A 134,984-nucleotide genomic window follows, 5' to 3' on the forward strand; every position below is an offset into this window, starting at 1 on the left:
TTATATGAGCGATCATCCAATTAATGATTACATATGGTGGAAGGAGGCAATTAAAAAGTCAATCCACTCACCTTCGAGAGGAAATCGCTGAAAAGTAACTAGATTACCCTCGTTGTTCTCCTTCTGAGGACCCCCACTCTTCTATCGGATTGCACTCGTAGGTACCACAATCAAACCAACCGCTTCTATTTGTCTCAGGTAGTTTCTTATAAGTACCCTTAGCCCAGACCAACCCCTAAAGCTCTGGATGTCCCAAAAATGCCAATAAAGAATTAGTTTTTTTTCACATTGATGGTTTTAGGGATGGCGAATGAATCAGCCTTTTTGATAAGAGGTTGTGAAATCACAGATAGCCTCCTGTAGAAAGAGACGTTGGTCCAGGTTTTTTTTTTTTAAATACACTACCTTCTGAAGATGTAGATATCTAAAAATTTAGTTTTAGGGTTGACACCGGACAGAGATTACCAAAACTAAGGTGTAAAGGGGAGATATGAAGAGGATCCGGCCTCTGGGGGGACTTTTAATTTTTGCCTAAAAATAAAATGCCTCACGTTCACAAACTTTTGTTGAAATGCTGCAAGTTCACACACTCTTGTTCCCTAGGCTAAGACTACTATAAATAGTCTTCTGAATAGAGATGTGCCGATAGTATCGGTAGTATTAGCCTAATTTGTGAGCATCGGTATCGGCCACTGTCATGACACCAGTATTGGTATTGGCCTCCACCATGAATATCTGGTATTGATATCAGCCAATCAGAAAATGAGCTTAAATTCCCGATACTCTGATATTGGTACTTTGAGGTACTTGAACATCAAAGGTTTCTTTGTGTTCAGAATTAATGTGTTTCCAACAATTATGACATTGCACGGCTTAACAACAAGGTTGAAGGAGACGAAGCATAGGGGTGTTGAAAAGTCTTGCAATGTTTTTTTTTTTTTTATAGAATAATTCTGTATTATCTTATTCCTCTAGTATATACTGTATACAGAATTACCATTTCAAAAACTGAAATATGGACTTTTCTAAATAAAAAAGTTTAATATTACCGGTGATTCCTTGTACAACCCTTATATGAATTTCAGTGTACATTCTAAGTTTCTACTTCTCTCCTACCTTGGTGTGTACTAGAATTCATGCAGACAATTGTACCTAAACATTAACTAAAAGACAAAGGGAGATGTGAAGAATATAACACTTAGGGAGAAACTCACCAAGATTGAGCATTTGAAATGGAAAACTATTATATTTTATTTTCAGTCAAAGTTACCATTTTAGCTCCTCACACTAAGACTAAATTCAGAAATGCAAATAATTCCTTACTTTACTCTTATTTATGAACAGCTTTTTTTTTCCTAGTTCAGAGATCTGGCTGAACTAATGTTATGATATTCAGTAATAAAAAAAATCATATAGGGGAAGGCATTAGATTTATGATCAGGCTGTCATTGCCATGAACATAGCCATATTTTAACATGTTTCTGAAAAAAAAAAAAAATTAAAACGCTGTTTTATGTCAAGTAGATACCACAAAGTGCTTGGCCTGTACTGTGTACTGAATAGGCCTAATGATTCCTCACACTGCATTGCACACACTGAAGAGGTTGAGAAGTCAGTCATCAAATCAATATTATACTGTTATTGTAATCATTAGAAAGAATTTCTAAAGTATTGTAGTGTCGGTCTTGGTATCAGCCTCCAAAGTGGTGTTGACACATCTCTACTTCTGAAGCACATCTTTTAAAGAAATATGGAGTTTAAGTGATTTTCCTAGAAAATCAAGTAGTATTGAGTGACTAATTCTCTGAAGGAGTTGGTCATGATGGACCTTGGAAAACAAAGAATTCTTGGGTCTGTCAAGGCAGATTTATATAAAAAAAAATATTGATGGGCTAATCTTCCTATCTTTAAAGAGGTGGACCAGAAAGAAAGGAAAGTCTGGGCTATCAGACAAGGAGTCCTTTCCCTAAGGAATCCCATCCATGTCGTCTACAATGACTGGTATTGTTTGATGGAAGAAGACCTCTTACAGCTCATTAGATATGTGATGCTGTTAAACAAAAAGTCTCCTCCATATACAGAAAGTCCTCGGGTTACGATCAAGAACTGTTCTTATGTGTCGGTACTCGATTTTTGTCAGAAGTCAAATTTTTATACATAACATACAGTACTGTATGTGCATATATACTAATATGTGTGATATTCTTTAGAAAATAGAGAAAACAATCAATTACCATTCATAAATTACTGTACTCTATATAAAGAAATACTGTTCTTATACCACATACTGTAGTGTACTTACACTTATACAGAACTACGATAGTAGACAATGAGTATTACATATAACAATTCCTTGCCTTTATTCCTGAGGTTGGCCTGCTCACTGCCATTAGAAGTCTCCCTTAAACTTTCTAGGCATAATTCATAGCAAAAATTCAAAAAGGCACAAAAATATCAAAAATAAAAAAAAATAAAAAAGCAGCTCTGAAATCCCGAATGTGTATCATAAACGAAGAGGGCAAACTAATGCTGACTTTGACACATAGTGCACTACTCTGCATTGGCAAGTACTGTAGTTCATCTTTTCAGCGAACGAAACCTCACAACCCGAAATTGAGTTACAAGGATTTTTTCAAGCACCTCTCGGGAGCCCATTCATATCAGCGAATCACCGTAACTGAATACCATTGTAACCTGGGGACTTTCTCTTTATACAGGAGAGAAAATCCTTTCATGAACCTTCTGGATCAGAAAGGAGGAAGCCAAGATATTCCAACTCCCTACTCTTTGATATAACTGTACTGACTGAAGAGGCTGTGACTTCAATTTCAAGTGTTGAAGAAATGAAAAACATGGCCTGTTCAGCCACAGTGGAGTCACAAGCTCAACTTTCCTGTGAAGTCATATAGGTCTTCAAAATCAAACTTGGAGGAGGAAACTTGTAGACCATCTGTTTCATTTTGGAATCAAGGCATTTCTTGCAAATGCTTGAGAACCCATATTTGAAGTAACAGTAATTGCAGAGCATGCATTAGCACTTATCACTTAGAGCTAAAATTTAAGTAAATAGTTCATTCAATTCTAATTAAATGTACTTAACTGAGAAGTTGAGGTAGAATTCTAGAAATATTGACAATTTTTTCAAGTGTTTAACAATGTCTTTTGCACCAACAATGTTTGAAAACATGGTTGCCAGGGGAAAAAGCATTAGCAATGGCTGTCAGTGGGTGACATGCCATCAGTTAGGAGATGAATTCAGAATTGGAGGTTCTGTGATGGGCTCAATAGATCCTGAACCCATGGGTCTCCCTTATACATAGTAAGTCTGAGTCATGTACGTTGGATACACTGGCAGGGAAGTCAATGTTTCTTTGGACTATCATATGGCATTTAATTTCTTGTTTTAGCATTTACAGGAATGTTCTTTGGGGACCACCTACTGGCTAGTCCCAAAGACCATAAAGTTTCTTTAGTTTGTCATAGAGAATGTTGACTCAAAATAAATTACAGTAAAGCCATAATTTTTTTCAATGAGAAAAAATATAATAGATTGCCTTTCAAAATATATTTTTTAACCATTTATGAGTGTTATCGTGCTAATACTGTATTGAAATAGACCAAACGTTTTGTGCTGTGGAAATTTATGAAGTATTTACTTTTCAGAAACTGTACACAGCCACAGCAAAAGGATTTCAAACACGAAATCACTTTATAATACATATGGGAAAATATCAAAGTATACAAGATTTTCCTCCTCTCACGTTTTACTCAATATTTTAACATTTCTCTTTCATCTTTAAGTACTTCCTTTATTATTTTTAAACAATTCTCTTAATTTTGTAAAATGAAAAACCTACAACAAAGGGACCTAAACTTTAAAAGTATAAGGTTTGCAAATTTTACAGACAACATTAATTGAAAACCAAGAGTCATTGTTGTATAAAAACCATTGATAGGATTTATAACAAAGTGTGAAATATAGTACAATATTCTATACACTTTCCTTGGTTATTTGTAGATATGAAGCATTTAAAAATATTTAATGGTTTGTAACTTGATCTCAGTGAATTTCGACATGAACATTTCACCTGGCTATGGAAAAATTTACATTTTGATTTATGGAATACTCAAAACTTCTGTATAGTAACAATGTTATTCAAAATTTTATATTAAATTGTAAACCATTTAGAGGTATTTCATAGATCACAAAGTTATTTTTCCTTCTTTTTTTCAGTTTATTGAGGATCCTGCCCACTGTATTGCTGATGTTCACATACTACTTGCCAAGCTAGTATTAGATGTATTACCTGATCCAATCTTGCGCCATCTTACAATTGAAGCAAATTTGAGTCCTTCTGCACCACCACCACCTCCTGTTTAACATTCTCATAACTTTCAGCTGTGCCTTTAACCCATTTGTATTATCATGCAGTATTTCACATGGTAAGGGTGTTCAGGAGGTAAGCTTTTTTGGTTAGTAGATATAAATTATTGGTATCCTGAACTGTGCACTTGTTGCTACCTTAGAGATATTGGCAGCATCATAGATCTACTTTTAATTATTCTTGGAATATTTAAAGAAAATATATTCCAGCTAGTCGAGATGGTTTTAGTTTTATAATTTTAGGGGGTATTTTAAATTTTTCTTCCTTGAAATGCAAATACTTTCTGAGAATATAGTACATTTAACTGCACAAGGATGGTAGGTCCCTCATTTTGTAGGCATAATGGCATCTGAAGAATGAATGTGATTGGAGTTTCAATATCTTGAAAATGTTTATACACCATAGCCTTAAAAGAAGTTGGAGGGGTATCTGTTGACAACCTTTAGTTACAGGATACCCTGTGACTATACATGTTAAACAATAAAGAATATCAAGTTTCTGATAGAGGCTTCCCTTCTCATACTGATTGATTAAAATGTTTTGCTTGAGTGATTGTTGAAATTATGGACAAATGCATTATTATTTATCCCTTTTCTTACTGCTTAGAGAATGTTTATGGGTTGAGATACAAAATAGTTGGTAAATTAATTATGTGGATTGATGTGTTCCTGTCATACAAATTTGATATAAACATCAAGTTTTTCACTTAAAGATACTAAATAGGTATGGGATAACTAAGCCGTTTGTTATGAAAGGAGACTCCCCTTTCTTACATACATCTTAAAATAGTTAAAAAGATGACAATATATTGCTGTGAAGTGATATATTTAGCAAAGTACTTAGGTGCATCTGCTTTAGTTATTTTTGAGGTTAGACTGCTTTGTGGTCCCCTAGGACTTTTCTGTTAAAGTTAGGGTAGGGAATTCGATGTGACATCATACTCTATACCAAAGAAATATTGTCTTCCCGGTCTTAGGACCAGCGTATCAACATGCTAAGCACAGACTTAGTGTGCATAAGGGAGAGCGACAGGTTTAGGGTCTATCGAACCTGTCATAGCACCTACTATGCTAAATTTGTCTGCTAACAGGCAACATGTCGCCCATGAGAACCAGTGCTAACACTGGAGGAAATGCTTACCCAGCTGTGTTTTTCTCACCTGGCAGCTATTGTTCCTCCTATTGAGACAATTTGCATGTGTTATTGTATTTGCCTAATCTGAGGGATTCTACATAATCCTGTAAGTTAAGTAAAAAGGTTTTGAATTTATTGTTACCTAATTCTTTCAGTTAGATGTTAGTTTTAATGCATAATGTGTTATTCGGTTTTTTTTTATACTAAATTGTAAACATGATCACGTTTGATGCCATTAGAATTCCAGCTTTCAGACATTATTGTAATTAATTATAGAATATTTTCTATCACATATAATATGAGTTTTAACTAGGTTTAATATGAATGTTAGTCTAGCCAAACCATGAGGTTTTCGACGATATTTTGGTTTTAGTGTAGCCTATAATTGCTTATGATCATTATCAGGTGTAAATCTACAAAAGAATTAATTTTATTAGTTAGTTAAATAGTGTTTGTATATGTGCTACATGTATATTATAGATTTATATACATAGGTGTGTTGGAACTGATGGAAGTATTCTTGACACTGAAAAACACAGCTTAAGAAGGAACTCTCACTTATAGATTTTCTTTGACGACCACGGAACAGTGTTTTCTCAGAAGAGGAGTATCTTTTTCAAGAACTCTGATTACATTGATTCTTCCAGTTATGAAGTTCCTTTGGGAAAGGGTTGTTCCTCACCACAGTCCACCTATCAGGCTCTTTCAGTGTGTTAGCTGATGCCTTTTTATAACAGACACCCCTGGATCTTAGATCAGAGCTATTTAAAAGAGATCCATGAGTTTACCCCTGGTCTCCAAGTGCACCTGTTTGAGATGAGAGAGAACCACAAAAATCTGCTTTGTGTAGCTTTGAGTGCAGATTCTCAAGAAATTGCAAGTTATGTCTTGAACATGAACTAGAACATCTGACCCTCAATCTATCAGTTTCCTCTGAAATTGATTGAAGGTTTTGAAGATCCTGTTGGCCTTCTCAAGAAGAGCTGTGATGGTGGTACCCCTATCTAAGGCCAAATTGATAGCCTCTTCTGTCAGCACAGCTATATGAGAGAGTAGGGAGTTGGAATATCTTAGCTGGATTTATATATATATATATATATATATATATATATATATATATATATATATATATATATATATATATATATATATATATATATATATATATATATATATATTATATGTATATAGATATATATATATGTATATATATATATATATATATGATATATATATATATATATATATATATATATATATATATATATATATATATATATATATATATATATATATAGATATATATATATATATATATATATATATATATATATATATATATATATATATATATATATATATCTCCTCCGCCAAATATTAAGTCATTGTGTGAGGGATGGATGGCTTTCCTTAGGAATTGGACACCAGATAAGCTCAGACTTTTTAGCTTCCTATCTGGTCCACTCTTTGGAAGAAAGAACAGTTGAGCCTTCAGCCTTTTTTTTTCATATGAAAGTCTGCATTTACTAAACCTCTCAATTGGATTTTTACCATGGATTTCTATTCAGCAATGTTCCACAAGAAACCTCATTTAGCCAACGAATTGAGCATTGAAGGTGCTGTGACATATTCAATCGACCTAGAACACGTAGGCCTCCCTTATGCGCACTGAGTCCATGCCTTGCACATTGATACACTGGCCTTAGGGCCAGAAAAAAAAAACAATATATCCTTGATTTATAGTATTATATCTTATTTGATTCCCATTTTTAGCCTTGCCAGGAAAGTATTTTGGGACCATATAGCACCTCCCAAAAATAGGTTTTTCCTTCAAAACTCTATCTTTGGCTGTTGGAATTGTAATTTTTACACTTCATTTTCATACTACAGGTATTGTAGTTTCATTGTATAAGTTTGTGAATGGAAACTGCAAGCTAACTACTTTGTTATTTTAAAGGTTGTAGAATATAGACATGTGATAATTTGAAATTAGATGTATTGTAGACTTTCAGTACAACTTTGTACTTATAGCTGAGAAGCATTTAGCCAAAATTAATTGATATGAGATTTTACCTTTTTTTAATTTGATTATTAGTCATAAACTAAACTATGGTTTTAGTTCTGATAATACAGTATACAATTTGTGAATGTATATCAATCAGAAACAAAAGTTTTTCTTTTTTGTTATTTTATGCTCGTTATATTGTAATGGAAAGATAGAGAAGTTAGTTTTTTAATTTAAGATAAAGGCCAAATGCTGGGCTTTGCCATTCATTGAAATAATGCTAGTCATATTTATGATAAAGATTGATTCATTGCCAGGCTATTGAAGAAACTGCTGATGGGAAAATAATTTAGTGGTTGCTCTAAACAAATAATTAATATAATTATTAATAATTATAGTATCTGACATTTATTTTTGATGGCTTGAGAACTAAAGCCACTTCAGAATCATAGTGGTATCTAGTAAAATTAACAACCTTTTGATGAAAATTTATGCCTATTTGAATATTAAATCTGAGTTCACTAATGACCTTGTAATTAAGGATATTAGATTTCCTCTATATTGTTAGAGGTGTTTTATATTATAATTTATTATTCTTCCAGTGCCAAGATGATTAAGATGAGTATTTTACACTATCTGTTGTAAGCAGGGAAAAATATTAATTGTCAATCACAAGGTGAAACATTTATATTACCTAAAGCCACATGGCAATAACTGGCCAGTTACTAAACAGAAAATTCTTTTTCTTGAAAATTATCACCAAAAAAAGAGACTATAGTTTCCTGAATGAGAAGCATAATGTCCTCCTTTTCTAAAATGTTCCAACAATAAGCCGAGGTAAATGCTAATGGAGTGCAAATTGGCATGAAATAAAATAGTAACCAAATAAATCCTGGATAAGAGGCACCTGTGGATTTACATCCAGACACAAAAGGAGTTGGAAGACCAAAAGTTCCTTATGCATATTAATTAATCATCAAAGAATATGAAATCTTGCTTCTATCAAGTTTAGTGTTGATATTTCAGCAGATGCAAAAAGTATAGGTTTGTAAAGAAACAATTTTGATTTGTCCCTACCCAGAACTACTTTTCAATTTTGCACATTTCTTTGATACTTTATTACGTGATTAATTTAGTTTTCACCATGCTATGCATTTGTCTTGATTTAGTTTAGGTTCTTTTAGTGTTGACTTATTAGAAGTTTTGTTTTAGTATGGATGGTTCTCCATTTGCACTGTTAATTTGTCTCATTGCTTTACAGATACTGGATTTTATAAAGAGCAAGCACAAGATTTCTTCTAAATGGTATTTTTTGTTGGTTTGTTTAAGCATTTGATAATATCCATTAATTTGCTAGAATTATTGTGCACATTTTCAAATGGATAAATTTCCTTAGTTCTCACCCATACTGCAATTTGAAAGTACTCTAATTTTGTAGTTACAAAATCTCCCGTCACATGGAAAAAAAAAAACCCTATCTGCATGAATAGTACCACAATAAAACTCGTTAGGATGTCTACAGGTTGTCGTCAACTTACAAGTGTTCGACTTTACGAACATTTTTTTTACTGTGATGACGTCACAAATCTTGTCGGAACTAGTACACTAATAGGACAAATATTTCCTAAGAAATAATCTGTTTTCTTTTATAAAATTTAACTAACTTCTCCTGTTAAGGTAGTATTTTCTTTTATTGATAATATACAGTATCCATTTTAAATAAAACATACATTAAGAAAAGTTTTAATATCTGTCGAGTTCATATATGTCTAGTGACATAGTATTTCCCGCAGAAGGAAAGCTGGCAAATTGAGTGATTTCCTTTCAATAGGCTACCTAGTAATATTCACATGATCAAAATATCGAGTAACGATAGTGTATTTCATGGATGTTTATTAGTTATTAGTACTGTAAACTTGACTCAACAACTTGGACAGAATCTCACAATTTACGTGTTTGATTTCATTTGCTTCATCTCTGATAGTAGGAAGATGTTTTGAATAAGTTAAGAAATAACAATGAGTTAAAAAAATCCGCTTATCACGACCGAAGGTGGACAGAACCAAAAATTTGGTGATAGTCGATTGTTAAAACATTCCCGAAATGGGAAAATAGAACACAAAAATGCCTTAATAAATATCCTATTAACCAAGGAAATTAAATAATGATGTACAGTAAGAAAATATTGATAAAACATGAACGAGATGATTACAGTATCATGACACAATAATAAATCCATGTCCAGATCAAGTTACAACCCGTTTCCATGGCCCTATCTCGGTTGTAAGTCGACGACTACCTGTATATATATTTTTTCTTACAGATTTAGGGCACAATAGCAAATTTTTTTTCAAGTGGTTTAAGATAGCTGGAAACAGGAAAGGAAATTAATAAAGATTCTTGAATAGAAATGTGGTAGAGTTGCTTTGGAGTCATGTTAATGCTTCAACCAGCAGCTAATATTGAAGGAACAATGTTGTACTCTTATTATTTCTAGGGACCTCCCTGATTATCTTGATGCTTTTTTCTTTAAGCCTAATTTAGTATAAACATTTACCCTAAACCAAAAAAATTCCTATTTTCTTTTTTTCTGTAAGCTTTGTCCTCTAGTACAGTATATGGCAATAACCTTATCTGGATGTATCACAGATCCTTTGTGTTGTCAGAAGTCCTTCACGTTTGGTAATTGCCGTTTTAACCCCAGCCAGATTGTGGTGTTTATGACTAGTGCTTTTAGCAGTAATAAGGATTTTTTTCAAGATGCTATTCAATCCTGCAAGTCTTTCAGAGTTTTTGTTGGGCAATCTTGATCATAATTCTGTCTTGTGCCAGAGGAGATATTGTGATTTAGGTCAATGTTTTGAAGAATTTTATTCTCTTTCTTTTCCTCTTATGAAGAGGTATGTTCAGATAGTAGCTAACTAGTTTCAAACCTGGAAAGAAATTATCTACTTGATGGGAAAATCCGAAGTATACAGTAGTGGGGATGTTGATAGTTATTCTCTAACAAGCATTAATGAGCTTAATAAGCGAGTCTAACTTGAGCTTCCCTGTTTTGAATCCAAGTTCTACCAAGAAGTTCTTGTTCACCAATCAGTAATGGTTTTAAAAGTGTACAGTGCTTACAAAATCAGTCACTTCCACACAAGCTTTGCTCTATCAAATTACTTTAGTTCCTTCTGCAGTATGGTGAAACCCATGCATTTTCGTGATCCAGTCTGCCAGACAGAATTCTGAGCTGGTAGCTTGGATCATAGTATCCCTCTATTCGCTGAAGTAGGCGCTTATGATCAACCACTTTACATCTACAAGTATATTAGGTAGATCTTTTTAAATTTTTTACAGTGGGAGCTGACTGGCTTTATCATGTTTCGGAGGACAGTGAGCATCAGTTTACTGTAAGCTCAGCCACCAGCACGTCAAGTTCTGTTAAAATGACCACCACAGGCACAAAAGTTCTTATCAAGGAGTTTGGCTATTTTGCCTAGCGCAGGTTATTGTACAAGGTTCAAGTCGTCTAGTTTGTCTGTGTGAGGTTCCAAAAGGCAGTCTACTAGTCCAGTAATATGTATCAAAGGCAATGAAATTTTTATTTTGATTGTTGATGAAGGAGCATTTCATTGACTAGAACTAGTTTTGGTAATATTGTTAAACCTTTGCATTTATGTCTTATGAAAGGAAACGCTTCATTTCAAATATTGAAGGCTAAAGATCGCTGAATACTTTGTTGAAACAAGGGGGCTTGGATTAATCCACTTTAAGTGTTGTTGCAGATGGAGTTAGGTGTATTGACATTGAGGCACCTCCAGTTGTCAGTTTTTTATTGGAATTTAAATGTATTGTTACAACATTGAATGGTTGTAGTTTTAACCTTTGAAACAGGTTTTGTTAAAATTCTTCCAGCAAAGACTTATCCTGTTAGCTTATAGCATTAGTGAACTAATATCCTGTTAGCTTATAGCATTAGTGAACTAACTTTTTCTTAAGTTTTTGGAGAAAATAATACTATGTTTATCTCTTACCTACATTTTGACCTAAAAATGATTTCAAGATGAAGGGTTTGTCTCAATTTTTTGTTAGGTTTAAAAGTTAAAAAAGAACATTGGTGATACATCAAAAAAAGGTTTCTTTACAGTAATTTGTTTTGTGAAGTAATGATTTCAAATCTTCATTCCAATAATGCTATATCATTCTGTTGAAAGTTTTTCAAAGGGAATTGGATCTAACTGAGATGAGAAAATTGAAGGTTAGTGCAGCTACATTTCTTATTTTCAGTAGGAATCTTTCTTTGGACTGCTTAGTTGCATACCGAGTCTGGTTTTGCTAAGCATAATGTTTGAGAAACAAGTTTTCAAATAAAGATTGCTGGGTTTAGGTGTTGTAGTAGCTGGAATTGTATTTGGTAACATACACTCGAGGCTCTTATAACACTTCACTTGGTGACAATTGGTTACCATCATTTTTGGGGAACAGGTTGCTCTCGGGTATTAGATAAGTTTATTGTTTTAGGATTTTACATTTTCTATCACTTTTCTCACTCAATCACATCCATTTGTATGTGAGTCAACATTATGAGCATCAGGGGTTTCATTGAAATCAAGCCATTTTTAGTCAAATTAATTGTCTTTACTTAGCTGATTTTCATATGCATGCCCCCTCCTTTTCAGTGATTATTGTTGTTAAGCAGATGGGGATTATGTCCAATTTTGAGACTGAAAAAGACAGGATTTCTGCCATACCCAAGCTGTGGTTATTAACCACCAGGTTGTCTAGATGCAGTACTAGTGGCATAAGCCAAAAGAAAACTGGAAATTATTAATTTCACGGTACAGTATATGTTGGTATTAAAATAAGCTTTAAAAAAAAGTATTGACATCAGGCAAGAATAGAAATAATAATATTTTATTCAAATTCTGATTTTATGATCTATTGGTGGAGTACTTAAGTAAACCAAATGCAAAAGACAAGGTTGATTATATTTCTTGTAACTTTTTCAAAGTATTTTAATTATCATCTAAAAATGCATTAGTATCTGTGTGATGCTGAACACTCATATCTTGTAACTAGGAAATTTCAATAAGGCATGTTGAATCTTTTTTTTTTTTTTTTTTACCATCCATACAATGTACTGTTTTACTTTAATTATTCAAGTAAGTTTGTTAAAATTTCATTAAGACTTCAAGGATGGTACAAACTGGAAACGGTGATATTTACTGGTTTTTCATAAGACATGGAACATGAATTTGAGATGTATAATACACCCACAAAAGTTTTTTAAACCTTCTTGAGTTGTTGTGCAGTAAGAATTACATGTTCCCAAGGTACTCATTCCATGTTGTATAATCATAGTTGCAAATAGTGACATAGAATGTTTAAACAATGTTAGTTTGTTCCAACACAGAGACGTACCTCAAACTACTTTCTTAGGAGGTACCTGGAATCTCCTCTCAACCGACCAGAGTTTTGTGTAGTTTACCCTACTTCCGTTTTCTGTGAGGACTACCCCAGTCGTAAGGATACGTGCCCTGAGGCTAGTCCCGAGCCAGGTCGCGTTTTAGCTTGGGTCTCGCTCCTCAGTAAGTTCCTGGATGTTACAAAATGTCTTAAGGGTCAGTAAGGCACTCGGGGAAAGAAGGGAGGGCCATTACCCGAAAGTAGTTCTCGGTAAGTATGTTAGGAAAAATACAAATTACTTAAAATTTGTGATTTGTTCCAACACAGAGACTTACCTCGAACTACTTTCTTAGGAGACTTACACTTTAGGTGGTGGGAGTGTCTTCCTGAACTCTAGACCCAACTAAACGGCCGACCAGGAACCTAGGTGGGAAACTAGGTTCTAAGATATCCGGAAAACGAAACATAGGGAAAAACTACACAAAGAGCTCATGTTAGTGTCTAAGTACTCACCCTTTAAAAATTCAATGATGCTGAGTCCTGTGGCGAAGTTGTGAAGACATGTCTTTTGCAGGTTGTATCTGGGTCTATCTCCGAGTCGGGAAAGGGAAAAAGGGACGGGTGAAAGGGAACGAACCTGTGTCTCTTGGTCTTGTCACCCACGATTGTACCTGGGGCTTCACCGTTAAATCGCTTGGAGCGCGGAGATGACTGTCCCAATAGAGAACCCGTCTAGAGATTTCCTCGAGCAATCTTTGAGGTAATGCGTTGTGAAGGTCGACTGGTTCGACCAGGTGCCTGCTCTAAGGATCTGGGCCACTGCCATGTTCCTCTCAAAAGCCAGAGATGAACTTAGACCCCTAATGTCATGGGGCCTGGGATTACTTGTCAGGGGAAGACCCGCTTTGCTATAGGCCCTGACAATCTCCTGTCTTAGCCAATAGGAGATGGTATTCTTAGATACCTGCTTTTTCGTTGCACCCGTAGAGACAAAAAGATTTTTGATACCAGGGCGGAGATTAGCCGTCCTTTCAAGGTATTTCCTCGCGGCTCTGACGGGGCACAACTGCAAATCTTCTGGATTCCCTGTCCGAGGAATAGCTGGTATTGAAAAGCCCTCGAACTCAGGGTCCCAGACTGCTGGATTCTGTGTTTTTGCCACAAAAGAAGGGACAAACCTGAAGGAGAGTTCCCGCCACCCCTTCGAATGAGAGACTTCGTAGGACAACCCATGGATTTCTCCTACTCTCTTAGCTGAGGCCAAGTCCAACAAGAATACCGTCTTGAGAGTGAGATCCCTGTCCACTATGTCCTTCAGGGGTTCGAACGGTGGTTCACTTAACATCTTCAATACTCTTGCCACGTCCCACTGCGGTACCCTGGAGGCTTGCGGAGGGCATGCTTGTTCGAAGCTCCTGATGAGCATAGAGATGTGCCTAGAGGAGCCCAGATCAATGCCCTTCAGGAGGAAAACTTGGCCCAAGGCTGCACGGACTCCCTTGATGGCCGGTATTGACATGCCCACCCCATCTCTGAGGTGCACGAGGAAATCCGCAATATCCGGAAGCGAGGCTTTTAGAGGCTTGATGTTCTTTGAGGCACACCATTTCGTGAAAGTAGCCCATTTTGCCTGGTAGACCGCTGCTGAAGATCGCCTCGGATAACGCGACATCTTTTCAGCTGTTCCTGCCGAATATCCTTCCTTCCTCAGGAGTCGCTCGATAGTGTCCAAGCGTGAAGGCGAAGAGACCGAGGATTGTCGTGGAACCTTTGGAAGTGTGGTTGCCGCAGTAGGTCCGGTCTGTCGGGCAGAGGCCACGGGGGAAGACACGCTAGATCTCTTAGATCCGCGAACCACTCTCTCTCCGGCCACAGGGCGCTACCAAAGTCATCCTTAAGTTTTGAGCTGTCCTTACTCTGTTGAGCACTTGCCTGATCAATGCGAAGGAAGGAAAAGCGTACACGTCGAGATTGTCCCATTTGTGTTGAAAAGCGTCCTCCAATGCCGCTTTTGGATCTGGGACAGGAGAACAAAATACGGGGAGTTGTGCGTTCAGTCTGGTTGCAAAAAGATCCATCACCGGCGAACCCCATTTCTGAATGATGAGCCTGGCTACTCCTGGGAGAAGAGACCACTCGGTACCCACTACTTTGCCCATCCTGCTGAGCCCGTCGGCTAGGACATTCCTTTTGCCTGGAATGAACCTTGCTGAAATCACGATTTGTTCCGACTCGGCCCAATCCAGGATCTCCAACGCGAGATCGCACAACTCCTTCGATTTTAGACCTCCGTGCTTCTTTATGTACGCTACTACAGTGGCGTTGTCGCACATCAACGCCACTGTGTTTCCCCTTAGAAGATCTACGAACTGTAGGCACGCTTCTCAGACTGCCTTCATCTCTAGGACGTTGATGTGTTGGGCTTTCTCTTCTTCCGTCCAAGATCCTCAGGCTGACCTGTTGAGGAGTTGTGCTCCCCACCCCTCCTTGGAGGCGTCTGTGAAGAGAAGCATCTCGGGGGGCTCGGTAGCGAAGGGCATCCCCTTGAGGGTATTCGGCCGATATTGCCACCACTCCAGGGATTGTTTTGCCTCCGGAAGGACGGGAATTAACTTGTACGGCGAGTCCACTTGGCTCCAGAGCCCCTTCAGGTTCCATTGGATGCTCCTGAGCCTGAACCTCCCTTGGGGAACCAGTTTCTCTAATGACACTAGGTGACCTATCAACCTCTGCCAGTCCTTGCCTCTCCTGGGCTGTCCCGAAAGGAAAGGCTGGAGGATCTGTTCTAGGTGGTTCAACCGTTCTTCCGACGGAAAGGCTCTCACTAGGCAGGAGTCCAGCACTATCCCCAAGTAAGTCATCACGTATCCTTACGACTGGGGTAGTCCTCACAGAAAACGGAAGTAGGGTAAACTACACAAAACTCTGGTCGGTTGAAAGGAGATTCCAGGTACCTCCTAAGAAAGTAGTTCTCGGTAAATATGTTAGGAAAAATACAAATTAGTTAAAATTTGTGCTATTTCCTGCAGGCAATAGGGCTTAGCAACATAGAAAAAATGCATTACATATGCTTGTATGCCTGGCATTCAAAATTTGATCGTGTTATGATGAATATAAATTTGAAAGAAGCAAAGTCCAGCTTTGGAACAGCATTGGCCCATTAAAAACAATACCATTATAATGAACAATAGTTGTTGTTCATTCACTTTAATTACTATACATTGATACAGTAATTTTAAATTATTATTATACATTGTTATCAGCAGTATACCAATTGAATTTTATTTCCGACTGGAAAATTTAGATAATGATTTTAGGGCTTATTATTCGGAGGTTTGATGTAGAAGAGTGATTGTTACTTTAAGTGATATTTGCATATATTTTGTAAAAATGTCAAATAGTGTCAAGACTTACTTTCAAGATAGTTTTATATTTTTATTATAAATATATTGTGATATCTTTTAATAGAAGGGTAATCAAACTAAACAATATTCCTAGTTTTATTCTAGTCCAGGATTTCACTTCTTTGTTCCACACTCAAAAATAAACTATTTTAATTTAATGAATTTACTAACATCTTAAATTTCTTTCCAATTACATACCAAGGTCCAGCTGTACAATGTAACAATTTTATAAGCGTCATGAAGATATTATGAGTGGCAGTATGAGTATTATCAACCAGCAGGACAAGAACATTAATTTTTAGATATATATGTGACAAAAATTTTGTTTTTTCAACAAAAAAATATGTTGGTACATCTCTAATTCTAACATCTCATACAAAAATCAAGTGATAAATGTTTCTATTTACATATTAAAGTGTACCGGGGAACAATTACAGGATATTGTGGAGGAATGATTCATTAGCACTTTATATGCCAGTACAAAGTGATAAATGTGTCATTTTTCATTCACGTACAGAAAAGTATATTAGGACACATTTGTGGGACAATAGAGAAGTATTCACTGGCATTCTGTATGCCAGAAAATTACTCTAGGTACAGTACCTCATCCTTGCATAAATACTGCAAAAGTACATAAAATTAATGCTCACTTAAGGGATTGTAAATGCTAAAACCAATGTGTCTAAACAGATGTTTTTCAAGACATTTCAAAAATCCTTAGTTTTAATCATTTCATTACGATTGCCTTGCAAGAGAAAATTTTTTTGCTACAAATTTATAAGTATGCAAAATTGTTTTTCTGTACAAGTGGATCAAATACTTCAAATCCCCTGATACTTTCAAATATATGTATTATCACTTTGGATTATCATATGATTTATTGCCATATTTACATAGTAGCTGAAAAACTACAACTCAAAACCAGGTAAACTCTTGAACAGTCTACAGGAGGAAGCTATAACAATTAATTTTGTCACACATATTCCTTGACATAAAATGTTCCTTTTTCATATTATCATACCATTTCAAGTTGATAGAAATAAAATTCCATTTTTTGTTATGCCAATGCGTGTACTGTATATAAGGCTGTTAATTTCTTTAAATCTGTTAATTTCTCATAATTCACGTATGTTCCCAAGTGGTTTTCCTTTTTCTTCCCAAATAGCATTCACTTACCAACAATTGAGAGAACAATGAAGACATGTATAAACATATGGAGACAATGAAAACTTATTTAGAATTGCCAAGACAGTAAACTTAATGAAATTAAAACCAAATTCTTCACAAACAAAATAAATTCTGCATAAATTAAACCTACAAGTCAACAACCTGTCTAACAACTGTTATATCACCTCGACCAAAGCAACAAGATTATGAAAATGTCTTGAATGTCAAATAAAGATAAAATATAATTACAGTTTCATAGCCAATGATCAAACATTGACCTTCTGTAATGACTATAACTCTCACTAAAAGAAATGTACATAATAACCCTTCAAACTTTAAATTATAAAAGAAACTATACATGTCTATTGGAACATTATATACATGTAATATGTACAAATTCTACCGTTAGTCTCGTTAGGTTTCCAATCGGTGTGCTGAAAAACAAATAACATTACAAAGTACTTTCATTGAAAATTAAAATTTTAAAAATTTTATGCAATGTTTTAATAATTTTTCCATGATCAGGTATTTTTATGTGTGAATAGAACTGATTAAGACATGCTATAGTTCATTGGATATTGTGTACCTGTCCTATGGATAAGCAAGAGACAGTGACACATTTTCCAACCATATAAAACAATTTTAATACAACTGTATTTGAAAAGGATATCTCCAAAGTAAAAAAAAATTGTAAAATGCAATAGAAATAACATTTATGCTGAAGGTACAGTACTGTTATTTAATAGAGCTTGAAAACTATTTTATCAAACCCTCATCAATCATTTTATGCTCACATTCGTGGTCTTAATTGTTCTCAGTCACAGCTATTTGTCTTCCAGACAGAAGAATTATTGCTCATGCAACACTTGGAAATACCTAACCTTTTTGCTGTAAGTGTGTCACTGTACACAACCTTAAACTTAATCTCCTCAGGGTATTGCACAGCAGTGGTGTCAAGTCATCAACATTCATAATTTTTATTTTATTCTTTATTTTTCATTGGTTCTCTCTTTTCATACAGGCAGCCATAAGAAGTTCAAAGCCTTAGACAGTAAAGCAAGGTCAAGGATAATATTGCAGGCAATCAAGAAGGTGCAGTATGAAAATTGAGTTTATAATTATAGCCATGTTCTTGGTTTCTGCAGTAAGCCCACAACAGTCTAAAGCAGTTTTCCATGAGGGAGGACTTCCAGACATCCTTGGACCTGAATTCTGATCCACTCATCAACAAATTTCCACTCTTTTAGTTGGATAGGTAAAGAACTTTAGTTATGGGTGCCGTTCATTCTGGCTACAGATGTACAACATTATTGGTTTTAATCCCTTTAGTGTTTTGTTAACTCATATCTACAGGATAGAAATCATTTAAATAACAGATATTAACATTCTCTGAAAGTCATCTTCTGGGCTTTAGGTTCAATAGCCTATCTTGTGAGATCCTTAAATGATTAGCTAGTGATAGCAACCAATATCCGAACGAGCTCTGCAGTCAAACTTCATCTAAAGGGAAGGAGTCTGAACTGGTTCCTGTTAGGACAATGCCCTAGAGACTGACCATATATTATATGGTCAAAGACCAAGTCTCCTGTCCATTCCAGCTAGGACCAGGGAGGGCCAGGCAGTGGCTGCTGATGACTCAGCAGATAGATCTATAGGCTCCCCCAAACTCCCCAACCTTAGCTCACAAGGATGGTAAGGTTGCAGGACCTAATGGCACTAACGAGTCTGAGCGGGACTCTAATCCCAGACTGTCAAACACCAGTCAGAGACATTACCAATCAGGCCACAGCCAGAAGGTCAATTCTGGTCTTAGGGTTTGGGGTGGACGACATAGCTTGTCTAAGGCTGGAGCGTCAAGAGGTCGAGGAGAAAGATGCAAATCGCCGAGGCATGAGATATTACACATAGTTCTTAGAGTCCTTAAATAGGAGGATTCTAAGCCCCTCGATGGCAGCTCTCCCGAGGAATCCTCAGTCTGCGTTAAATCCTAGCGTGTTATTACAGGTAAAGTGGAGACACGAGTAGCAGACAAACCTTATATCTTATCTTATCGTATCTTTCTTATCGAAAGGGGAAGAACTGTTAAAGTCAGAGTGTCTAGAGGTAATGGCGAAGACCATTGACGAGAGTCAGAAGACTCTCTGTCATAAGAGTAAAACTCATGATGATGATGATGATGATCGCGCGCATAGCGCTAATTGCGTGCGTGCGTGGACACTGAGCTAATTGTTACGAGAGCCTGACAACTCAGCATAACAAACTCGAAAGTTCCAAGACGTGTGAACTCGAAAGTCCAGCGCGACAGAGGCCAAAGGACTCCTACGGTCATGAGAACCCGTAGGATCAACATGACGAGAGTTCAAAGGCTCCCAATCACGCCCGCCGAAAGGGTGACCGTCACGAGACCCTGAGCGGTCAACGTGAGGAGAACCCGTAGGTTAAAAAAGACGTCTTCTTACAGCACGAGGGGGGAAGAACGTCGGAGATGAAAATAACTCCTCCGCAGGGTAGATTTGTTCTCCCGAAGGAGAACGTCGCTTAAGACAAGGCTGTCGCTCTGTCCCTGGAGTAGAACCAAAAGCGAAGGGGAGAGGAGCGTGGATCAGCAAACTCCTATAAGTTTTCTCTCATGAATGGGAGGAAGGTTCTCCCGAAGGAGATCGCCTAAAACAAGCTTTCTCCCTGCTCTATGGGGAAAAGCGTAGGCGTAATAACCTTTCTTTCGCCAACGAGAGAGAAGTCCTCCTGAAGGAGGATATTGCCTAAGGCAAGATTTCTCCCTGCTCCATGGGAAAGTGTAGGCGTAATAATTTCTCTCTCGTGAACGAGGGAGAAGTCCTCCCGAAGGACGACATCGCCTAAGAGAAGCTTTCTCCCAGTTCTATGGGAAAAAAGCATAGGCGTAATCATCTCTCTCTCGCGAGAGAGAGAGAAGTTCTCCCGAAGGAGGACATCGCCTAAGACAAGTTTTCTCCCAGTTCAATGGGAAAAACATAAGTTTAACAATCTCCCTCTCATGAACGACAGATAAGTCCTCCCCATGGAGGAAATCGCCTAAGACAAGCTTTCTCCCAGTTATATGGGAAAAAAGCACAGGCGTAATAATCTCTCGCGAACGAGAGAGAAGTTCTCCTGAAGGTGGACATCGCCTTAGACAAGCTTTCTCCCAGTTCTATGGGAAAAAAACATTGGCGTAATAATCTCTCTCGCGAACGAGAGAGAAGTTCTCCCAAAGGAGGACATCGCCCAAAATAAGCCTTCTCCCAGTTCTATGGGAAAAAAGCATAGGCGTAATAATCTTTCTCGCGAACGAGGGAGAAGTTCCCCCCGAAGGAGGAACAAGCCTTAGACTTGTTTTTTCCCCAGCTCAAGGGGAGAAAACACAGTCTTCAGGGACGATATAGCAGAGGTAAAACTCATCGAGCTGTTCGCAACTCTTCACGAAGGAGGGAAGGTTGCTGAATGCCTGAAGTGGGGAAGCTTTCCCTCGGAAGGGGGGTAGTTCTCTCACGCAGCCCAATTCCGGGGAAGGTTATCACTCCCTTGTAAGGGGAGGTTCTCTAACCCCTGGAGGCAAACCTCCTGGCAGCAAACTATGTTAACCAACAAGTTCATCAAGTTGCAGGTTGACGAGTGCTACCTCGTAACCTGGGCAGCCGCTATCTGGGTGTTTTCTTTTAGCCTCTCTAACACGTTTCCCCTTTCCCTCCTGCTCTCAACCGAAGAGAAGAAGGGCCGAACCCCTGCATCTTCTTCCGAGGTTTCCGAGAGACTCGCAATCCTTAACTCATTAGGGAGCAAAGGAACTGGGGAGGTTGTCCTGTCTGAAACACGAGAGCGAGGGATTGACCCCGCGAGTGTATGACCGGAGATTTGCGTGAGTAGCGCTAATTGGGCACGAACACCTTGCGTGACGGGAGTCTGAAGACTCTGCCATAAGAGTAAAACTCTTGATGGTCATGGGCACAGTGTTGGTTGAGCGTACGATCATAAGAGTAAAACTCTTGGTGACTTGTTTCACGAGAACCAGAAGGTTCAGCGTGATCGTGTGTGCCCCTAGAGATTGTGTTGCGAGAACCCGAAGGGTCAGAGCAACGGGAAACAGAAGTTTCCCTTGTCACGAGACACCGAAGTGTCAGCGAGACTAAATGCACGAGAGCCCGAGGTTTCAGCAACTTGAGTTGCGAGAAAACAATGGGATAGCGCACCGGGAAACCGAAGTTTCCTTGTCACGAGACTCCATAGGGTCAGAGATTGAGAAGTCGAAGGCGAGAGTGATCTTCTCTGAAGATGAGGAGTGAAAGTGAGGAGAAGCGCTCTAACTGACTTTTCTAGAGCGAACAGAAACCCTCAAACTATTATGCAAAGAAGAGGGTTCGAAGTCAGGACGTGCTTTGCCCTTGGCCGCGCTCCTTAGATGATCCCTCGCGAGAGAAAGATGACAGCGAGGCAGAACGATGACGAGAGGGAGCGCTCTTCTTAGGTTTATGCCAAGAGCACTTATAGTCTCGAGGAGAGACAGAAGGTGAGGAAGAGCGAGAACGATGATTTCTCTTCCTATATCGCGTCTCTTCAGCAAGAACATCTAGGTAAAGGCACGCTAGCTCTCCTTTTCCTCTTTTCTCTCTTCCTCCTAACCTCCGGAGAGGGCGATGACGAGGAGGAAGCGCTCTTCTTAGGTTTGTGACGAGAGCGCTTATAGTCTTACGGCGAGAAATCTCGTAAAGAGATAGAAGGCGAGAAAGAGCGAGAACGATGATGTCTCTTCCTATGTCGCCTGTGTCTCCGGCAAGAACGTCTGGGCGAAGAGCAAGCTCTCCTTTTCCTCTTCTCTCTCTCCCTCCTAGCTTCTGAATAAGGCGAGGCGATGAAGAGGGGGAGGAGGAGGAGGTACTGCGATGTTTGCGCTCGTGACATTGTAATTTGTAGATATGCAATGGAGTGCGAAGTAGGCGCCGCATAAGCTTTAGTTACTATATCCACTAAAACTTCCGTGGGCCCCGAGTGAGTTGGTGGGAGGTAGGCGAGGTCCGGAACTCCCGGGGGTTCCAAAACAGAAGGGACCTGAGGCACTACCTTGCCCACGAGGAACTGGTTCCAAACTTCCTCCAAAGGGGAACCAGGAAGTCCAAGGGCAGGCCATACCGCTCGTACATGATCTGGAATAGAAGCGGTAACAGAGTCATTTCCGATGGCGGAAAGTATTGCCCCACTGGGGGAGGCAACGTGATCCGCCTGACCAAGAGGAATGGGGGTTAAATCACGCAAGGCTTTGATCTGGAATGGAAGCGGTAACAGAGTCATTCCCGGTGGCGGAAAGTATTGCCCCACTGGGGGAGGCAACGTGATCAGCCTGACCAAGAGGAATGGGGGTTAAATCAACGATGCTACTCTTCCTCGACTTCCCCCCGGAGGAAGGCAGGCAAGGAAGAGAGGAAGAGTCTGAAGGGGGAGATCGAGAGGCCGAAGAAGAGGTCTATGACTCCTTACCTTCGACGGAGATCCTTGAGGTAATGAGTCCTTCTATGGCTTCCTATTCTACTCTCTCGAACTTCTCCCACTGAGAAGGCGACCACTTCTACATACTTGGCAGGGGGAGCCTTCAAAACACCTATGACCTCTGTACCCAGGACATAGGGAAAGAGAATCCACCTCCAGCGGCGATATGAAGGTGCCTGGAACACTTCCTCATAATAGAGGACACCACATCTAACAAAGAACAAGAAAAAGGATTAATCAAAACACCAAAAAAGAAAGACTAGTCTGCCAGTTAAATAAAAGCAGGAGCAGCAGTGTTACCACTGCGACGGCTAGAATTCGACTGATGGTAAACAGCAGCTACCGACCGGCGGTCCACCCCACCACTAACAGGTGGGTAATTACCTGGCCGGTTGTTAACGACCTTGTTAAAGTTTTTCTGCCGTATTTTCCAGCTCCCGCTAGAATATCTCCTATAGTAAAGAATTTGGGTTTGTATCAGAGGTTTGGGTGGATGGATGGTGTGAAGAAAGCTCTGGGTGATAGGAGGATAGATGTGAGAGAGGCAAGAGAGCGTGCTAGAAATAGGAATGAATGGCGAGCGATTGTGACGCAGTTCCAGTAGGCCCTGCTGCTTCCTCCGGTGCCTTAGATGACCGCGGAGGTAGCAGCAGTAGGGGAGTCAGCATTATGAAGCTTCATCTGTGGTGGAAATGTGGGAGGTTGGGCTGTGGCACCCTAGCAGTACCAGCTGAACTCGGTTGAGTCCCTGATTAGGCTGAAGGAACATAGAGAGTAGAGGTCCCCTTTTTGTTTTGCTTCATTGTTGGTGTCGGCTACCCCCCAAAATTGGGGGAAGTGCCTTGGTATATGGATATGGATGGATCAGTGTAGGAACAAACAGAAAATTAGGACAGCCAGAACATTCGAGTGATAACTAGACGGGAGGGAGTCCAGAGCTGAAGTTTAGGGGCGCTCGTAGCTGCACTTCAATATGAGCTTTACCCGAAACCTCTCGGGTCTTGGAGTAATTTTCTTGTACTGACCTTACTGAGTGCCAAAGAAGAAGAGTAAATTGAAAATGGGCTTAGATGGCATCAAGAGGGTTGAATCAAATGAAACAATGTAGGCTAAGAAATTTATCAAGAATAAAGTGTGCTTGGATATGGAGGTCATCAGGAATCTTGAGAGACAAGAGGATCTTTGTGAAGTTTAAAGGAAACTTACATAAAAGTGTAGTTGGACCACCAATGGTTTGCCAAGACATGGACAAAAAGGCTGAAAAACATAAAATGAAAATTGTTCATCCACCTCAACTTTCTCATTTTTGCAGAGTTAAGAGATAGGACCAGTAATGTTTTTATTAAAAGAACAGTCAAAGTAGTGTCAGTATTGAAGAAGGTTCAACTGAAAGATTACAATGGTTTGGTCATATAATGCATGAAGAGGACCATATTTGTTGAAACGACATGAAACCGGAGATGGATGAATGGTAGAACGGAAACATAAGATGGAAAAATAAAAGTTATGGCATGGAGGACAAAGCACTAGGGAGCAAAATATGCAAGTAAGAAACTGGAAAGGGCTGATATGAAGCTGCAACTAAATACCATGAACCTTCCTTGAGAAAATTTCTTTCCTAGGGAAGGCTCATTTTTTTAGAGGTATTTGCAACTCATGGCTATTCCATAGCATCTATACCACGGTATTCCACTCTATGGCATGGGTTAGTGTTTTCTTGCTTGAGGGTACCATCAAGTACACTATTATATCTTTCCTTATTTCTTTCCTTATTTCTTTCCTCACTGCGCTATTTCCCCTGTTGGAGCCCCTCAGCTCATAGCACATTTTGCTTTTCAGCCTAGGGTTGCAATTTAGCTGGATATAATAAAAAGTCAGATGGTTTTTGTATTTAAATATATGATGAATATCCACGCACTTTCTCTTGGTACCTACTCTGACCCTACAACCTGGTCGTCTGGGTGTGCTTCCCACCACCTCCATCAACGTATCTGAGAACAGTTACATGACTGGAGGCAGAGAATCGAATGAGAACAAGACAGAACAGAAGACCCCTGTCAACTGACCAGGGATTCTTCAGATGCCACAGAGATTAAGACAGGTACGTTCAAGATGACTCATGAACAGGCCCTTGAAAGATACCCACTGGCAAGACAGGCATGCCCCTAATGTAAGCAGCAGGATAGGGGAAACACCAGCATCAGTGTTTCCCTCTACCTCTTCCCAGCACCACCATTCCTGAAAGGACCAGGTTGGGGTGTTCAAAAAGGCTGTGCATCCACAGGCTCTCTTTGTGAAGAGATTGCGGGTGGCGCCGATTAGGGTCTCGGAATAGGTGCTGGGACCTTCTATGATCCCAGTACCACAGGCTTGGCCACACCTGAAGGTTTGGCTGCTGCTGCCTTTGAAGGCCCAAGACCCCTGAAGAAAACAAAACACTGGATCAGGAAGTTCTGCAAAGTAGTCCACCAAGATTCCAGGGTTGGCTGCATACAACTCCTAGGAAGGAGAGACTTGGCCCCACACTGACGAGTTCCTAAGCGACAAGGCCACCTCCAGGGTAACTTGTTTTGAGAAACATGAAAGCAAAGTGTCCCATCTCTTCAGAACCCAGTTAACCCGCTTGTATGTCGACTGCTGACCGAGAAGAGTCGCATCCTTCCTGGCAGACAGCAAGAATCTCCTAAGACTTCAGGGTTGACTTCCGTGTTGTCTTTGCACAGTGCGTAACTGCTTCCGACCTCTGGTCAAGCCAGAAAACACTGGAGAAAGTCCAAGGCAGACAACTCAAGAGGCCTAGAAGGATTTGCCTTTTGCCGAGTCTCTACAACAAGAGAGCCCCCCCCCCCCCCCCCCCCCCATTACTGCACAACGAGGATTTTATTTGACCAAATGGCCTCAAGTATGTTTTCAGATTCAGAGATCTGATTATCAACATGATCAAGGCCCAAATCAACTCGTTCCGACCATTGCAACTCCAAAAAGGGTCCTGAGCACTGAGAGGCACTTAAGTGCCAATCGAAGACCGAGGTTCTTAATCAAGGAGGTGCCAAGGTTGCCTCTCCCAGGTCACCAACCAACACTTACCAACTCTCCAACTCGGGTAGTCTGCCACTGCACTCCGGTGTTTCTGGAACAGCCAGACCCTGAGTGCAGAGGGTGTTGGACGATGCACCGCAGGTTCTACACCCTGCCCATGGGTATGCCTCTTCCACCCCAAGGACAGAACCTTGTACATAATCAGTGGCTGATGAAGGCCAACAGCAATTAGAGGAGAATCCCAGCAGAGACAGACAGAGTACCAAATACTTCTCCCTATGCAGATCGAGGCGGAGGAACAGCACGGAAAAGATCCCTCCGCCACCACCTCCCAACCATGACAAGTGAGATGGAGGTCAACAAAGCTCTTCTATTAATTTGGAAATAGAAAGTGTATGGAGCTGGTTGTGCACTCCTGTTCCTGCCAGCAATCGTGATGGCCGGGGATGTGGCATAGGGTCAAAGGCCACATGGGTGCCATCCTCCCCACACTCACCCAAGAGAGAGCTGGTATCAAATGAAGCCCTTTTCATAAGATTATGATGGGCCTTCCTGGACTTCTAACATCTCTTCCTCTTAGAAGAAGAGGAAGAACAGCATGCATGTTTCTTCATCTTCCTGGCTCCAAGCTCTGCAAGGGTCGAGATCCGAGCGACAAGGAACAACAATGTTCCCCTGGGGAAGAAAACACATGGGTTGCTCCAACAGGAGCCACAAGATTTGGAAGTACTGTCACGGGAGAGGGAAGGCACGCTCATAGGGTCCAACGACACTGCAACAAACAGGGCCAGAGCAACCACCACTGGCACAGAGGGAGCAGGTAATATCAATATTGGACCTCCGAGCACAAGGGTCAAGGTGACAGACACTGAGGAAGAGGTTGGGTACACTAGGAACAGGTCATGGATTGGAATAACCCCAGGCACACAGGCAACATGCACACTGGCCCTTGAGGCCTTTTTATACTGAATCTTGGGGCCAACACCTCCGGTGCCAGCAAAGGAGTCACTTTACAGGCATTCACAGTCCTTTTGGAAGGGGGGGGGGGAACAGGAGTCCCTGATACAGTGGGCACCACTATGCCTTTCACCACTGGCATCACCAGGATCATCAGGGACACCAACTACAAGCTCTGTTAATAGTCATCGAACGGCTACCTGATAAACCTAATGAAGTCCAAATCTTTCATAGGTCAAACTCGTCGTCAACACATATGTATAGTAACAGACAAAGAGCTTCCAATTTCCAAAGGTGTTCGGCAAACACTGGGAGTACCCAAAACCTAAAAACGGCGCTGAAGCAGATCCAAGGGCTCCTTGCGCCTAACACGGGCAGCGGAAGCATTCACATCCCCTGGAAAGACTGAAGCAGAAAAAGACTTCATTGTCTTCTTGGGCATTGCCAAGACATACTGTGGTGAAGGTTTAGCTCGCATCTTCCCCTTTTGACTGTACGCCTGCCACTGCACAGGAGGTCACAACCTACACTCAGTGCATGAGGATAATTACGAACAACCATACCCGCTACAAGATGCATAGGGGGAGTGTGGATCTACAGCCAGTTTACTCATAAAGCAATTACAGTATTCAATCTTCCTCAGCAGGTGCAAACATCCTGTTTCACTTTCATTATTAGAAGTCCACATCTGAATTCACTTCCTGCTATATTAAAAGAAAATGAGAAAGTTTGGTAAGATACTGGCAGACATGCATATTAAACAGCAGCCGAATCAAAAGTGAATGTCTCGGTTGGGAAGGGGGCGAAGCTCCTTGCTCACACCCTTCACCTGCTGGGATAACCAATAGTTATCCAAGTTTAAACAAGTGTCTTATGTTGTATACAAACAAAAAAATAAAGTCTACGATTAATTTTACATTCTAAATGAACATAGCATTGAAATCAAGAATAAAAAATTATCAAAAAAATGGTAAAGTTTAGAATGAAAGCATTCCTTGTAAATCTTTACAAGACTACAGTAAAATTGCTGCCTGTATTTTTAAACTAAAAAATCAAGTTTTACATTTTAAATAAAAAGCTTAATCCTACTTGTAAATCAAAGAAGCAATTATACAGATCTCATAGCTTCTAAAATTAGGTGGAGGATTGCTAGGAGGATTGTCATTCTGGGTAGACAAAATTACATGCAATATGAAGCGTGTGGGATATGGTTAAATTCTACCCAAATTCAGAAACACAGCATGTCAAGAGGTTCAGAAATACAGAACTTTAACAAACAATATAAATCCAAACATATTTTTCTAATTACTTCTTGAATCAAAGAAACGACCCTTGCTATAGGATTTCAATAATTAATACAGTAGGTCAAGCACTCTCTCACTGCAAACAAAACTGCATACTAACACTTAGACTACAAAAGTGTTTGCTTACTTAACAGCATGAGGTATTTAGCAGCACTTGTGATTCCTGAAGGAAAAATATTTAAATACTACTGAAGACTAGTAATATTCATCAAACTATCCAAACCATGATACAAAGATAAAATCATTCTTTTCTACAAAATACAAAATTCTATACAGTACTAAAATATATTAAAGGTCTCCACATCATTACCAGAGTGTAAAACTAATATTGTTTAGTGGGAAAATTGTACATATGATGGTAATTTGGTAATTCTTCTCCACTACGTTCACTTGAAACATGAATAAACGGTACATCAACACCATATAAGTGAAGGGGGTTGAAGTTAGGCAAATCTATACTTTCACTATGGCTTATAAGGGTTAAGGTTAGGCAAATCTATACGTTCACTATGGCTTAGGAACCTTTTGCGCTAAACATTATATAATGCTGGACCTATTGCAGCATTATGCTACCCTACTCACTGTCATTCATTTCTAAAAAAAATAAATTTAATCAAATTTATTATTTCAAACCTTGCCTGGTTCACCTACCTTGCTTTCTGCATCCATCATTAAAAAATCTGAATAATTCCATTACCATCTGTGATACTCAATGGTAAATAATATCACCTTTATATACTTCATATTTGAAGTGTAAAAACTTTTTAACATCACTATCCAGTTGGGTTGGGAGGTGGCAAGGGCCACTGGTAAGTACATACAGGTCCTCAAATTACAAACGAGATCTGTTCTTACGATGCGTAGTCAGTATGATTTATAGATTACATAACATATTGTACCCTAGGCAGATACATACAGTACAAACAAATACTGCATATATATAATATACTTTTAGAAAAAAAAAATCCCTCATCATTTATACTGCATATATATAATATACTTTTAGAAAAAAAAAATCCCTCATCATTCATAAATTACTATGTCCTATATATACAAATACCTGTACCCTATAAAGTAGTATAACTACACCATACAGTACTAGCAGGCACTAAATAATACTGTACGTTATAAAAATTCCTTAACTTCATCCAGTGGTTGGTCTGCACACTGGTAGGGGTATTGCTTGTGGTTGAGTGGAAGGGGCACTGCTTGTGGTTAACCCTTTTACCCCCAAAGGACGTACTGGTACGTTTCACAAAACCCATCCCTTTACCCCCATGGACGTACCGGTACGTCCTTGCAAAAAAATGCTATAAAAAATTTTTTTTTCATTTATTTTTTATAATTTTTGAAAAAATTCAGGCATTTTCCAAGAGAATGAGACCAACCTGACCTCTCTATGACAAAAATTAAGGCTGTTAGAGCAATTTAAAATAAATATACTGCAAAATGTGCTGGGAAAAAAATAACCCCTTGGGGGTTAAGGGTTGGAAATTTCCAAAGAGCCTGGGGGTAAAAGGGTTAAGAGACAAGCTTATTGGGAGGATGAAGTGGTAGATGCTGGAGAGTCAGAATGAGATGTTGAAGAAGCTGGAGAGTTGGAATGAAATACTGGAAGAGGTGTTTGAGAAGTTGGAGGTGCTGCAGAGAGGAAAGGGTTGACGTTCAAGTGCAGGCCTCTACCTTTTTAAAGTATATCAGGTTTATTTAGCGGGATTGCTACTTCTTCTCATCCAAGATCTCCTTGTAACACCTCACAGCATCCATGAACCCCTCCCGACACCTTCATAAACCTTTCCATGCTTGGATCTTCTTCCTCAAACTTGCCATTGCTCTTTCTAGCAAAGCAAAACCTTCTCCCATGACCTTGGCTGTAGATTTCTTGGGCTCCGGGATCGAGGTGTTCCTCTTCTGCAATCATCTGGCTCTTCAGCTAAATGAGGTCCTCAGCAGACAACTTTCCATGAGATTCCAGGAGCTTGATGACATCATCATCATGCACCTCAATATCCAACTGCTTTATAGGGTCAACAACTTTCTTGGCGACAGCCTCCACTGTCTCATCAGTCGAATAAATATTTGACAAACTTTGAGGAAAGCTTCCTCCACACACCATTCATGTTGGTTGCTTCACCTCATTCCAAGATTCAGCAAAGTTCTTGAAGGCATCTCTGTTGTTTTAGGACTTTCAGAACATCTTGAGGGTCATGTATTTTTCCTTCTCTGTTGCCACGAAAAGCATGGCAATTGTCCTACGAAGGAAGTAGTCCTTAGGAAGCTATTACCCCTTTTATAGGGTGTAACAGGGAAGTAGCGTTAGGTGGCAAGTAAATCACCTTGACATTGGGATGGAAGTCAGCGAAGTTGGCAGTTACCAGAGGCATTGTCCAGCAATAATAGCACTTTAAAAGAGTTGGCCCTTCTTAGCACAATACCACTCATCCTCAGGTACAAAGTGGTTGAAAAACCAGTCCTCAAAAAACAATAGGGTAACGCATGCCCTCCTATTAGACTTCCAGATGATGAGTAGCCGACTCTTCTAAACCCACTGGGATTCTCAGCACGATACAAAAGCATAGGTTTCAGCATGCAGTCAGTCTTTCCTTGCCAACTTGTATCCTGGTGCATCTTCTTTATGATGTATGTCATGATCAGCATACGCTTCTAGAATAAGCCAGTCTCATCCACATTGAAGACATGTTGAGCACAAAACCTACCTTCCCTAATAATCTCAGCCAACACATCAGGGAATTCACTTTCTGCTTCATTAGGAGTACTAGGAATTTCACCTTGTACCATAAGGTTATGCAAATGGGCACAAGCCTTAAATCTCATAAATGAACCCCTACTGACCATAAACTCTTCACTTTCACTCCCTTTCCCCTTTTGACTTTTCAAGGCCTAAAATAAGGGTCACTGGAATACACCAATGATTCTGGTCATCCAACCAGAACACTAACACCTCTCCATCTCAATCATGTGACCACTGCACTGTTTCATAAAAATTATCAACTATAAGGGGCGGTTCCTTTCACGACTTCAAGGATACAATGTTTATCCTTGGTGATAGTTGCAAATGTAGAACAACTAACATCTAAGACCCGACATATGTTAGTAGGGATCTCGCATTTTCTTTCAGCTTATTATGCCCACTTTGAGCTCCATCGTAATGGCTTTCCTGTTCTTGGATGCACTGCCATCAGAAGTCTCCCTTATTTTTTCCAGACATGATGCAAAGTAAAAAAAAAATGCATAAAAATAACAAAATAAGAGCAATACCGAAATCCCAAATGCATATCGTAAGCTAAGACGGCGAACTGATGCTAGTTATGCGTAACACACTATTATGCTGCTAGACAACTGCATTAACTACTCTAAGCATCGGAAAGGACTCGAAACTGAATTACACTAATTTCTAAAGTATCATATGGGAGGCTGTTTGTAACAGTGAATCATCATAACTCGATGACATTGTGACCAGAGTACCTCCCATATTGAAATAAGTTTAATTACAGTATTAAAATTGTGTTTATTTCAATGAATCTTACCCATTTTATTTTTTATGAATCTTATGTATGGTTCACCTCCCAGAATCCTACCCTTATATGAAGGTGGCTAAGATAAGAAAAGAGCCTAAATAATATAAATGAAATTTAAACCCTGGACAAACTAACCTGGATGAGCTCACAAATTTGATCAATATTCCATGGATTTACAGTATAAAAAAGGGATTTTGTCGAAGGAAAAATCTATTTCTGGGCGAGGAACCTGTGTCGCCCAGTGAAATGCTCCATTACACCTAAAGCTAGAGTAACTCCCCCTTTGTGTTTTGCAAATCACGGCACAATTCCTGGAGGAAATCTAAATAAACTATTGGCATGTGGGAAAGAGAAAACAAATCTCAAGGTAGCACTGGGTTCTCAAATTGGTCGATATCGACCCCAAGGGTCAATGGAACCCTCAAAAGGGTCGATAAAAAACTATCGGGTTGGTGAATGGTCATTGCTCGAGTCACAAAACCAATAAAGCTTCAGATTTCAAATTCTTGTTAGAAATTTGCATTTATCTTAATTATACAAACCTAAGCAGAACACCACAGGATTTGCAATGCTTGCTTACCAGAATGCATGAAATATTACATAAGGTTGGGCTAAAGATACATAGAAGAAAGACAGAGATGATGAGAACGGAGTATGCAATGGAAGATGAAATATCATTGGAAGAAAGGATTAAAGTGGTGAATCATTTAAGTATTTAGGAACTATGATCTCCAATACACGGTCTTTACAATTAGAGTTTAGTGAAAGATTGAAAAAAGAAAATCAGACAATGGCTAGGTTAAGAAAAATTTGGAAATCAAATTGCCTGAATTTACTTATAAAAATCAGATTATATGACAGTTTAATGAGATTGGTGTTATTCTATGGACATGAGTCATAGTATGACAATGAAACAATCCCCAATAGATTTAGTAGATTTGAGAACAAAGTCCTCAGAAGGATATTGGGAGTTGAATGGCAGGACATAATTAGAAATGAAATTATAGGAGAGATTACTCGAGTATCATATGTTGATGAGATCATGATGAAGGGTAGATGGAGATGGTTTGGGCATGCTCTTCGCACTCCCCAAGAGAGATTAGTTCACCAAATGTTCAGCTGGGCTCCACAAGGCACTAGAAGAGATGGAAGACCCAGGCCTACATGGCTGAGGACTATGAAGCGCAAAGTAGGAGATGATGAATAGAGAATATTGAATTAAAAGCTCAAGATAGAGACGACTGGCGAAATCTAACAGAGGCGTAGGAGATGATGAAGCTTTTTAATATGGATATAGATGTTATCGCAAGCTGGGAAACAGCCATAAAACTTTTAACGAGGTGTCAACAAATATATCAGCTGTTAACGGTAGTAGCGGGGGAAGCACCCCATACAGCTCACTTATACCTTCTTCATTTTGATTGCAGATGGGACTTTCTTCAGGGTAAGTGATGGCAGGTAAAGGACAGTATGTGTAAAGAGCTTAGGTTTCTTTAGTTAACAAATTACTCCCAAATTTATCATTCGATCCTACACAAATACAAACCATTTTCTCTTTACTATGGAGACTTACCTAATAGGTGGGTGAAAGTCCCTTCAACTGGCTGAAACTTTTGTTCTGGGATTACTGCATCCGAGCATGGTACTGCGAGGGATGAGCATCCTGACACCTTGTTGACCAATGGCCTGACAATACCAGGAGGTTAACAGCCCGTGCGAAAGTGATTATGAGCGCAGGAATGTAACTGTGATGGTCTATATATAATTCACAGGTTTGTGAATCTATACAAACGGGACCAGACGTCTTAACTCCCACTCGTAAGGAGATTGTGGACGTAACAGGGAATATAAAAACATATAATCTAGCTACCAGCGATATGGGGCACGCCTAAAGTTGACTAGATCCTGCTGACAGGGTCTTCGGATGCTGTACACCATTGTCTTGCTTTCTAAACAAGTGATGCACTAATTATCTGATTTAGGCCGACATTATAGACAGGTAAACACATACTGATACAAGATAAACGTAAATATTTTGGCATATTAAAGGAAAGTAAACGTTGTATTGCATGAGACACTTGTACAACAATAAAGAAAATGGGGCAAACATATTTTAGTGTTGCTGTTCTGCTCTGTTACAATGCCCCGTGGAACATGTGCTCAGCGTTGTTGTATATGTGAGCCGGGTGTAACGAATGAATGGTCATTCTGATGGGAGCTAAGAAGTTTAAGTTTTAAGATCAGACAAGCCACACACTGCAATAGAATGTACATGTACATGAGCCATATTTTATTAATGGGTCATTTGAGAGCTAATAGACAAGTTAGAGATTTAAAATCAGACAAGCCACACAGCTCAGTAGAGTTTTTTTTATATATACTGACGACAGCCCACCAGTACTCTGTTCTCTTTATGAGTTGATACAGACACAACAACAGCTCATCAACTCTCTCGGATCTACACAGCCACACCAAAGAAATTGCCTTCAACGTAAGCCAGTATTTTCAACAGACGAGGCAAAGACAGGTAATATAAAGATTACAACCACACAAAGAGAAAGAGAAAACAATGAAAATTATTGGCAATGGCCATGCTGTAATTCAATCTCACTCACATTACGTACTTTATGACAATATGTGGTGTTCACACACACACACATTTCAAGCCTGACAATGCACATTCAAATTTGGTGACTCACTGACTAACAGTCAAGTAGCATTGGTTAAAACATGGTAACACTGCGCGAAGGGATATCCGCAGCTGGACTCCCCCAGACCCTTGGTTTCAGATTGGTAGGAATATAATAGTCCATCTAGTGAAGCTCTACTGAGAGAGTGAACAAGAGAAATTGCTAAATAGATTGGCAAAATCACCCACTGGTGGAAAATGTTTCAATGTTTGAAACATCTGCTGTGTGTAAATGTACTTGAGCTGCATGTCTCGGAGTGTCAATCCAACGTTTGCTTGCCCAAAGGAGGAGGCAAGACGTAAACGGATTGTAATCAGGGATTGTTTAAAAAAGAAAACTAAACAACATCAACTATTGTAGTTTCTTCGTCTTAAATAAAGGACTGGTTAACCCTATTTCTTCCAAGGGAGGAGAAAAGAACGGAAGACGTATTCATTGAAATTCCAACTCAACGGTCTTTAAAGACAACATACTTAAACAAAAGAAAACGGGACTGTTTTGTTTCGTTTGATCGCCATCAGCTAACAGCTACTTCCCTGAGGCAGGTAACTTTAATGTGAAAACAATAGTTCATCCAAAAGAAATCTATATGAATAAAACTTTCAAGAAAACTAAAGGCAAGTGAAGAAACAGATAAAAAAGAACACGATCAATCTCACATCATGCATAATGCTAGGCAAACGCATTACCATTGTATTAGTGCATTCTATAGTTTCTAACTTTGCGAAGGGTAGTGTCTTACACAAGCATGTATGAATTCTTGTTGCTATCTCTAAGATTGAGTCAAATGCACGATCATGATCGTGTATTCACAAAAAGAGAAGTTACAAACCTAAAGCAATTTTTATTTCTTTTATACAACTGAATTCTCATCACCAAGTCGTACAAAATATTTTTTAAACCTTAACAGTTTAACCCAGGATTTTTATTTCATTCTTTTGAGAGAGAGACCCTTAACAGTTTAACCCAGGATTTTTATTTCATTCTTGAGAGAGAGAGAGAGAGAGAGAGAGAGAGAGAGAGAGAGAGAGAGAGAGAGAGAGAGAGAGAGAGAGAGAGAGAGAGAGAGAGAGAGAGTATTATTATTATTAATATTACTTGCTAAGCTACAACCCTAGTTGGAAAAGCAGGATGCCATAAACCCAGGAGCTCCAACAGGCAAAATAGCCCAGTGAGGAAATTTAACAAGGAAAAATTAAATATTTTAAGAACAGTAACATTAAAATAAATCTTTTCTATATAAACTATAAAAATTTTAATAAAACAAGAGGAATAGAAATTAGACAGAATAGTATGCCTAAGTGTACCCTCAAGCAAGAGAACTCTAACCAAAGACAGTGGAAGACCATGGTACAGAGGCTATGGCACTACACAAGACTCGAGAGCAATGGTTTGATTTTGGAGTGTCCTCCTAGAAGAGCTGCTTACCATAGCTACTGAGTCTCTTCTACCCTTACCAAGAGGAAGTAGCCACTGAACAAATACAGTGCAGTAGTTAATCCCTTAGATTAAGAAGAATTGTTAAGTAATCTCAGTGTTTTCAAGTGAATGAGAACAGAGAAGAATTTGTAAAGAATAGGCCAGACTATTCAATGTATGTGTGGGCAAAGGGAAAGTAAACCATAACCAGAGAGACGGATCCAATGTAGTACTGTCTGGCCAGTCAAAAGACCCCCATAACTCTCTAGCGGTAGTATCTCAACATGTGGCTGGTGCCCTGGCCAACCTACTACTTTACATCAAATCATCTGAAAACTTTATTTCTTGCCTTACGACAGAGACTCAGGCTCTCAAATGAATGTTTCCATTAACTCTTCAATTGTGAACGCTGGATAGCATGCAAGCATACAAGTAGCTATTGCAGGACCTCAAGTGTCTCGTAAGAAAACAACCTTGAACTCGAAGGTTTGAGTGATGTCCATGAACAAGCTGTAAAACTATTTTTGTATTCTAGATTCCTAAATACTTCATGAACTTTAGAGGCCTAGTCAGAGTCACTGTCCTAAAGAGCAACTCTGTGATCCAAATTGCAAGCAATGAGAGTGCTTGTTACAAGCCAAACTCAATGGTGAAAGGATACCTTTCACGTTTGGCGTTGCGATCTAGGTTCCCTCCAAGTCCGGATTGCAAGGGTTGCAAGATCACTTGTGTAAAGCAACTCCCAGGTGAAAGACTAGCTTTCACCTTAAAGGTAGTAGGTTGGCCAGGGCACCAGCCACACGTTGAGATACTACCGCTAGAGAGTTATGAGGTCCTTTGACTGGCCAGACAGTATTACATTGGGTCGTTCTCTCTGGTTACGGTTCACTTTCCCTTTGCTTACACATACACCGAATAGTCTGGCCTGTTCATTACAGATTCTCCCTTGTCCTCATACACCTGTCAACACTGAAATTACCAAATAATAATTCTTCATCCAAGGGGTTACTGTACTTTAATTGTTCAGTGGCCACTTTCTTCTTGTTAAGGGTAGAAGAGACTCTTTAGCTATGGTAAGCAGCTCTTCTAGGCGAAGGATACTCCAAAATCAATCCATTCTTCTCTAGTCTTGGGTAGTGCCATAGCCTCTGTACCATGGCCTTCCACTTCCTTGGGTTAGAGTTCTCTTGCTTGAGAGTACACTCGGGCACACTATTCTGTCTTGTTTCTCTTCCTCTTGTTCTGTTCACGTTTTTATAGTTTATATAGGAGATATTTATTTTAATGTTACTCTTCTTATTAATTTTATTTTTCCTTGTTTCCTTTCCTCACTGGGCTATTTTCCCTGTTGGAGACCCTGGGCTTATAGCATACTGCTTTTCCAACTAGCGTTGTAGCTTAGCAAAGTAATAATAATAATAATAATAATAATAATTACGATTTAGGTTCACTCCGAGTCTGGATCTCAAGGTGTTGCGAGATCACTTGTGTAAAGCAACTTCCAGGTGAAAGGTTACCTTTCACCCTTGGTGCTGCAATTCAGGCTCAGTGAGACTGAATCACTTTGCGAGCAAAGCTCGCGAGGGGGGGGGGGTTGAAAACAAAACTCTGCCGTGAAAGGAAGCTTTCACCTGGGGGGACCGCGATCCAGACTCGCTAGAGCTTGAATCATGACGCTTGCTATGGGTTGAGAGATTGCAGGCATAAAGAAAAAACTTTTACTTAAGTGTTCAAAACAGAATAGGTTAGGCCAAGAACACTGCCACCTACTGAATCACAGGAACTATTCTATAAAGACTGTAAGCTTATCACTCTCATTAATCGGTCTCTTCATTCTCGATCTGAACACTTAATTTCTACATCACCACCCAAACCAACTAGTCTAGCCTGGTCTCAACCTTCGGCCCGATTTCACTATCTATTTTTCTTTCATGTTTAGAGTCCCTACATAAACCCTTTTATAAATTGATGTAACATTCTTCCTCAAGGTTATTTTGGAACTCTGCACATCATGAACTTCATAACATAATTGCTCTCGACAAGAAACTCGAGGAAATGAGGATCTTTGTCTTATCAAAGTAACCTATTCAGAGAACATTTAGCACAAAATTTACTAATTTGGAAGTAATTCATATTTTTCCAAACGATACAAACCTGCAGCTATTTATAGGGGTATTACTTTCATTGAAGCTGGAAGACAAGCCATTAGACTTTTAGCAAGGGTTAACCACCCATACTGGGAGGGGTGGGAGGTAGTGGCTACCCCTCTCACACATCTGTGACTGTAACTCACTTTGCTTGGAGGTTGGATTTCAAGGGGGACTGGGTTGGCGGCCAAATCTGTATAAATAGCTACAGGTTTGTATAGTTAGGAAAAATACAAATTACTTCCAAATTTGTCATTTGTTCCATAGCTGGAATACAAACCAACGCTATTTATAAGGGTTGATCCACCATTAGGAGGGTGGATGTCCCTGCCAATCTGGCTTTGTGGCTTTTACCCGGGGATTCCCCTTTGAGTGTGTTAGCACATAGGTGGAAACCCTGCACCTCAATAAAACCTTGCTATGCATGGTCTGCAGCCTACACAAGCTGTGCGTTTGTGATACTAACAATGTGGCTGTTAAGGTAAGAGTTCTTCCAAGTCATAGGAATCATCCGAGGTCACCAAGACATTCTCAATACCACCTCGCCAGGTTACACAAGGGAACAATGTGTTGGTTGAGGTCAGCTGTGCAGGAGACCCTGGATGCTGCTGATTTCCCCGAGAGGGGCGGATGAAGAAAAGAGAGAGCAAGTCATTCTTATTCATTCACTCAGACTAAAACTGGGTAACCAATGCCCTCAACCTCCTGCTACTTGTCCATCAAGAAGCTTGAAGTGTTAAACCAGTTATTGTGCAGCCACCATAGGACCTATAGAAAACGTATCAAATCTCTTTTGGATTACGTCTTGCAGATAGTGGGCGGTGAAGGTCGTTTGTAGAACCTGCGTTACAAAGTAGTTTCATTTGAACGCCAGGGACGTAGCAATTCTCACAATGTCGTGTGCTCTGGGTCAAAGTGTCTGAGGAGAATCTGGATTCAGTCTAAAGTCAATGACCTTGTAAATAATACGTACAGAGATGGTGTTCATGATTCTCCTCTTGACCTTCCTCGTGCTGATGAAGAGTGTTGACGCTTGGGGCGAGCTCTTGTCGTTTTCTTGAGGAAGGGCCTCCAGTTTCCCTTTGGCATAATAACCATTTATCATTGGTGATGTTACAAAGGACTCCCAGACCGAAGGGTTCGGATTCTGGAATCTGAGCTGCCAGAAACTAGGTGGAGCATTACTTGGCCCATCGTCATGAATGAGAGACGCTAAGGGTGTCCCATGGGCTTCGCCAACACAAGCCGGAGACCTGTCATCAAGGTCAGGAGACCTCTGATGCATGGAGTCCTGGAACAAGGTCTCCTTTCCGAGTAAGGGTCCGTCGGCTAGAAACTCTGTGTGAGGGGCAATGCCGACGTGGAGAAAAGTTAATTCCTTCCGGTCTGAAGGTGAGGCTCAAGGACTAGCGGTGGCCTTTCCTTGCCGAGACCAAGAAAAGCTTTCCTCCCAAAGGTAACCAAGGAACACCCCGAATGCTGTCGTAGTGATATCTAGGGCAGGATATCCCTCTTCTATGATACCAACTTACAGTCCACTTCAGCCTGAATTGGCCGAAACCAAAGATCTATCCAGGTATCCAGATACAATACTCTTTTTTGCACCTGTTGCGGGAGAGACTCCCAGAGAGGAAAAGTTAGATAGTCTCCAGGCGTGAAGTCACAGCAAAAGAACTACTTTGTGAAAGATGTTCATAAGTGGCTGTTAGAGTCGCTGAGGGATTCTTTCGGGATCTCCGTTGGGAGTTGCAAATGAGTCAACTAGGCATGAAGAGTCTGCTGAGCAAGATGAATCTTGCTAACGGGACAAGTCTGCTGGGCAAGACGAGTCTGATGGCCTGTTCCTATAGATCAAAGGCAGGAAATGGATGAATCCAATTCCCATAGGATCTTTCAGGATCTACGTCAGTAGGTGATACGAGTCTTCTAACGAGGCAAGACTGAAATGGACAAGGCCTGCTCAGATGGGCAATGGCAGAGAATGGGCGAACCCAATTCCTGGGGGAGGACTCCCTCGAAGAGGAGACCAACCAGGAAAAGGAAGATTCTCTCGCGGATGGAAAAGGTGGCCACCGTTTGCTGCTGCTGTCGGTGATCCTTCGAGCGAGCAGAAAGATTGCTGCATAGTGGCTGGTGGAGAAACTACTCCCTCGGCAGGGGAGTGGATGAATCCCTATCTTCGATGGAAGAATCCTCTGAAGGGGAGACCAAAGGGAGAGGAAGACTTTTCCGCAGAAGGGAAAGACACGATCAACATCTGCTGTCATAGTTGGTGATTCGCCCCACAACGGAAGGGAGAGTTCTAGCACCTAGAGGCGATCCCTTTGCCGTACTCTCGGTTTCCCATCCTCGAGTTCTAGCCCAAGTTGAATGTCGACATCAGGTGTTGTATGGTAAACGAGCCAGAGTTCAGAGTTCCCCTCAAAGGGGGGTGACCTCTTTCTCACAAGGAGGTTGCCCTCATCTCTCAAAGGTTTATGAGGTGGTCTCGTTTGGGCGCTAACCACAGCCCAGAGATCGAGTGGTACAGCATGCCCCCCCCCCCCCCTTTTTTTATGCATCTGGGGGGAGAAATAAATTCAGGGAAGAACAGAAGACATTGACTCCCTGGATGAGATCCTTATCTGGTAACCTCCTTATCAGGACAGTCTCTTGCTCAGAACTCGTAGAAAACCATAGGAAAAGAAGATGCCTAGTGCCGAAGGACCTGGGATCTGGCTGTTCCTGAGGAGGTTGGATTCGACGGAGACTGATACGGTCTTGTCGAACCTGGGGAAGTTTCTACAGGCTGATGACTATGTCTATAGATATACGCATTCAATTTGACAGTCAGGTCTCTTCTGAGATTACTCTAATCCTCAGGTCATGGTAAACTTGAGGAGATGTCTCAGAGGAACTGGAAGCTATTAGGATCAGCCATTTGTCTTAAGTCTTCAGAGACAAGGTCGATCCTGAAGGGGAAAGTTGATGTTAGGGTAGAAACCCTTGTGACAATCCTCGGTGTTTGGCTAAACTGAAGCACCATTCCCCGACATGACAGGCTGAAGACGGCTATCCTGAAAAGGGATGCTAGGATTATTAGTCCTAGGGGTCGATCCTGTACAGGAATCCATGGACTAACTGTTTGTATGATCACAAGCCTTCCACTTGTATGACAGGGTTTGAATATTAAACGCGTTCTAGAGAAGAGGCTAAGTTGGAGACTTTTGTAAGAAGTGGCCGAAGAAGCTCGGCAGTATCTTGACGAACCGCGTCTAATAGACCTGATGTTCCGACCACAAGGATAAAGAGAGACTGCTTCCAACCTCCTAAAGGAGGATGGAAGAGACAAGAGAGTATCTTTTGCATTGGATGTGGATTCTCTGTCCTTGGTGAAAAACATGAGCCATGTATTTCTAAGTCATAGGAGGGGTTTTACCTTTACTAGAAAAAACTTCCCTCTAGGATGAGAAAGGAAGATCTTTTCTAACAACTCTGGCTGAAGGGAGAGTTCCGGTTACGGAAGAGTCACTGTCCGAATTCACGAACAAGACTGAGTTGGGCAAATATGTTTCTTCGGGAAAGGATTTCCCAGATGGAGGCTGAAGGTGCTCAGGTCCAAGGGTGTACAGGATAGGCCAACGGAGACTGGGAGTACACAAGATGATGAAAGCCTCTGGTGTTCTAGTGGGGCATCCATGCCAGGTTTGAACGGAATTCTAGCAACGAAGTTGCCATAGCTGTCATGTTGAACAGCAATGAATTTAATCTTCTACGAATGAGAGAATGAGTGGGGCTGGTAACCCCATGGGGTTGTGCCTCCCAATGCAGGGGGAAGAATAGATTCAAGTGATCAGCCTCCTTTTGTAGTAAGAACGAAGTGAAGGTGAAGAGCGTACATTCATGAGAGATGAACGTCCGCAAATGTGCAGGATTCGATGAAGAAACCTGGCAACATGACTGCGGTTTCTTCAAAGTTCGCAGGTGATGAAAACTTTGAGAACTAAAACCTGTTTGTGAGAAACAAATAAAACCCAAAAGGGGTGTTAAGTGCCAAGAGTTACCCTCATGCATTACCCCATTAATCAATGGAGAGTGCTGTGTTAGGTTCCCAGAAGGAGATCTGTATTAAACTCCAACTCTAGGTGGGAGGGATCCCAAAGTAGCATAACCCCAAGAGAGAGATGAGATGATAATCTATGTCGTCTAGATGAGAGCACTCTCCGAAGAGAGAGACTCGGGAGTCGCTCCTTCAACTCTACGTGAGAGGGCTACCGAGGTGGCGTAAGCCCAAGAGAGAGGAGATAAGACGATCTTGAGCTGGCTTGGTGATGAACACGAGCTGAACACAAGCTGGCAAACAGCAAACGTAAAGTCGACGAACGGAGAGGTGTTGCCTGTCAAGAACGGCAAAAGACGAGTGGTCGAATGCCGATCAGCGATCGGTAAGAAGCTGAAAATAGTCTAGCCACTGAATCGGCGATTGGCAAACAGCAAGCTGGCAAATCGGAGATCTGGTGAACTGCGAGCAGGCGATTGGCATGGCAATCAGTGAGCTGGCAAATGATTAGCTGGTGATTGGCGAGCTGACGATTAGAGAGCTACAAATAGGCGAGCTGTCAAATGGTCTAGCTGTAAGGTGGCAATCTGCAAGCTGGGGTCTAAGATGACGCATAGTAAGCTGGCAACCGACAATCGGTTAGTTGAACAGCAGTACGGCGATTGGCGAGACTGGAGATCGATGATCGGTGAAAGACAAGCTAGCAATCGGCGATCGGCAAGCCTGACGAATAGTGATCAGTGATCAACAAGCTGACAGATGGTGATCAGTGAGCTAGCCATCACCGATATTACCTAAATTGTCGAAGGTATGTCAGAGATCTGATGGGCGACGGCGAGCCATAAACAGCAGTTCGATGGCGAGAGGTCGGAGAGGAGCGTTGGACAGGAGAACGACGCAAGGCTGGCAAACTGTAAGTGCGAGGAGTCCAGTGAGGCAGGCGAGGGTTGGGAACCACAGGGTGAACAGCGAGACTCGTCTAACTGACGATATCTTGAACAAAGGCAATAGTTGAGGAGTGGGCAAACGGTGAGGTCCTTCACGATCCTCCGAGAGGATCGTTTGACAGATGTCACCGACGAGCCAAACAAACTTTTCTTTGCCAAAGGCAAAAGAGCATGTCTGAGGCGACGAAGAGAACTACGAACTCGGGGAGCTTGCCAGTGACGATCTATAAGGGTGGTCTCTCTCGAGAACGAGAGAGGGGACCACCCGCATGAGAGACTTGTTCCGCTCCCAACAGAAGAGTCGGCTCAATATGAAGGGAACGTTGTCTGTGGCGAAGAAACTGCAACAGCCGATGTGATGTGGCTATCATCAATGCTCCCCGCAAGCGGGAAGGTTGCAGGACAGAGATGATGAAGGGAAGTTTCCCCTCGGGAAGGGAGAACAGTCCAACACCTGAGGAGGATAACTCTCCCTCGGAAGGGAAAGTAGTCTTTCCTTCCCATCAACAAGCCTTGTTCAAGTTGAAGGTCTGCATCAAGTGCTACGTGAAAAAAACGTAACCGGAGAAAGTATCTCGAGGTTTAAGTGCTGATCAGGAGCTGCCACAGGTGCAAGAGAACAGGAAAGCGACGGTGCAGTGACAGCAGGTTCCACAGGAACGAACGGCACTGCTCTTCTACGTAAGCTATCTTAGCAGAACAGAAATACGGCATCGCTGAGAAAAACTAAAAACAAATTATTCAAGAAAAAAATCCCTCGGGAGGATCACCTAACACGCAGATGGGAAAGGTGTGCCTTGAGAGAGCAGACACAAATTACTGCGCACTCGCTTCCCCAGCCAAATCGACGGGAGGAGGAGAGCGGCAACATAAAAACTGTAACAAAACAAGAATTACAATTAATTAATTTAGCAGATAAAATAAACTACTCAGGAGAACCACTCAACCCCCCGCCGGGAAGGGGGTTCCCCGAGGGGGAGCGGACAACCTAAGGTCATGAGCACCCTCTGCCGGCAAGAAAGGCAGTAGGACCATCGACCCAAGGAGAGCAGAGTAGATGCTGAAAAATTAAATTACAAATAGTTATTATTTCACTTAAGAGGACGACCGGCTAATGCCGTTTTTTAAGGACAGGATTTTGACATTCATACCACATAATACGGTGGCTTAGGACATCTCCAAACTGCACGGGAATTTTGCCCGACCTTCAGTTTTGCGAAGCCAGGGTGATTTATCCTGAAAATGAGTGTTTTTCAAATTCTATCTTCACCCTTGATAATTAATATTAAGGCCTGGGATTACCCTGATGTAGACCTCCAGTCAAATGAAGTTTTTTTTTTTCCTAAAAGTCATTATTTTGCTAGAAATTAATTTTTTCATTATGGAAAAAAAATAAATCCTAAAAATCAGGGGAAAAAATTCAGAAAAAATATATGAAACAAAAAATTGTAAAAAAGGGCAACATTTGATTGTTTTATAATGTCTTTCTAAGTCATATACCAAATTTCAATGCTAAATCTTTAAAACTTAGAGAGAAGATACAATTTGAAAGTCCAAAGTATAGTTTTGAGAAACGGGCATTCAAAGTTTTTCTTTGTATTTTTACAAAGAGAATATTAATAAATCATGATAACTATGACTTTTATGTTCCTTTTTGGATATTAATAAACCAAAAAACAAGTTATCATAATTTAATAAAAAATTAAGATACCTTTGCTCAATATCTTCCTTCTTTAGGCGAGACAGTCGCTCCATCTCTCTCCTTCACTTACTCCGCTAATTTAACTGATATTACCCACTTCTGAACTCTTATTAGTGAATTTTCTTCTTTCTTATGTTAGCGAGATGTTGAAATTGTCTTTTCCTCTTTGAAATGATGAAATTCTTGCCGAAACCAAGAAAAACAGATGTTAAAAAGAGTGAATGTCAGAGGTCAAATCCAAACGTGTACTCTCTATGAGGTTTGTGCTAAGACTGAGGGCCAAAGGGTGTAATTACCGTGTAATACGTCATGTGATTCATGGAATCTACATAGATGCCATTGCTCACAATTTGTTTTAAATTAAAATGTGAGAAATTATCAAAATTTACGATAACAAGAATACTGCATTTTCTTGTAAGGAACAATGTTTTTGGTTTACTGTATTGAGTTACTTTTACTAATTACCCTGTAACTATGAAAGTAAGAGGAATTTTGACAAAATATTTTGTGTACGCATTCTCCATTGCCATACGAAGCTCAGCGAATTTTTTCAGGATTCTGTGCTTTTTCTTCCTATATCCCAACCACCAATGTAAAGTGAGCGGCGTTATCAGTTAGAAAGAGTAAGACCAAAGTAAAGCTCTGTGAAGGCCGCAAGCAGATTCCCTCTAAGAACACATGGGGGGGGGGCAATGTTTACATCCAAATGAAGGAGTATAAAAAACGATGATAACTCCCCTGCGGCAGTGGCAGAGTAACTCTGAAGGCTACCCGCCTACGGGATTTCCATTGTCCAAAGGAGGAAGATCGTAAGGGAAGGTTCTCCGCCCTTTACAACCTTCCATACTATGCTGTCACACAAACAGCAACATTCACTGTGAAGAAAGCTTAAAGTATATATAAAAACATAAATTATGTTTTCATAAATACTGAATACAAGAAAAAAAATAAGATTAAAAAGTCCAAAGCCTGGTCAGTTGGAGACGAGAGAGAGACATAACGTCTCTCTCCCCGAGCCAAAAGTAAAGAGAGTTACAGTCACAGGTGTGTGAGTGAGAGGGGTAGCTACTATCCTCACCCTCGCTAACTAGCAGTATGGGAGATTAACTCTCGCTAAAAGTCTAATGGCTTGTCTTTCAGCTTCGCTGAAACTAATACCCCTATAAATAGCATTGGTTTGTGTTCCAGTTATGGAACAAATTAATCTTAGATGCAGCAGAATATATACTGTACATGTAAACGGTTGAACTATCCAATATATGAAAAACCATAAAATAGTCAAAATGAAAAATCAAGTTGCCAAATGTAAAACTTCCGGATTTGATAGATTCAACAAGAAATTTAAACCCTACATAAGATGATATTATTTACCATTGAGTGTGATGGCATGCCTAACCATAACATACTTATGGGGGCAGGCAATTGGAGTGAGGGAAAGTTGGAATTTTATATTTTTTAATCATAGACATTGAAAACAGTATTTCTGTTTCACTTAGGAAGCTAAATGAACCACAGGTAAGTCATTGACATAATTCTGATTTCTTTAATAAATTTTCTTCCTCGCCGTAGCTTTGTATTTGCCCAGTTCTCAAATATATGAACTGACAACATCTACATCTTCATCCCAAAATTAACTGAAAACATTCCATGATATATGGGAAAACATATAAACATTACACACCATCAATAATTTATCACAAAGTTTTAACTACTATATGTGTGATCCTCTTGGTTGGTGGCAGCTTCCACCAATATTACAAGGACTGACTAGATCATGTCGGCAGGATCTTCATGGGTACGACTTTCTAACTCCTCCCCTTTCTCTATGTCTGCAATTCTCATATTTGGATTGAGATTAACTGGGTCAACTCTGAAAAGGGCTGGATCAACTAGGTAAGTTCTGTTACCCAATTGATTGGCTTCAATGCAACGTAGGCTAGTCAGTTTTTTGTAGCCGTACCATGATGATTCAATCGTTACTTTTCCTAAAATCACAATCTTTTCTACCACTTCTCTTTTTCTTAAAGTACTGCGAAATAAAACTACTTTTAATCCTTGCTCAGTCTTTGAAATGTACAGTTCACAGCTGGATGGTGAACTTCTGCCCTTAACGTAAAAGTCCTAAGGTAGCTGGGAGAATCAATATCCCCTTGGCAAATAATATCTGCCCTCATCTGATCAAAGGGCCTGGGGTACAAGACCACAGAGATTGATGGTCTATTATGCTCAGTCTGATTAGATTCTTGGGGATCCTAGACTGTTCACCCACAAAAAAAGAGAAAAGAATTAGGAACCTAGTGTGATACGATTTGTACCACATAATATAGAGCTAAGACGACAATTCATCTCAAAAGATTAAGGCTATTTTCAAAAACCTAATAGGATTTTTGTTAACATTCAGTAATAAAATTCTTTGTTTACAACCCTTAAAAGGATTGAGACTACTGTTCATGCTTTAGCCTGATGATTCACTTCTAATATTCAATTTCAAATGCATACGAAAGTCAACCACTTCCACCTTCCACAACCAAATTCACATTCATTATGCCATATCTCGCTTGTAATTAAACGTACAAACATTTTCTTTAAACTTTCTATTTGAAAAATGCTTATGTCAGGCTTTACATCTTTTCAATATAGACAATCAACCATGCATCATCTGCAAAGATCACTAAAACTATTTTTCCTACAACAACCACTAAATAATCTCTTTGACATAGCTATTACAGTACCTGTTCAACAGAACAGCAATAGAATTCTCTATATCAAAAACATCTTATGCATAAGCAAAATCAAGGAAAAAGTGCCAGTCAAGTAACAAGGAAAGTGTAATTAAAAACTGAATAAACTCCAGCAGCAAATGCACCACCAATACATGCAATCTTTCACCAATATAAATTACACCATTCTAATCAGTTACAAACATTATATACAACATAAACCTGAAATTTTGAATGATGAAATCATTGATGATTAAAGATGAAAATGAACTCAAATTTTTATAAAGTAGCCATTCATATCTTTCAAGATCAAAGAGAGAACAACTAAAGCTTTGTAACAGCTATCAACTCCTACTGCTTTTCATAAGGCAAGAAGTTTGAAATTCGTATGGACACAGCATATGCACGTATGTAAAAACTATTATTTGGCTCCTGCAAGAGCAAAACCACAACAAAAGAGCTTACCAACCATAACTTGAATCTCACCTTTTGGAAATATCATGAGCAACATGATTAGTTTCCTTACAGAGCAAGGACAAATATGAGTAATGGTTGTAGACTACCAATTACTTATGATGTACAGTACTGTACACTTCACATGTATGAGAAGGGAGATCTTTGGGAAATCATATAATCTCTTTCTATAGTTATCATTGCTATAGATGTAAAAGATAAAATGTCACAAATTTGGCAGGGAAAATTTATGAAAAGCAGCAAGCTCTCATTTGAAAGATGATGATGTTATTCCGGATGAAACAAAAGTGAGCAGGGTAACACAAGTGTGAAGCCACCAATAAAAAGAAATACAGCTTCACATTTCAGGAACAGTGGTTCTATTTCCTAATTTTAAGGATTTTATAAGGGAAACATACCAGATGGAATTTAAAAAAGTACATTCTTATGGGACTACTTCCATTTAAAATAGACATTTATGGTACTTGTTTAATCCACCAGTTAAATATATAACATTACCCATGAATTGCTTCAATATTTTTTGTACAATTAGTAAATCTATACAAAATGCTATAATTACGTGTACTGTAGTTATAACTCCTAGAGTTTGACTGACATGCTAACTACAACAGCAATAATTACAACTTTCTGGACAAACTAATACTTACATTGCTTCGGTATCCTCAAAGAGTCATTATCACTTATAGTAACTTCATGGGTGACCGCATGAAAAAGGTAACGTACTCTAAGGCTCTTCTCTTCCCCAGGACAAGGATCATAAAACCCAGGCAATGAGCACTGTAATAAAGCAATTTATAAGTAACTTACAAAAACATGTAACTTTTACTAATGAACTGTGCACATTGTGGGCTTAATAAACATCATGAAAAATAACATTTTAAAGGTAATTTCTAATTTTCCTACCCATACAAACCTGAGTGATTTAAAATAGGGATATATTTTCAGCAGCAGTGGAACAGCCACTGAATCATTAACAAAGTAGTTGGTTAGCAACAGGCGACACTGAGGAGTAACCCTGACCCCCTTACTGGACATGGCCTAAAGGAATCAGTCAACAGATTAACTCTGATTTTCCCTCCTGATGGAGGAGAACCGCTTTTAAGACTCAAGGACGTTCTTCCTACTCACAGCAGACGCAAGTTAAGTGCAAAACGTCTTACCTTCGCCTGGCCTTTATAATCAGTTGGGTCCTGGCTGAGACTATTCACCTGCATCCAGTCCAAGGAGACAACCGTCACATTGGATTCACAATCACTCGACCAACCGCGAATATACTAGCCAAAGGATAAGAGCGATATTCCCTACGAAAAAGGGAGAGCAGCTTCCTAAGGGCCAGAGTGTTCCTCCTATGTCACGACAGGTATGTTGAAAGTCAGAGCAATGCTCACCCTCAAGTGGCCTACAGATCCATCTGACCAAACCGTAAAGAACCGTCATCGGTCAAGATCTGGCACTCTCTCCCGAAGGAGAAGAGAGCACTCTAGAATCACCATGGAACTTTGCAAGAAGCCTCCTGTACAACTATTATTGCTACTGTTTCCTTCTAAGAAAAGTCTGAGGAAGAGATTTGCCGTAGGAAGGAGGAGTTGGTAGAGAAGAAGTAGAGAGAGAAAACTTCCTCTCCTCCCATTGCAAAACAGTTCTTCCATGATACCTAAAGTAGTTAAGTGGTTCCTACTGATCAAGAACAGATATGCTTCTTTTCGTTTGGGCATGAGACCAAACTCTCCTTAATCACAATCCTCAGATCATAAGAGCAAATGCAGTCTTAATCTTGTCCTGGAAAAACACTAAAGAGGTAATTCTCAGCCGCCCAAGCATAAACCCTCAGTTGGACACTTGAGTAAACACCTGAGGAATGAAGAAAGAGCTTTTGGAATGACTGAAAACCTCCAAGTCTTCCTCTACGGTGACTGAGTATGGCGCAAAAGCTCTAATTGGACACGGCCTGACAATTACTGGCTCAGCCGAGATTAGTACGGACTCATGATCTATCCCTGCAATGACTCATGAAGAGCAAACGGAAGAAGACTGAAGGTCGTAGATGACTCGAAAAAAAATTCCAGGATCATTCTACCTATGACATATCCAGAGATGGAACCTGGTAGGTAAGTATGGAATGTATTTAGATAAAAGGAAAAGGGAATGTGCCAGGCAAGGAATCCCCTTACTGATAGCAAGGTACATACCTCTCTTAATTCCCCCAACTTCTTCCTCCTAACACCCTTCCAGGACTAAGTATAGGAGGGGCAGGAACAGGCGAGCAGGGTTCAACCCCTCTCTGGAAGGTTTTTGGTGGTAATTGCTGAGATTTGGAGAAAGCTACAATGTTCCTTAAACACAAGCCAATTGGCAAGGCCAGTTCCTGAAGCTTGCCTGGGGTGTTCCTCAAAGATCAGAGACCTTGAAGGAGACCCCTCCTATACTGATACACAGAATCCCCTTTCCCCCACTACCTCAACTTCACCCTCCTCCTCCTCAGAGGTGAACAAGGAGTCTAGCACCTATCCAAGTCTACTGCATGTGAATTCTTGGTAGGCTAGTCAACTTTCTTACATACAATGATTGTAAGTTAGACAGCTAAGACATTAAGATAGATAAAATGTAAATTGTAGAAAAAAAATGAATGCAAGAAATTCAAGGAAATAGCCCAAGCACTGGGATCTACAGATCATTGTTCAGTGTATGTGTAAGCAAAAGTAAAATGAGCTGTAACCAGAGAGAGATCAAGTCAAAGAACCCAACAACTCTCTCATGGTAGTACCTCAACAGGTAGCTGGTGCCTCCGTTAACATACTACCTACATGCGACACCTCATGACTGGCGCCTTCGCCAACCTATTACCTACATGCGACACCTCATATTCTATCTGTTATTTATCTTAATTTGTTTTATTCTTTTGTATTTTTCTCTAAATTTTTACTTGTAAGGTTCTTTTTCTTAAAGGGCTGCTTTCTTATTGGGCCATCTGGCTTGTAACATACTGCTTTTCCAGCAACGCTTGCAACTTGACTTGTAATAATAAAAATAATAATAATAATAATAATAATAATAATAATAATAATAATAATAATAATAATAATCTATCTATTCTATTTACCATGGCACTTCCCCAAATTTTGGGGTGGTAGCCAACATAAAAAAAAAACAAAAGGGGATTTTTGTTCTTCGTTCCTCCCGGCCTGACAAAGGATTCAGCCGAGTTTGGTTGGTACTGCTAGTGTCACACAGCCCACCCTCCTCCTTTATCCATCACTATGAAGCTTCATATGCTGAATCCCCTACTGCCGCTACCACAGTGGTCACCAAAACGACCATAGGAAGCAGCAGGGCCTATCAGAACTGCGCCACAATTGGTCGCCATTCATTCCTATTTCTAGCATGCTCTTTTGCCTCTCACATATATCCTTCCATCACCCAGAGATTTCTTCACTCCATCCATTCACCCAAACCTTGGCCTTCCTCTTGTTCTTCTCCCATCAACTCTAGCATCCATCTCCTTCTTCAGCAGACAGCCATTTTCCATTCTCTCTGCATGGCCAAACCCCCCCTCAACACAATAATATCCACTCTAGCTACTAAGCCATTTCTTACACCTGTTCTCACCCTTGCTACTTTGTTCGTAACCCTATCTAATCAAGATACACCAGCCATACTCCTCAGAAACTTCATCTCAAACATATTTGATCTCTCTTTCTCAGTCACTTTCATTCCCCACAACTCTGATCCATACATCACAGTTGTTGCAATCACTTTCTCATACAAAACTCTGTTTACATTCATTCTTAACCCTGTATTCTTTACCACTCCCTTCACTGCCCCAACACTTTACATTGTTCATTCATATCAACTTACTGTTCACTCAGCCCAAGACAAGATGATTCTTACCTTTGAAGAATCTTGTAAGATGAGCTTTGAATCTTTTACTAAACATTGCAGAGCAATTGTTACATCTACTACTTCTTGAGATGATCCACAGTCTTCTTCTGATGTACCTTCAACCACTAATTGACCATACCAGGCTCTGAAAATGTTCCGCATCTTAGATATAGAAACACTTCTGATAACTTATGTTCATAACTTAAAATTACATTTCAAAGTATTTTTCATTAATAAACAGAACAGTATTTTGAACAGTTATATCTTCTGTAGCTGAATCAGACCACTCAAGGCCTGTCCGTAAATAGTAGTAACAACAACAGAAACTTACTGCAAAATAACTAATCCTTTTCGTGCTTCCTCCTGTTCTACAATTCGTCTAACTGTTTCACGCATTAAGTCTACAGCTGCCATAGCTTCCCTACGTTTTTCTAATAACCTGAAAAAAAAATGTGGGAAATAAATATTTTTAAGTAAAAAGACACTTACAAGACATCAATTATCAAACAAACATTATATATAACTAATATATAAAAGATGATGACTAGCTCACCAAAAATAATTGAGTTCTCCATAAAAAGAAATAAAACACCTACCTGCTCTTATTAGATTCCCTTTGTTTCATCAATTCCTGTTGCTTCTGACGACGAAGATAAGGCTGTACAATAAGTTTATGTATTGCTAACCAACTTACAAGGGGCACAATAGTACCATATATAATTGGAGCTGGCATTATTTCTTCACATAATATCACTGTTGTTCCATAAGTTTGTGACGCTCTGTGTAACCTAAAATAAGAAAATAAAATTAGGTTCAATCATTACAAGAGCATAAAATGCTGCATACTGTACAGTACGTCATGAAATGGCTCTTCAGTTGCACAAACTTTATAATAAAAAGAACAAGTCAACTCCACCAGGCTAGGCCCATCAAATGCTCCTTGAAGCATCAACATCTGGGCTTCACTCTTCCAACAAGTTGTTTTGAAAATGAAAAGATTCCATTATACAAAAAATAATTTTCCCATAAAGAAATCGATCAATCATAAGAGCAGGTTCCATCTTCCAATACACAAATACATTCAATCCCAAGGTGGGATTCATTGAATAAGGTTAGGCATAAACAGAAACTACAGTATTCGCATTCTTTTTCATCTAAATTTGGTGCAACTGAATAGCCATTATGCAACAGTCAAAGAATCATAATTAACGGATTTCAATATGAAAAATATTTTCTGTTTGAGAGAAGCCTCACAAGATTACAAAATAATTTGTATTTTTCCTAACTATTCAAACCTGAGTCCTTTAATAGGAACATGTTATCAACGAAGTTAGATACGACTGATAAAACTAATAAGATGGCGGTAATTACTGCTCGGTGGCGGGGAAGTGCCACCCATCCGACAGCCCACTGAATTCCTAAGGCTTGAAGGGTGGTGAGGAGGAAAGTATAACTAATAGGACTCAGGTTAGGAAAAATATAAATCATTTAAAAAATTTGTGATTTGTTCCTATGTGAATACAATCCTTTGTCCTTTAATAGGAGACTTATTCTAAGGAGGAAGGAAGTCCCTAACCAATCTGGTTGGTTTGCTGTCCTGCGAGATGTCAAAGCACTTTGGTCTTGTACAGGAGCAAAAGTGAAGACTCTGTCAACCTCTTAAAATGATCTGGGTATTAATGTGTGGCAAGTGTTAGGCTAGGTCACGACTAGGAACTGATAGACGGTGAAGGGAAACCTATATCTGAGTGGAGAATATGGTTTAAGAATATATGGTCATTATGATATAAATTTTTTTAAGTAATTTGTATTTTTCTTAACTATACAAACCTGAGGCCTTTAATAAGAATAGGCTGTCAGCAAAACTGAATGAAGTACAGTTGTTAAAACTTTAACAAGATGGCAGTAGTTACTGCTGGGCGGTGGGGAAGCATTGCCCACCCAACATTCCACTGACAGCTTACTTTTACCTTCGGCCTAGGATGTGCAGGGTGGTTGAGGCAGTAAGTATAACCTAAAGGACTCAGACTTGCATTATTAGGAAAAATACAAATTACATTAACAATTTATGATTTGTTCCTATATGAATACAAACACTCATTCCTTAGGCGAGAGGAAGTTCCTATAACCAAAATGGCTGGTTTACTATCCAAGGTGATGTTCAAGCCCTTCTTTCCTGAACAGGAGCAAATTTGATGAATCCTATCAACCTCCTAATGACCTGGTCATGAAGATGCAGCAGATGTTAGGCTTTGTCCACAATCAAGGAAAACTTATAATTGTGGAGAATATGTAATTATGAAAATGGGGTACACACTTTTGGCCACCCTCCCCTTCGTCTGGATAGAAGAAGGAAAAACTTGTACACAAAAGTTGCTTGATCATGTGGCTCAACTACATCTAGCATCCAATATAGCAAATAACAGAGAAACGGTTGCACCTCAAGGAAGGGGTAGAAGAACCAGTCGATATATCTCTCATTCTTGATTTACATTATGACCACTATCTTAGACATGTTTCTTGTCATATGAAGGAGCTATGTTTGCTACAAAATCTGTTGAGCAACTACAACTGGGCAAAGGATACCGCTATCTATAGACCTATGAGTATACTCCAGCAGGCAATGAGCAGACGCAGTTCTTCATGAATTGCCCCTCAACAATTTCTTCCTGAGAACTTGGATACTTCCAACATGTCTGACTTCGTGCACTTCATCTCCTTGTCCGCCAAAGGAGCACAGCCTAATGTTCCACTAAGCCAGACAGAAAATAGTGTTCTAGAATTTTTTCTCTCATTCCTTCCTTCCATTCTTGTAGGAAATCAAATCGATATCCCAGGACGGAAAGGTAAGTCCTCCTGGTCCCCACTAGTCCTTTCTTGTAGGGAAGAGATGAAGGACTTGAAGTTATAAATGGCTTGGTTCTAGGTCCTGACCAAAACTCTTGAAACATGATGATGGAGATCATCTATCCTCCAAAATGAATTGTGACAGGCCAAGATATGCCATTTCCTACTTACTTGTTAGGGCTAGGCTGGACTAGCAGAGGTTGGTCTTGAGGGGTTAAAGTCCTTTCTGCCACCTGCCACTCAGGTTAAAGTGAGATAACTGGAGAGCCCTGCTAACTTGCGAAACTTTCCCTGTAACTTGAGCTTCTCCTGAGTCTAGATATCTCTTGCATGGAATCCAGACTTAGGTCTAGTTGAAAACTTGTAATGAGGGGTGATGGATACTTCACCCTGAAGATAGTAGAGATTCCTCAATGAAGTTAGAAAGAAAATGGCTGGTCCAGATACCATTGGCGTGTGACTGCTTGGGAGAGATCAGGGTCGGGGTGAGCCTCAATGTCATCTAAAAAATGCTGGGTAATTGGCAAAATGGGAACATGGACGGAAAGAAGTAAGCATCTAAAATTCCCTGGAATCTTGAAAAGCATCCTTGAACCCTCCAAACAAACGGGGACAGGGGAATAGGGGAAGTTTCTAATTCAGCTGAATGGCAAACTGGTCAGGCGATGATGAACACCTGAAGTACGAAGATTTTCTGTCAAGCAATGATGTAAGGATCACAGTTAACCTTAACACAAGTTCCCCTGTCAACTGAATATGTTTTCTCAAACAGTCCTCCTGTCTGGATTAAACTTAGCAAACATCTGTGCTGAGTTCAATATTCCTTAGTGTGAACTTGCTTCATAAAGTTCTGTGAAACGAGCCCCTTGTTGACGTAACGAATTGAAACACTTCTGTTCATCAACATTAGCTTTGGAGAGCTTACAAAGTAGCAAACACTGCATGCATTACCAGTAGGTTGAAAAGAAGGTGCATTTCTTCAGTTCCTCATATCTCCGAGACGGATATGATACGCAGGTGGGATCCCCATCCCTTTGGATATGTCTGTGGCTGAAGAATCTTTGAAGGTGAGGAGTTCCCAAAATAGGGATTGCCCTGCAGCTGCCGGGGTAGATAGTTTCTTTTCCAATACCTATTATGCATATGAGTTTGAAGATCTTTGTGTTCGGTCAAGTATTGGAGTAAAAGATCTCCTGTCCTTAACTGGTCTCTTGAGTGTGGGAAGGTCTACTCTCAGAACAGTCTCAGCCCATGCGAGGATCTCAGGTGTTTTAAGACCTCTAGATTGAGAGCACAGGGGTAGAACTGATAAAAGTTGAGGTAATAGTTATCTGATGACTCAAAAGTAACGATCCCTCAATGGAAACATGAGTTAATGCTAAATTTCACGTCTGACTTGAGCTTTTTAACATTAAGCTTTAAAGTATTTGGCAATTTCTAACAAAAAAATTTATGTTTTGAATTGTGTTGTGGCAGTTTTTCCCAGTTACCAAATTTGGTGTCAGATTTTGGGTTTTTGTATTGTACAAAATTTGCAAATACTAAACACCAAGATGAGTCAACCCGTATCTGGTCAGTCAAAGAAGCCAATAACTCGACAGAGGCAGTATCTCAACTGGTGGCTGGTGCCTTGGCCAGCCTACTAATAAAGGAACACCAGATATCATATTCCTATATTTACTATGGTGGTCAACAACAATTCTTTCCACTCTATTACTTAAAAATTCAATAATGATGCTAAGAAAAGACCAACTTACTCCCAACTGCTTGAGTCTGAAAACAGGAGCACCATGCTTAACACAGCCTATCATATAAACTTCCTGACCACAATCAAGGAATTTCTGTATAGCACTGGAAATTGTAAGAAGGGCATCACATCCTCCAAGGCTTTTGAAAAAGTGAAATTGCAAACTAGGGAACAATTTATTAACTTCAGTATAACTATTTAGATATTTTCCCAAAAGACTTTCAAAAACTTTACGAGTTATGGAGTACATTTTGGGGGTCAGTTTAAAGGTGGGAGGGTATTTTCTTAAATGTTTTTTTAATTTAGAAGTCATCAAGTTTGGCAAATCAGCTTAATACCTGTTCAGAGATAAGATTTCATGGCGATAATAAAAATTACAGTACTAGATTAACATATATATCAAGCTGCAGTATCAGTTACTCTACTGAATTATACCAAAAACTTTATGCTTGTAGGTTGTAGGTAGGCTAGGGCACCAGTCACCTGTTGTAATACTACCGCTAGAGAGTTATGGGGTCTTTTGACTGCTTAGACAGTACTACATTGGATCCTTCTCTCTTGTTACGGTGCATTTTCCCTTTACGCACACAAATATTCTGGCCCATTCTTTACATAATTTCCTCTGTCCTCATACACCTGACGACACTGAGATTACCAAATAATTCTTCTTCACCCAAGGGGAGACTGCACTGCAATTATTCAGTGGTCACTTTCCTCTTGGTAAGGATAGAAAAGACTTTTTAGCTATGGTAAGCAGCTCTTCTAGAAGAAGGACACTCCAAAATCAAACCATTGTTCTCTAGTCTTGGGTAGTGTCATGGCCACTGTAACATGGTCTTCCACTGTTTTGGGTTAGAGTTTTCTTGCTTGAGGGTACACTCAGGCACAATATTCTATCTTATTTCTATTCCTCTCGTTTTGTTAATGTTTTAATAGTTTATATAGGAGATATTTGCTTTAAAGATATTACTCTTCTTAAAATATTTTATTTTTCCTTGTTTCCTTTCCTCACTGGGCTATTTTTCCTGTTGGAACCTTTGGGCTTATAGCATCCTGCTTTTCCAACTAGGGTTATAGTTTAGCAAGTAATAATAAATAATAATAATAATAATAATAATAATAATAATAATAATAATAATAATAATAATAAAAATAATAATAATGTTTAGGTCCACACTAATTTTCATAAATTCTTAAAAACATATTCTGTGTTTATCTTGCACTACACAGGAGAATGGCATAGCTTTATATTACAATCAATGACTAATAAGGTTGGTTCTCCAGTCGGGACATCTGATCATGCCTTGATTTCATTATTAGTGAGGACTGAGCAGCCTGTCCCTGATATATCATATTCTTGTAAAATTTATATGAAATCCCAAGCAGACTGGAATGGGATTTTACATGATCTTTTGTGCTTGAATTGGTCACAATTATATAATAGTGTAGATCCTATTGTCCCTTTGAATGAGAATCTAGTCAACATAATTGATAGGCGTATCCCTTCTCGTGCGCTAAGGTACCGAGTGAAGGACAAAATGGAGTTTTTATGATAAAACAAAGTTTTATGAATACTTACCTGGCAGTTATATATATATAGCTGAGTCTCTGACTGCGGCAGAATTTAATCGAAAATCGCGGCAACCGCCTTGTGGTGATTGTGTGGTTAGATGGTTAACAACCCTTACAGGGTGGTACTTGGAATCATTCCCATTTTCTGTTCCTCAGATTATCTTTGCCCGACCTGTCTCCTGAGGGGAGGTGGGTGGGCTTTAAAATATATATATATAACTGCCAGGTAAGTATTCATAAAACTTTGTTTTATCATAAAAACTTCATTTTTATGAATAGAACTTACCTGGCTGTTATATATAAATAGCTGATTCACACATCTGGAGGAGGGAAACAGACAGGAAAAAACATAGTTGGGGAAACAACAAAAGAGTTGTAGGGGAACAAACACCTTGATTCCTTACCTGCTAAGGTAGCTGACTTCAAAGGTAACTGCCTCTAGAGTCGCTTTCCCATAGGAGTGTTCAGCCAGGAGTAGACCTGCTACGCTGCAAACAACTCAATCGAGTCTGTCAAAGGGGTAGGACCAACAACTTGACTAGACTTCAGAAAACTACCTTCCCATATAAAAAACCTGCAACCTTACTAAAGCTAACCATCTAACCTTGCAGAAATAGATATAAACTATCTATCTGGACTGAGGGAACCGTACCACAGGACGAGGACCTCAGACAACCATAAAAAACACAAACCCATATACCAGTACATAAACTAAGGTTGAGTGGGGGTAGTAACTCCTTTGCCTAATACAGAAGCCGCAGCTACGTATGGGCCCAAGGTATAACACTTGTCATAGTCCACTCTTACCTCTCTGAGGTAATGAGAAGCGAAGACAGAGTTGCTCCTCCAGAACGTTGCGTCCATGATCTGCTTAACTGACATATTTTTCCGGTATGCCAGCGAAGCAGCAATGGCCCTTACTTCGTCAGCCCGTACTTTTAACAGGGCGAAGTTTTCTTCCTCACAAAAGAAGTGGGATTCCCTAATAGTTTCCCTCAGGAAAAAGGACAAAGCGTTCTTTGACAGGGGTTTTTGAGGATCCTTCACTGAACACCATAAGGAGTTGGAAGCACCCCTCACGCTCTTAGTGTGGGCCAAATAAGCCTTGAGAGCCCTAACCGGGCAGAGGAGGCTTTCCTGTTCCTGACCTACTAGATTCATGAGGTTAGGGACTTCAAAAGTCCTAGGCCAGGGTTTCGAAGGGTTCTCATTCTTGGCGAGAAAGTCGAACCTCAAGGAACAAACCGCTCCATTTAGGGTGAAGCCTACACGCTTCTCGATTGCCTGGACCTCGATGATCCTCCTGGCAGTCGCTAGAGACAAAATGAAGAGGGTTTTCTTAGTCACAAAATGAAGAGGGTTTTCTTAGTCACATCTCGCAGAGAAGCTTGCGAGATAGGCTCAAACTTCCTGGAGCACAAAAACTTAAGCACCACATCCAGGTTCCAAGAAGGGGGTCTTAAGTGCACCTGCTTCGTTGTCTCAAAAGACCTAATGAGGTCCTGCAAGTCCTTATTCTGAGATAACTCTAAGCCTCTATGCCTAAAGACGGTTGAGAGCATGCTCCTGTATCCTTTAATGGTAGATACAGCCAGCTTAGCATCCTGCCTGAGGTACAAAAGAAAGTCTGCAATCTGGCTCAGAGAGGTAGAGGACAAGGAAACCTTGCGCCTCCTGCACCAAGCTCTAAAGGTCTCCCACTTTGACTGGTAGACTCTTTGTGAAGAGATCCTCCTTGCCCTGGCGATAGCTTTCGCCGCTTGTGCCGAAAAGCCTCGAGATCTAACGAGCTTCTCGACAGTCTGAAGGCAGTCAGATTGAGAGCGAGGGGGTTTTGGTGAAATCTCTCGGAGTGGGGTTGTCTGAGAAGATCTGGACTTGCCGGGAGTCTTCTTGGAAAGTCCATCAGTAACCCTACCACTTCGGTGAACCATTCCCTCGCAGGCCAGAATGGAGCCACTAGGGTCATACGTCCCGAATCAAGGAGAGCGAACTTCCTGACAACCAGATTGATGATCTTGAACGGGGGAAAGGCATACATGTCCAGCCCCGTCCAATCCATCAAGAAGGCGTCCACTGCAACAGCTTCCTCGTCCGGGACTAGGGAGCAGTAGTTGGGGATCCTCTTGTTTAGACCGGAGGCGAAAAGGTCTATTACTGGTCTGCCCCACAACCTCCAGAGGCTCCGACAGACATGCGGGTTGAGAGTCCACTCTGTAGGAAGGACCTATCCCCTCCTGCTGAGCATGTCTGCCCTGATGTTTCTCTGCCCTTGAACAAACCTTGTCAACAGCTGGGTCTCGTTCTCGTTCGCCCAGAGGAGAAGCTCTCTCGCAGTTGAGAACAGGGAGAGGGAGTGAGTTCCCCCTTATTTCCTTATGTACGCGAGAGCTGTGGTGTTGTCGGAATTGATCTCCACAGTCTTTCCCGACACCGAAGTTTTGAAGGCCTTGAGCCCTAACAAAATGGCCATCAATTCCTTCCTGTTGATATGCCAACTGACCTGACTCCCTTCCCAAAAACCTGAGACCTCTTTGTTCCCTAGTGTTGCTCCCCAGCCTGACTCGGACGCGTCTGAGAATAACACTAGGTCGGGGTTCTTCTTGAACAAAGAGATCCCTTTTCCCAACAGAGCTGGGTCCAGCCACCACATTAAAAGATCCTTGATCTCTGTCGGAATGGGAAAAGAAAAAGTGTCCTCCTGGATCTTTCTGTTCCAAACCTTTGCGAGGAAGTGTTGCAGAGGCCTTAGGTGCAGTCTCCCCAAAGGGACAAACTGCTCCAGGGAGGATAGAGTTCCCAGCAGACTCATCCACTCCTTCGCTGAGCATTCCTGCTTCCACAAAAAGTCTTTGACTTTGTCCAGGCACCTGGTCTGCCTCTCCTGGGAGGGAGAAGCCTGAAAAAGAACTGAATTCAGAACTATCCCCAAATAGAGAATAGTCTGATTCGGCTCGGTCTGAGACTTCCCCCAGTTGACGATGAGTCCCAGGTCCTGGGTGATCGTATAAGTTTTCATTAGGTCCTCCAGACATTTCTCTTTCGACTGTGACCGGATCAGCCAGTCATCTAGATAGAAGGAGACCCTTATCCCCTCCTGGTGTAACCAGCCTGCCACATTCGCCATAAGTCTGGTGAAAACTTGGGGAGCTGTGCTGAGACCGAAGCAAAGTGCCCTGAACTGGAAGCACTTGCCCTGGAACACAAACCTCAGATATCTCCTCGAAGACGGATGAATGGGGACGTGAAAATAAGCGTCCTGCAGGTCGAGAGAAACCATCCAGTCTCCTGGACGAACTGCAGCCAGCACTGACTGAGTCGTCTCCATGGAGAACTTTGTTTTCTCCACGAAGGCATTCAGAGAGCTGACATCTAGGACTGGTCTCCATCCACCCGAGTTCTTGGGAACCAGAAACAGGCGATTGTAAAAGCCTGGGGAGGCGAGGTCTTGAACTGGCTCTATTGCTCCCTTGACCAACATCTGGTCGACTAGCTCCAGAAGAGCCTCTCGTTTCCCCGCGTCGGTGTACTGAGCCACTAAGGCCAGGGGAGAGTCTGAGAGAGGTGGTTTCTTTAAAAAGGGGATCTTGTAACCTTCCTTGACGACTGAGAGGGACCAGGTGTCCGCCCCTCTCCTTTCCCAAGACTGCCAAAAACGAGACAGTCTTGCCCCTACTGGTGTCTGAAGGACTTTCATCTCATTTTTTGGACCGGGGCCTAAACGCACCCCTGCTGGTCCTTGGCCCTGACTCTTGTCTTCTCCCCCTAAAATCCGCTCTCGAGGAGATCCTGCCCCGAAAGGGCTGTTGAAACTTCTTCTCCTTCTTCAGAGGAGCAGGAGCAACAGGTAAGGTCTTTCTAGCCGACCGAGACAAGAGGTCCTGAGTAGCCTTCTGAGCCAGAGAAAGGGAGATATCTCTGACCAGAGCTTCAGGAAAAAGATGACGGGAAAAAGGGGCGTAAAGTAGCTCCGACTTCTGGGCAACAGTCACAGATCTAGAGGTGAAGGAGCACAAAAGGGCCCTCTTCTTTAAGACCCCTGCTGAGAAAAGGGAAGCCAATTCATTAGCTCCATCCCTTAGAGCTTTGTCCATGCAGGACATGATACTCGTCAGGTCCTTCGTGTCCTCCAGGAGTTCAGACTTCCTGGCCAGAGTCCCGAGAGACCAGTCCAGGAAGCTGAAAACCTCGAAAACCCTGAAAATTCCCTTGACGAGGTGATCAAGCTCCGACATGGACCACATCACCTTGGCAGAGTTTAAAGCATGCCTTCTTGCCGAGTCCACAAGAGCCGAGAAGTCACCTTGGGAGGAGGAAGGCACTCCTAACCCCAAAGGTTCCCCTGTCTCATACCACATACCGGCCTTGGAAGCGAGCCGGGACGGTGGAAAAGAAAAGGTGGTCTTGACAGCTTGTCTCCGTTCCTTCATCCAATCATCCACTTTAGCGAGAGCTTTCCTGGCTGAAATTGAAAGTTTCATTTTGATGAAGGCCGAAGACTTAGTAGCTTTCTTCCTGGTAAATTGAGACTGAGGAGAACGAGGGGCCGAAGGTTGAAATTCCTCCCCATAAAGTTCCAAAAGAGAGCGAGAAAGAACCTTGTAATCGCTAGAAGAGTCGGCAGGTTTTTCTTCCTCTTCCGAAATATCTTCGAGGTCCTGCTCAAGGATAACATCCCGAAGAGCTGGGCTGCCAGCAGTCTGGCAGCGAGAGCTGTTTGAATCCTGGCGCCGAGCACCGCTAACATCCAGTCGGCGAGAGACGGTATCGTCACGATGACGAGAAGCGGTATCGTCACAATGACGAGAGGCAGTATCGTCACGATGACGAGAAACGGAAGCGTCCTGAAGATGCAGGCTGCCGTAGCCTTGAAAATGCAGACTGCATTCATCCTGTTTCCTAAGAAACGAGGCAGTAACGTCCAGGCGTTTCGAAAGGGAAACGGAATCGTCACGGCGCCGAGAACGAGAGGCGGTATCGTCCTGGCGGCGGGAGAGGGGGGAAGGAAATTCCTGGCAGCGTGCCGATGAAGATGGTGTACGTTGTCGTACGGCCGACGAAGTGCGCAGAGGTTTCTTGGGAGAGATACTAAAATCTCTCTTAGAAAAAGATCTCTTAACAGGCAAAGAGACGTCCTTACGTCTGACGGACTGAGAAGGGTGGCTGAAAGCTTTAACTAACGATGAAAGTTGTTCCTGCATAACAACCATGAAAGCTTTAGCAACCTCCGCTGGCTCTCGCGGTGCCGAAGACGGCAGTTGTCGTACGGCTTGACTGGGAGCGCTGGCAGAAGAAGCAGGGAGTCTAGCAGGATTAACTGGGCTAAGGACTCTCTGTTTCGCCCTTTTAACAGGAACATCGAAATCGTCTTCCGAAGGATCAGGGTCTCTGCTACTCGAACCGGGAGAGGGAGAGCGAGACTGCACGTCCCGGTTCCACCCTCTCTTCATTGGTCTTGATTCGTAACGCCAATTACGTCTGGGAGAACAATCAGGCGAAGACACAAACGTATCCGACACGCCTTTCCTACGGCGGTCAAGAGCAGCCTGGGAGATCGCAACAGGACTGTCTGAGGCGACGACTGACCGAGGATAAGCACCTCTCACCCCCTTTCGGCTTTCGACGTACCTTCTCCCTTGGTCCTGGGAGCTTGGTAGAGGTCTAGACCTAGGGGTATGACAGATTCGATCAGTCGCCACCTCCACTGCACTTTCACAAGCACTAATTTCACCTACACCCTTACCTTTAAAGGCCTCCAACTGTGCTTTAATGGCCTCCAATTCAGCAGCTAATTTAGCATACCCAGGGTCATCCGTAGGCACAGGTCCTGTAGAAGGGGCAGGAGTCACTACATTTGGGGAAGGAATACCTTCCAAAGGGGTTACAAGCAAAGGGTCAATAGATAAATCTAAGCTAGGCTCACTAGCAGACTTTGACTTTGATTTAGCTCTTCTAACTCTATCAATCTCAAGTTTGCGCACATAGCGCTGCATAGCTAACCAATCATTATCACTTAAAACCTCGCATTCCTTGCACTTATTATCTAAAGCACATTCAAACCCCCTGAAACCCATACAGATAGTGTGAGGGTCAACCGAAAGTTTCGGCAACCTCACCTTGCAAATATCATTCGCACAAACACGATAATGAATTTTCTCACTCATGATAATAAAGGAAAAAAAGACAAAAAAACAAAAACAACACGATTGCCAAATCCCAACACAGTGTACTTCACCAAAATCGAAGTCCAAAAAGGCGATGAAGGGAAAGCGATCCGAAAAACTCTGAAAGGCGGACCAACGATGTTGTCGATCCGGCCGGCAGAGATAATCTGAGGAACAGAAAATGGGAATGATTCCAAGTACCACCCTGTAAGGGTTGTTAACCATCTAACCACACAACCACCACTAGGCGGTTGCCGCGATTTTTTATTAAATTCTGCCGCAGTCAGAGACTCAGCTATATATATATAACTGCCAGGTAAGTTCTATACATAAAACCGTGGTTTAATGATGATTGTAGACGTGCTTATTTGGAGAAACAGGAGGCCTATCATCTTTGGAAGGGTAACAGATCAGATTTGACCTGGAACAACTATACTCAGCTTCGAGCTTTTGCTCAGAGAGTTTATGCCTCAACTGAAAAGGAGTAGAATTCAACCATAAAAGAAACACTTTCTGATACAACTCAGGAACATAAATGGTAGTCTACCCTTAAATCTGCACTCTTTGGTGTAGATGCAACAGTTCCTCCTTTACTTAAACCAGATGGCTCAGTCACTCACTGTCCAAAGGAAAAGGCAACCCTTTTGGCTGATGTTTTTGACAAGTGAACCCTCGCTACTTCGCGGTTCGACCATCGCGGATTCACCACTTCGCGGATTTTTTCCATAACCCATATATATACAGTAACATATATATATATATATATAATATATATATATATATATATATATATATATATATATATATATGTATGCATGTATTTATGTATATATGTATGTATGTATATATGTATTTATGTATATATGTATGTATGTATATATGTAGGTATGTATATGTGTGTATATATATATATATATATATATATATATATATATATATATATATATATATATATATATATATATATATATATATATATATATATATATATATATATATATAAATATATATATATACACACACACACACACACATATATATATATATATATATATATATATATATATATATATATATATATATATATATATATGTAAATATATATATATATATATATATATATATATATATATATATATATATATATATATATATATATACATATATATATATATATATATATATATATATATATATATATCTAAAGTAGGAAGATATGATGTAGTTCTAAGGGAATAGTATGGGAAATATGTCTTGGTAATAAGCAAAACCCTACCTCCAGTTTGTTTCTTCATTATGATCAGAGATAAATGTAAACAAAACATTGGTTGCCATTTTTTAACGTGCTTTTTAGCGTGTTTAGGAAACGCATGATATAAAATTGCCTTCAATATTTGTGCCTGTTTTAGTTTAGGGTACTGTAGTACATGCATTAAGTGTTCTGTACATTAAAGGGTAGTTTGTTAACAGTACTACGTACAAGGGAAGGTTTTAAAAGTCTGAATATACATGTTGAATAAATAGGTAAATATGGTGTCACTACTTCGCGGATTTTCACCTATCGTGGCCGCGTCTGGAACCTATCTACCGTGATAAACGAGGGTTCACTGTAAACAGAGTAATGAAAAACTTGAACTTCCTCATTCCTGTTTTCCTGAGGCTAAACTAACTAGTTTAGCTTTTTGATCTCATGAGATTAAAGCTCTGTTGGTGGACCTTGATGCTTATGGAGGTGTAGACCCAAATGGTATTTTTCCTTTGTTTTTTATAAAGACAGCAGATTTCTTAGCTCCAAAGTTATCTGTTATTTTGCGCAAGTTAGCAAGAAGAGGAGCTTTTAGCACTAGTTGGAGAATTGGTAATGTTACTCCTCTATGTAAATGTGTTTGTGGTAGCTCAAATCCCACTGATTACCGCCCAATTTCCATAACTCCCATATTATCTAAAGTTTTTGAACGTCTTCTGGCAAAACGTCTTAATAGGTTTGCTGAAGGTAATCATCTACTCCCTAGTTTGCAATTTGGTTTTCATAAAGGCCTTGGAGCATGTGATGCCCTTCTCACAATCTCCAATGCTGTACAGAAATCCCTTGACTGTGGTCGGGAAGTTCGTATGATTGGCCTTGATTTTAGTGCTGCCTTTGACCGTGTTAATCATGAGGCCCTTGTTTTCAAACTGAAACAGTTGGGAGTGGGTGGGTCGTTTCTTAGCATTATTATTGATTTTTTAAGTAATAGATCTCAAAGAGTTGATGTTGAAGGGCACCATAGTGATTATAGGAATGTGATATCCGGTGTTCCACAGGGTAGTGTTCTTGGCCCATTACTTTTCATACTATATACACATGACATGTGGTTTGGCCTAGAAAACAAGCTTGTTGCATATGCAGATGATGCTACTCTCTTTGCATCAATTCCATCCCCTCAATGTAGATCTAGGGTTGGTGAATCCCTTAATAGAGATTTAGCTAGAATTAGTGCATGGTGCAAATTATGGGGTATGAAGTTGAATCCTAACAAAACTCAAAGTATGATTGTAAGTAGGTCAAGGACGGTGGCTCCTCAACATCCGGATCTCAGTATTGATAATGTTTCTTTAAATATGTATGACTCTTTCAAAATTTTAGGTGTGATTCTCGACAGTAAATTTACTTTTGAGAAACATATAAGGTCTGTGTCTTCTTCAATTGCACAAAAAATGGGCTTATTGAGAAAGTCTTTCAAGATTTTCAGTGATCAATCTATTCTGAAGAAGTGTTTTAATTCTTTCATTCTACCTTGTTTTGAGTATTGTTCTCCTATCTGGTCTTCAGCTGCTGATTCTCATCTTAATTTGTTGGACAGAAACTTACGGTGTATTAAATTTCTTATTCCTGATCTAGATATTAATCTCTGGCACCGTCGTTCAATTAGTTCATTATGCTTGTTGCATAAGATTTTTCATAACTCTGACCATCCTTTACATTCAGATCTCCCTGGACAATTCTATCTCGTTCGTAATACTAGGCAGGCAGTTAATTCTAATAGCCAGGCCTTCTCCATCACGAGGCTCAATACTACGCAGTACTCTAGAAGTTTTATTCCAGCTGTTACCAAGTTGTGGAATGATCTTCCTAATCGGGTGGTTGAATCAGTAGAACTTCAAAAGTTCAAAGTTGGAGCAAATGCTTTTTTGTTGACCAGGCGGACATGAGTCTTTTTATAGTTTATTTATGACATATTTGTTTTTGATGTTGTTAATAGTTTATATATGACATGTCTGTTTTGACATTGTTACTTATTTTAGAATGATTTATTGTTAATTTGTTCTCTTCATTTATTTATTTCCTTATTTCTTTTCCTCACTGGGCTATTTTTCCCTGTTGGAGCCCCTGGGCTTATAGCATCTTGCTTTTCCAACTAGGGTTGTAGCTTGGATAGTAATAATAATAATAATAATAATGTAATAGCATTTCAACCTGAAATCACAGGACTGAACAAAGTCTAGTACAAGATACAGCTGGATCAGCGCGAGGAACAGTAATTAATTCACCTGTCCACTGGGATGATTTCCTCAACTCGCCTGAGAATTAGGTATTGCTCATCCATACAGCAATATTCTCATACTTCCTCTCAAAAACACAAAAAGTAATAAAGTGTACCTTTATTTACTAAAATAGAAATGCAAATTAAAATTCTTTAAAAAAAATTAAATGTACAACAAAAATCATATTTCAGTACTGTATCATCCCTTGGTTATACCATGGTTAGTTTGTGTTGTGGTTTGTTCCTATACTAATACAAACCAACTTTCTTCGCTATGGGAGAAGGATAGCAGCAAAGGCTGGAATACAGCAGTTCAAACTTTTTAGCGAAGTATAAGCCATCAGTTGCTAATTACCCTGCCGTCAAGTCACCATGAAATATTATCATTATTGTTATTGTTATTATTATTATTATTGTTATTATTATTAAATCATTATTATTATTATTATATTAATATCATATTATTATTATTATTATTATTATTATTATTATTATTATTATTATTATTATTATTATTATTATCATTATTACTTGCTAAGCTACAATCCTAGTTGTGAAAACATGACGCCATAACCCCAAGGGCCCCAACAGGGAAAATGGCTCAGTGAATAAAGGAAATAAGGAAATACATTACAAGAAAAGTTATAGAATAATAACAAACATTAAATAAATCTTTCAATTATAAACTATAAAAATAACAAGAGGAAGAGAAATAAGATAAAATAGTATGCCCGAGTGTACCCTTAAGCAAGAGAACTTTAACCCCAGACAGTGGAAGACCTAAGTAGAGAGGCTACAGCAGTACCCAAGACAAGAGAACAATGGTTTGATTTTGGAATGTCCCTCTCCTGGAAGGGCTGCTTACCACAGCTAAAAGTCTCTCTTCTACCCTTACCAAGAGAAAAGTAGCCACTGAACAACTACAGTGCAGTAGTTAACCTTTTGAGTGGAGATGAATTGTTTGGTAATCTCAGGGTTGTTAGGTGTATGAGGACAGAGGAGAATGTGGAAAGAATAGGCCAGACTTTTCAGTGTATGTGTAGGCAAAGGAAAAATGAGCCATAACCAGAGAGAGGACCCAATAACTCTCTAGCGGCAGTATTATAACAGGTGGCTGGTGCCCTGGCCAACCTACTCCATATGAGATGAGACAAACTTGCAGAAATCAAAAGATTGATTAAAAAGAAACACTACACATGATAATGATCAGACTTCATGAAAAACCGATGAAAGAACAAGGTTCTCCTACCTTGTTATGTTAATTTGTAACTGCATTTTCCCTATTGTAAATGCTGTAGTAAATCAATGCAAATCCTTGACATAACAATTAATAAATGCAACTAAAGGTTTTCTACCTGCATTTAGAAAATGTATAACTTAAAAAAGAAATGAAACAGTACAATACATTGTAGTAATTACAAAAATCCTACTAAGAAAAGTTTCCTATTTTTTTTTCCGAGCTACAATATAACTTATTAAACACATAAAATGAGCATAATATAACTTAACACTTACTTAATTTTAAGTTGAACACCAGTGGGAACACCAAGACCTATACTGGCAGCCAAAGAACTATTTTGAGATATTTTTCTTTCTGCCCCATATTCAAGAATTGCACCAAATGTTCCAGCCCTGTAAGAGAGAAGCACAAGTATACTAATCAATAAAATTGATAAAAACGCTTAATTAAAATGTACATCTTTCAAACTAGGTAAAATAAACTATTGGTAACTTCTGTATATGCAACCCTGGATCAACAGCACTACAGTACTGAAGTTACCAGATCCACTTAAAGATTCATTAAAACCTGGAATTACTTATGGAGACTGGGGTGATGTGGACCAGGAAGCAAATAAATATGAAATAAACAACTGCAAAATATTAATCAACTACTGTACTTTTGTTCTTATAACTAAAGTAACAAAAACTATCATATAGCTTATATATAAACTAAATAACAGCAAACACTCACTTCCCAGTTAACTTTAGCTTGCATTCCTTCTCTGGCATTTTATGAGTAAATGATAAGGCCATGTAAGTATGTGGTATACCAATATACGCTGAGAAAACTATGTGATGTGACGGAGTGTCTCTGATGATCATAGTATTCATACCGCTCTGCATACCAGCCTTCCATGTCAAGTAACCCACTGTATGCTTGTCCAACTGGTTTGCCAAAGCTATTGAATGAAAAACATTATCATTAATTCTTCATTTTCAGTAATACCCTCAATATTATTCCAAACAAAAAAACTAAAATACAGAAATGCTGAAAAACAATTTCAACAATAAAATTTATTATTTCTATACTCACCCGATGATCATAATCCTACTCTCTCGAAGCTTAGTTTAACATAAGACGTTCAATATATATAAAAAATTTCATGTTTACATTCCTTTCAAAGGGATTAGCCTTCTAGCATAAGATTGAGACAATTTGATGGTTAACAGTAATAACCTTGGCTTGGGTGAGCCACAGATCCTTTGTCTTTTCAGTCTCAAAGATGCAACTAAATCACTATCATCTTCACATCACAAGTCAATATATGAATAATAAAAGTCATTACTAAAATTGTTTATTTCTATGAAACCTCCCCCTCATGTTCATAATACTGACTCCCACACACTGATGGAGGTGGGTCAGTGAAGAAAAGAAATTAGAAATCTAAAGTCTTGAAGTAATAAACTTAAAATCTAAAGTCTTGAAGTAATAAACTTATCTAACACCTGAAATTCACCTCTAAGTTTGGTACCTCAATAACAAATCATCACCAAGCAATATATATATCCAAACAATGTATGTTATAACTTGAGCCTTCACACTGTGTTCCTAAATACAACTCCACTATCAAACTATACACTTTTATATATTACCTAACACCGTGTATTTCTAAAAGAAAAAAAATTTAATAAATTTTAAATAAATAAAAGAAAATTCTCATTAATACTACATCACCCTCACCTACTACAGCACCTAAAGCTCAGAATTCCTGTCAAGAAAAGCAGGTTTCTCTAAGACAGAATTTATTGATGACAGACTTGGTACGCCAATGAGCTGCCTCTTAGAATTTCCAAAGAAAGATGAACTTCTAATATCATAAACCCTAACCTTCCAGTCTTTCATCTGACTTGAATCCCATTCTCCGGGAGCCTCTATGACTAAACATTTAACAAGAAATGACAATGCCTTCTTGGAAAGAGAACAATTCAAAATTCAACTCCACAAAACAAATACGAACCTTTCCCCTAATGTATTTAGTTTTGTCCAAATAACACAACAGCCCCCAGGACAAAGTAACTAATTCTCTAACATATCACTAACTTTCCTTTCCAAAGGGGGAATATGGAAAAATAATGGGAAAGCTTGTCTTAAACCTCAGGTGATCCCAACGATGCATTTCTGCGTTGAAAAAATTATCCACCCTGGTGATCTGATGACGTGTTTAGCATGCCGTCAATGCTTACTATGCAGAAAAATTCAGCATAAATACATGCATCAACCTACAAAAACAAGATTCATCATGCAAGTGGGGATACTTTATCTAAAATACAGGCCTAAGCTGCCTAACAGAAAATGGATAGTTCCAGCACATACACGGTAGGGCTCCCACCACATTCAGTTTACTGTATATCAGCGTGTGGCCCAGTGTGGCTGTGTTCGAATTTTGTGGTGGAAAAGATTTTGGAGTCTTTTATGGATTGTGTTTTGCAATAATTGTAGTATTGCTGAATAACATTCTCCAGTGTTTCTTGAGTGTACGTGGATATTTTTGAATACTTATTGTGTTTTAGCATGAGAAAATACGAATAATCATCTCGTCGCTTGACAGCCTCATTCTTTGTGGCCTTAGCTTGTGAAAAAGAGTTTGGAATCTTGTTGTGAATCGTTATTTGCCATTTTTGCAGTAAATTAATGTTTTATAGTTCCCGAGTGTTTTTCAAAAGAATGTGAATACTTGTAAATAATTTTTATTGCTTCATCGAGAAATAAACATGGATAATCATCAGGGCACTTGACCAAGTTTTGCTTTGTTTGATTACTCATGGAAAACATGTTTGATATTATTTTGTTGAAAGCGTGTGGAAGTTGCACCGTGGCATACTTCTTTATCAGATATCATCTGTCCATTGCTGTATCCAAAAATTCGGTAGTTGAAGTTCGTTCCGCCTCACTGGAATACAAATTTGGTCAAGACTGAATACCCTCTTCCAATTCCGATTGAGATGAGACTGGATAGCTCTCCTCTACAAGTGACCCCTCAAAACAAACTTCCCTAAAGAAGCCATTGTCCGTAGCAATCTCATCCACTTCTAAATTGAAAGTGACTTCATCTTTTTCCAACAAAAAATGAAAAGAGTGAATCCTCTTTTCGAAATATTGCTATTATCATTCTCAAGTATAGAATTTCTGTGTTGGAATTACCTTTTCAGCAACTTGGGTATCCACAATTTCTAAACTCGACTTCTCTGCAATAAAGCATACAAATATAGCAAGTCGTCATAGTACTAAAGAACCATGATTCTCATAAATCTCATCCTTTTCAAAATGATAAACCTTCAGTTCACAAACTTCAGAATATTCCTTGAATTTTGATGAATACGAATTTAAAACTACGCATCAGTCAGTTCACAAACTTCAGAATATTCCTTGAATTTTGATGAATACGAATTTAAAACTACGCATCAGTCAATTCTATCAAAAACATCCATTCTCTTTTCCTTAATGTCCCCACAACTATCAAGGGCATTTCGATCATAAACTGTAAACACGTTTTGATTTAAAGCGTATAGACCTTGTCTCCAAACCCCCAAAATGCTTTGGGAACTAGAAACAACCGGAAGTAATATCCCGGACCTCTTCAATCACATTCTTCCCTAGGTGTTTAGCAATCTCTACTTTCAAAACATGGGCCTTTGCTGAATTGCTTACATAACTTGGTAAAAGGATTTGGTACCTTGGACAAGGGAGGATTGGAGGACAGAGGAGTTCCATACCCCTCTTTGAGCACAGACAGCATCCACGACTTAGGGTGTTGGCATTCTCATACCTGATAACAGTAGGAAAACTTTCCTCCTACAACGATCTATTGAGAAAGACCATCATAAGGTTCTCCAATAAGTTCAACAAATCCTGTTAACCCTTTTACCCCCAGGCTCTTTGGAAATTTCCAACCCTTAACCCCCAAGGGGTTATTTTTTCCCCAGCACATTTTGCAGTATATTTTTTTTAAATTGCTCTAACAGCCTAAATTTTTGTCATAGAGAGGTCAGGTTGGTCGCATTCTCTTGGAAAATGCCTGAATTTTCTCAAAAAATTATCAAAAATATGAAAAAAAATTTTTATAGCATTTTTTTGCAAGGACGTACCAGTACATCCATGGGGGTAAAGGGATGAGTTTTGTGAAACGTACCAGTACGTCCTTTGGGGGTAAAAGCGTTAATATTTTGGCCCGAATGCCTGTTAGGAGTAAAATCCTGATGGTCTACCAATTACAAAATTAATCTTATTAAGAAGAAAAATTCTGAGACATAGTTACTACAAGACAAGAGAAAAATGGGGGTGTTTACGATAAATATAACCCCAAAAGTGACACTGTATCCTGGAGTCCACTTGTGCCACTTCATTATCAATTCTATTCTTAGCAAATATATGATCCAAAATAAGTGATGAAATTTAAGTGTGTTTCTGTGTATTAGACACTGTCCTAACCAGATAGGAACACACTTGTTCCCTATGCTTAACCACAACATTTGCAAAGGCTGCTGCAGCCTTAGGAGATCCATCTGAAATATTTTTTATCAAACAAAAGCTAGGTTATCAAAAATAACATTAAGATTCTGGTGAGTTGCAAACTTGTCTTCTATAAGAGTTGAAATAACACATACTATAAAATCTGCAAATGAGAAAATTTATATTATACTGTACTCCATTGTTTGTTACCAACAAAAAGAATTTGTTTAGATAGTAAAGCAGCTAAAAAACTTATTTAAAGATTTTCTTTTATTTATACCAACAATGGATTCAAGAGAATTAATTAGATTTGGTTGAATAATAAAGGTTTAGGAAATTGACTTGTTTTATAGATGAAAGATCCCTTTTGATGAAGAAAAGATTTTAACATTAAAAAGGAACCCAAATTAGTAGATTTTCTTTGCACTAGAGTTAGAAAAAAGTTTCAACACTAGAAGCGAACACAAATTAGTAGATTATCTTTGCACTCGAGTTGAAAAAAAAGTTTAAAAACTAAAAGAGAACACAGGAGACTACATCCAAAGTTTGATACTTAGATGAAAAAAGCTCCTATGACAGTTTGGCAGTCTCAAAGGGTTAACCATACACAAACTCGATTAGTGGCAATCTGTAATTTTCAATATACGAGATGCACCTTTGCGATTTTGATTGCCAATACCTTTGCAAGTGAGGATCTCACGCCAAAGCCCACTCAATTGCACCGAAGTATTTTCCCTGTAACAGTCATATGACCATACTGAGGGCATGTAATTGGTGCGTTTGTGCACATCTTAATTATCTATTCTAAGTTTATCCCGGAGTAAAATGGGGTGAGAGTATATCAAGAGCAGAAACTCACATGCCAACCAGTGAGCAAGCTTGTGTGTAAATAGATAGAAGCGCACTAGCATGTGACTGCTCTAACTTAAATTAATGAGTGCGAAAAGATAGGAGCAACCCCTGCTTATACCAAAACATCAGAAGGGCACTCTAGCAAGCAAGTGAGAAGCTGTACAATCGATTGTGAGCTGGTAAAAGGGTGCGTGATCAATCATGAGCAAATGAAAGATCAATTGCAAGCTCGGGTGCAATGGTGGACATGTGTTATAGTCCTCTTTTAAGAGCACGCAAATACCTAATAGCATGCCTAGTAGCATGCAAACAGATGGGAAGAGCGCACAATTGCCAACAGAACTGGGATCACGAGCATGTGTGGTGGCACTTCCCTAGATGCCTGCAATCGCAAACAGCTGAGGATAAAGCAAAGTAGCGCACATTCTTGCAATCTCTTTCTACGTCACCAGTGAAGGATTGGCCAACATTGTCTCTCCCACGGGGATAGAAACGGTAGGTATGACTTATATGAAACTCCTAAGGACCAGTCTCGACGTACTAATCGTCCAATAGGGGAAAAGGAAAGGTAACGGCCCGATATTCTTCTGACCAGAGCCTGAGTACGAAGTCAACTGACTACCTACCTAGACAGAAGATTGGAAGCATGTGGAACTTGCATAGATAAGGTTTGACAAGGTAGATTTTCCAATCTAGTCATAGAAGGTTGTGAGTGGGAAGCAGCACATTCATTGGTAAACAATAATTCCAAGTCCAAACCCCTGTGCGCTCAGAGACATATTGCTCACGAGTGCATGCATCAAACATAGGAATACAATCTCCCTTTAGGGAAGGAGAACTTGTTCCTCCAAATATCACTTTCTGTCCAAACTTGTAGGGGGTTGGATAATCAGAGAAGTCTGACCCATATGTAGAATATTAGCAGGCCACTCGAGCTCAGTCCCTATAATAACGTCATAACATGCAGAAGTTTATTCCTCTTCAAGGGATAAAGTCCAAAGGCATAGCACAGTATTCTTAATGGAAAGTGTTCAAGATTGAAGCATCAAAATTTTATAAGCCAATTCTGGGCAGAAGCCAATAGCACATCTGTGGTATCTGGCAGAAAAAATCAAAGTGACAGGTCAGTGTACTGGTCGAAGAGACAGGGCTTCCCCCGCCACCGGCCGTTAACTACCAGCTATTGGCGACACCTCATTATATAAGTTTATACTGCTGAGTTCCAGCTGCGCTTAAATCAATTCTCACATTAAAGGAAAGTTTGTATTCGTGCAGGAACAAAAAAGCATTCCGAGTATTCATGCAGGAAAAAAAAGCATTCTGACAAAAGGACAGAACTTGCAATATAATCAAGGATTAATGCCAAACCAAAATGGTAGTCATTAGGGAAAGAAAGATCTCCAGCATCAATCAAAGCAGGGACTGACGAATACCTAGTACGCTTTCCACTTGATTGAGGTAGAGATAAAGCATGATCACATGCCTGAGCATGGGGTTGAGGCTCCTTTCCCACCAGCCCAAGGCCATCACCGATGAGCAAAAACAACCTCGTGAGATGTCATCTTCTCAACCCACAATACTGCAGTACCCAGTCCAAAGGAGCAATATTCCATCTTCCAGGTAACAAAAGTGAAGCAAGCAACCCAGCTCTTCCAACATGTAGCTGACAGATGTCCATGAACTTGCCTACACTTTCTAAAGGCTTTTGCCAAAGTCCCTCATAAAAAAAAATAATGATTAAAATTAGAGTAGGCATCATTGATGAGACAGATGAATGGACTAAAGATTGCCTGCCTGGCAAACAAAAAACAGTTGTAAAAACTGGAGAAGCCTAAAAGTGAGCAGCTGTTACAAGTGGAGTTCCTCCTTAGCCCATTACTATTTCTGATTTATATTTACGACACAGATTTAAGATTTACATCAATACAGTCTTCTTGATATTTTTCTAGTCTTTCTTAATGCAGAGATTAGTTAAATTGTTGTTGTAACGGCATCCTACCACAGTAAAATTCTGCCTTCTTTCAACAGGACAAGAAGTTTCCCCCCTTCTCAACTATGGTCAGCATCTTTCTTTGCTGCTTTGGCCTGTAATCAGAATACTTAAAAGGAGAAGGGCATTTGGGTGACATCATAAGGCTTGAAATAACAACCTCACTAAATGCAAAAACACAAGTTACAGTAATGTGATGTGAACACAACTGATGCCATTCATGAGAAGCTGCGGGATAAGATGCTGAGAGGTGAAGCTATGCTCCATGGCCAATAAGCTCCCAGGATACAAATCACATACATATTGACATGTGAGTGATATTTTAAATAGTGTCAATTCTTGGCAGATCCTTGAGGTTACGACTGTTGTGTGCAGCCCGATGTTTGCCAAACCACCTGCATTTCTTTCACCTCTGCACAACACCACTTCTCTAGCTTACTCTGTCTCCTTCTCCCAGCATCCTTAATCGCAAAAGTATATTCCAAAAGTGTTTGGCAAGCTAGTGCTATGTATCTGTTACATAAAAATTTATTACATTCTGTGTACGTAGGAGTGGACTTTGTCTACATGTACAGTACACCTCATGTTCAATATTGAATGCTAATACTGCATATTAAGGATTGCCTCATGTGTCACAAGACTTTGCTATGTAGAACTTTGTAAAGAGTAAGTGCTGTACGTGAGTTTAGTTCTTCTATCTTATTTTCACTGTTAATTGTCTTATGGTATTCATACGTTCAATGAAATTTACAGTAGAGTATACAAAATACAGTACAGTACTGTCGCTAGTTACAGATTAAGTATTGGGTGACGAACTGGTAGGATTATTTAGCGACCTCGCAAAGTGATGTCATCTTGCCTTGTATTGAAGTTGTTAGTATTGTACAATTATCTTTTTAAAGAAATATAATCTACAATACTGTGCTGTGATAGAAACCACATGAAAACAATGAAGTATAACACAGCAAGTTATTAAGGTGTAGTCAACTGTGCATAGGCAGTGGTTATTTATTTCAGGGGGTTATGAGTTCACTCACCCTCGGGCACCAATATTAGGTAGTTTTCACTCATGGCTGATATCTCTGTTACCTAAACCCCACAATTATGGAGGGCTGACTGTACATCACTATACACTAATTTCATCCCAATTATATTATCAAATACTAAATACAATTCAGTATATAAATTCTAAATAATATAATATATACCAGAACATTAACCACATTCACTTACTTGCAATGGTACCAATTCGAAGGCCATTAGGAGTAAAGTGTGTCATGAGCGAAGCATTGCCAAATACCCCTCTCGAAAAATTCCTGAAACCTTTGGTAGTTACAGAAAGTCCATTTCCCGCTCCAATTTCCAATTCACCCCAGCCCTTCTCAGAAGTTATACGTCTCACAGAACAATTGATCCCACCACTTCCATTACCATTGTGGGAAGCCAAGTTGCCTTTAAAAGAATAAAAAAAAATATATTACAGTATCCCTATTTCAATATTTGGCAATAAGACTATAATCACCATTAACTGATTGCCATAAGCTCATAAATGTCACACATTACTCAATGCTGTTATTCAACAAACAATGGTTTCCCTTATGAGAATTTAAATTAATTTATTAAATACTGTGGTCTACTGTAAAGTGAGATCAGTTATTGAAAAATTCATAACGTTTAACCTAAAACGAAAAACAAAACTAAAAAAGGTTACCCGACAGGGTTTTCCGAGTTTTTTTTATAATCAAAATGGACATACAATACTATACTCTAGTTTACTCTTGTTTTTCCTATACTTGAATAATAAAACAAAACTGCATTTAACCCCAATTATTACCTAATTATCGCTTTCAGATGTCATAGTACATAAATGTTTTTAAAAAAAAATGTACTGTAATTAATTATACACACGGAAACTCAAGTTTATCGGCAATATTGTCTTTGTTGATGATGGGTCTGAAACCAAGGATAGCGATACAGTACTTAAATTGGACAATGAAATCCATCACTTTCATGACATCCCCACAGGAAAAGAGATCTTACCTGAAAATACAGCAGTGTCTTTGTTTGTCAGCGGCGCCTCAATAGACTGGTTAATGGACATCCCACTGATTTCTATGTGAGGTAACCCAAACAGATCTCTGAAAAATAAATGGTTTAAAAAAAGTCTTCAAAAGAGAAACAAAATAGGGTACCATCCTTCCTCCTTATTCCCGATACATATTACGTTTTGAGATACTGCACAATAGTAAACCCCTTAAACAATTACCACAGATAATAGGGGACCCTCACTGTAAACCCCCTTAAACGATTACCACAGATAATAGGGGACGCTCATTGTAAACCCCGTTAAATGATTACCACAGATAATAGGGGACCCTCATTGTAAACCTCCTTAAATGATTACCACAGATAACAGGGGACCCTCATTGTAAAACCCCTTGAATGATTACCACAGAAAATAGGGGACCCTCATGGTAAACCCCCTTAAATGATTACCACAGATAACAGGGGACCCTCATTGTAAACCCCCTTAAATGATTACCACAGATAATAGGGGACCCTCATTGTAAACCCCCTTAAATGATTACCACAGATAACAGGGGACCCTCATTGTAAAACCCCTTAAATGATTACCACAGATAATCGGGGACCCTCATTGTAAACCCCCTTAAATGGATTTATACAAAATTTTTCATGCTTTCTCTCCCTCTTCTGGGATAAGTACATGAACTGTACCTCACAATACAGAATAAAAAAATACAATTGGTGAAGATATTTGTCATGATAACTCGGTAGTAATAATGATAATAAAAATTAATGTTAATAGGAAAAACCAAATAAATACTATTAAACAGAAATTATTTATATCTTAAATGTCTAAATGTTAAAAATATGCATAAAGAGAGCACTATAACAAAACAGTGGAACCTCGGAGGTTGAACACATATGAATTTGAAAAAAATTGGAATTCGAACAAAATTCCTTAAAAAATGTGGCCCAGAAATTTAACAATATCTGAAGGTTGAATGGACAGTCGCGACTTACTGGAACTTACACGGCTACGACACACATCACTAATAGTATAAGGCCAATCAAGACAAAGGTTTAAGAATAAACTACACTGCTTTTTCACAGTATTCTAGAAGTTTTATTCCAGCTATGACCAAATTGTTGAATGACCCTAATCGGGCAGTTGAATTGGTGGGACTTCAAAAGTTCAAACTTGCAGCAATTGTTTTAATGTTGAACAGAATGACATAAGTTTCTCTCAATAGTTTATTCATGAAAAATTCACAAATTTTAAGTAATTTGTATTTTTCCTAACAGTACTTACCTAGAACTACTTTCTTAGGAGTATCTGGGATCTCCTCCCATCCGACCAGAGTTTTGTGTAGTTTACCCTAAACCCATTTTCTATGAGGGGTAACCTCAGGCGGAGTGATACGCGCCCTGAGGCTAACCCCGGGTCAGAGAGCATGCTTGCTTAGGTCTCGACCTCCAGTAAGTTCTTGGTTGCTAAGGTCTCTAAGAATACCAGGGGACACTCGGGGAAAGCAGGGTGGGCTATCACCCGAAAGTAGCTCGAGGTAAGTACTGTTAGGAAAAATACAAATTACTTAAAATTTGTGATTTGTTCCAACACGAAGTACTTACCTCGAACTACTTTCTTAGGAGACTTTTACTTTAGGAGGTGGGCGTGGCCCTAAAAAGTTCTTGAGACCGTGCTGAGGAATATCCAGAGACCTAGAAAGTGGTAGGTCGTGTTGACCCCATAGAAAACGACTGAGAGGAAACTACACAAAAACCCATCTTAGTGTCTAAGAAACTCACCTGTGCAAGAAATCCTAGGGAACATGTCTTCCTCTTGTTGAGGTACTCGTCTCTGCCTCAGGGCCCTCACAGAGCCCACTTGAAGCGGAAAAAGGGAAAGAAGGTACAAGGGGGTTTAAGGAACGAACCTGTGGCTCTTGTGCTTGTTACCCGCGGTTATCACTGAGGCTATGCCTTTAAACCGTTTGGAGCACGGAGACGACGGTAACTATCGAGAACCCGTCCAGGGATCTTCTTGAATAGTCCTTCAAACAGTGAGCCGTGAAGGTAGACTGGTTGGCCCAGGTGCCTGCCCTTCGGATCTGGCCCACTGCCACATTTTTCTCGAAAGCCAATGTAGTACTCAGGCCCCTAATGTCATGGGGCTTGGGTTTCGCCGACAGGGAGATACCCGCCTTACTGTAGGCCCTGAGGATGACCTGCCGCAACCAAAAGGAGATGGTATTCTTCGAGACTGGCTTCTTTACGAGGCCTGTGGAAACAAAAAGACTTTTGATCCCGGGCCGGAGTCTTGCTGTCCTTTCCAAGTATTTCCTCACTGCCCTGACAGGGCATAGGCGCAAATCCTTCACGTCGTCCGACCGGGGGATTGCCGGAATGGAGAAACCCTCAAACCTGGGGTCCCATACGGCAGGGTTCTGGGTCTTAGCTACGAAGGAAGGGATGAACTTGAACATGACTTCTCGCCAACCTTTCGAGTGAGCCACTTCGTAGGACAGACCATGAATCTCGCCTACCCGTTTAGCTGATGCTAACGCCAGCAAGAAAACCGTTTTGAGAGTGAGATCCTTGTCCACGATGTCTTTCAGGGGCTCGAACGGAGGTTTGGATAACATTTTCAAGACCCTTGCCCCGTCCCATTGTGGCACCTTCACAGCTTGCGGGGGTGATTGCTCAAAGCTCTTAATGAGCATTGAGATATGTCTGGAGTTACCCAGGTCTATGCCTTTCAGGAGAAAAACTTGGCCCAGAGCCGCGCGGACTCCCTTGATGGCTGGAATGGACATGTTGACCACGTCCCTGAGGTAAACTAGGAAGTCCGCTACTTGCAGGATGGAGGCCTTCAGGGGCCTGATGTCCCTAGCGGTGCACCATTTGGTAAAGGTGGCCCACTTAGCCTGGTATACAGCTGTCGATGACCGTCTCAGGTAGCCCGACATCCTCGTTGCTGTACTCGACGAATAGCCTTCCCTCCTCAGGAGACGCTCGATAACCTCCACACGTGAAGGCGGAGGGACCGAGAATTCTCGTGGAACCTTCGGAAGTGTGGTTGCCGGAGAAGAGGCCAGGGCGGCTGTTGTGTTAGTTCCCTTAGGTCCACGAACCACTCCCTCTCCGGCCACCAGGGCGCTACCAAAGTCATCCGTAGGTTGCTCGTCCTTCTCACCCTGTTGAGGACCTGCTTGAGCATCCCGAAGGGGGGAAAAGCGTACACGTCGAGATTGTTCCAAGGATGCTGGAAGGCGTCCTCGAACGCTGCTTTTGGGTCTGGAACAGGAGAACAGAACACGGGGAGTTGCGTGTTCAGCCTTGTTGCGAAGAGGTCCATCACCGGAGAACCCCATTTCTGAATGACGGACCTGGCTACTTCCGGGTGTAGAGACCATTCGGATCCTACCACTTGCCCCATCCTGCTGAAGCCGTCGGCGAGGACGTTCCTTTTCCCTGGGATGAACCTCGCTGATATTCTGATCTGCTCCACTTCGGCCCATTCCAGAAGTTGTAACGTGAGGACGCACAGCTCCTTCGACCTTAGGCCTCCCTGCTTCTTTATGTAAGCTACTACCGTGGCGTTGTCGCACATCAACGCCATGGTGTTTCCCCGGAGTAGGTGTACAAACTCCAGGCACACTCATTGTACTGCCCTCATCTCTAGAACGTTTATGTGCTGGGTCTTCTCTAGGGCTGTCCAGTTCCCTCTTGCTGATTTCCCTAAGAGATGGGCACCCCACCCCTCCTTCGATGCGTCCATGAACAGGAGCATCTCCGGAGGGTCGGCCGCAAAGGGGATCCCTTTGAGGGTGTTCATCCTGCAACTCCACCATTCCAGGACCCGTTTCGTGTTCGGAAACACCTGGACCACTCTGTGGGGGGAATCCGTTTGGATCCAGCTTTCCTTCAGGTTCCATTGGACCTCCCTGAGCTTTAGCCTGCCCTGGGGGACCAGTTTCTCCAGAGACAAAATGTGTCCTATCAGTCTCTGTCAGTCCTTCACCCTCCTGGGTTGGTCCATCAGGAAGGGGCGGAGGACCTGGTCTAAGTTGTCCAGCCTGTCCGCGGAGGGGAAGGCTTTCACTAACCGGGAATCCAGAACCATCCCGAGGTAGGTCGTCCTGGTGGAGGGTATCAGTTGGGACTTCTTTAGGTTGATGGTGATCCCCAGAACGTTGCAGAACCGCAGCAACATCGCGCCTTGCTCCTTCAGTACTTCCTCTGAGGCTGAAAGTAGCAACCAATCGTCCAGGTAACGAATCAGGCAGATGCCCTGTTCGTGTGCCCAGACTGAGACCGTTGTGAAGACCCTCGTGAAGACTTGGGGGGCAGTGGACAACCCGAAGCAGAGGGTCTTGAACTGCAACGTCTGGTTCTCCCATTTCACCCGTAGGTACTTCCTGGTGGAGGGATGAACCGGGATCTGGAAGTAAGCATCCTTGAGATCTACTGACATCATGAAGTCCCCTTCTCTCAAGGACGCCAAGACTGATTTTGGAGTGTCCATTTTGAAGTCGGTCTTGCAGACGAACTTGTTGAGGGCTGAGAGGTCTATGACCGGTCTCCATCCTCCTGTCGCTTTCTCCACCAGGAACAGCCTGCTGTAGAACCCCCAACCTGGGTCCTGAACAGGTTCCATTGCCCCTTTTGCCAACATCGCTGAGACCTCCCCCTGCAGAGCTGTCTGTTTCAAGGGATCCTTGGGGGCTAGCCACTCCGCCTGCTGGTCTGGTATCAGAGGCGGAGGGTCCACTAGGAAGGGCAACCTGTACCCTTCCTTCAGAACTATCACGGTCCACGGGTCTGCTCCGTGTTCTTCCCATGCTTGCCAAAAACGTTTGAGGCATCCCCCCACCTGAGGCTTCGGCAGGAGTAGGGGGCCTCCCTCCCTATCTTCTCCTCGAGGAGCGGCCTGAACACCCTCTTCTGGACGCCGCGAACGACAGCCTATAGGCGGCTTGGGTCGAGGCTGATCCCCTACGGGAGGGCTAAGACGACTGGGACCATGTTGTCGCCGAGTTGTCTCTCCTAGGCTGGTTAGGAGTGGGCCGAGGAGGGCGAGGCATGTCGACGGAGGACCTTCTGAACGTCGGCCTTCTGACCGGGTGGGGCCTGGTCTCGAACGGTTCCTTCAGCCTCCGGACTCTCTCCATCGCTTCCTCCGCTGCCTTCGGGGGAAAGATCGAATCGTCCCACAGGGTCAGGTTCCTCAGAGATCTGGCCTCTCTGTCCGGCAGCCTCCTAGTTATCTTGCTTAAAACAGTGTCCCTCCTTCGTAGGACCCAGTTGGCGGACATGGCTAACGACTGGTATGAAAGGAATTTCAGGGCCTTGCCTCCTGAACTGATGAGTTCCTTGAGCAATGCCTGGGTCACCGGTACTGTCAGGTTGTAGGACGACTGAACGCCCACCAGGGTGGAGGCCCACCAGTCCAGCCAGGAGGAGACGTTGACAAGGTCCTTCGATATCTCCTCCATCATGACCGCCTGCGAAGGAGAGAAGCAGATCGGAGCCGTGGACGCCCTTTCTTCTGAGGCTCCTTGCCCCAACACGGTGAGTGCTGGCTCCAGTGCACAGGCGCCCGCTTGCTGTCCCTCTGGGAGGTAGAACTTGCTCTGGGACTTCAGGCCCTGGAGCAGCTTGGAGGCGCTCTGGCTCTTGGGCGCCTCGGCGTAGTTAGCCACGATCCTGTCCACGTGGACCCTTCCCAAATTAACGTCCCTCGCCAAGGAGGGGCGCTGCTGGACCAGGGCGTCCACTATTCTGTTAAGGCTGGAACGCCATGCATCTTCGGAGGAGGGTTCTGATAAGTCCAGCCTGTGGTGACTTCTGATGAGGCCTATCACCCTCTGATAGGCCGATACCTCCGCTGCTGACCCCTCTCCATGGTCGTCGAGCTCCTCCGACGAGGGTGCTGGTGCATGTGACGGGGGTACTCCGACAGAGGACCTCGCACGTGGTGGAGTCCTGGACTGACGCTCTCGCGGGGGTTCCCGACAAAGGACGGGCATCGCCATCGGAACGGGGGCCTCCATTCAGCGTCTAACATCTCTCCCGGAGGTCCTCGAATCTGCGGGCCTGCCCATCGAGGAAGGCCGAGGGCTGCGCTCGTGACGAGCTAGGTGGCCCTTGGAGGTCAGGACTCGGCTGCCAGACTGAAGGGACGACTCTCTCCGCTGGGCGGATGGAGCCGGAACCTTCGCGGTCTTATGCCTGTCAACTGGAACCTGCCATGAGGAGTCCCTCCATCGGGTGCCGCTGCAGCTGGAGGAGTATCTATCCGGGGAGCTCGTCCTCGGACGCCAACTTGAGGGGCCTGGCGCCTCAGCTAGCTCCAGAAGCCTGTCGCGGTGAACCATCACCCATTCGTTGCTCTTGGGGGATCTTGGGCGCCGACTCTCGTGGCGCGACCTCGAGGGAGAGCGAGAGCGCAACAACTTCCTGCGGGACTTCCCCCTTCATCTCCTGAGCTTCCTCAGCGCCTCATCCTTCGAAGAGCAGGAAAGTTCCTCCACTGAGGAGACCGACGACTTATAGGCCCTCTTCGAAGGCCTCGCCTCCTACGGTGGTGTAGGAGGATTCCTGCGACGCTCCGTGGAAGAAGACGCCTGCAAAAACACCTCTGGGAAGACGGCCGACGGCGCTGGGGGGGAGCGAGGAGGCTCTCCCGTGGGAGACCAGGTCCCGAAGTCTTCCTCCATCCTCAACGGGGACCTGAAGGGCGTCTTAGGGGGAACCCACGCAGTGGGGTCCGACGGCGGGGAAAGCTCCTTCTCGATGACGCCCTCGGCTGCTGAACCACCTGAAAAGCACGCCCAAGAGGCTGGAGAGGAATTAGCAACATTCTTACCCCACATGGGGTCATCAGAGGAGATGTGACCTGCAGGCACCAGGCCACCATCTCCCGAAAACACTCCCGCCCCTCCCTCAGGTCCCTCACTCGCCTGGAAAGACGCCACAACCCTACTGTCATGAAGGTCAGACTCTTGGGGAAGGGCCGCGGGCCTCTTCCCCGCAACTGACTTACCTCGTCCCCTACTCTGGGTAGGGGAGGTTGGGAGAGAAGCTCGGACCGACGAGGCGCCCGTCGAAGCAAGGGAGGAAGGGACGTTGGTCTTCTTAGGCGACTTCTTCGTCGCCGCCTTCTTTTTGGTGCTATACCGCACCCACAGCACCTCATTCCACGACTCGCACTCCGGACACGTGGCGGAAGGGGAACACACGCTGCCCCTGCACGAGGAACACAAGGAGTGCGGGTCAACTTCGGGTTTCGAGAGGAACGCTCCACATGATTTGCCGGCCATAGGCCCAGGACAACGGCGAGGATGCTCCATGATGAAGGAGAAGCACTACGAGACACAAGCGCGCACAGGGAAAGCACAATTGAACCACGTAGGTACCGCGTGGGACACAAAGGGTCGGGGACACACGAGTCACACTGGGATTAAGGAGAGCGGCGAGATGATATCGCGACGCGACCAGAGAACTTACTAGAGGTCGAGACCTAAGCAAGCATGCTCTCTGACCTGGGGTTAGCCTCAGGGCGCGAATCACTCCGCCTGAGGTTACCCCTCATAGAAAATGGGTTCAGGGTAAACTACACAAAACTCTGGTCAGATGGGAGGAGATCCCAGATACTCCTAAGAAAGTCGTTCGAGGTAAGTACTTCGTGTTGGAACAAATCTATTTTAACCTTGTAACTGTCCTTAAAATATTTGATATTAATTGTTCATTGCTTCTCTTGTAGTTTACTTATTTCTTTGTTTCCTTTCCTCATTGAGCCATTTTTCCCTGTTGGAGCCCTTGGGCTTAAAACAACCTGCTTTTCCAACTAGGGTTGTAACTTTGAACAATAATAATAATAATAATAATAATAATAATGATAATAATAATAATAATAATAGATTGAAGACAGGTACTAATTTAAGCATTGTGAAGGTTTTTTTTTTATTACTTTATAAAATGCAAGAAGGGTTATCTGGACCATTTTCAATAATTTTGTCCTTAAACAAGAGACGCCACCTGACTTTCACAGAGACATAAACTTCACGAAATATATTTAGAGGCCCTGCTGGATTCATTAAGGTATAGGATTGTCTTTGTTCTGGATTTCAACTCACAGACAATTGCAATACAAGATGCAGGGTAACACTAAAGCAGATTGTGATTAGCACGTGGGTATCTTGATGTTGGGGAAAAAAGATGGTTTGCTGGGCTATTAAAGTATTACACTTATGCATGTAGCTGCTGCCTGAGAGATTGGTGGTAAACAATCAGGAGGATGAATGACATGAGGTCTGAAATGTTTCAAGAGCAATTTGTGGCAATAAGTACAATTTTGGGTATAATTTTACCAATGATGCCTATTTGGTTGGCAGCAAATCAAACCTGCAGATGGCGAATCCATGGAGAAGGAAGGTGGAATGTATGGAGTGCCTTTCCTGCCCTGACATTCAAAGCAAACTAATGTGAGATCAATAATCTGACTGGCAAGTAAGTGCAAAGCTTTCAAATAAAAAAGCCTAGAGTAAACTCAAACCTCTAAAAGGTTCCATACCAACAAACACCTGAAGTGTTTATAAAAAATAAAATGGCAAAACTTGATTTGCTAACCTTAAGTCTAAATAAGGAGATTCATCATCATAAACTGAAAACAAATCCGTTGCATCTATTGTCATATTTACTGAGCTCTTTGGATTAGTTCTCTGCTGCAATCGACGCTCTTCTCGATCCCTGTAATGAAAAAAAAATTATTTTGCTTGTATTGACACCATGTAATATTCCTATAAAATTATGCACTGTATATCTAGCTGCTGCATACAATCATACATGACAAACAAAATTCAATCCCACTAAGAGTTCAGATTTAAAATTTATATGTTAATGCAAATAACATTTGCAGCAGAACTGTATGAAATTAGACCAAGTCATCAACATAAATAAATGTAAACATTTATCTTACCTTGCTAGACGCTCATATTCTTCTCTTATCTCATGAGGAGTTTTTGTTCTCTGAACTATCTCCCATCCTTGTGTTTCTAGTCCTGCTTTTCCGAGGTTATCATAAATGGCACGCATGTGCCCATCACTAAGAACTGTAAAATAAGCATAAATGGATCACCAAAATATAAAAAACAATACATGGAACATTGAAGCCCTAACTTAATAGTCAAACCATTGTGTAAATGCTATATCCCAAAGATCTCAACTTCACATTACTAAACTCTATTAACCAATATTCATTAAAAAATTCAATTGTTACTAACGGTACAATCCTAAAATAATTCCTACCTTAAATAAAATCAAGTTCCAGTAGGACACCTTTAAATCTATGGTGATGAAAAAATATGAGACTGAATTGAACAGAATAAAAACTTTCTCGTCAAAATAACTCATCTACTTGTCCAAGGAGACAGCTTTTTTATAGCTACTGGTGGAATACCACAGGAGAAGCGGTAGCATAGACACAGGAACTAGGGTTACTGGCACAAGGATAATGGGAGCCACAGGGCCAAGGGTGATGAACATTGGGGTACCAAACAGTTTTCATTGGCAACAGAGTTTTCTCACACCCTTAACTGGCTTCAGCACTGGCACTTCTTTGACTTTGGACACCAAGAGGGAATCACCACTGGAGTCGGTGACACTGGCATGAGCACTGGTTTCACTGGTGTCACCAATGGCATTACTGGCACTGGGAACACCAGGGGCAAAAAAGCCTTAGCACTCACTCAAAAATGACATAGAGGGCCTACCTACAAGAGTTCGGCTAAGACTTTCTTAGGTCAACCTCATCATTAGCGGTCTGCATAGGAAGAGTTTTCAACACATGTTGGAGTGTGGCAAGCATTTCACTCTTCCACACTCCACCAGCTCCTAAAGCATACTCTTCGGGACCAATTCAAAGGAATATAACCAGAAGCTCAAGTGACCAGTGAACTCAATGAGGACAGCAAAGTGCCATACAGTCTCTTCAGCATCGTCTTGGACGTTGCCAAGAATGCCACCAATGAATACACCCGCACTTTTAAGGGACTCTGCGATTTATACTCAGCATATTGGGATAAGTAACTGAAACAGTAATACTCATACAAAAAGCACACAGTGAGTGGGGATCTATCGCTGGTTAGGCATAAACCATTGCAACCTAAGACAAAAGTGAAGGGAGTTTGACAGGAGAGTGGGTGGGACTATTCATCTGTACTCACACCTGTCAATTACCTCATTAATGATTGCATCTTATACATGTTGGAACAAACATTACAATATGTACTGGGAAAGAAAGTGAAGTAAAGAACTGTATTTTAATAGATGGGAAAGTCTTAGTGAAAAATAATATTTCTGGTACTTAGAGGACACACTGTGCTGTGATACAGAAGATTGAAGGGGAGTAAGAAAAAAGATAACATTACTGGTAAATGAAAATATCCAACATGTAAAAAAGGAGAGACCTAAGCTTGTTACACACAACATAAACAAGGGCTCTGACAAGGTCTTCCGATTCATCACGATCCTTAGAAGGTGATAAAACGTAAGGAGCCTTTCTCAATGAAGTAGAACTTCCTCGGAGTCTGCCAATATCAACCAATCATCTAGGTATCACGAGAAAAATGCCGTTGACATGTGCCCATGCTGACACTAGCATTAGAAGATTGGTGAACACTCATGGTGCCATCAAAAGCCAGAAGCAAAATACCTTGAACTGGTACACCTTGCTGGCTATGACAAAGGGAGGGTACTTCCTGGAGGCCAGATGTATTGGGATTTGGAAGTACGAGTCCTTTAATTCGATTGTCATCCTGAAGTCCAGAGCCCTGACTCCTTGGCTGACCATGGCTGCGGGCTCCATTTTGAACATAATTTGAAAGACAAATTTGTTCAAGAATGACAGGTCTATGACTGGCCTCCAGCATCCAGATGCCTTTTCGACAAGAAAGTTTACTGAAGAAGTTTGGGGAGCCATCGCTGACCTCTTGAAGAGTGCCCTTCTCTAGCATGGCTGAGTTCTTCACCGATCCCTGACAATGGGTCGATGATATTGCTTATGGTGAAACTAGGGGAGGAGGCAGGCTGATGAACAGAAAGAGGTATCAAGACCAAAGGACGTCTACCATCCAACTTTACATCCCATAATACCACCACCTCATCCATTTGGCTTGTAGGTATAACCCCACCCCTACAGGTGGCATCATAGGGGATTGTTCCCCTTAACAGGATTGGCGTCCTCGTCCTATCCCCCTTCTCCTGACTCTCTCTTGTTCTTGTCAAACCAAAAAGGGCTGATTCCATTCCCGGCTTCAGAATGGAAGGAGCGTGTGAGAGTCACTTCTTTGAGTTGATTTTTGAGCCTGCCAAGCTGACACTGAAGACCTAGGATGTCCAGAAGTAGATGAGGACTGTGGTTGCTAAAGGGAGACTGAACAGTGGCAAATCCTACCTGGACTTGCTCAATTTGTTTGATGTACTGTAGCCTCTATTTCCCAAAAAGGAAATAGAGCTGAACCCTTAAGGAAGGCATTCCTAAGGTTTATCTTCTCCCTCACGATGATCTGTTTATGGAACCTGGAGGCAACGGCATCACGCCTCTTCAAGACCCAGTTCATCCATTGGTTGGCCACTTCATAGGTCAGGAACTCCACTGCTCTCGCTCTTGTCAATACGATGTCCTTGAGACCACTTCTTCTTGCACGAGTTGAACAAGTCCTCAGTATCGACCCAGTAGCCGATCATGCCGTGCCTAACCAGTGGTTGATCAAGGAGGCACCCTGAAGGGTCACCATAGTTGTGAGCTCCATAATTGTAACCTCCAAAGCAGAAAAGGAGATACTGTAATCTGTGTGGATAGGCTGTTACCGGTGGTGCCAGGGGCCAACGCAACTATTAAGGGATCAAGGGGTAAGGGTGAAGGAGACGCAGTAGTATTTCCTCTGCCGCACAAAAGCTGGAGATATTATGGGTAGGATCTCCCCGCCATTACAAAATCTTTCCTCAGAGAGAACTACGTATCCACCTTGTCAAGGGCTTCCAAAGCAAAGATTGACCATGGAAGCTCCAGATGAGGTCTGGTGGCCCAAGGTGCCCAATAAAGTCTGTCTATTGCTGCTTTCCTCGCCCTGGGAGGGTTGCAAGGAGCATTTCCCAATCCATTGACTCTTCAGATGCAATTTAGCACCCGAAAGCAGGTTGAATCCGACTCTCCCTCTTCGATGTCAGGCACCACAGGCGCAGCTGGCAAGGGAAGCATCTTCAGATTTGTCAGAATTGTTCCAGTCATAATCATCCCTCAACAAAACCGTAACCAGCCAGGTGTCAGGAGGGGTCATGAGTCTAGAAATGTTTCCTATTCCTCTATCTAATTGAGAGACCGAGACCAGGATGGACTGACTAACCCTTTTTCCTAGGATCTCTCGGAACTTACAATTCCTGGAACTCATTCCGAGATCTAGGGCCTGCTGGGATGTTGGACCTGATCTTTGGTACACATTTGAGATACTTTTTATCCTTGAGGCAGCTGACCTCAGAGAAAGGTGAGAGGTGGCCAGATGGGGGACCCCAGATGCGTATGAAGCCAATGATCACCTCAAGGAAGGATATCCTAGCCCCTCTGATTGCATAGTTTCAAATCTAGTTTGATCGGGGTTATCTCAAAATCGTGAAACTTGGAAAAGGCGGCTGAGAAACTTGTGTCTTACACTGATGTAGTAGAGGGAACCACAATGGCAAGCTTTTTCCTAGTGTGAAGATATTTTAACCGGCGGGTAGGCGATGTATGTCTAGGAGAGGCGTGTTTAGGTGAAGCGAGTATGGGCGAGGCGCGTCAGAGAAAGATGCATTTGGGTGACGCGTGCTTAGGTCAGATACTTCTGGGTGAAACACGTCTGGATGATACAAATCTGGGTGAAGCACTTCTAGATACGGTGAGGTGTGCTAAAGTGAAGTGTGTCTGGAAGGGGTGCATCGTGACGATGCGCGAGTGGTTTTGGCGTCTCTGGGTGAAGTGCGTGTAGGTGAGTCACATGTGGGTGAGTCTATCGATGAGGTTAAGGCTTGCCAAGGTGAGGCATGCTGTCACGCACACCTGTGTGATGCACATTGTAGATATTTATCTTTCAAAGAGGAAGGGCCTGGCTAAGGTTGCCTACCAAAACTGCAGCCATACTCTGGGAAGCTAGTGTGCTCTGGAGGAGTACTCCTCTCGTAGAAATGAAGGTCAGGAGACATGATCTGCAGGAGGCATGTGGTCATCTGACGAGCCCTCCAAGAAAGGCTCTTCCCTAGGGAAGAGCACTTGGGAGATGTACTGTATCTCCCTCAACGGTCTCTGGAAGAAATGAGCCAATGAATTATCTGGTAGTGTTTGCACTCTGTTGCTGGGGGGACTTGACGAGATCACCTCCACAAGCTGCTCCTTGGAAGGAGGTCCTTGAAATCTCAATGAGAGCCACAACAATGAACAAACACAAGGCATCATCAATCTGTAAAATGATATTTTAATTATAAAATAAATTTTTGAATATACTTACGCGGTGAATATATAATAGCTGCAACTCTGCGGCTCGACAGAAAACTGTCGGCCAGATACCACTCTTGCATGTAAACAAACCCTTCAATTCTTCTCGTCCCGCTGCGTCTCTATTGGGGAGGAAGGGAGGGTCTTTAATTTATATATTCGCCGGGTAAGTATATTCAAAAATTTATTTTATAATTAAAATATCATTTTTAAATATTTAACTTAGCCGGTGAATATATAATAGCTGATTCACACCCAAGGCGGTGGGTAGAGACCAGAGTTAATAAAGTTTACAGCGTATAAGCTAAGAGTTTTTTTGACAGTTATCAATATAACAAAACCAAAATATATAGGTACCTGGTAAGGAAGTTGACTTAGACGATTACTCTGCCTAGTAAGTCTGTCTTCCTCACGGAGCCCAGCGATCCTCTTAGGATGCTGAAAGACTCCCAGGAGCTGAAGTATCAAGGGCTGCAACCCATACAACAGGACCTCATCAAACCCCTAATCTGGGCGCTCTCAAGAAAGGACTTTGACCACCCGCCAAATCAACCAGGATGCGAAAGGCTTCTTAGCCTTCCGTACATCCCAAAATTAAAAAACATTTCAAGAGACAGATTAAAAAGGATATTGGAATTAGGGTAATGTAGTGGTAGAACCCTCACCCACTACTGCACTCGCTGCAACGAATGGACCCAGTGTGTAGCAGTCCTCGTAAAGAGTCTGGACATCTTTTAAGTAAAATGACGCGAACACTGACTTGCTTCTCCAAAAAGTCGCGTCCATAATACTTTGCAGAGATTTATTTTGCTTGAAGGCCACGGAGATTGCTATAGCTCTAACTTCGTGCGTCTTAACCTTAAGCAAACATCGGTCTTTCTCATTCAAGTGAGAATGAGCTTCTCGTATTAAAAAATCTGATAAAATATGACAAAGCATTCTTTGACATAGGCAATGATGGTTTCTTAACTGAGCACCATAATGCCTCAGATTTACCTCGTAATGACTTAGTACGAGCTAAAAAGAACTTAAGAGCTCTAACAGGACATAATACTCTTTCCAGTTCGTTGCCTACGATCTCTGATAAGCAAGGAATATCAAAAGATTTAGGCCAAGGACGAGAAGGCAGTTCATTTTTGGCCAGGAAACCAAGTTGAAGTGAACAAGTGGCTTTTTCTGTAGAAAAAACCGATGTTCTTACTGAAGGCATGAAGTTCACTGACCCTTTTAGCCGAAGCCAAGCACACTAGGAAAAGTGTCTTGAGGGTGAGATCCTTCAGGGAGGTTGAATGTAATGGCTCAAACCTGTCTGACATGAGGAACCTTATGACCACGTCTAAGTTCCATCCAGGAGTTGCCAAACGACGTTCCTTAGAGGTCTCGAAGGACTTAAGGAGATCTTGGAGATCTTTATTGTTGGAAAGATCTAAGCCTCTATGTCGAAAGACCGAAGCCAACATGCTCCTGTAGCCCTTAATCGTGGGAGCTGAAAGGGAGCGAACCTTTCTCAGATGTAAAAGAAAATCTGCGATTTGGGCTACAGAGGTACTGGACGAGGACACAGATGCTGACTTGCACCAGTCTCAAAAGACTTCCCACTTCGACTGGTATACTCTAATGGTAGAAGCTCTCCTCGCTCTTGCAATCGCACTGGCTGCCTCCTTCGAAAAGCCTCGAGTTCTTGAGAGTCTTTCGATAGCCTGAAGGAAGTCAGACGAAGAGCGGGGAGGCTTTGATGGACATTCTTTACGTGGGGCTAACGTAACAGATCTACCCTTAGAGGAAGACTTCTTGGAAAGTCTACCAGCCATTGAAGTACCTCGGTGAACCACTCTCTCGCGGGCCAGAGGGTAGCAACCAACGTCAACCTTGTCCCTTCGTGAGAGGCGAACTTCTGCAGTACCTTGTTGACTATCTTGAATGGAGGGAATGCATATAAGTCCAGAAGAGACCAATCCAGTAGAAACGCGTCTATGTGGATTGCTTCTGTATCTAGGACTGGAGAGCAATAGATTGGTAACCTTTTGGTCAACGAGGAGGCAAAGAGGTCTATGGTGGGTTGACCCCAAGTAGCCCAAAGACTCTTGCCTTGTGGAGGGTCCATTCCGTGGGTATCACCTGACCCCTCCGACTGAGACAGTCTGCCAAGACGTTCAAGTCCCCCTGGATGAATCTCGTCAACAGGGAGATGCCTCGATCTCTTGACCATAAGAGAAGGTCCCTTGCGATCTCGAGCAGCGTGAAGGAGTGTGTGCCTCCTTGCTTGGAGATGTACGCCAAAGTTGTGGTGTTGTCTGAGTTGACCTCTACCACTTAGTTTCGAAGAAGCTTTCGAATATCATCAAGGCCAAGTGGACTGCTAATAGCTCCTTGTCGTTGATGTGCATGCTCTTCTGACTTGAGGTCCACAGACCCGAGCATTCCCGACCGTCCAGGGTCGCACCCCAACCCAAATCCGACGCGTCTGAGGACAACACGTGGTTTGGGTTCTTGACTGCTAGGGATAGTCCCTCTCTCAGACTGATATTGCTGTCCCACCATTTCAGGCATGCCTTTACTGGTTCGGAGACTGGGAATGATACCGTCTCTAACGTCTTGTCCTAGTTCCAGTGAGAGGCTAGATGGAACCGGAGAGGCAGAAGGTGTAGTCTCCCTAGTGAGACAAACTGCTCCAGGGATGAGAGAGTCCCTACGAGACTGTTCCAACTCCTGACTGAACAAACGTTTTCTTTTCAGCATTAGTTGGACTTCGAGCAGGGCTTGACTGCGAATCTCCATCCCCAAATATAGAATAGTCTGGGATGGGATCAGTTGGGACTTTTAGGTTGACCAAAAGTCCCAACTCCCTGGCCAGACTCAACGTCCAATGTAGATCCTGCAGACAGCGAAGACTGGACGAAGCTCTGAGAAGCCAGTCGTCCAAGTACAGGGAGGCTCGGATCTCCGATAGATGGAGGGATTTTGCCACATTCCTCATGAGCCTCGTAAACACGAGAGGCGCAGGACTGAGGCCAAAGCACAGGGCTCGAAACTGGTACTCCACATTCCTGTAAACAAACCTCAGAAACGGTTGGGAATCCGGGTGTATAGGAATGTGGTAGTATGCCTCCTGAAGGTCGAGAGAGACCATCCAGTCGCCTTCCATAAATGCTGTCAAGACAGCCTGGTAGACTTCATCGTGAAGTTTGTCTTGACAAAGAACACATTGAGCGCACTTGCCTCTTACGTACTCCTGCAGTGAACATGGCTGCCAGATCATTGGAGCCATCCCTGAGGGACTTGTTCCTGCAGAGAACGTGGCTGTCAGATCATTGGAGCCATCCCTGAAAGCCTTGTTTATGCATGACATAATTGTACAGCAAAACTTCAAACGCTCGAAAATAGCTCTGAAGTCGACCTGTAAAATCTTGGAGCGTCTCATGGCCAGGCGCCAGGGAGAGTCTATGAGGTTTGAGAAGTCTATCTGGGCAGAGGCAGGAACTCCCAAGCCGAGAACTTCTCTCGTGTCATATCAGACTCTCGCTCTATAAGCCAGCTTAAAAGTAGGGAAAGCAAAGGCTGTCTCCCCCAAACTCCTCCTGGTGATAAACCAGTCGCCTAGCAAACGTAAAGCTCTCTTAGAAGAGCGAGAGAGCACTAGCTTATAAAACAACGGCTTCGAAGTAGCTAGGCCTAGTGTAAGCTCTGACGTTTAGGCGAACGAGGAGCAGCAGTTACAAAAAGATCCGGACAAAGATCCTTAAAAATCAGCATGATTTATTTAAAGTCCATAGAGGGCTAAGCAGCTTTAGGCTCCTCTCCGTCTGACAGAGTCCTCAAGGGAATATCAGTAGGAGGGGGAACAGCAACTTCCTCATCTGAAGGAACCTTGTCCGACAATAGCCAAGTCTCAAGCAAGGGAGAGACCTACCGTGGTGGCAATGCTTTACAAGCAGAGTCCACACGCACTGGTGCATTAGTAGTGGACCAGGACGCAACGTCATGTAACTGCTTGACAGTCTGTGAACTGTCAACAACAACAGGTGCGTGAGGACGCACAGCGTCCACTCGAGACTGCTTTGACCGCCTAGTCTGAGCAGTCAAAACAACTCTAGAATGCGGAGGTTGACGCTCAGCGTCAAAACAAGTCAACTCCGATTGTTGGCGAACGTCCTGAACGTCAACAGGAGCATCAGCAAGTGGCCTAACGTCCAAATGTGGCTGAAAATCCACACGAGACCGCATCGAGTGTGGTTCTAAACAACCTGACTGACGTGACTTGGCTACGCCAACGTCAACAGGACGCACAAAGGAACGTTAGGGTGGCTGAAGGCCAGGATCTCGATGAGAGAAACGGCTAGGCTCAACGGACTTATCGGCAGAATAGTCTTCCATAAGGGAGGCAAGCTTATTCTGCATGTCTTGCCGTACAACCCATTTAGGATCAACGGGAATGGTTGTGGTAAGAGACGAGGGTAACGTCTGTGACTGCAAAACCTTGCCTACAAAAAGACTCTCGGAGTCTGTGTTACGCTTTTGTTTAGGCGGCGAGCAGTCTTCCGATGACTGCATAGGGTCAGAGCTGTCCTAATAGTTAAAACCAGGACGCTGGACCTGTCCTGAAAGGACTGACTTTCGCTTAAAGGGCCTCGAAACCTTGTTCCACGGTTTCTTATGCGAAAAGCCTTCGGATGATGAGGAGAAAATCGTCTCTCTCGCCTTATGGTAGGGGTGATCTTGGTAAGATACACCTGATACCATAGAGGGAACGTCTGTTCGCTGATCAAGGCCTCTCGAACCCATAAGTCGTACGACATTACTTCTCCCCTGGGCTTGGGAGCTTGCAAGAGGTCCCGGACTAGGCGAACGACAGGCACGAACAGACGAACCCTCGGTCGCAACACTGATAACACTTTGCGCAATATCACTTTATCACTACGATTTTCTGTTTTGCACTTATTTCACTGAAATCGAATTTTTTAACAAATCACATTAGGTATGAATAAAACTGATTTCTACCTGAAGCACGCAATTCTACCCTCATCAAAAGGTTATAATTGCGAAATCAGTCGTATAATGTAAGCACATTAATACAGTACAAGCAAAAAACAGTAAACATATTTTAAGATAAAAAGATCAGTGGCTGGGGAAGAGACTAAACACTAGTTCATTCAAAACTACGTTTTCAATCTCTCACCGTACAGTGCCTTGGGACGAGAATAAAAACTAAAAACGTTTTATCCTTTCTCCCCGTCCAGAGACTAGGGACGAGAGTAACTCGAGAACAACGTTACTCGCTTGGGACGAGAATAAAGATCGGAACGTTCTCTCTCCTCTCTCTCTCTCCGTCTCTATCTCTCTCTCCCCCTCTCTCTTGATTTCGCACCGAAGAGAAGAGCCCACTTACGTTTCGTCAAAAAACAGGTTATTTGACCAAAGGAAAAAACTGAAAGGTTTTTCAATTAAAAAGTTCCTTTAAAATAGAATTTAAAACATTTAAGCTTTGAAAGAAGAATGAACAAAACGTCAGAATCGATTTACTCTTTCTGCAAAGTGAAACCGTGATACTCTCTCTCTCTATCGTAACGATAGAGCGCAAACTGCGTAGCATAAATAAACTAAACGTTAGTTCATCTTTGAAACAGTACGAAGACTATTCAAAGAAAATCTTTCATAAAATATCTACTAAAAAATATTCATTAATAAGTTTTAAATCATTAGCTCTGTAAAAGTTATTTACGATTGAAAGGGCTCAACGTTGTTTAACTTCGGTTTCCAAGTTAGGACTGGCTACTCTCAGGAAAGGTCGCATATAAACAAATCATTAAAATTTATCTTGATGTTTATTATAAATGGAAAGCTAATCGAAGAGGCCTAATAAAGGCGGGTGAGATATAAAAAAATATATAGAGGAAAATCTATATTAATTTATAACGTGATAAGATAATTGCTAAAAGCCTAAAACACACTTCCGTACTACGGGAAGGGTCGGCCATTTAAAAGTCAAAGGAAGTCCAAAAAACAATCCAAAGTCATCAAAAATTAAATCTATCCAAAAACGAGTTCAAGATTTAAGTTGAAGATAAAACACCTGCACTGCGAAAGCTCAAACCAAAATGAAGTACTTCACCAAATATGTTGAGAAAACTCCAGGTTCTACAGCGAGTATTGATACGTCTTGTCGTCAACGTCGACAGAGAAGAATTGAAGGGTTTGTTTACATGCAAGAGTGGTATCTGGCCGACAGTTGGCGCTGGTGGGCACACCCGCAACCTTCATAGCGATCGCTCGCGAGTTTTTTGAGTGTGTTTTCTGTCGAGCCGCAGAGTTGCAGCTATTATATATTCACCGGCTAAGTTAAATATTTAAAAAAGGAAGAAACAGGAGACTCACCACTGAGGAGGAAGCCCTCATGTTTTACCAGGAGAAACGGGAAGGTCTCCTTGCCTCGAGGCTCTCCCCAAGATTAAAGGGTCACCACATTTACCCAACCAGCCCTCAGAAGAAACCAACAGAGAAGGGTCATAGGGCAGAGTAAAGGGCATAAGGATAGGAAGGTGGGATTTCTTCAACCTCGAGGATGACCCCAAGGCCGAAAGATCCCTGTTAGACTTAATTTTCCTCTTCCTGACGTATACAGGGGATGGTCTGACTGCAGGAGTGTCCTCTACAAGCAAGACACAAGATGTGAGGATCCGTCTCCCTTGAGCTCAACAGACAATTCTGCATTTCAGTAGACATCCTCACAAGTCACTGAAGTTGCAAACACGCAGGAAAAATAGAGAAAGTAATTCTATTAGAAGTCTTCCAAAACTCCAGCCAGTGAGAATGTCTGCTCTTGCTAATGGCTGTCATCAAATTGACTACTAAGTCAGCAAGTAGGGGGTCAGGATTATCCTGTTCCCAGCCGGTAACCACCAGCCAACTGCCTAAACCTTGTTATACAATTTAAATTGTTGTATTCTAGCTTCACTGCTTTCATTCTCCTATGTAAAGGACAAAGATTTGTATTTGCACCAGAACAAATGTCTCTATAAAATGTCAAGAAACATAGCTAGAGTACGATGGGAAGATCACATGATGAATGAGGAGGTGGCAGAGAGATGTGGTGGCTAAATACTAGAAAATAAAACATATCGCAAAAATTGAGATTGGAAATGTGATGAAAAGAAAGGAAGAACTATTGGCCATGAAACTGTAGACATGGAAGTAACAAGAGGATAACCTCTAGGAAAGATTTAAGTTAAGAAAATTATGGAAAAAGGAGGTTGACAAAACCTGGGACCTGACTGGATAAGCATTCAAGCAGTATGAACGGAGGAACGAAGAGTGGAAAGAAATCATCTCATGTCTAACTCCATAAAGGGAAAAGCTTTTATAAAGATGTTTATGGTGGTGATGATGGGTGGTGAATACTAACCTTCATAGGCTCTCTTGGTTTTACTGAAAAGTAATTCGGCCTCCCTTTTACGATCAGGATCAGTGTGTTTATCAGGATGATACAGACGACTTAATCTTCTATAGGCATTGTTGATTTCCTCACTAGATGCCTGAAAAAAAAAGAGAGTAATATATTTAAAATTGCAATCCTTTACATATCTCATTCAACCATGTCTTTCAAAGATCTTACTATTTAGCAGTACAGTAGTTTAGTATCAGGTACTATCTTCAGGATTTTTCTACAGTAGATCAAACACTATTACAGTAAATCAAAACACTATTACAGTAAATCAAACATAGTATTGCAAATGATTAAGTCATTCATCAGTAAAGAAGATACATATACTGAACAAACTCAATCTAATGATACATAAGGAATAAAATTAACGCCAGCAAAAGGAAAGAACACAATGAATGAATGATTTAAAGTTTTCAGGCATCCTGACATCTAAGGTCATTGATGCCGGTAACATTTAATTTATGTATACAAAAATAAAAAATGAAACAAAATAAAAAATTAAAGAGTATTCAATTAAAATCATAAAAATTTAATGTCATAAAAGTTAAATATTTTTCAGAAGACCTGCTTCTGAAAGAAATCTAAAAATGCCACTTGCATGGTAGGACACATCATTTCCAAGAATCTTGGCAAGATTACCCCAAAAATTCAGAACTAGTCACACAAGAGAATATGTACTAAATGGGCATGAACAAGCAGACTAAGTGCAACTAATCATCCATATATAGTATCCTTCATACTAAGACAAGGTAAAATAAACATGACAAATTTGGAAATAAACGGTTTTTCCTAACGATACAAACCTGGAGATATTTATAGGGGATATTACTTCTGGCGTAGCTGAAAGAAGAACCATAATACTTACAGTGCTGGATAACTACCCCAACAGATAGTTAGCAGGAGGAATGGGGGGTAGCAAACTACCCTGCTCACTCACATACCTGGGCTGAGCACCATTTTGCTTGCAGGCAGGACTTTCTTGGGGGATAGGTGCTGGTGGGCCAATCTGTATAAACAGCTCCAGGTTTGTATCGTTAGAAAGAATACAAATTACTACCAAATTTGTCATTTATTCCATCACTCTATACAAACCCTCACTTTTTATAGGGGGGTGGAAGACCATGCCAACTGGCTCTTAGCATTTTAACCGGGGTTCTCTCCTTACAATATAGATCGTAAGTGGTAGGAACCCTGCACCTCACTAAAATTGTCGTGACTAGCGACAATCCCCATGCTAACAGGAGTGCTGAGGTTGCAGTGAAAACCATCAATAGGATGCTCACTGACAACACAGGCCCAGCTGGATCCCTCAACACTGACGGATTCCAAAGAGTGATGCCTATTTACCAGAACTCGGTAGACCCGGAAACGAAGACCTCGCCAGCGAGGGTCCTATTTGGCAGACCTATCACAGACCCCATTCCCATCCCCTTAGGTAGATATTGCCCTCACAACACATGGCAAGAAATGATGAAGAACGGAAGTGGCCTTGGCAAAGCGCCACTCACGAGAATGTGAGAAGTGGTCCTTACGTACCACACAACTGCCACCATTGAAAGTCGGGGATCATGTGTGCTTACAGAACCTGGTAGGCAATCACCCTAGATGCTGGGACTGCACTGGAGTGGTTATCCAGGTCTGCCAGTTCTATCAGTATGCTATTAGGGTCGATGGATCTGGTAGAGTGACACTAAAAAATCACCGACATCATCCCAGCCTCATCCTGATAGGATTGATCTTCTTCTTCGCACACCCCAGAGAACCGGCTGGCCGGTTCAACCAGCCCGCGAGCACCGCACCTACTATAACTGAAGTTGCAGAAGGTCCATCTGAGCCAGAAGCTGCACCAGCTCCAGTTGAAGTCCCATATACAGAGCCAACAACTCCACAGCTCACAACCCCAGGGCCAACAGCTACAACTTCTTTGTAGTTACCGGATCAACAGGAACCAGTCACCACTCCATTGGGTCCATCCTCACCAGAGTACACAACTGTGCCACCAATTACTAAGCTACCATTATCCCTGAGGCATCTTATGCCTCATAAAAAACCAGGCGCTAGGGAAACGGTGCCTTTAAGACTACATTTTAAGGATTAGTGTGACTGTTCACTTCAACCAAGGATCTTCTGTGGGTCACAATAATACCCCCCTTGAAGAGAGCTGAGGTCTCTATATTAAGTGCATGGAAGTGCTATTGATGAATGGCCTTTAAGTCGTGTATAATTTCTAATCAGGCTATGTGAACTGATCAAGTGCTCTAAAAACTATTGATGTTTTTATATTTTGGCAACCAGGACTATTACAAAACTTTCATAAGTTGCTGTTTCCAGCCCGTCAAGTTTTATTTGTACCCTTTAAAACTCTCCCCTAGGGAAAGGAAATGAGAGATATGTCATTTACCTCAGTTTATTCATTACTTATGTTTGTATTTTCTATTATTTATGTTTGTATCTTCTATTACTTATATTTGTACCTCCTGTGTTCCAGGTGACTTATCAGTCATCCTTTTGACTAAATAAAGAGTTATACAAGGAAGGTGTCCATCGCCCTCCTGATTGACTCACGTGACCAGTTCCAAGACCTGATTAGGTGTCCTACCAATCCCAACCCGAGATCCACCTACGAAGTAGCCTGCATGGCATACTGTACTTCACAATTTTTGCCTGGGCTCCCAGACTTCTCTGCATCTTCTTCCTCCCAATTCCTCTTCCTGGTGGAGAGAGGTCTCTCCTTGGAAGAGGGTCCTGCTAGGGTCGACCTTTGGAACTCCTCCAAGGATCTGAAGGAGGAGAGGAACCGGGAAGGAGAGAAGCCATCAGGGAAATCCCACGGATTGAGAGAGGGGAAGGGCCCCTGCCACTGCCTGTCGCACTATGCAGGTAATTGCAGCACCAGTCTAACTGCTAGGGGTTTTGCCGAGAGCTAATCCCTCAAAGCGATGCTTTAGTTTGGTGCCTCCTTCTGTCGTCCACCCTGGGCCCGATGTACCTTGCAATGGGAATCATCACCACGCTGCTCGCGCAGGGTGAGCTGGCTCATGGTGGGTGACGATCCCTTGGAACAGGCGCTTGCGAGCCTGCGAGAGAATCGTAGCAGTCGGTCTCGGGGACTGATGCGAGGGTAAAAAGCTAGGGAGCGAAGAGTGAGTCACCGTCACTTAACAGTAGAGCTCTGGGGATATGGAGTCCCACAAGCCTTGGGGGCTTGTTCAAGCGAGTGACACTCACACGGCTATCAAGACCGATGTTCGTCTCGTCTCATGTGAAGGTCTCTCTGTGCTCTGTGGCGAAAGACAATCACTCGTCACCTGATGGTGAGGTGACGAGTAGTCGGCAAGACCCACCTAGATAACCCGTAGAGAACAGCTGGCAGAACCATGCGCAGCTGTCAAGTGACGAGCAGCTGGCGAGTCGTGCGTACCTGACGCATAGCGAGCAGCTGACAAGTTACGAGAGCCCGGAGGCTCGGCGTGACGAGAGCCCGGAGGCTCGGCGTGACGAGAGCCCGGAGGCTCGGCGTGACGAGAGCCCGGAGGCTCGGCGTGACGAGAGCCCGGAGGCTCGGCGTGACGAGAGCCCGGAGGCTCGGCGTGACGAGAGCCCGGAGGCTCGGCGTGACGAGAGCCCGGAGGCTCGGCGTGACGAGAGCCCGGAGGCTCGGCGTGACGAGAGCCCGGAGGCTCGGCGTGACGAGAGCCCGGAGGCTCGGCGTGACGAGAGCCCGGAGGCTCGGCGTGACGAGAGCCCGGAGGCTCGGCGTGACGAGAGCCCGGAGGCTCGGCGTGACGAGAGCCCGGAGGCTCGGCGTGACGAGAGCCCGGAGGCTCGGCGTGACGAGAGCCCGGAGGCTCGGCGTGACGAGAGCCCGGAGGCTCGGCGTGACGAGAGCCCGGAGGCTCGGCGTGACGAGAGCCCGGAGGCTCGGCGTGACGAGAGCCCGGAGGCTCGGCGTGACGAGAGCCCGGAGGCTCGGCGTGACGAGAGCCCGGAGGCTCGGCGTGACGAGAGCCCGGAGGCTCGGCGTGACGAGAGCCCGGAGGCTCGGCGTGACGAGAGCCCGGAGGCTCGGCGTGACGAGAGCCCGGAGGCTCGGCGTGACGAGAGCCCGGAGGCTCGGCGTGACGAGAGCCCGGAGGCTCGGCGTGACGAGAGCCCGGAGGCTCGGCGTGACGAGAGCCCGGAGGCTCGGCGTGACGAGAGCCCGGAGGCTCGGCGTGACGAGAGCCCGAAGGCTCGGCGTGACGAGAGCCCGAAGGCTCAGCATGATGAGAGCCCCGAGTCTTAGAATGTCGGTCCTTTACAGGATTGAACAGGCGTCTCATAACAGCAAGGGGGGGGGGGAAGAATGCCCAGGGTGACAAGGAGTCAGAAACTCCGACACCTGACGAATCCCCAGTGGAGAACGCTAAGCAGGTTCCTCCGAAGAGGGAGCCGGCTCTGACAAAGTCAGTGAAGTCACACGTTGGTTTCTCGTGAACAAGATATCTCACGGGGATCTCACTCGTGGGCAAGAGAGATGGCCACTCGAAGGAGAAACCTGCCTTTGACTTTGCTCCTCCCCAACAGAAGAGTGGGCTCAGCTAGGGGGAAGCGTCGTCTACGGCGTCAGCAGGCGACAGAAAGTCTGAACGAGGGGCAGCAGCACCATGGTCGTTCAGAGCTGCACCCAACGGGGAAGGATCCACCTCCAAGTCCTCTCGAAACCCATCTGAAGAAGCTCATACATAACTTCCTTTGACAGAGGACCAGCCAAACCCTGCAACGGCCCCATCTGGAAAAGATCAGAAGAGGAGCAGGCGCTCCCCGGAGGGGGCAGGACCATTTCGCCAGGGGAAACAGTACCGTCCCTCGATCCCCAAGGTTGACTTGGGGTTAAATGGGCTGCGCTGCTACTCGGCTGTTCCACAGAAGAAACCAGTAGAGGAGCAGCTTCAGGAAGAGATCGGGGGGTAAGAAGTCCGAGACTTCTTCGTCTTTAAGGAAGAAAATGAAGGTGAAAAATCTCGATTGGCCTTCTTCTTTCACCTACGCCCAAACCTCTCCCAATGGGAGGCAGACCACTCCTGACATTCGGAACAAGTGTTGTCCCGGTCACACCACCTGCCTCGGCAAGATGGACACAGTTCGTTGAGGTCCGTCTCAAGGGTGGACACAAGGTTACCGCTGGAGTGGCCCTCAGGTCCACGACGCGTGCGCATGAGGGCGACAAAAGAGCAACGTACTCACTGCAAAAGGAAAAGGAATTAAAGAAGAAACTGCAACATATCAATATTTCAACATTCAAATGGCAGTAGTTAAGGAGGGAGAGAGCAGCAACGTCCGCACTCTACCCGAGCCAAAAGCAAAGTGGGTGCTCATCCCAGGTGTACGAGTGAGCGAGGTAGCTGGTATCCCCCTCCCGCTTACAAGCCATTGGGGTAGTTATCCCTCGCTAAAAGTCTTATGGGTTGTCTTTCAGCTAAGCCAAAAATAATATCCAGTATAATTAGTGAGGGTTTGTATAGAGTGACGGAACAAATAAGTTTTTTCAGGAGTACCTTCCTGAATTTCACTCATCCTTATAAGTTCAAAAATACTGGTTTTTGACAGTTATTGATATGAAAACTGTTCAAAGCACAAATAAATATATCAGTAACACTTAGTTTCTCCGAAATGGACATATTCATCTATATTATAAAGGACTGCAACAGGAATTTCCTAGTCAAACAACAAATTCAAAATAACCATTTCAAAATGATGAAAGCAGCACTTCTTTCTTTTGAAATAGAATTACGTTATTAAAATCTGTGATAGTGAAAACAGCTCTAAATAGTAACTTGAAAGGTTTTAATGGTACAGTATGCTATAAAAACTGAGAAAACAATATACTCAGGTATTTAATTTGGGAATTCTTGAGGTGAATGTAGTTTGCTGGCACAGGCGTAAACTTCGTATTGCTTGTCAAATTGATTTTCTTTAAGGGAAAAATTTTGTTTCTCTTGGTCTGAAATATGATATGAAACTACTTTTACAATTTTACGACATATTATGATTTAGCATTACCTTCCCAGAAGTGAAGCCGACTGAGAAGGAAAACACAGGGTGGAAACCTAGGCTTAAGATACAGTAGTCTAAGGGAGGACTTAAGTTTGTAGGTAAGGATATGACTCCTAGGTTAGGTTAGGTGGGGAACCTTAGATAAGGCGGTGTTCTTCCGATAGTTTCTCTTTTGAAATGAGGTTTTTTCCCTCATAACCAGTGAAATTTTACACAAGGTATGAGACAGACTGGGTGTAAAACTTCAAAAGGTATGAAGGAAAAAAACACATGAACACCGCCTAACCTAACCTAGGAGTCGTATCCTTACTTATCTAACAGGGGGGCAGCGACCCCCCCCCCCCCACCTCCATCAAACTACTTTATCCTTAGCTTACCATAGGACTAAGTCTCACCCTGTGTTTGCTTCACAACTGGCTACACTCCTGGCAAGGTAACACAATCATATTTCATAAATCATAAAAATAGCTTCATATTACCATATCACCAGGACTTCATCATGAGGGTTAATACTACATAGTATTCTAGAAGTTTTATTCCAGCTGTGACCAAGTTGTGGAATGATCTTCCTAATAGGGTAGTAGAATTGGTAGAACTTCAAATGTTTTTATGTGGAACAGGCTGACAATTCTTTTTATAGTTTATATATTAAATATCTATTATGATGATGTTAGTTTTTAAAATATTTTATTTTAATTGTCCATTATTTCTCATATAATTTATTTCCTTTCCTCACTGGTCTATTTTTCCCTGTTGGAGCCCTTGGGGTTATAGCATTTTGCTTTTCCAACTAGGGTTGTAGCTTAGCTAGTAATAATAATAATAATAATAATAATAATAATAATAATAATAATATGTTATTTTTATTAGTAAAATAAATTTTTGAATATACTTACCCGATAATCATGTAGCTGTCAACTCCGTTGCCCGACAGAATTCTACGGAGGGATACGCCAGCTATCACAATACTAGAAGGGGGTGTACTCACCAGCGCCACCTGTGGCCAGGTACTACAGTACTTCTTGTTGACACCTCCTCAATTTTTCCTCGGTCCACTGGTTCTCTATGGGGAGGAAGGGAGGGTCAATTAAATCATGATTATCGGGTAAGTATATTCAAAAATTTATTTTACTAATAAAAATAGCATTTTTCAATATTAAACTTACCCGATAATCATGTAGCTGATTCACACCCAGGGGGGTGGGTGAAAACCAGTGTACAAGATTAAAGGATAGCTAAGTATCCCATATTTCATATAACAGTTATCTCAAATAACAATGAAATAATAAGTACCTGGTAAGGAAGTCGACTTGAACCGTTACTCTGCCTCTTTTTTAAGTTCGTCTTCCTTACTGAGCGCAGCGTTCCTCTTGGAGGCTGAATCAACTCAAAGGTGCTAAAGTATATAGGGCTGCAACCCCTACTAAAGGACCTCTACACAACCTCTAACCCAGGCGCTTCTCAAGAATGAATTGACCACCCGCCAAATCAAAAGGATGCGGAAGGCTTCTTAGCCTACCGTAACAACCATAAAAACAACAATAAAGTATTCAAGAGAAAGGTTAAAAAAGGTTATGGGATTAAGGGAATGTAGTGGCTGAGCCCTCACCTACTACTGCACTCGCTGCTACGAATGGTCCCAGGGTGTAGCAGTTCTCGTAAAGAGACTGGACATCTTTAAGATAAAATGATGCAAACACTGACTTGCTCCTCCAATAGGTTGCATCCATTATGCTCTGCAGAGAACGGTTTTTATTAAAGGCCATCGAAGTAGCTACGGCTCTTACTTCGTGGGTCCTTACCTTCAGCAAAGCAAGGTCTTCCTCCTTTAAGTGAGAATGGGCTTCTCTAATCAGAAGCCTTATATAATACGAAACCCCGTTCTTGGACATGGGCCTCGAAGGTTTCTTGATGGCACACCATAAGGCTTCTGACTGTCCTCGAATAGGTTTTGACCTATTAAGATAATATTTGAGAGCTCTGACAGGGCAAAGAACTCTTTCTAGCTCGTTACCTACCATGTTGGAGAGGCTAGGTATATCAAACGATCTAGGCCAAGGACGCGAAGGAAGTTCATTCTTAGCTAAGAATCCAAGCTGTAAAGAACATGTTGCAGATTCGGTCGTGAAACCAATGTTCTTGCTGAAGGCATGAACCTCACTGACTCTTTTAGCTGTTGCAAGGCAGACGAGAAAAAGAGTCTTGAGGGTAAGGTCCTTGAAGGAAGCTGACTGGAGAGGTTCGAACCTAGGTGACATAAGGAACCTTAAGACTACGTCTAGGTTCCAGCCTGGAGTGGGTAGACGACTCTCTTTAGAAGTCTCAAAAGACTTAAGGATGTCTTGAAGGTCCTTGTTGGAAGAAAGGTCCAAACCTCTGTGGCGGAGAACTGAAGCCAACATACTCCTGTACCCTTTAATCGTAGGGGCTGAAAGGGATCTCTCATTCCTAAGATGTAAAAGGAAGTCAGCTATTTGGGTCACAGAGGTATTGGTAGAGGATACTGCATTGGCTCTACACCAGCTCCGGAAGACTTCCCACTTAGATTGGTAGACTCTACGAGTGGAAACCCTCCTTGCTCTGGCAATCGCACTGGCTGCCTCCTTCGAAAAGCCTCTAGCTCTAGCGAATCTTTCGACAGTCTGAAGGCAGTCAGCCGAAGAGCGTGGAGGTTTGGGTGCAACCTGTCTACGTGAGGTTGACGTAGAAGGTCCACTCTTAGAGGGAGAGTCCTGGGGACGTCGACCAGCCATTGAAGTACCTCTGTGAACCATTCTCTTGCAGGCCAAAGGGGAGCAACCAGCGTCAGCCGTGTCCCTTCGTGCGAGATGAACTTCTGAAGGACTTTGTTTATTATCTTGAACGGTGGAAATGCGTAAAGGTCGAGATGGGACCAGTTCAGCAGAAAAGCATCCACATGAACTGCTGCTGGGTCTGGAACTGGGGAACAGTACAACGGAAGTCTCTTGGTCATGGAGGTGGCAAACAGATCTATGGTAGGCTGACCCCACAAGGTCCAAAGTCTGTTGCACACGCTCTTGTGGAGGGTCCATTCCGTGGGAATGACCTGATCCCTTCTGCTTAGGCGATCTGCTGAGACGTTCATGTTGCCCTGAATGAACCTCGTGACTAAAGTGAGGTTTTGACTTCTTGACCAAATGAGGAGGTCCCTTGCGATCTCGTATAGGCTCCTCGAATGGGTCCCTCCTTGCTTGGAGATGTAAGCCAAGGCTGTGGTGTTGTCGGAGTTCACCTCCACCACCTTGCCTAGCAGGAGGGACTTGAAGTTCAACAGGGCTAAATGAACTGCTAGTAGCTCCTTGCAGTTGATGTGGAGCGTTCCCTGTTCCTCGTTCCACGTTCCCGAGCACTCCTGTCCGTTCAAGGTCGCGCCCCAGCCCGAGTCCGATGCATCCGAGAAGAGATGAAGATTGGGGGTCTGAATAGCCAACGATAGACCCTCCCTGAGAAGGAGATTGGTCTTCCACCACAAGAGAGTGGTCTTCATCTCTTTGGTGACTGGGATAGAGACTGCTTCGAGAGTCAAACCCTTGTCCCAATGAGCTGCAAGATGGAATTGAAGAGGGCGGAGGTGGAGTCTCCCTAGCTCGACGAACAGGGCCAGCGATGAAAGGGTCCCTGTGAGACTCATCCACTGTCTCACCGAGCAACTGCTCCTCTTCAGCATGCTCATGATGCAATCTAGGGCTTGGCTTATCCTTGGGGCCGATGGAAAAGCCCGAAAATCCTGACTCCGAATCTCCATTCCCAGGTACACAATGGATTGGGAGGGAATGAGCTGAGACTTTTCTAGGTTGACTAACAGACCCAGTTCTTTGATTAAGTCCAAAGTCCAGTTGAGACTCTCCAGACAGCGACGACTCGTGGAGGCTCTCAACAGCCAGTCGTCTAAGTAAAGGGAGGCTCTAATGTCCGATAAGTGGAGGAATTTTGCTATATTCCTCATCAGATGCGTAAACACCATAGGAGCTGTGCTTAGGCCAAAACACAGGGCTTGGAATTGGTAGACAACCTTTCCAAAAACGAATCTCAGGAAAGGTTGGGAGTCTGGATGAATAGGAACGTGAAAGTAAGCATCTTTCAGGTCCAACGAGACCATCCAGTCCTCCTGCCTGACCGCTGCTAGGACCGACTTCGTCGTCTCCATCGTGAACGTCTGCTTGGTGACATAAGCATTGAGCGCGCTGACGTCCAGCACCGGTCTCCAACCTCCTGTCTTCTTGGCCACCAGAAAGAGACGGTTGTAGGAGCCCGGGGATTGATGGTCCCGGACTATAACCACTGCCTTCTTCTGTAAAAGGAGCGACACCTCCTGGTGCAACGCTAGCCTCTTGTCCTTTTCTTTGTAGTTGGGAGAGAGGTTGATGGGAGATGTGGTCAGAGGGGGTTTGCGGCAGAATGGTATCCTGTAACCCTCCCTCAGCCAACTGACAGACTGGGCGTCTGCACCTCTCTTTTCCCAGGCTTGCCAGAAGATCTTGAGTCTGGCTCCTACTGCTGTCTGGAGATGAGGAGAGTCAGTTTTTTCCTTTAGAAGCCTTGGAACCTTTCCTAGACTTGCTCCTGGAAGAGTCTGGACGGGAGCTTCCTAGGCTGGGGGCTCTACCACGAAAGGGCGGAATAAACCTCGTAGCAGGAGTATCAGCCACTGGGGTGCGATAAGTCCTGGGGACTGAGGTAGCAACCTTAGTCTTACGAGCCGATGAGGCCACAAGATCATGGGTGTCCTTTTGTATCAGGGCCGCAGACAAGTCCTTAACAAGCTCTTCGGGAAAAAGGAATTTCGAGAGCGGAGCGAAAAGGAGTTGAGACCTTTGACAAGGTGTGATGCTGGAGGAAAGGAAGGTACAAAGCTGCTCCCTTTTCTTAAGAACCCCTGACACAAACATCGATGCAAGCTCGCCAGATCCATCCCTAATGGCCTTATCCATGCAGGACATCAATAGCATGGCAGAGTCCTTGTCCGCAGGGGAGGTCTTCTTGCTAAGGGCCCCCAGGCACCAGTCAAGGAAATTGAACATCTCAAATGCTCTAAAAACACCCTTCAGGAAGTGATCAAGGTCTGAGAAGGTCCAGCAAACCTTAGAGCGCCTCATTGCTGTTCTACGAGGAGAGTCTACCAAACTTGAGAAGTCAGCCTGGGCAGAGGCAGGTACTCCCAAGCCTGGTTCCTCTCCTGTGGCATACCAAACGCCCGCTTTAGAAGTGAGCTTAGTCGGAGGAAACATGAAGGAAGTCTTTCCAAGTTGTTGCTTAGACTGCAACCACTCCCCTAAAATCCTTAACGCTCTCTTAGAGGACCTTGCTAAGACGAGCTTAGTATACGTAGACTTAGCTGGCTGCATGCCCAGCGAAAACTCAGATGGCGGAGAGCGGGGGATAGCAGAGACAAAGTGGTCTGGGTATACCTCTCTGAAAAGAGCCAAGACCTTACGAAAGTCAATAGGAGGCGGAGAAGACTTGGATTCATCCACGTCTGATGAGGGATCCAGGTGTGCAGCCTCATCATTAGAAACCTCATCGCCAGAGTGTAGCGAAGAGATAGGTAAGGTATGCTGAACAGCAGAATCAGCACGAGCTGGAACAAAAATACTTGTGGTTTCCTCCTCAAGTCTCTGTTGAGGGAACACCTGAGGCTCAGGCTGCAAAGGCTGATCCAAAGAAGTAGCAGAAGGTAGGCGCATGGGTGGAGGGGGCTGACTCCTGGCATGAGTGTCTGAACTCAAGAGTTGCGCTTGCTGTGTGGTTGGTGGATGCGCAGTAGCAGGTTCCTGAGGAACGAGTTGAGGTTCCTGAGGTGTGAGCTGTGAGCGATGAGGTAGTGGCTGCGCAGAACGCAGTAATTGTCTCGCGAGTTGAGGTTCCTGAGGCGCAAGGCTAAGGTGTTGAGGTGCTTGCCTTGAGGAGGGTTGAGGTCGCTGCAGCGAGAGCTGAGGAGTCTGACTCATGGATGGGAGAGGTTGTTGTACCTCAAGAGAGTGCTGCCTCACTGGTGGAACTGCAAGTGGAAGCGGAGGAAGTAAGGTATAAGCTTCCTGTTCCCATTGCTGAGGTTGCCTTAAGGAAGGCGGAGGGAGCTGCACACCACTGGAAACAGTCAACTCAGAACGTGGTAAGGTATCCTGAGGAGCCTCAACATCGTACGCCTGGCAGGCAGTACTGCGGTTAGGCGGAGCGATCGCAGGAGGAGGTGTAACCTTCTCAGCCTGACACTCACGCATCAAGACCGCAAGTTGTGACTGCATGGACTGCAGTAAAGTCAACTTGGGGTCGGCAGACACTAAGGTCTGCTGAGGTAAAGCCTTAACAGCAGAGATCTGTTGCGGCAGCACCTTACTCCTCTTAGGAGGAGTGCATTCAACTGATGACTGCGGCGAGTCAGAGCTGATCCAATGACTGCAGCCAGGTTGAGCTCTTGAGGTCTGGACTCTGCGCTTGAGTGGTCTTGAGACCTGAGTCCAACGTTTCTTCCCTGACAATTCTTCAGCAGACGAGTAAAAGACGGGCTCAATCGTCTGCAGGTGGGAGTGACGGTCTCTGGAAGACACGCCCGCAACCACCGAGGACACTTCTGTGCGCCGATCAAGGCCTGCCGAACCCTTTTGCCCTTCGACATTGCTTCTCCCCTGGGCTTGGGAGCTTGCAAGAGGTCCCGGACTGGGAGGACGACTGGCACGCACATAAGTACCCTCACGCACCACACTGACACTGACACTAGCACTTGGCACTGCACTGACACTAGCACTCGTCACAGCACTGGCACTAATACCACCCACTGCACTCTTGACCTTAAGTTCCTTGACTTCGGCCATAAGAGACTTATGATCACTAACCACTGACTCTACTTTGTCACCTAAAGCCTGAATGGCACGCAAAACAACAGACATATCAGGTTGAGGGCAAATAGTAGGTTCGGGGGTAGCCACTACAGGGGGAGGAAAAGGTAGGGGATCATGAGGTGAGGAAAAAAGTGAAGAGCGAGAAGAACTCCTCCTAACTCTCTCTCTCTCTAACTTGGTTGAATACTTAAGAAATCGGACAAAATCAAGTTCCGAAAGTCCGGCGCATTCCTCACATCGATCTTCTAACTGACAGGGCCTTTCCCTACAGTCAGAACAAGCGGTGTGAGGATCTACCGAGGCCTTCGGAATACGCCTATTACAAGACCTACATCGTCTATGGGGTGGGGCTTGTGAAATGTCAGACATCTTGAATCAAAAGAGTTAGCCAAGTGGGGATTCCAAATCAAGCAAAAAGATCGTTAACCGTTATCAGGACTAAATAATAGCTATCTAAGCTAATATAGAAGTTTTCCAGTAAAGCGACAGCCGAAATCTGAGAGAAATACTTCACCAAAAGCCGTGAAAATACTCCAAGATCATAAGCGTATCCCAGAACGTCTTGCCGGAAGCACGACAGAGGAAAAATTGAGGAGGTGTCAACAAGAAGTACTGTAGTACCTGGCCACAGGTGGCGCTGGTGAGTACACCCCCTTCTAGTATTGTGATAGCTGGCGTATCCCTCCGTAGAATTCTGTCGGGCAACGGAGTTGACAGCTACATGATTATCGGGTAAGTTTAATATTGAAAAAATAATAATTCAGACCAAGATAAGCAGCCTTTTCCAAATAAAGAAAATCAAAGTAATTCTATACAATAGCTCTACCCGCAAGTTATCAAATTTAAGTACTTTTACTAAGAAGATAGAAGTCTAAGGTTTCGTTTGATATATAAATCTAAGTGACGCTAGGTCTAGAAGTGGTTTAAAAATCAAAATTACATTTGACCCACCTGAAAAAACTAAGTCCCTCGACTTCATAACTCTCCAAAATTCCTCTTCAGACTGAGCTCTCGTTTGTTCGTTTGTACGTTAAAAACATAGATTATGCCATTTTTACATCATCGACTATATTCTACGTAGTAAGACGTCACCCAAAGGTCATAGTTTTTAACCAGTGATGATAATCCATATTTTACTTGGGACTAGCATTTTAACAAAACTAGAATCACATGACTTAAATACTTAATCAGGTGACGGTTTTACTAATAAACACTTTTCGCCATTTTTCACACAATTTCCACCGTTAATTTTTCAGTCTCTTGAGAGCCACGGAGGCGTGTGAACCTTCAACTTCTGGTGCGGTTTCTCATTTACCATCTATTTTGACATCAATATCCGTGGTTTTCTCGCAAGTTCTCGTCTCAGTTGTTATCTAAATTACAAAGACTTTGTTTTGCATTTTTGTGGTAACATCAAAAGAATAATAAAGTACTGCCAAAGTCACTGTGTTATTAAAAGTGTATTGAAAAACAAGAAGAAAGTGAAAAAATGTTATTTTCATTAGTAAAATAAATTTTTGAATATACTTACCCGATGATCATGTAGCTGTCAACTCTGTTGCCCGACAGAAATCTACGGTCGGGATACGCCAGCGATCGCTATACAGGTGGGGGTGTACACAACAGCGCCATCTGTGAGCAGGTACTCAAGTACTTCTTGTCAACAAGAACTCAATTTTCTCCTCGGTCCACTGGTTCTCTATGGGGAGGAAGGGCGGGTCCTTAAATTCATGATCATCGGGTAAGTATATTCAAAAATTTATTTTACTAATGAAAATAACATTTTTTAATATTAATCTTACCCGATGATCATGTAGCTGATTCACACCCAGGGTGGTGGGTGGAGACCAGCATACATGTTAACAAAGAAGCTAAGTATCCCGTATCTTATTTTAGCCGTTATTCAAAATAACAAACATAAAATAAATAAGTACCTGGTAAGGAAGTCGACTTGAACCATTACTCTGCCTTTTTAAGTACGTCTTCCTTACTGAGCCTAGCGATCCTCTTAGGATGCTGAGCGACTCCTAGGTGCTGAAGTATTAAGGGCTGCAACCCATACTAAAGGACCTCATCACAACCTCTAATCTAGGCGCTTCTCAAGAAAGAATTTGACCACCCGCCAAATCAACCAGGATGCGGAAGGCTTCTTAGCCTTCCGGACAACCCAGAAATATTTCAAGAGAAAGATTAAAAAGGTTCTGGAATTAGGGAATTGTAGTGGTGGAGCCCCCACCACTACTGCACTCGTTGCTACGAATGGTCCCAGAGTGTAGCAGTTCTCGTAAAGAGACTGGACATTCTTAAGATAAAAGACGCGAACACTGATTAGCTTTTCCAAAAGGTTGCGTCGAAAATATTTTGCAGAGATCTATTTTATTAAAAGGTCACGGAAGTTGTGATAGCTCTAACTTCGTGTGTCCTTACCTTCAGCCAAGCTTGGTCTTCCTCATTCAGAAGGGAATGAGCTTCTCGTATTAACAGTCTGAAAATAATGGGATAAAGAATTCTCTGACATAGGCAAAGATGAATTCTTAACTGAACAACATAAAGCTTCAGACGGGCCTCATAAAGGTTTTTAAAATAGAACTTAAGAGCTCTACAGGACATAATACTCTTTCTAGTTCCTTTCCAACCATATCGATAAGTTTGGAATAACTAACGATATTGGTCAAGGCCGAGAAGGCAGCTCGTGTTTGGCTAGAAAGTCAAGATGTAGAACATGTAGCCGTTTCGGATGAAAATCCGATGTTCTTGCTGAAGGCATGAATCTCACTGACTCTTTTAGCTGGTAAAGCATATCAGGAAAAGAGTCTTAAAGGTGAGATCTTTCAGGGAGGCTGATTGAAGTGGTTCGAACCTGTCTAACATAAGGAATCTTAGAACCACGTCTAAATTCCAACCAGGTGTAACCAAACGACGCTCCTTCGTGGTCTCAAAAGACTTAAGGAGGTCCTGTAGATCTTTATTGTTAAAAAGATCTAAGCCTCTGTGACGGAAGACTGATGCCAACATGCTTCTGTAACCCTTGAAAGAGGGAGCTGAAAGAGATCGCTCTTTTCTCAGATATAAGAGGAAGTCAGCTATTTGAGTTACAGAGGTACTGGTCGAGGATACGGATACTGACTTGCACCAGTTTAGGAAGATTCCCCACTTCGATTGGTAGACTCTAAGGGTGGATGTTCTCCTTGCTCTAACAATCGCTCTGGTTGCCTCCTTCGAAAAACCTCTAGTTCTCGAGAGTCTTTCGATACTCTGAAGGCAGTGAGACGAAGAGCGTGGAGGCCTTGGAGTACCTTCTTACGCGTGGCAGACGTAGCAGGTCCACCCTTAGGGGAAGAGTTCTGGGAACGTCTACTAGCCATCGAAGTACCTCGGTAAGTTATTCTCTCGCGGGCCAGAGGGAAGCAACTAGTGTCAACTTTGTCCCAACGTGAGAGGCGAACTTCTGCAGTACCTTGTTGACAAACTAGAACGGAGGGAATGCATATAGATCTAGATGAGACTAATCTAGTAGAAAGGCATCTAAAAGAACCACTGCTGGGTCTGTTGAGAGCCTCTTGGACATCGAGGTTGCGAAGAGATCTATGGTTGGATGGCCCCAGGTGACCCAAAGTCTCTTGCATACATCTCTGTGGAGGGTCCAATATGTTGGAATTATTGTCCCTTCCTACTGAGACAAACTGCTAAGACATTCAAGTTGCCTTGGAAGAAATTTGTTACTAGTGAAAAGTCTAGACCTGTTGAACAGGAGAGGAGGTCACTAGCGAACTCGCACCATGTCAGAGAGTAGGTCCCTCCTTGCTAGGAGATGAACATCAAAGCAGGGAGTTGTCCGTGTTGACCTCCATTACTTTGTCTTGAAGGAGAGACCTGAAGCTTTTCCAGGCCAGACTTACTGCCAGAAGCTTCTTGCAGTTAAAATGCATTGTCCTTTGACGCGAGTTCCATAATCCCGAGCATTCCCTACCGCCTAAGGTCGCACCCCAGCCTACGTCCGATGCGTCTGAGAAGAGAACGTGGTTGGGAGTCTGAACAGTCAGGGGAAGACCCTATAAAAGGTTGATAAAGTCCTTCCTCAGGTTAGACCAGACTTATCTTCCGGAAACCGGGATCGAGACCGCTTCTAGCGTCTTGTCCTTTTCCAGTGAAGAGCTAGATGAAACCGAAGAGGACGGAGGTGTAGTCTTCCAAGTGACACCAAATGCACCACAGATGACAGTGTCCTAACCAGACTCATCCACAGCCTGACAGGGCCGTATTCCTTCTTCAGCATCTTCTGGATGGATAGCAGGGCTGGGGATTGATCTTCTTGTTCAGCCATGTCCTCATCAGAGGGTTCCTCATCCGAAACTGATGAGGAAACGGCAACGGAGTGGGCAACGTCTGACTCGCTGAATCCGGTCGCACTGGTGGATGCGTGACGGAGCCGGACACAAGATCATGGTACTGCTGCACAGTCTGTGAACTGTCAACCATGGGGAAGCGAGGAAGTACAGCGACAACCCGAAACTGTCTAGACTGTCTGGGTAGTACAGACAACCCCTTATCGGGTTGCTGAGGTTGCCGCACTGCGTCACAACAAGTCACCTCTGCTGGTTGTTGAACGTCTTCCCAGTGACACACTGAACGTCCACAACCACCTCCGAGAGTAGCATAACATCAACGTGCGACTGGCAACCCACACTGGGTCGCACCGGTGGAGGAACCATCTCAACTGGCGGACGTGAGTAGGATACCTCAGCGTCAACAGGGCGTACAACCAACCGGTAGGAAGGTCGTTGGCAAGAAGGGTCTTCTCCGTAATAAATCCTCTATCACGGACTAAGCTTGGACTGCATGTCTTGCAACAAAGCCCAAGGTCTATGGGAGCAGGTGTGGCAACAGACGGGGTTAGCGACTGAAGCGGAACCATTTACCCTCCCTGGAAGCAGGTTATGCTTAAATAAAAGTCCATAGGAGGCTAAGCAGCTTAAGGCTCCTCTCCAAATGACAGAGTCCTCAAGGGAATATCAGAAGGAGGGAGAACAGCACTTTCTCATCTACAGGAACCATATCCGAGAAAAGCTAGGTTCTCTCAGTGAGGGTTTCACTGGTGCAAAAGCAGCAGACCAGAAGGCAACGTTATGAAACTGCTTAACAGTCTGTGAACTGTCAAAAACTGAACTGTCAACCACAACAGGAGCGTGAGGACATACAGCACTGGTGTATAAGTAGCAGACTGTATGACAGTTTGTGAGTTGGCAACAACCAAAGTTGTGTGGGGAAGCCTCAACTCCTGACTGACTAGTTTGCTGCTGGCGAGTGGCGGTAACCACAGTGTGTTGCGGAGGCTGACACACCGTGTCAAAACACGGCAGCTTGTGGTAGCTCACGCACGGCAACGGAGTGCTCTGTGTGTGGGAGTCATCATACATCTGGCAGGGTTGACTGTGCATGGGTGGAGGAGCTCTCACAACAGGAGTGTGAGAGCAGGAAGCCATGCCGGGCGCACAACCGTGGGAGGTGTAGGCCCACGGGTGCATCGTCAACCTTCTCCGCAGTCGGAGTGTGGGAGCTGGCAACAACAAAAGCAGAGTGCTGGTGCGTGGGAGGGGCTGCGTTGGGTTGAGGAGCATGCGGTATGGTATGCGGAGCATGCTGTAAGGTATGCGGCTCATGCTGCATGGTATGCGGAGCATGCTGTAAGGTATGCGGAGCATGCTGTAAGGTATGCAGAGCATGCTGCATGGTATGCGGAGCATGCTGTAAGGTATGCAGAGCATGCTGCATGGGCTGCGGAAAATGCCGCATAGTGCTGGAACCCGGCAGCTCTACAGAACCTTCCCACTGCTGATGCGGTAGCTCACGCATGTTAGCAGATGGTGCAGCAAGAACATGCGTCTGGCAGGGTGGACTGCGCATCGGTGGTGGAGCTCTCACAGGTGGAGGGGAGCAGGCAGCCGCAGTATCTGCTGAGCGCACAACCTCGGCGGGTTGTAGGTTAACAGGTGCATTGTCAACCTTCCAGCATGATACTCCTGCATGAAGGAGCAAGCTGAGACTGTATAGTCTGCAGCATGGACCACTAGGGTCTATGAAAGACAACAACTAACGGAGCTACTGTCCGTTGTGACTGAGGGTCTAAAACAGCTGGTGCGGCAACAGACGGAGTTACTGCCTGTTGCGGTACCACCTTGCCTCTCTTGGGAGGTGTGCAGTTGTCGTACTGCAGCGAGTCCGAACTGACCCAGTGGCTACACCTAGGCCGTTGGACTTGCGCGGAAGGGACCGACTTGCACTTAAAAGCTGCAAGATTTGGTCCATGGTTTCTGCGAGAAACCTCTTCCGCAGACGAGGAATAAATGGGCTCTCTCGTCTTTGTGTGGGTGGGGTGATCACGTCGGCAACGTGTGTAGATACACCCGAAACCACGGAGGGAAACGTCTGTTCGTCGATCAAGGCCTGTGGAACCCATAAGTCCTTCGACATTACTTCTCCCCTGGGCTTGGGAGCTTGAAAGAGGTATCGGACTAGGTGAACAACTGGCACGAACAGACGAACCCTCGAACGCAACACTGTAACACTTTGCGCATATCACTTTATCACTTTTGATTTTCTGTTTGCACTTATTTCACTGAACTCGAAACTTTAAGTGGTTTGTACCTGAAACACGCAATCCTATCCTTCATTAAAAGGTAGTAATTGCGAAAAGAGTATTACAATGTAACAGAAAAACATAATGAAAGATAAAGAATTCAGTGGCTGGAAAAGAGACTAAACACTAGATCAAATAAACTACGTTTAAAATCTCTCACCGCATAAAGCCTGGGAACAAGAATAAAACTCTAGAAACGTTTTACCTTCTTCCCCTATAGCGACTAGGGAGAAGAGCAAAAAACGAGAACAACGTTACCCGCTTGAACGAAACGTTTATCCTCCTCTCTCTCCCTCCGTCTCTATCTCTCTCTCTCTCTCTCCTGACTTAGAACCTGAGAGATGAGCCCAATTATATATATCGTTAAAACATATTATTTGTTAAAGGAAAAAAAAAAAAAACAAAGGTTTCCCAAATAAAAAGTTCCTTTATTAGAATTAAAACCATTTAAGCTAAGAAAGAATGAACGAAACGCTAGAATCGGTTTACTCTTACTGCAACGTGAAACCGTGAAATACTCTCTCTCTATCGTAACGATAGAGCGCAAGTTGAACGTTCTGAACGTCAACAACTGCGGAGACTAAACAAAACGTTAGTTCAACTTTGAAAACAGTACGAGACTATCAAAGAAATTCTTTCAAAAACATTAAAATTAAAATAGCATAAATTCTTAACAGGAAAAACGATATGACGGGCTCAATGTTATAAAATAAATCTATAACTTTGTTAAGCAAAATTACCAAAAACCTAAACACACTTCCGTCTAAGGGAAGGGTGGGTCATAAAAAGTGAAAGAGAGTCTATACTCTCTTCGACACCAACACTTCCGTCTAAGGGAAGGGTCGGCCATTTAAAAGTGAAAGAGAGTCCATACTCTCTTCGTCACCATAACTAAATCAAATTAATTCCAAAAGCTTGCTAAGCTAATGATAAAGCTTCCTGAATAGCGAAGGCTAAACTCTAGAGCAAATACATCACCAAATCGTGAACAATAACTCCAGAATCAACAGCGTATCCAAGTAGGTCTAGCCGGTGGCACGACAGAGGAAAAATTGAGCTCTTGTTGACAAGAAGTACTTGAGTACCTGCTCACAGATGGCGCTGTTGTGTACACCCCCACCTGTATAGCGATCGCTGGCGTATCCCGACCGTAGATTTCTGTCGGGCAACAGAGTTGACAGCTACATGATCATCGGGTAAGATTAATATTGAAAAAAGGTGTAGTTTTTATGTATCCATTATTAAGGGAACTTGGTTTGAAAAGTCTCATTTAGATATAGAATGTAATTTGTTACTTGTATATAATTATATTGGCGTTAAATTTACTTATAAATTTGTTGAAAATGACTCAAAAATTTCTCACAAAACTATAAATGATTGGTGCTCATTCATTCCCCCTCCCACCGGCTAGGTAAGGATAAAATTCAGCTACAAGGTTAGGTTAGGTAATTTGTTTAGGTTAGCTGGTGGCCTTGTTTATTGCCAATTCTACATGTGCCATTATTTGTTCGGTAAAACGGATTCTTTAATTCACTCCCCAAACGAAAACCCCGGTTTCCTACGGGGTCCCCCAAGATTCTAATCTTTATATATATAAAGTTAACAAATATGGTTATATTAGTGGCAGAGCTATTGTATAGAATTACCAAAATCAATATGACAAAGTTTAAGCATGTCCCAACAAACTACGTTAACCTCTTGCCCTCTTATATATTAAGGGATGTATGTATGATAGCGGCCACCTATATGTATTATTATGTCTCACTTAGAATACGGATGTGTAAGGGGGGTCGCAGGGCTGCACCCAGTTAGATAAGTAGGTAAGGACACGGCTTGTAGGTTAGGTTAGTTGATGACCATTTTTAATGAACGCGTAAGGAACTGGCCGCTGATATACAAAGGCTCCAATAATAATACAGAGATGGTAAGGAATGTAAGATTTTGACATTTCCATACTAAATAGGTGCATGGGTAAAGATATTATCAAACGACCTCTTTATATATGTTTAAAAGAAACATTTATAGTCACATCTGAAGCAAGCAAGCTCTTTACTTGAATAAAAGATACTAAACATCGGGTTGGCCACCCAAAAATATAAAAAACAGTATACCAAACAGTTTGCTATGCGTACTGTTAATTCACCATTAATTTAGTCCTACACGTTAGCTAGAGTATCAACCTTAAGGATTAGGTCAGCCATTTTTAACCACGAAAATAATTCAATGACTAATAATTTTGTCATAATTAGGTCCCATCTAGAGGTTTGGTTATTGACTAAAATTATAAAATCATAACAAAATATTGTACGTCGAGGCCAATGTGGAGGTCTTTACCGGTAACATTAACAAAACAGTCTAATAATTTGTGTACACAAGCATACTCACTTTTCGAGGAATATTTAAAAACGTATAGTAATCCTCGTCATCATGTAGTTCGTCTATTTCTTCAGACATCTTGCTTAATACAGGTAATTAGCTTCAATGACAACTCGGGCGAAATATATTGGTGATGCTTATGTACCATTCAATCTTTACATCAACAGGACTGAATATAGAGACGCAACGCTACTCAGCACACACCTAGCCAGATTACTAATAGACACATTTCGTCATATAAGAGTAAATTGTTACTATTTTCAACTAAAAGTTAAAACTTTTACTATCACAAGTATATCTGAACGACATTATACGAAGGATAATCGCTATTTTCCTATTTCCAGTGATTTCCCCTATTATGCACAAGTCAGTACGAGATAGCGGTAGCTTGTTGTCCTTCATTCACGGCATAGATACTGTATTCACGGCATGTATGTGCTTGATAAGAAACTTTCCTGTGGCTTGATGCCAAAATCTGAAATACCAAATGATACCTTTTAGTATTACGTTCAATTTTCATCTTTACCTTAAAAAGACATAAACTTGATTTTATGTCAAACAGCTTCAATAGTAATTTGCACGCCAAATGCCCAAATAGAAAATCTGATGGGGATTATTGTCAATCAATGTATCACTTTACCACTTTACCAAAACTGGTGCAACTATACAGTATATATATATATATATATATATATATATATATATATATATATATATATATATATATATATATATATATATATATATATATATATATATATATATATATATATATATATATATATATATATATATATATATATATATATATATATATAACATTAGTGATTGAATTGTAGGATTGATTATCAAAATAAATAAGAAGTATGCACTGAAGATCATCCTCACGTATGTAGACTACCAACAACATCCCATGGCCATGCAGAGGAAGAAATAAGAAAAAATATGAAGACCTTGAAATATCTTTGAAAACATAAGACTCAATTTACATTTGTTTTGGGCAATTTCCGTGTTAAAGTATGTCAAAAGAAGAGAGGAGAATCAGATGTAGGCATAAATAAATTTGGAGTAGGCACAAAGAATGATAGAGAAGACGTGCTTGTAGAATTGGATTAAAGAAACAATCTAAAAATAATGAACATCTTTTATTTAAAAAGGAACAGAAAAGATACCTGGAGAAGCCCAAACGCAGAAAAAAACGAAATAGTTGTTATTCTCAGTGAAAAGATTAATTTAGTTAAAGGTGTGGGCTAACTGTTAAACAAGTTCAAGTCAAGCGACCATGGAATGGTGAGAAGTAAAGTTTGTCTAGAGAGAAACTAATTTTAAGAAAGAAAATAAACACTCCTGTGATAAGACAACATTGGATGTGTTTAGTTTATCAATACAAAATAGGTATTCTCATAGCTATATGATGAAATGGAATCAAGCAAGGAAGAAATTAATTGTAACTTTACAAAATTTGTATTGGATTCAGCACAAGATCAATGAAAACTATCAAAAAACACAAAAAGCCTAATAAAGAAAAGATTGGAAGTAAGCGTAAAATCAGAGGGAGTTGAAATAGAATTAGCAGAACTATCGAAAAGAAAAAACTAACTAGATTCCCAATACATTCGTAAACACAATCAGACAAAAAATTGTGGAAACGCTCAAATAAGGAAAAAAGCATGAAGTTGGTGGAAAGAAGACTTGGAATAGGGCACTAACAGATATTTACTTTAAAGAATTAAAGGAGAAATATCGACAAAGATGGAGTGATTAGAATTGATGAGAATTTCTATACAATGTTATCGAGTAGTTATATAAGAAATAACCTAGCCAATCGAAATAATGAAACACCTGAGCCGGTACCAAAAGTAACATTGAGAAGTAAAGAAAGCATTAAAAAGGCGTGAAATGAAGCAAAGCAGCAGGAGAAGATGACATGACAACTGATATAATGATAAATCGAGGAAATTTCCTAACAGTAAATTTTAACCCACTGAACTTTACACAAAATGTCTACAAGAATGCTCTATACATACAGCTTTGAATAACTTTATTATTATATTAATTCACAAAAGGGAAATAATCTGAAAAAAAATGCCGGCCAAGAAGTTTACAATCAGTAATATATAAAATATTTATAAATTTCATATTAGGGTGAATAGAAAGATAGATATTCATCAACTAGCCATATCCTTATAATTAACAAGTTAATGGAAAAGTCAACAGAGTATGACAAACAACTATGTATGGTATTTATGAAAAATATTTTGATTCTGTCAAAACTTCATAAGTAATGAAAGCCCTTAAAAAAAACAAGGAATAGATCAATCTCATATTAGAAAACTTATATCTATACAGCTAGTACGGCAATCCTAAAACTACATAAAGATAGTGAGAAAATTCCGATTGAGAAAGGCTTAGACAGACAGTCTTTTGTAAATCATTCTCATCATGCCTAGAAGAAGTTTTTATAAAATTAGTTTGGGAAAATGTAGGAATTGATATTAATGGAGAACACCTTATAAACTTAAAAATAAGCTAGTTACAACTGAAAGAATTATGGAAAGAATAATGATGGAAATAACACTGAGAGACAGAAAAAGAGCCACATGAATACGAGAGCAAACTAAAGTAAAAGATGTACTAACAAGCGAGAAAGAGAATTAGGCGTGGGCAAGACTTATAATGAGAATGACAGATAATAGATTTACAAACGCAATAACAGAATGGGTCCCTAGACATTACAAACGAAGCAAGGGAAGGAATAGAAGACAATGAAACGATGAGCTAAGAAAATTTGCGGGCATAAAGTTGCAGAAAAAGATCACAAACAGACTCGAGAGACAGGATATGCCTGAGGCCTTTCTTCTGCAGTGGACTAGTAACGGCTGATGCTCTCTCTCTCTCTCTCTCTCTCTCTCTCTCTCTCTCTCTCTCTCTCTCTCTCTCTCTCTCTCTCTCTCTCTCTCTCTCTCTCTCTCTATATATATATATATATATATATATATGTATGTATGTATGTATGTATGTGTATATATATATATATATATATATATATATATATATATATATATATATATATATATATATATATATATATATATTGAATTGTATTTTCAACATTAAGAGGTAGCTTGTAAAACAGTTTTTTGAAAACGAAGGACTCCCAGCGCAGAACTATAAATTCAAATATTTGAGCTGCTACGCATAATATGATAGTTGTATCACTTCCTTGATGACGAAGCCCTCTTGTTTTTTTTTTTCAGCTATTATTTACTTTCTAAGTCTATCCCTTTAACTTCCTCCCAACGCTTTCACCAGTCGTGACACGAAATGTCTTCAGCAAGATGCACTGATATTATCATTTCTTTAGACAATCTACCAAAGTGCAGCGTGAAAAATTACAAAACATGATAAACATTGAAGCAAGACTGATAAAAGGTGCCACACCCTGAGAAAGGATCGTTGCTAGAATAATTGATTTACGATAATCACATATCAAAGCAAGAATTGAGCTTAAAACACGTATAAATAACCCATCAAGTTATCAGAACCGGACGTCCAAAATATCAGAGAATTGCTACATATTGTGGAGCCAACAAATCGTGTTGACACAAAAAAAGTTTAAAATTATTGGAACCAAGATATGTCTTCTGGAGGTTCTAGAGCTTTCAAATATGCGGCCAAAGACTATATAATAAGCTCCCACTAAACATCTGGATAAAAAACTGAAGATATTAAAGCTTTCAAAAGGAAAATGAAGACTTTTTTAAGTGCTTCAATAACATGGATTTGACAATAAACGAGCAATATGCGGTGGGAAATGTTGAATGCATTGGAATGTATACGATAAAATTAATTACTAGAGGTCCTGTCGACAGTAGGGTTCTCTTGCAGTATAGGACCAGAAATGAGCCCTTAAAGTAAAGTATGAGATAAAACTAAATTCTGTACGCCTTATTTACTCTCAGGGAAGTAATTCACGGAGGGGGCGTGTCCCCAAAAGTTTGAGTTAAGAGTACACTATATTCCATCTCTTCCAAAAATAGATACAGTTAAATATCACGATTATACAACAAAGGAGCAAAGAAATTGAGTTGCTACACTTTAAAAACAGTGTCATGAATAATTGCTCTCAGATGCTTAATGTTAACTTAGCCATATTAAGTTTACAACCCATGATAGGCCTTACAGGGCCCTCAAAAAGAGCTTAAATTTAATTTTTGGGGGGACCCCTTGGGGACTGAACAAGCTTAATTTGCTCGCTCCTACTTCATTACTCCCCACTAACTTTTGGGAACCAGTTATGCCTCGTCTATAAGAATTAAACTTCATCCCAGCAATCGCTTTGTTTCAAATGAATCTCCCTATTATCCTTACTTCCCATCTACTGTAACTCCATCTCTTACAATCTACCCAAAGTGCAACAAAATAAACTACAAAACATGATAAAGATAAAGAGAGGAGCAAGATTGATAAAAGGTGTCCCACCTTCAGAAAGGATTATTCATTTATTAACTGAATTACAGCGGTTGCGTATTAAACCCAGAATAGAATTTTTACGTTATCAAAACCGGGCGTTCAAAATATCTAAGAGAATTGTTATACATCGTACAGCCAATGAATCGTATCAGCAAGAGAATAGTTGGGCCAGATTTTTTCAAGTTATTGGAGCCAAGATGTGCCGGTATATATCTAATGTAGCTTCTAGGACTTTCAAATATGCGACCCAAAAACTATACAAGCCCCCACTAGATATTTGAGAGACTGAAGATATTAGGCCTTTTAAGAAGATACTGAAGAGTTTTTGTTTTTGTTTTATAAGTGCTTCGATAATGTGGATTTGACAATTAAAATGGAATACGTTGTGTGATACTCTAAATACACGAAAATGTATAGGATAAACAGATCTTATAGGTACTGTAGTGCGTAGTTTCCCTGTGTAATAGGACTAGAAAAACAGCCCTTAAAGTAAGTACAGTATCTTTCTTATTCCTAATCAATTGTTATCTTATGTCATTCTATTTTTCATTTTAAAGCTATGATGCAATGTGTACCAATTTCTTGAAAGAAAGAAACAGATTATATTGTTTAAAAATCTAATGTAAAGTTGACATTTGCTCCATAAAATGTAGAATAGTGGATGATTTTATAATGCTCACCATTTAATGCCAGATGAAGGCTGATGACTCAGTTCGTCTTAGAAAAGCATATACATAAGAAGTCTCGTTTTATTACTTTGTGAAACACATAAGCTAATATCTAATGTGCAACAAGCTTCAATAGTACGCAGATTAACAAAATCAAGCATACCGAGACAATGTAATACATTCCTAATATTGGTTTATGTTACGTCTTAGGACAACTTTCTGTAGTTACCCCCAACAAATATAGTGCTTCACGTTTTCTATGTCAATCTTGTGACTTGTAAGTTACTAAGTTTTCCATCAGTTTAATTAATTTTGCATACTCCTCTTTCGTTACAAATTATATTTTTGGTTAACAGTGCTACCCTTTTCTACTAGTTTATTCAATGTGAGATAATTAGGTTAAGCAGAGCACGTATGCTATTGGAACCTAGATAGTGGCACCTACACTTGACTAGTATCCTTATTCGGAGAAATAGTCTCACAGTAGTACCATGTCAAAGAGTAACAGGGTATAGTTAGCAGTCATTTAAATGTCTTTGATTGCTTTGATATACAATTGCTAAATAGGAATAAAAAAAAACAGTGTTTTCGAAGTTCAAGGATGGAACATTTTGGAGATAATTTGAAATAGATATAAAAATGGTTGAGAGCCCCCCCCTCTCTCTCTCTCTCTCTCTCTCTCTCTCTCTCTCTCTCTCTCTCTCTCTCTCTCTCTCTCTCTCTCTCTCTCTCTCTCTCTCTCTCCTCTCTCTCTCTCTCTCTCTCTGTCTTTTTATGAAATGAGTATTTTCTATTTAACCCTAAGACAAACCAGGCAGGCCGTGATTACGCAAAGAATTGAAAAGTTTTAAGATATAATGAAATAAAAAGATAGATTTTCTTTTATCAGTATGTAGTGTATCAATGGTAGGCACTTTGTTGTGATGGTATTATTATTATTATTATTATTATTATTATTATTATTATTATTATTATTAGCGAAACTAAAACCCTAGTTAGAAAAACAGGATTCTATAAGCCCAAAGGCTCCAACAGGGAAATATAGCACATTGAGAAAAGGAAATAAGGAAATAGATAGAATACATGAGAAGTAATGAACAATGAATATAATATACTTCTAGATCGGTAACAACGTTAAAATGGATGTCATATACATAAACTATGAATAAAGAGAGACCTATGTGAGCCTGTTCAATATATGAACATGTTTAGGATGCATTTTTTATACAAGATAAAATAAAAACAGAGAATAGATGACTAAAAAAAGACGAGAAATGAAAAATATATAAAACGACTTAAATGTATTACTGTACTAGTAAATTACAAGTGTAAACAAATTCTCTTTAGCAAGTAACGCTAGTTTTCGAGCACCCGAGATCAACGTAGCGAAAGTCGACGTGAGACAGGTGCGGATCTGGCAACAGTGTTATCAGTGCCGTCTTGACGCGGTGGGCGGAGGCTCTCGTCTCCCTACTGTGTCTTAATTCTGTTTCCCAGTGAACATAAGCTAAGCTTTGGTAGTTGTACGTACCATGTTGGTTCATATTACGCGATAAACCGTAAGAATATAAACAAGCAACATTGGAAATATGCGTGTGTTGTGTTTTGCAGTGGTTTGTTTACACAGACTGTCTATCAGAAACTCTCAACATCCTCTGTTCAGCTCTCCCTCATTCTAAATAGTAAACAGTCACCCTTCGTGCTACTTAGACGCAACTGAAAGTGTGTCTCATTAATTGAACCCAACGATTAGTGTGGCTATTGGTGCATCTGTGTAATAGCGTATGTTCCCCGTGTAATGTGGGTTACTGTAGGTTAGGCTATTTGGCCCATGGATAGTCACTGGTAATCGCCAAAGATTAACCTACTGTTCGTTGACGTAGCCTGATGGGGGGCTGTCGGCGGTGCCAAGTGTTTAATTTGCTCTCCAGAGGTTCAGAATACTTTAGGGAGAAGATTTACTTTTAGTTGTACAGAAAATTTGCTTTGAAATAAAAGAAAACAGCTATTTAAAGTAATATTTGTAACGTATAGAATGTAGGGGTACACTGTAAAGAAATGATCCCCTTAGAGAGACCTACCCTAGGGTAGCACATTGAGTAGAACTGGAAAGTAAGGACATGGCTTGTAGATTAGGTTAGGCTGGAAAATTTAGGTTAGTTGATGTCCATTTTTAATCAACGCACGAGGAACTGGCCGCTGATATACAAAGGCTCTGTTCGATGTTACTTGCTTACCAGGTACATGCTTAACTGGTTACATGGGATAGGTTTGAGGTGAAGGCTTTAGTTCTACAATGCCCTATATTAGGCTTTAGCATAGCTTAACCATAAATTTATTATTTCCCTTAATTAAATCTCGAGAGGATCATCGTTGTTATAGTGAAAGATATACTAACCAAGGGAATATTTTGATGTTCACATATTTCCCATGATTGCTTTTTGGTCATATTCAGGTACTGGCATATCCAATTGGTATAATCTCTTTTTGTGATAGTCATTAGTTGCTGGATTGTATTTGTGTAGTGCGGTTTTGCTAGGAAATAGCTTTTTGTTCAAAGAAATCACTAGCAATTGAATCTTGTAACTATGAAACATTTGGAGTAACTGCTTCCTCATCTGTAACATTTATTATTTGACTTCATAATTTTTAAGAATGCAGTCTGGATTTTGTTGAGTTATTGGTCATTGCCTATTGCCTTTCTCTCCTTAAGCATATCACCCCATCATACATTTCCCCCTTTCCAACTATATAAACTTATTTGAAACATGAATTAAGAAAAGTGGTGGACAATTGCGATGCAGATGTATATTGCTAAGAATTATAAGGGTTGAAAATGCTCTAACTCTCGTTTTTACGTTTTTAAAGATGAATTGTATTCGGTCGACACTTCCCCATTGAGATTGATACGGCACTTGTCATCTGGAATCAATTCCCGCCAAGTGTGCTTTTCACGTTGAACAATGTTCGTAGGCAAACTTATTTCAAGGCAAAACTAAACATGGGTGCAAAAAACCTTCTGGGTTTCCAATTATTTTTAGATGCTTTGAATATTTTAAGCTTATAGATTAATATATTATTATATTGATATTCTTGATATAGTGGTTATGAGTTACCCTGATTTTGTATAGTGCTTGTGTTCGATTCCAGTGACAAATGGAATGATTACATACTGTACTGTACATATTTTTTCTTGTATTTGGTGATCAATGTCTTTTCATCTCCCGTGTCAGTATAGTATTCAATTCCTTACAGTTTTTTATTTAATTTTATCCAGGGTATTGACTCTTGATTTACATAACATATGTACCGAGTACTGTAGTCTTGAATTTCTTTCAATAAGTATTAGACGTTATGCATTTGGTCCTCTTTATGTACAGTACCGTAATGAATATAAATAATTGGCTGTTTATAATGTCAGTGGGCCAACTCCTATTTCCCCTAGTCCATAGGATAGTTGTTTTTTATATTTGTTATAGTTTTTATTAGTGACGTAAATTGTTGCTCTGAAAGTATTTGTAAGTTATACAAAACTAACTTTTCTTTTACTTTTAGAGGAAATGAAGTGTCTTGCTGTCTTTCCTTTGGTCTATATTGTTGTATGTTATAATTATTTTTGGTTGTAACAAAACATATTCTTGATCACTTGATAACGCATATTGATTTAGGGCATTCTACATAACTCTTCTTGGGTGCAGTTTACTATAGCTGGGTAATTGAGGGGAAAATACAGGTTATGACACAATAACATTTGGCCTATATTTGAAGCAACACAATCTATTGATAGAAAATTGAGGTTAATTTTAGTTTGAATCACTCGAGAATAGAGAAGATGAAACTAGTACCCGCCTGTGCCTGGATATGAACAGTTTAACATAGGACAGTGTTGTAATGTCTCTATAGTTTACACTTTACAGTATATTGCAATTTTTAAAAAAATTTCAGGAACCCATTTGAGTATCATAATCTTTCTGTATAATGTACAGTACTGTATATCTATACATATTCTTCTTTTTTACTTCTTTTCAAAAACACATAATGAGAACACTATTGACTGTCAGTGTATAAGGTTTAGAGTAGCAATAATGTATGCTGTACAGTACATTGCAAAATACCATATGTTCGTTTATGAAAACCATTATGCAGAAACTGAATCCTCTGCCTGAGGGAAGCTTCTTGTTATTCACGCAGTGTCTTTTAGCCTTAGGCTAGCCTGTGTATGTATGACCTGCATAATAAAGGTATGAATATTTTAGTGAAGGCTTGCAGTGTTGACTGCATGAAGAGTTGGAGGTATATGCTGAGATTGACATTCTGCGCCAAGTCGTAGATATCTAAATGCATTATTGCTTAGCTCAGTACTAGTTAAATAGCATATACAGTATTATACATCCATAACATTTGGGAATTCTGTGCTAGATCTTACAAAACTTTATATCACCCATGTTGTAGTAATACCTGCAGTTAATTCTTATTTTTAGTTAAACTAATTTGGTTTCTAGGATGCTTATAAACGATATGCAATGTCTAGACAAGCTTTTAGTTTTTGTCAGCCTTGTATGAATTGAGGAAACTGGTGACATCTCCCAATACACTAACCTCAATGAAATATACAATATAGGGTTTGCGTAAATAATACGATTATCAGGTGTATCTCGTCATTACAATTCCCGATAGAATAGGTTATAAATAGCTAGAGAGTAAGATGCATTTATAAAATTTTTGCTCCATATTGGAACCAGATTCTAATGTTGAAAAGCCATAAGGGGGCAAATGGCAGTGATGTGGAGTGTTACAGGGTCATTGTAGGAAACAAGAGTATTTATAATGCCTTAGAACTCATAAGCAAGTCCTTTTCCCATCTAGAGTTAGATTATTTGGTTAGAAGGGACATACCGTGCTGCTGTCACGTGTCATCTAAGGGTCAAATATTTTATTATAAGCTTTCTGTGTAGAATAGTTTAGGAAACAATAGATAGCTTCAAGATGATTTAATGGAGGATTATGTATCTTTGATACTTATCTGCAGTAAGTCCAGTAGGCTGCATTACACAGGATTTATTCTCGGAATAATTGCACAAACGTTGTGGGGGAACAAGAAATTTCAATACAATATTATAAATATTTTGTTGAACTGTTTTATTTAATTTAAGCCTTCCAATGCTACCTTATTTTATTGTTAAGCAAAGAATGGTCTTAATGTTAGTTGATGGTATTTTCAGTATAGTACAGTATTAGCTACTTGTTCTTGATCAACATACAAACCTTATGATATTATTTGACACGCATGAAACGTCAGATGACCTCTCCGCGTCATTTTGAACTGTACTTTTGACAAATGAGACAAATGCTCTACACAATCAACTGGATTGTGAGACTTCCAAACAAAAAGTATTTTGTACCTCTTCATTAAATTTTGATGGAGTCTTATAGTTTTTGTGAGAGACTTTTAGTTTTTTCCTCGTATGATTGGAAAACAATTTTGAAGTTTTAAGAATGTTGTTCCGCTCTTCTGTGTACTTGGAACTGCTGTGCATTCCTGCATTTTAAAGTCCATTTTGGTAACAAACCATTTCACTTCTCATTGAATCTTCTTAATGTAGTAAAATAATCGTGAATGACACACATGGTGACAGCTTCTTGAATGGTTGAGGGATATGGGCCCTTGTTTTATTTTCTGTGCAAATTTTGAGTTCCCCTTGTATTTGTAAAGATTGCTAGGGTTTGTGGCTGCTTATCTATATATACTGTAATTCTCTGGTTTTCTTTTTCCGTTCAGTGTTGTTTTTATTGGGCTATGTCTCATAGCGGCATAGTCCTTACTATGAGATTCTTATTGCCATGTGAGGACAATTGTCATTTCCCTATCTTATAAATTTTCTGTCAGACTTTTGATGAGATTGTGATTTTATAACTTTTTCATCCAGCATTATCAGTATACTGTAGTTTCGTTTATTAGTAGCTAGAGCACTTCAAAATTAAATATAGTAACTCTAACTGTGACGTTATCACTCTGGTATGGATTAAAAGTATGATAAAAGAAGGATCTTAGTGTTAAAAGACAATCATTATCAGCCATAACTAGTCCACAGTAGGACAAAGGCCTCCCTTTGTATTCGTGTCTATTTATGGTCTTTCTATGCCGGTTTATTCCGGCAAATTTTTACAGGTTGACAATCTATCATCTTCTCTTGCTTCCCCTGCTTCTTTTGCCATCTCTAGGACCCATTTTTTTAATCTTAATGTCCACCTATTTTCTGTCATTCTCATTATATGTCCTGTCCATGTTGCTCTTTTTTTTCCCCTAGCTCTTTGAGTTGTAACTAGCTAATGTTCTAAGGCTTAAGTAAGACAAGTTTCTGATGCAAAAGTTAATACTGGTAAGACCATCTGATCGAATACTCTTGTTTTTAGAGAAAGTGGCATTTTACTTTTCATAATCCCATTTTGTTTACCAAAAGCTCTCCATCCCATGCTTAATCTTTTAATTTCGGTCTCATGTTCTGGGGATAAACCCATCTGTTCTAAGTACCATCATGTATATTCATTAACAGTCTCTAGAGGTTTGTCTATAACCCTTATTTGTTGTCTCTGTATTTTCATTGGACATTATTTTAGTTTTACTCATTCATTTTCAGTCTTAAATTTTTGCTTTCTCTATATAAATCTTATGTCATCCTTTGTAATTCCTCCCATGTTTCACAAACCAGAGCTATGTCATTTACAAATGTCAAGGTACTCCTTCATTTTCCCAAGCTAAATTTTTATAAACTACTACCAGGCATGCTGTGAATACCAGAAATGTGGTGACCCTGTCTAACTCCTATCTCAATCTGAATTTTCTCACTATCTATATGTAGTTTTAGGACTATATATATACTTAAAGCATCGTGGTTATGATAGCAAAAGTATCATTGTGACAATTAAACCGTTAAAGTTTTATCTGGGTTTCCAGAAGACATTATATAGTTGCAACAGAAGTATTTAAATGTCCTCCCTATTTTGAATAGGACACCTCTTTATTTTTTTTAAGTGCTTATGTTATTCTTGCCTTACTTTACAGTCTTTAAACTTTCTTTTAACTGACTCTTGCACCTCTCTGTCCCACCACCTCTTTTCTTCTTTTGACAGTTTGTTCCAGCATGTCAAATGTCTTGGGGATGAAACTTGGATTAAAGACGCAGTTAACTCTTATATTTGAAGCAAAGCTTAAGGTTGTTTGTTTTGCATTTCCAATACATATTTTTTTATTAATTTGTGATACAATGAATTTGTTAGTGAACACTTAAGGCACTAGGCTATAGACTACTGTTTTGCAGTTTCATATTTTATTTCATCTGGCACAAAGTAGTCGAAGAGCCTTTTATGATTCCCAGTGGATGAAGTTGTCATCGAGACAATTCGTGAGCAGTTCCATCTTTATCACAGTAATAGTAAGGCTAAGTTGATTAGCATGTGTAATTGCACGCTCAATTATCAACATTCACCGTTCGTTCGTTAGATTGTCTGGACTTTTTGGTCAGACGTGTTGGAGAGGGTAGTTCTGTTATTAAGTTCGAGCTGTTGATATCCCGTAAAGAGGAAGGTTGGCAGTGTTTTCAAGGAGTGATACAGTATATTGTAGGTGGTGTAGATGTGAATAAGATTTTTTTTCCATGAAGGACGAAGCTTTGTAAACAATTTTTTTGCTAAAGGATCTAATGCGTAGTTGAATTAATTCTCTTTTGAAAATAGTGATATAGTACCACATCCCGTGTAAGGGCGAGTTGTCCCCAGTGCACCTCTTGCTGTTAAACTAAACGATTATTGCAGTGTCCCTTTGTCTCGTAGCTCCACCCACTTTCTAACCATCTATTGTACCTCTTCCTTTCTTTTGCATTTTATTGTGAAACCTCTTCTAACATTATTGTCCCAGCTCTAGGGTATATGGGCCAAATTCAATAAACATCATCACATAAAAAGTCTAGTCTATGAGCAAGTTACTTTATTACGATCTAAGCATTATGTATTACCTTTGGACTAAGCATGCTTAAATGTTTGAATGCTATCTCTTCTTACTTTGCTAACAGAGCATTCGTTCATGGAATTGAGTGGTTTGTACTTGTGCAGGCCTATTTCTTACGAGTTTCAAAAGTCCCATAAAAGAAAGGAAGGTAAAGAGATGGAACATTTTAAGCTAAATTGTTGTTATAAAGTTACTCAAGGACTTTCCAATGTTGAGAGAAAGTTAAGCATCTTATCTTTTTTTTTTTTTTTTTTAATCGGGCACCAGGGAGAGCATTGATCAGTTTAATCCTTAATAGGACTAACTTTTTATTTAATATATATAAGAAGGGGTGCAGTGATATATCCTAATGTTTAGACTTCGTCGCAGAAAAGTACATATTATAAATGACAAGATTTATATGTTTGTGATTGTACCCATATATAGCATACGTTTATACCGGACCTTTAAAAGTGTCTAATCCCATTTTCAGGAATAACAGACAAACGAATAAATTAGAGTTTCACATTATCGAGTGACGTGTGCCCGCTGTGGGACATAGGTGGATTTCTTTAAAGAAAGAATTTCAAAGTGGTTTATTTTTGTATTCTAAGCAAGAAATACATTGTTGTTGTTGTTGTGACTTCCACTAAGAAAAAACATCTGGCAAGATGATGGCCGATGGGAA

General features: G+C 41.4%; 2 protein-coding genes across 4 annotated transcripts in view; one reads left to right on the top strand and one right to left on the bottom strand.

Moving 5' to 3' along the window:
* The window catches only part of LOC137615383 (ectopic P granules protein 5 homolog), a 115,840-nt gene extending 109,245 nt beyond the window's left edge, over positions 1 to 6,595 (top strand). The window contains exon 42 of the mRNA XM_068345201.1: positions 4,235 to 6,595. Coding sequence (XP_068201302.1) covers positions 4,235 to 4,381 — 147 coding nt within the window. The 3' untranslated portion in view covers positions 4,382 to 6,595. The remainder of the gene's footprint in view (positions 1 to 4,234) is intronic.
* An 11,167-nt stretch (positions 6,596 to 17,762) lies between these two features.
* LOC137615385 (dnaJ homolog subfamily C member 11-like) lies at positions 17,763 to 121,575 on the bottom strand. 3 transcript variants are annotated; one of them, XM_068345203.1, is made up of 13 exons: positions 121,181 to 121,574; positions 99,224 to 99,353; positions 87,277 to 87,409; positions 86,928 to 87,047; positions 78,312 to 78,409; positions 77,505 to 77,723; positions 69,671 to 69,878; positions 69,214 to 69,330; positions 52,441 to 52,632; positions 52,176 to 52,283; positions 51,854 to 51,989; positions 48,613 to 48,742; positions 17,763 to 17,923 (listed from the first exon to the last, which is right to left on the bottom strand). In XM_068345203.1, exons 1-13 carry the CDS (start codon positions 121,247 to 121,249, stop codon positions 17,904 to 17,906), a joined length of 1,680 nt encoding a protein of 559 aa, XP_068201304.1. In that variant the 5' UTR covers positions 121,250 to 121,574; the 3' UTR covers positions 17,763 to 17,903. The 3 variants fall into 3 exon arrangements, with proteins under 3 accessions (XP_068201304.1, XP_068201306.1, XP_068201305.1); XM_068345205.1 differs by lacking the exon at positions 17,763 to 17,923 and adding an exon at positions 28,434 to 28,451 and having other exon boundaries at positions 121,181 to 121,575; XM_068345204.1 differs by lacking the exon at positions 17,763 to 17,923 and adding an exon at positions 46,310 to 47,028 and having other exon boundaries at positions 121,181 to 121,575.
* Positions 121,576 to 134,984: the final 13,409 nt, after the last annotated feature.

This window comes from Palaemon carinicauda, chromosome 21 (assembly GCF_036898095.1).
Source record: "Palaemon carinicauda isolate YSFRI2023 chromosome 21, ASM3689809v2, whole genome shotgun sequence".
Lineage (NCBI taxonomy): Eukaryota > Metazoa > Arthropoda > Malacostraca > Decapoda > Palaemonidae > Palaemon > Palaemon carinicauda.

Bases quoted from the DNA above. Each gene is read 5' to 3' on its own strand.
- LOC137615385 (XM_068345203.1), bottom strand. From the start codon at position 121,249: ATGTCTGAAGAAATAGACGAACTACATGATGACGAGGATTACTATACG. The intron at 77,724-78,311 runs GTAAGATCTCTT...ATTCTTTTAAAG, and splicing joins AGACACTGCTGTATTTTCAG to GCAACTTGGCTTCCCACAAT. The intron at 52,284-52,440 runs GTAGGTGTTTTA...TTTTTTTTTCAG, and splicing joins AGGGAATCTAATAAGAGCAG to GTTATTAGAAAAACGTAGGG.